Raw genomic sequence first — 144179 nt, 5'->3', positions numbered from 1 at the left:
AAACATAACATCCACTAATATAGAACACATCAACTTGTTACAGAAAAAGTATCTCCGAAACACATATAATGCTTCTTATGCTGCTTCCACCTCAACTTGCTTAACAACTCTGGTGTAATTCCAGCTCACAATCTCTGTAGATATCGCTTAAGCCATGTATATAAGCAAGAAATCCACAGGAATATCAAGAATATACGTAACCTATCCCATTTACAAGACAGAACTCCAAGTTACCTTACAAGACAATTCGAGGATTGGTCAGTACCAATGTCATGTTCAAGTTACGGGAAACAGTGCCTTAAGTACACAATACCAACGCTTTTGAAGTATCATAATTCTGTCCGTTTTGACCTCTTCACGGCAACCTACAAGGACCTCCGGCAGATGTTTTTCGTTTCGTTAACGAGTACTTAGTCTGTATCATATTAAATATATATCTATATGTTTGCATATCAAGAATATGTTACGTGATGCCGCCACTCTGCCAAAATAAGGGATTGTGGACCCGTCAAGCTGTCCAAAGACAGCTTTTTTTTCTACAATCCCCCATCTGTATTTGATGGCAAATAAAGATTTATTTCATTTCATTTCATAGATATATTTGGCCCGTGACAAGTCGCTTGCCGTCGGACCAGAGGCGGTGAGGCCCAAAGCAAAAGGAGCGCCGTGCTCTTCACTTGCATGAGTATCCACGCTGTTCACATCGAAGTGATCGAGAGCATAGCCACCTCAAGTTTTATTAATGCTCTCCGAAGATTCTTCGCCATAAGTGACCCCGGCAAAGCAACTGAGGTCCGATTGCGGGACGAATTTTGTTGGAGTGTGCTCACAACTAAAACTGGACACCAGTGGCCCAGACCATGAGAAGCTATGATCATTCCTGTCAGACCAAGGATGCACTTGGGTATTCAAACCCCCTCATGCTTCTCACATGGGATGAGTGTGGGAAAGAATGATAGGAGTCACGCGGCGAATTTTGGACTCCATGCTTCTTGAGAGTACCTCTCGTCGCCTTACTCATGAAGTCTTGGTAACCTTCTTGGCGGAAGTCTCGGGGATCATAAATTCCCGACCCCTCGTTCCTGTCTCAACGGACCTCGAGTGCCGGGAAGTGCTGACTCCTTCAACGCTCCTGACCCAGAAAGTCGGCGGCAACACAGTGCGACCAGCCTTCGGTGAAAAGAATATGTATCGGCGACAGTGGCGGCAGGTTCAGTGGCTGGCCGATGCCTTTTGGTGCCGTTGGCGACCCGAGTTCCTTACCACCCTGCAGAGCCATCGGAAGTGCAGAGGACAACTAGAAATCTCAAGGCAGGTGACCAGTGCTCCTGAGCGACAGCCAGGTTTATCGCAACGAGTGGCCTATGGGACTCATTGTGAACGCCATCGCAAGTGCGGACGGCAGGGTGCGAAAGGTCGAGATCAAGACGGCGACGCGGGGAGTGATAAAGACGGTTCTCCGTCTTGTGACTGAGACAGTCCTGCTTATTCCGTAAGGCAGTTCTGCTTATTCCCCGTCTGGTTATATGTATAACCAGACGGGGAGTGTGCTGTCCCGAGTCCAGTTTGAATATCCCGCCGGTGCCAGCTTCATCTGCGAACACTGGACTTCTCTTCTCCTCGCTCTTTCTCTTCCTTCCTCCCGTGCGCCTTCCCTCTCGCCCGCGCGCTTTCTCCCTCTTTACACCTCCCTCCGGGGTTTCATCTTACGTAACTCGTCTCTCTTTCGTTCCTTACCGCGCTGCACGACTGTAGCAGCACCGCGTTTTTACAGGTTGTAAATGCCTGGATAAATGTTGATTTTCCTTGTGTTTGCGACCTGTCATCTATCTGAGGAGTGGCCGCAGCCCCAACGCGTGCCACGGAATCAGAATAGTGGTGTATATTAAAAATTATGTTGTGAACGCTCCGTCTTCACTAGGGCGAACGCTCTGCCTTCACTAGGGCGAACGCTCTGCCTTCACTAGGGCGAACGCTCTGCCTTCACTAGGGCGAGGCCCTGTCTTCACTACGGCGAACGCCATGTATCCCGAACGTAAGCGCACGCTCCTCACGCTTTCTCTCGTCCCTTCCTCCTGTCCTTACCCTCACCAGGTCACCTATATAAGCTGGCTGACCGGGATGAATAAACGCGCTTTCTATCCCCAGCGTCCGTTTGTGTTCCATGGAAGCACGGCACGCGCAATGCGCGTACGAGCCTTGTAACAGTGGCGACGAGCGCAAAGCGAACCCACGACAAGTGCCAACCTGAAACGTCGGTAAAGGCTGAGTCACTGGACACAACCATCTCGGCCATGGCACATCACCAGCTTCCCAGAGTATGACGAACGCTGTGACAACTGGAGAGCCTATCTGACGAAAGTTGAAGCCTACTTCGAAGCAAATGGAATAGAAGATTCAATGAAGAAGAGGGCGTTGCTCATTTCTGCACTGAGCACAAGCACAGTACAAGTACTTTAAGGGACAGTTCCACCGAAGAAGCCTAATGCGCTGAAGTACGAAGAAGTAATTCAAGTCCTAAGTGCGTATTTTGACCCAAAACGCCACGAAGTAACGGAGCGCTCCCGCTTTTTCAACCGGCGTCAGCTGGAAGGTGAGTCTGCTCATACATTTATTGTTGAAGTTCGCCAAATAGGGGATGGCTGCCACTTCGGAAGCATGCTCGACAGAATGCTTCGCGACAATATAGTATGCGCCGTCAGGTCTAGTGTCTGCAAAAGCAGTTGCTGGCGAAAACAGACCTCCCCGTGAAGTAAGCCGAAGCGATAGCGCTTAGCTCCGAGGCAGCAGAAAAGGACACTAACGCGATTTCTTCAGGCTTGACGGCCGTAATGAAAACAAACGCGCGGAGACGGACCAGCGAGGAGCCGGTATTAGAGTGTGGACGGTGGGGAAGCACAAAACACAATGGAAAGGCGTGCAGCTGGATTAAAGCTCGATGCTGCCGCCGCGGCAGGTTCGGGCACCTTGCGAAAAAGTGCCTTACCGACGACAGCAAGGAACGCCAGAAAACCCTTTCTCAAGGCAGGTCAAGCCAAGCTTTAAATGTAACAGAGGAAGCATTGGATGACGCGGCCGACAGCATGCACATCTGGACTTTGGTTGCGTGTCGGAAGTCTCAGTTGGAACCTGCGATTCGCCGAACGTTCACGTGGTGTGACAGCAATATACCGATGATTGTCGATACTGGTTCAGCTGTGTGTGTTGTGCCTAGGCAACGTTTTGAGCAGCACAAGAAACAGTGGCCACCATTATCACTGTGCAACATAGAACTTGCCTCTTACCTAGCGACCTTGCCACTTCTGGGGCAGTTGGATATGCCTGTCTCGTATAACGGGACTGTCGTCGAGGGCTCATTAATTGTTATCGATTGCCCAGGAGAAAGCCTCTGCGGACGCGCCTTGATATCAAAACTCAGCAACGCAGGGTCCTCAGTCCTCAACATCTGGGCAAAGATGGGGGCGAAGCTCGGGGCGCCCCTCGGGAAGAACTGTGCATCAACTTTGGGCGTTGTGATCTCGGACTTCAAAGACGTCGTCAGCACAGAATTGGGCCTGATTGACGGACCACCAGTGCATCTTCAACCGAACGAAGGAGCCACACCAAAATTCTGTAAGGCCCGTTCTCTTCCATTTGCTGGGCCCGACAAGGTATCCAAAGAGATTGAAAGGCTGGTAACCATCGGAATGTTGTCCCCTGTAACAAACGCAGAGTGGGCTATAGCAGTTGTGCCAGTACTAAAAAAAGGATGGCACCGTTCGAATCGAATCTGCGCAGATTTTAAAGTAACCCTAAACCCTGCATGTGAGCTGGAGGAATGCCCGCTACCTGTCATTGATGACATGTTTGCGTCCTTGAATGGTGGCGAGCAATTCAGCACGCTCGACCTGCGTGACGCCTATAATCAGGTCCCTCTCGATGACCAGTCCGAGGAATTGTGCGTTATCAATACGCAGCGGGGGTTGTCCGGCTACAACCGCTTGCCTTTCGGTACAGCTTCCGCGCCTGCAACTTTTCAACGGAAAATCGACAATGTTTTGCAAGGCATATCAGGTGCCCAGGCTTACCTCGACGATATACTGATATCGGGAAAACACGGTGGCACCGACACATGAAGGCTGGCGCTCCGCATAGAAATTACAGAAGTCGCAGTTAAGTTACTAGCAAAGCACGTTCCCGCTGCTCTTCCTCTTCGCTTCGAGCGCACGTACGGCCATCAGGCGGTAGTTCAGGGGACACATTCGCTGTCTAAATTACTTAGAGGCGAAAGCGTTTTCCGTACCACTTTGACTGCCTCTGTGGCACTGGTGACCCACTGGATAACGTCACACAATTATTGACTCAGTACGAAGGAATAAAAATTACTAATTAATGCCTAATTAGGTCTACTTCATAATGACTAGATGCAAATTAGCCGCTAATTATTGCCACTTGAACTTCGCCTTTAGGAGTAGAACGCGACCGCGTGTTGCAGCGCTGCCAGGGAGTCCCCACCCGTTCTGTCCGATGCCTTGCCCTTTGAACGCACCTTTTTTGAGGAAAGGAAATGGCGCAGTACGTCTCTGTCACTTCAGCGGACACCTGCACCGCACCGTTCAGGAAGGGAGGAAGTGGGAGTGAAGAAAGAAAGAGAAAGAGGGGCCGTAATGAAGAAAATGAAAATAGCATTTGAGGAAAGGAAATTACGCAGTAACTGTCTCACAAATCTCGTTGGACACTCATCATTCGTTTGTATAGGAAGGAAGTGGTAGTTAAAGAACAAAGGGAAAGAGGGGGCAAAATAAAAACAATGAAAATTTTATTTGAGGAAAGGAAATTCCGCAGTAACTGTCTCACAAATCTCGTTGGACACCCATCATTCGTTTGTATAGGAAGGAAGTGGTAGTTAAAGAACAAAGGAAAAGAGGGGCAAAATCAAAACAATGAAAATTTTATTTGAGGAAAGGAAATTCCGCAGTAACTGTCTCACAAATCTCGTTGGACGCTCATCATTCGTTTGTATAGGAAGGAAGGAAGTGGTAGTTAAAGAACAAAGAGAAAGAGGGGGCAAAATAAAAACAATGAAAATTTTATTTGAGGAAAGGAAATTCCGCAGTAACTGTCTCATATAACTCGTTCAACACCGCTCCAAAAGCGTGATGCCTCTACTGACAAGCTTGTGCTGTCAGCCTTCTGTCGACAATGATGAGGCATTAACACGGCTTTCGCCTTGAAGCCGACCCCTCCTCTTCCTTCTCGTAATGTACGCCACTGCCCCAACAGATAGAGCTCGACGGCAGCGACTCCCAATGGTCTCGTTCTAGCGTAGTCAAGCCGTGCGGGGATGCAGGAATCACGCGGTGAGCGGCGAACAACGCAGCGCGCATCCAAGGCACGTTCAGCAAGAAGCTTGCGGCTTGCTGGCCGTTCGTTCGGCGCGGAAGCTACGCAAGCGTTCGGGGCATCGGGTTTGTCGAGGATGATGTTGCCTAGAACTACGAGTGCAACTTGAGAACGCGCGTTTCAGCAAGGCGCCTGGCAGCGCTTCTACCTGATTTGCAGCTCCGCGCCTATATTTCACTGCTACATAGGGTCAGCAGCATAAGGTTCAGAGAATGGCCAATTCGGAATATATGGGCATTAATAAAATAACGCTCTCGCGACCTGTACATATGTTAATATGTAAATAGACATATTACAGTGTACCTCTTCCCGTGTCCTTTCTACTATCCTTTCACTCCTTTCATTTCACTTCTACACTGCCTGCTATCCTTTTGTTCCGCTGCCGCAGCTCAGGTGCTTCCAGCAAAGATAGCAGATGCCGGGGAGAGCAAAAATCGTTTCCTTCCATTTATTATGTCACTAAAAGCCCTTACTACCACTTAAGTCTCTCCGCCGAATTTCAGGAGAAAGGAAATTGCGCAGTATATGTCTCATATACACCAGACACGCGCTGTAAGGGAATGGAGAAAGCTTGGAGCGAAAGAAGAAAGAGAAAAGGAGCTGCGGTAGTGAACGGATTGATGGACGGATGCAAAAATTTATTATGCAAGCGAGTTTGCACCTTGCAAGGGCAACCGCACAGCCCTCACATTACGCGCATGTGTTCAGGCCACGTAGGACCATGGCACTAGCAACCCGCTTCTCACAGCGAAGTTGCGTGCCCGGGTCCTGCCACGCAAGGAGGGTCTTGCATTCGTTTCATGTTCCTATGGCGGGTGGTGGTGGTGGCGAAAAATTTTAATACTCAAAGAGAGTTCGAGGGTCAAAAAACCCCGTGCATGGTCGGTATACTTAGTCCGGCACACCGCACGACGATATCCCGTCTCGCGACCGATTTACTAGAGCCCTTCGGGACTCCAGCGTGGAGCAGTTGAGGAGGGCAGTCTCCCATGCCTCTCGGGTTGGGGTGGGGGAAGGGACAAGGCGAGGATTCTTAGTAGATGCCCACACCATGTGAAACATATCGCACATCTCTCTACAGTGCGGGCAGCGCCCATCTGTGTTCGGATCAAAGTTTTTTGCTATGGCAGGACAGAGAAGAGTTCTTGTCTGCAGGCGCCCCAGAGTTCGCTCCTTCGGCTTACTCAGCCCCTTGGCAGGTGGCGGGTAGAGGCGGTGGCTCTCGCACTAATGAATTAGGATTTCGCGGAACCGAAGAAGCGGTTTATGAGCTTCTGTGCCAGGAGAGCTAGGGTGAGGAGCCCGGTGTGTGAGCACTCGGGCGGCCGCATCAGCGGACTCATCGCCTCGTAGACCCTGGTGACGCCCAGATGACGTTTGTGCGAGTTGGATCGGCGGGAGTGCGTCTTAGGATATGGGAGGCAAGAGGTGATATTTGCCGGCAATATAATGTTCACAGGCCCGGCGAGAGTGTGTGATAACCGTTCTCGATTTTGGATCGGCGGCAGCGAGAGCTATTGCAACACCCTCCGCTCGTGTTGAATTTGGGGCCAGAAAAGATAGCCCATCGACCTTCATTCTCCGGTGGACTACGGTGCCGTGTAGAATCCCGCGGGCGACGGCCCTGTGATGTCCACGTAGTAGACGCCCTATGTATATCCATATTGCCTCTCGAGCGTGCGAATCCACGCTTGTCGTCTACTTTCATGTGAAGCCATGTCCATGTTACGCGGGAGCGGAGCGACACGGAGCATGTGGCGCCTCAGCACTGGGATGTTCTCCGTCTTCGCTGGCATGCATGTGTGTTGGATGAGTAAGTGGTTTAGCAGGCGGCGCCCAGGAACCGACTACGATAGCCGCGTATATTTGTTCACGAGGTGGCCCTCCCGCAACTCCTGATAGGATTTTGCCACTCCCAACGCTTCAGTTTGGCGTTGGAGGTAGCAACAGGGAGGTGCAGTGCTCGCTTTGTTCTCTTCTTGATGATGGCGTCAATGCGCTCGTCTTGTTGTTTGGTGGTGTGTAGGTACGGCACGTCATAGGTGATCTGGCTGGTCACGAAGGCCTGAGTGAGCCGAAGCGCGTCCCTGCCCCGCAGACCATCCCGCTTGTGGGAAACGCGGTGTAGCATGCGCCGTACCTGTTCACCTATGCGCTTGAGTTTTTCAATTGTAGAGTCCGGCCTAAGATTGTTATTGATGAACAGACCCAGAATCCGGAGCTCTGCCACTTCTCTGATGGGACCGCCCGGCAAATATATATGAAGAGACTGTTGTGCTTGTGGTTTGTCCTGGCGTGTAGAAGCTCTGATTTGGCGGGAACACATTGGAGACCACAGTCAGCAGCATATGCATCGACTATGGAGGCGGCCTGCTGAAGGCTGTCCTCCATCTCCCCAAAGCACCCCTCGGTGGTCCAGATTGTAATATTGCCCCGAATGTTTGTAGCGTTTGTTTATTGTGTTTATTTGCTCATGTCAGGGTTGGCGCGCTTGAAAAGGCGTTTCATATCTTCCACATACGCAGTAACGGTCTCGTTTGGGTGTTGAAATCGCGACTGCAGCAGGATCTCCGCTCTTTCCTTGCGTACCACGCTAGTGAACGTAGCCAGTAGTTGCGTCTTGAAGGTCGCCCAGGTCGTGAGGGAAGATTCGTGGTTTTCAAACCACGTTCTGGTGGAGCCGTCCAATGCAAAATAAACGTTTCGAAGCTTAGCGCTGTCGTCCCAAGCGTTCAGCGCTGCTACATGATCGTACATGTCCGGTCAGTCTTCCCCATCTTCGTGTGGTTCTCCACGGAAAGTCGGTGGTTCACGAGGCTCGCCCACTTTCGACATACAACCAGCCCTGCCAAGGGCCAGACAAGACCAGATCCGCAATCTTCTTCGGAGCTACAGCCAGTGCTTCTCGTCGTCGCCAAAAGTCCGACAAACGCCAATTGCCAAACATCGCATTATAACCGACCAGCACGCCCGACCTCTCCGCCAGAGCCCCTACCGAGTGTCGCCGCGAGAACGACAAGCCATCCGGGACCAAGTGGAAGAAATGCTGTGCGACGGCGTTATCCAGCCTTCAAAGAGCCCCTGGGCGGCACTTGTTGTTCTAGTGCGAAAAAAAGACGGTGCACTTCGATTCTGCGTTGATTACTGTGATTGAACAACATCACAAAGAAGGACATCTACCCCCTTGCTCGCATCGACGACACACTGGACCGGCTCTGCAACGCCAGATATTTCTCATCGATGGACCTCAAGAGCGGCTACTGGCAAATTTAGGTCGATGAAAGAGATCGCGAGAAGACCGCATTCATCACTTCAGATGGCCTCTTCGAGTTCAAGGTGATGCCGTTTGGTCTCTGTTCCGCACCAGCGACCTCTCAACGAGTAATGGATACAGTGCTGGCAGGCCTGAAGTGGCAGATTTGTCTGGTATATTTAGATGACGTCGTTGTCTTCACCTCCAGCTTTGAGGAGCACCTGAAAAGGCTTCGAACAGTACTAGACGCAATCAAATCGTCCGGGCTAACCTGAAATGCAGAGAAGTGCCACTTTGCCTATGAAGAGCTGCTGTTTCTAGGCCACATTGTCAGCAAGGAGGCAGTACGGCCAGACCCGCAGAAAACAGCTGCTATCGCAATGTTTCCGCCACCGGCCGATAAGAAAGCTGTGCGCAGATTCCTCGGACTGTCCGCGTATTACCGACGTTTCGTAAAAACTTATCGCGCATCGCCGAGCCACTGACCCACCTGACAAAGGCAGATGTGCCATTTAAATGGGAAGCGCCGCAAATAGAAGCCTTCAAGGCACTTCAGCGCCGTTTACAGACCCCACCGATCCTTGCGCACTTTGATGAAAACGCCGAGACTGTAATTCATACCGGCGCAAGTAGTGTGGGCCTAGGTGCTATCCTCGTTCAGAAAATTGACGGAGTGAAGACGGTCATCGCGTACGCTAGCCGTTCCCTGTCCAAAGCCGAAGCAAATTCGACAACTGAGAAGGAGTGCCTTGCCATCATCTGGGCTACGTCGAAATTCCGCCCCTACCTGTACGGACGACCGTTCAAGGTGGTGAGCGATCACCACGGAGTGTGCTGGCTCGCCAGTTTGAAGGACCCCTCCGGCCGCCTCGCTCGATGGAGCCTACGGCTCCAGGAGTTTGATGTAACCGTCGTTTACAAGTCCGGAAGCAATCACCCTGACGCCGACTGCCTGTCACGAGCCCTTGTAGATGCACCGCCGCCGGACGACGATGAGGACGCCTTCCTGGGACCCATCAGCTCCAGCTCTTTTGTACAACAGCAACGCGCGGACCCCGACATAAAATGCCTCATCGAATACTTGGAAGGCAAGGTTTCTTCACCCCCCGCCTCGTTCAACCGAGGATTGTCTCCGTTCTGTTTACAGAACGATGTCCTCGTGAAGAACTTTGCAGCGAACAAGACAGTCTACCTCCTTGTTTTACCTGTAAGTCTGCGCGGAGAAGTTCTTCAGGCCTGACACGACGAGCCGACAGCTGGACATCTCGGGTTTTCTCGCACCCTCTGCCGCATTCAAGACAAGTATTACTGGCCCCGACTGACTGCCGATGTCGCACATTATGTGAAAACCTGCCGAGATTGTCAGCGACGAAAGACCCCCCCCCCCCAACCCGACCACCAGGAATTCTGAACCCCACTGAACTCACCTCAAGGCCCTTTCAGCAGATCGGCATGGACTTGGTTGGCCCGTTCCCGAAATCAACATCTGGAAATAAGTGGATCATTATAGCGACCGACTACCTCACCCGCTACGCCGAGGCGAAATCCCTACCGAGCGGAACATTCTTCTGCGACACGGCGCCCCTGATGTGCTCATCACTGACAGAGGAACAGCTTTCACAGCGGAACTGACGCAAGCCGTCCTCCATTACAGCCAAACCAGCCACCGGAGAACACCTGCATACCATCCGCAGACCAACGGACTGACCGAGCGCCTCAACAAAACCATCGCCGATATGCTCGCCATGTATGTCGATGCCGAACACAAGACCTGGGACGTCATCTTGCCTTAGGTAGTCTTCGCCTACAACACTGCAGTGCAGGAGACCACCCAGATGACGCCTTTTAGGCTCGTCCATGGCAAAGAGGCCACGACCATGCTGGACGCCATGCTACCGAACGTTAACGTGAAAGATAACGTCGCCGTCGTCGCCTACCTACAACGTGAAGAAGCCCGAAGACTTGCCGATTAAGGATCAAAGACCAGCAGCGGTGAATTGGGCAGCGAAGTCCTCCCTGACCAAATGACTGCATCCCAGCGACGCCGCGTGCGACCCGAAGTATTCCATGTTGTACGCCTAAAGCCCTATCATGCACGCTAAAGGACGCCTTGTTTCCACATTCGGTGCTTATTTTTGCACAATCCGTTTTTGATTGTTGAATGTTGATTATGTTCTAAAGCATCGAGTCGATGGTTCTTTGAGAGGGGAGTAATGCAGCGAATCTTTGTAGCGTTTGTTTGTTGTGTTTATTTGTTCATGCTTCATGGCTGCCGGCACGCCGCTTTATCACTTCGTTTGTGACGCAAGACGCGTCTAGAATTATCTCGATTGATCGCATCCAGGGGGACCCGATTCTACTTTGTGCCAGAAAGTTCTAGAACCTTCCACGCTTTATCTGGATGGTTCGCTATCAGCTTTAAAAATAGCACGGCCGACAGCGGCGGGTATTCTGTTCGACGACCGCCGAGCACGCTTGTTGCTACGCCGCGGCCGCGTGATTCAGTTCTTTGCGGGCGCAAGTCAGCCCGGATAAAGCGTTTCGTTTCGAAGACGTTCTCGCTGTTTTCCTGTTCGCCGTACTGCGGTCACCACTATGTGACAATATCGTCAGCGCAGAGTGCGTGTTTTAAGCCCTCCACCTGAGCCGCTCGGCCGGGCAGGTGAATCATGGCGATGTTGAAAAGGAACGGCGATAACACCGCCCCCTGTGGTGTACCTCTTGTACCCATAGAGTACGGGCCGCATTCCTAGTCCTCGATCCGGAGGAACAGCTGACGCGCAGAGAGGAAGTCGCTGACATAGGCGACGACCTTCGCCCCGCAGTTAGTGGTGTTCAAGTTAGTATGATGCCATGTTTAACAATGGCCGGCTGTCCTTGCGTGGGAGGATCGGCAGGGCAGCCTAGGAGGATGTGGTCCAGGTTGGCTTGCGATTCTCCGCAGAGAGCGCACTCTAGGGAAATAGGGTGGAAGTGGGATAGAAGCTGAGGGGTAGGAAGAGCTCGGGTGTGGTGTCTCCTCGTGAGCATTTGTTGGGAGTCGGATAGGCGGGTGTGGGGAGCGGGGTAGAGTCGACGGGTGAGGCGTGCTTATTGAGTCAGTTCTGAGAACGCGTGTGCCCGCTCCCTAAAGAAATCCCGGCTGGGGTTGCCATTCTCACGGTAAATAAGTCATCGCGCTATGTTATCGGCGGCCTCATTTCCGCGATTGCCAGAGTGAGCCGGCGCCCACACGAGCTCAATACGGCAATCGAAATTTAGTGTGCACATTCTCAATATCTGCCAGACCTCTCCAACCCTACGCGCTACCATCGTACCACGTGCTAACACAACCCCCCTCTTTTCCGCGGTCAAGCCAGACCTCGCCAACCCTGGGCGCTACCATCATCCAGTACCACGTGCTAAAACGACCCCCCTCTTTTCCGCGGTCAAGCCAGACCTCGCCAACCCTAGGCGCTACCATCACCCAGTACCACGTGCTAACCGACCCCCCTCTCTTCCGCGGGCACGCCGATGAAGACGTCGACGACTGGCTCTCCACGTTTGACCGCGTGAGCCGCCATAATAACTGGGACAGCACCACTAAACTGTTCATGGTCTTCTTCTACCAGTGGGGTGTAGCCCTTCAGTGGTGCAGGAACTGTGAAGCAATCCTTCCGACTTGGTCGCGATCGATAACTGCCTTTAGGGTGCATTCGCCCGGCCTGCCGTTCGATAGCTTTGCTCCGAAGAACGGCTCTGTGGTCTCGCCCAGCGGATCCTGACCGCGCGAAAACATCCTTTTTTCACCCCAGATGGCTTATGGAATTAATGTTAACAAGTGTAAATTTATGCGTGTGTCAAGAAATGCTAATGAACTTCCAGTGTATTCTCTTAATAACGCACATTTAGATCCGGTAACTACTTACAGTATCTTGGCCTTCACATCACCTCTGATCTAACATGTGCCGTTCACATCGCGCATATAATATCCAATGCTAATCGAATGCTTGGCTACTTACGACGCAATTTTTCTAAAGCACCATCCTCTTTAAAATTACTCCTTTACAAAACTCTAATACGGCCCAAACTCGAATACGCCGCGTCAATTTGGGATCCCGGCCTAACAAACCTAACACAAGCTTTGGAAATGGTTCAGAATAACTACTCGCTTCATTCTTTCTAACTATACCAGAACAGCAAGCATCAGTGCCATGAAATCTAGCCTAAACCTACCATCCTTATCATCACGTCGCAAAATTTTTTGCCTTTCCCTTTTTCACAAGTTATTCTATCACCCACAGTTTCATACCGAACTTATCTCACCCCCTCAGTACGTATCATCAAGACTAGATCACATTCATAAGGTTGGCATCTCTTTCTGCAGAACTAGAACTTTTTTTCAGTCATTCCTACCACGCACATTGAATGAGTGGAATCACCTTCCTTCTTCGACGGCCACCATCACCGATTATCGTTTATTCAAGAATGTCATAGCTAACATTGTTTAATTAGGATGTATTTTATCCTGTGTTATTGTATTTTTTCTTTCCCTGAACGCCTTAGCTAACAATGTATGTGTAGTAGTCATGTTTGTACTTTGCCTGTTTAATTAACTCCTGTTTGTTAAATTTCATTTTTTGTAACCACTCCCCTCTGTAATGTCGTAATGGCCCCGAGGGTATAATAAAAAATAAATAAATAAATAAATAAATAAATAAATAAATAACAATTTAACTTGATGTATTTTGGCTTAATAAACACACATTGACATTCGAGCGAATGATGGACACTGTCTTGAGCGGACTCAAGTGGCATTCCTACCTTTGTTTCTTTGATGATATTGTCTTGTTCTCTCCGGACTTTCCTACCCACCTCCGTCTATAGCACGTCCTTACTTGTCCGAGTGCTCCTGTCCTTCAAATAAATCTGCATAAGTGTTGCTTCGCCTCAAAGAACCTCTATTTTTTGGGCCATGTGGTCGCCAAGTCTGGCGTTCTTCTCGATTCCGCAAAACTTCGTACGGTCGCTGATTTTCCCAAGCCATCAAATCTTGAAGAACTGTGAAGGTTTATATGTTTATCTTCGTATTTTCAGCTCTTTATTTGAAAACTTTCTTCTATTCTCATCACGTTAACCCGCGTGCTCTCTTCCAGCGACAATCTGTCCACTTGGACACCAGCTTGCAATGACGCCTTTACCACCTTACGCCACTTTCTCGTGTCACCCTCGATTCTACGACATTTTCACCCCTCTGCACCGGCTAAAATCCACACTGACGCCAGTGGAGTGGGTCTTGGCGCAGCGATCGCGCAGCCGATGCCGGCTTCTGGTGAATGCGTGGTGGCTTACGCAAGTCGTACCTTAACAAAAGCTGAATCGGTGTATTTGATGACCGGAAAAGGATGCTTTGCCTTCTTCTGAGCGATTGGAAAATTCCGCCCTTACTTCTATATCCGTGCGTTTTGCTCCGTGACGGATAATCATGCCCTCTTTTAGCTCTCTTCTCTGAAGGATCCATCTGGCCTTCTCGCTAGTTAGGCCCTCCGCCTGCAGGAGTACGACATTCATGTCGCTTACCGCTCCGGCGGGAAACATTCTGATGCTGACGCCCTTTCCCATACACGTATTCCGAGTGACTCGTCTCCACCATTAACAATTTGTCGTCCCTTGAAATCTCAGACACGCCGTCTGAACAGAGCAAGAGACATTGGATTGCCGCCCTCATAACTCTGCTGTCTCCTTCCCGCCATTCTGCTTCTCCAGCTCTCCAACGCCAAGCTCGCCACTTCGCCGTTCGGAATTATTTGCTCTACCGCCGTACCTATCTCTCCAAGGGGCGCAAGTGGCTCCTGGTTATTCCCCGCCACCTGAGCTCTGACATTTGCGCAAGTTTCCACGATGAACTCGAGTGCGCTTATGCCGGAGTGTTTCAATCGTATGCACACTTGCCTCTGCTGTACTATTGGCGAAGCATGTACTGCTTTGTGCGGCAATATGTCCGCTTGTATATGTAATGCGAAGGCAATATGTAATGCGAAGGCAAGATAACCGCTGGTCCTTAATGGTAACGGAGTGGATTCCAAGGGAGCAAACGTAGCAGGGGACGGCAGAAAGTTAGGTGGGCGGATGAGATTAAGAAGTTTGCGGGGAGACAGCGGCGGCAACTGACAAAGGACAGGGTTAATTGGAGAGACATGGGAGAGGCCTTTGCCCTGCAGTGGGTGTAGTCAGGCTGATGATGATGATGTCCGCTTGCTCAGTTTGCCAATACCGAAAGCCACCGCCTCGCCTTCACACCTCACCCATGCTGCCACTCACCTGCACTGAAGACCCATTCGGCCGCGTTGGGATCGATCTTTGCGGTACCCTTCCACCGACTCCTGACGGCCATCGTAATGTCATCGTCGCCATCGAACCACTCACCCGTCACGGGGAAGCCGCGCAGTGTTTGTCCGCCTCCGCGATTGATGTTGCCCCTTTCATCTTTCATCGCCTCATCCTTCGACATGGCGCACTGTAAGAACTTAGTGACCGTGGCCGAGTATTTCTTTTGGAAGTCGTCGAGGCAGTAATGAAGGAATGTCAAATTATTCAGCGCACTACTCTGCTTACCATCCCCAAACCAACGGCTTAGTTGAGCGTTTCAATCGTACTCACAGAGACATGCTCGCTAAGTATGTGAACCGCTACCACTTTAATTTGGAGAAAATCCTTCCCTTCGAAATATACGCGTATAATACCGCGCTGCAAGCTACCACTGGGTTGTAGCCCTTTGCTTTCCCTACTGTCGGGAACCTATGTGCACAATTGACACCATATTCCTGTATCGCCCTGACGCTTCAGAGTAAATGCTGCTTTCCCAGGCTGCTCAGTACGCCGAAGAGTGCCGCTAGCTTTCCGGTGAATTCAAAGAGGAACACAGCAACGCCAGCAACTCAGCGCCCTCCTACCCTCCAGATTCACTCGTCTAGCTCTGGGTCCCTTTCCCCCTTCCCGTCCTCTGCATCAAACTTTTGTCTGGCTAAACAGTCCCTTCCACTTAATCGCACAAACTTCGCCGGTCGTTTACCGCGTCGAGCAGCTCGCCTGCTCATCGGATCGGCTTCGTCATGGGCGCGAAATTGTCCACGCCGAATGGATAAAGGAGGTAGCGAAAGGAAGGAAGAAAGTGGTGGCGCAATGGAGGTATCGATGAATGATTTCGGCCACCTGGGGATCACTAACGAGCACTGACATTCGCACACCACAGGGGCGCCTCTTGCGTGTCGCCTCCATCGAAACACTTCGGTCGCGATCGGATTCGCACACGGGTCCCGCTCAGTACACGAACGCCTTAAGCACTGAGCCACCACGGACCTGCATTTCCCGTTAATCGAAACACAGCCGCCTCGCCGAGATCTCGCGCTTTCTGCTGAACAGCCTAACGCCCTTAGCACTGCGTCACTGCTGCTGCTATTAACGTGGCGTTACTGCACCGTGGGCATTGAGGTAAAATTTTGGTTTTAGGGGGTTTAGCGTCCAACATCGACTCGGGCTCTGATATACCCCGAAGTGTTTGGCTGCGAATAATTTCGACAACCTGGGGTTCTATGCACAGATTTCACAATCTACACTGGCCTCTAGTATTTCTCCTCCATTGAAACGCGACCGCCGCGTGCCTGATCGCGCCCGCGTCTTTTGGGTCACCAGCCGCGCACCATAAGCACTGAGCCACCGTTCCGGCTAGAAGTGCAAGAGGTCAGAACAGGTTAGTTGGTGCAAGACTCGCTGCTCGCTGTTCCCAAATATGTACGGCTGAGCAAAAAACAATACCTGTCCAATCCGTGCTGCGGCTGATTGTTCCGCTGGAAGAATTCATGCCTGCTGACCCATGTTCTGTTGCCATACACAAGGTTCGGTCTATCAGGAAACATTTAATCCCGCCTGCCGTCTGTGCTGTCGCGCAGGACAGCGAGCACCGGCATGTTTTCAGAGGCATTATCAGGCCTATCATGTATTGCTGCTGCGCAAATGTCGCATTAATAAAGTTCATTATTATTATTATTAAGCAAAATAAATAGCTCTTGCTGGTTACATCGATTTGTCGTGCAAAGATGTAATCAATGCACATTGCAGCTCTGGTACTGGTTTGAAGTGGGTTGTTAGCAGTTGCTGCACCGAGTAGATCGCCAGTGAAAACGGAACCACTCTGATTTCTTAGCGTCGACGTTAAAGGTGGCACAGATTATGCGGGGAGCGTCCAGTGACTACGTAATGCGTTTTGTGATATTCACGTAGTTCGTAAAAGCTATGACTATGGAATTTTTATGGGTGTTTCGGCTGTGTTTGCCGAAATGTATATACGCGCTGTCACTTCGTCTCGCGCTCATTAGTCCCGAGATATCGGCTTTTCGGCCATCTCGCTAGGGTTACTGTATATGCTACTATATATGCTACCAAAGGTAGCAGAGTTGCGCATAGGTCCGCCATAATGCCTGTCAAGCAACCGAGTTCATGCGGCAAAGCCGCACTCGGTTTCTGCAGGCGACATGCCTAGCACATCACCGATCGACCGTGGGCGCTTTTCTGAGGAATGTAAAAACTTTTTCCCTTCACTGTAAAAAAAAATCGGAACAGCTGACTGCGTAACCCCGTCAAAAAATATAGTCGACAAAAAGCGCTGCTCTTTCTAGCGCGTTCCGTGAGCTGCGGCAGCAGCCAATTCCTACAGTCGCCTTTCCCGAACTGTTTACCTGACAACTTAAGGGCAGACTCAGTATTCTAAATACGCCGTACAAATGCAGCCTTGATTCATCTTCGCAGCGACATTTAATTGCCGCACCTGCGTTAAAAAACCTGTTCATAATTCCCGTTATTGATTCCGAAACTCCTGCAAAAAAGTTATTAGCCGGAACTAAAGAACAGTATAAAATCCAGAATGCAGTTTACTCATAAATGTTAGTTTACTCATTTTCAGTTTACTCAGAATGCAGTTTACTCATAGAAACTGCATAAATGTTAGTATCTGTAGTAAACAATCAGTTGCCTAAACATGTTTTCACTCGCATAAAAATATTTTGCTATTCACGTTTTATGCCAACAGGAATAAATGCAATACGCAGAGCCCTATTATAGCAGACACGTACAAGCGCAAAAAAAAAACGGACAGAGATGAGACTTGGACAACACGAACGATTTTAGCATTTAAGCAGCGTAACCAATAAAGAGCAGAGCCGCAAGTCCAGCCTCTTTTCGCTAAAGAAACCTGAATGCAACTTGTAGCAAAAAAAAAAACACAACGCGTGAGCTACGCGCATGAACAGTACCAGAAGTAAACAATAATTGGATGATGGATGCGCTTCGAAATTGGCCGGCTGTCAATGCAGTTCGCTGCCGCAGCGATGTCGGGTACTGCAAATTTGTCCCGAGCGTCGCTTTCTCCGCAGCACACGGTTGCTTGGACACCATGTCATGGCGTTCTGTCAATGGAGGCGCGAGCGGCGTTTTGAAAACAGACGCGCACCTCTCCTACCTTTGGTAGCATATACACTAACTGTACACATCGCAGACAAAGGGAGCAATCTTGCGCCATCAACGCGTCTCTTGCTTGAGGGCTGGGTACCGCGCGGCGGTGGCAATCCGCGCCGGGCGCACGCGCTACTCTCCCAAACTAATAACCTTGAGCCTTGTGTCATTATTAATGCGAAAGCATATCTTGGCTATGTCGCCGGGGTCGTGTCGCGAAAGCGCGGCACCAAAACGTGTCCGCAGTGATTGTGACGTTATTAGAAGCGGTAGCATGAAACGAACAGTTGTGATTGATAGAGGACGAAGCGAGTATGATAAGCAAAAAAATAATGGCAATTGGATGCATAAATATTTATACAAGCCAGTAATATAAAAAAATCTCGAAATAGCGCTGACAGCGATATAATGAGTGGAACGGAAAACATACGTGTACGGCAAAATAATGGAAGAATAGTCACTGAAAATAAAGATTGAAACGGATTGAAACGTGTCTGATGAGTGATAATTAACAAAACGAAGAGATTGGTTGATTAGATGAATTAGTTAATTAACTCATTACACGGTTGAATCGGCTAGACGGCTATATAAGTGGGTGGGAAAGCAACCGTGGCGGCAAATTTGAAAGCCGAGAAATGTTTGAGATGAAAAGACGGTATAATCAGAGTAAATGTGATTAATTAATGTAATAAAATTAGATGTTAGGAAAATAATGAATTAAAATCGAGCATTGTAAGTGATATACAACCAATAATTCGATAATTGATCGTTGAGTCGATCGATAATTAGTGATCAATAAATGAATATTTAATGATGAGTTTCATGTAACTACAGACTAAGGTAATTGTGGTGATTAATTCATTTGAGTAATGAAAAACAACTAAAACGATTGGATCTGGTTTAGCTCTGGTTAAACCTAGGCAGTAGCGATAGCATTCGTCACCAGACCTCGGCGCTGAGATTCGTCATTAGAGGCTAAGCGAGCCCGTCTAGCGGCATCGCTTTCACAGCGTTCGGCCAACCGTTCACAACGCTCCTCTTCTCTTCAGTCTCTTCAGCGTGCTGTCTCCTCTTCATTTCCAAGGCGATCCCTGGCCTCCTTCAGGCTGGCAGACTTCTCACCATCCATATTGGGGACTCAACGATGGCTGTGGTGAAGCGAGCTCTCCCCGTCTATATTCGCGGTTATCACAGCTGCGGAGCGCGGGATGTGACATCACGCAGAGGGCGCAGCGAGCGCCCAACGTCAGGAGCGGTGGCCGCGCGGCGACCGCGACGAGCCGGCTTCCCGGAGGATCATCACCATCATCAAAACTTCTATTTCCACCAAAATTAAACCCCTTTTTGGACCCCCCGGCACGCAGCCCTAAGGGAGCCCTACTTAGGAGACTCGGAAACCAAGGTCTGGTGAAGATGCATTGTGGTTTCACGGACTCAGCAGCCAGGCGGATATCTTGTTGCTGTTGAGCGGGCTCCTCGCTCCGCAGCAAGGTCTCCCAGGCTTCTATCTTCTGTTTTTTGTTCGGCGTCCGGGCTGCCAGCACACTCCCATATTACGTGGTGGAGAGTGCCCCTCTCTCCGCACGTTATGCAATATTGGTCTTTCTCCTCTTTCGACAGTATGTATACCTAGAAGAGGCTTAGATGTTTCCCCCCTTGTAATCTACCCCACACTATTGCGTCCTGGTTTCTGAAGGAACAGTCGGGCGGCGGATAGACCCTACTGCTCAGCATAAAATGTTCCGTGATCTCGTTGTATAAAATCCAGGGTTGCCAGATTGGGCTATTAATAGCCAAATTGGGCTACTTTTTGTCCGAGTTGGCGTCAGAAATTTCGTTTTGGCTATGTGGCTACTTTTGGGCTACATCTTTTTCACGCCTGAAAGAAAAAGTTAAAGTAGTTATAATGTGCTCTGTTACAATTATACAGTGACAGAAATAAAAGGCATGATAGAATCAAAATGCAGGCTATAGCCGGTTAAAGAAATTGAGCGTGTCTGCTACAAAATGACAATTTGAAAACGCTGTGTTCGAGAAAACTTGTGTGTCAGGCGGTCAAGGATCATGGCCTTCCGATTTCTTTTATAAAGAGCGGACACTACGTGAAAGTTGTCCCCAGGAAACACTTCACGGCCTCTAGATTCCACTTAATCCGCGAACCAACGCCAACCGCGCGCGCGCGCCACGGAACATAGTGTGTTGCTGTCTGCACATGTGAGCGTTCGCGGGTTACCTTGGCGCCAGAATAGACTGAAAACACTAAGGGAACTTAAGTCTCCTTACTTGGTGCGAATGCGTAAGCATTAAATGCTACTGTTTCGCTTCTGTTGCGTGGTTTCGTGATCCTCACATGTTAACCGTTAACCGTAGATATGGCCTAGTGGTTTGGGCGCCCGCTTCGGCTGCGGTAGGTGCCTGGTTGGAAACCCACCGCCAGGCATGTTCTTTTCTTGTGTTTTTTATTCTAGCTCTGCGGACACATTCTGCTCAAGATACACATGAGGCAAATAATTCTTACGCATTAATAAGGTATTTTTCTCTTTCTTCCTATTCCCGTGGTTGGACAGAGCAAGCGCGCCACTCGCAAGAACCTACACTGTTTTCTGCAGCCTTAAGCGGCACACGTGCAGCCCTAGAGATTCATTGCGAGCTACGCGAGAGCACCGTGTCAGTTGCGTAATCCGCGTGCACTCAGTCATGGCGCCATCCTTCGGCGCGGCGCGGAACCCACTGTAACTAATGAAGGCGGGGGAAGTTCGTGGCATGACATGGTATTAGATCCGTCGCTACGAGAACTTTCAGAACGGGCAAGTGGGCGAAGTACATCCGGAACTACGAGGAGGAATGGAAAAAAGAGTCGGTTTTCTCATTACTGCGAACGTACTGTTAGACTGAAGATAAAATCGACATAGATTATCATCTAATGGCATATATCCTTGATTTATTCTGAGCTCATGCATATCGTCGAATGTAGTTTCAAGAAGGCGCATGCTAGATGCTTTGAGGACGTGACGCTCTCAGTGAGAACCTTTCCCTTAATGCATAAAACTGAAATGTGAGGCTGCGTAAGTATACAGCAAGGTACTTTCACTGTCGATGTGCCTAACCTGCGCGCAAACATTTAAAAGGTGAAGTATTCCTAAACTTGAGCTGCGATTGCGTTATTTAGCACCGCCGTTCTTTTCCGCGTGATGACTGGCTGTCGTCATCCGCCTCAGGTGATATAGCCTACTGCCGCGCCTGCAGAGTCAAACTGCGGCCCATCTTCAGGACCTGGTTAGCGCACCTGGTTAGGCGCAGTGGTTAGCGCACATGACGGAGGCGAAACGTAACAACGGAAAGAACACGCCGTGCGCACCACCTCAGACAACATGTGCGTAAAAAAATCTAATATGTAAATATTCTTGCCGAAAATTAATTCAATATGCCTAAGAAATGTCGTCACAAAAACAAATATTTTTGGCTACTTTTGGGCTACGCAAAAATTTCGCTTTTGGCTACGTTTGGGCTACTACGGAGGCCAATTTGGCTATCTGAGGTCGGAGCGATCTGGCAACCCTGATAAAATCAAGCTATCTTTCATGTATATGCAAGAGGGCTGTTCTTGTTTAATAGCAAGTTTATTGTTTACTAGCCGGAGAATCGAGGCCCGTGGTGTGACGTCACACAGAGGGCGCGGCGAGTGCCCAACGGCAGAAGCGGTGACCGTGACGAACCGAGTTGCTGCAAAATCGACGGGCGTGGTGTGATGTCACTGTGCGGCCACGGCTTAAAGTGCGGCAGTGGCGAAGAGGCGAAAATCCGGCCTAGCGTAGCTCTCGCTACAAAAGAAATGAGAACGTTCGAACGAAATGTGAAAATAAGAGAGGCAACGCGAATCAACAAGAGGGAAGGAGAGGCAAAGAGAACCATTCGGGTAGTCGCATGTGGGTAGCCGCAGTGATTAACGTTTTTTTGTAGGTAGGAATCTTCGCATATAGTACTGCTTCGCATGACTATATATGAACCAATAATTACAAAAATACATGTTAATTTTTTAAATGTATCTCAGCCTCAGTAGGGCACCTAACAATGTCCTCTAGCCTTCGCGGCGGTTGAATTTCTTTGGAGGAGAAATTCGAGGCCCGTGTACTGTGCGATGTCAGTGCACGTTAAAGAACCCCAGGTGGTCGAAATTTCCGGAGCCCTCCACTACGGCGTCTCTCAGAGCCTCAGTCGCTTTGGGACGTTAAACCCCATAAACCAAACCAAAGCTTCGTCAGTTGGTAGACCTCTTCTAGTAAAATTGGCATTCATGGCCGAACCCTTGGCGGAAAATGGAAACTTAAAATGCAGTCGCTAAATGCACTCCCCCATAATACGAATATGTCCGATTTTCAAGCTACCCCGGCTTAGTGGAAAACGAAAGCTGATTGGCATTACTAGCCGAGAGGTCCGGTATGGTAGGGCCATTTTTACATTTCAGAACTGACTGCCGGTTCGGCGATCAGTAGGCTTGTTATGGCGTGTATGTGCTCATGCGCATACTCTGCCGCTTTCCGCCTGCGGTCTTCCGCTCGACCGCGTTCCCGGTACACTTCACAAGCTCCAAGGCCAGCTTACTCGGTGCGAATAGTCTTGTTCCCAATGTATGTTCTTATTCTGTCTAAACTCTTTCGAAGGAGCGAACTGTCTAACTGACCAAGTGGTCGAAATCGCTATGGGGGGTGGTGCCCTCATATAAATTAAGACACCTAAGTAGCCGCGATTAATCCAAGCCGCTGCTGCACCCGACAATGTCGTTTCTGTGTATGCAGAAGTTCCACGTCTGTTGTCGAGTTATTGTCCCTCTTGCACCGGCGGAAGATTACAGTCACTCCGAATAGGAGGCCCATAAATGGGACAGGGGATCACTGAAGGCATTTCTACGGTCGCTCCACAGCTCCGTCGTGTGCCGCCAGTCCTTACGCCTCCGTCAAGCGTCAGGTCACCCTCTTTTGCTGGCGGCGAGCGACAACGAAGCTATACGAGACGCGGACTCGACGCCGAAGAAACGGTGTCTTGTGTTTCGGCGTCCACGGCACTGTTTGAGTACCCACCAAAGTTTGAGTTACTAAGGCAGTTACATCCTCCATTGAAACGCGACCAGGATTTGATTCGTGTCGTCAGGTTTAGCAGGGAAATGCCCGTGGAAACCATAAACGATGGCGACGGTGGCTGAAGAATGCACCAGCGAGATGCTTGAGCAAATGAAAGGAATGGGTATCATGCGTATAATATCGTAAAAGGCACACGTGAGCTCAGTATTTGGCGAATGCGGATGAAGGAGCGCGCGATGAAGGGCACTGGCAGTTGTTTTGAAATTATCAGTTAGCAGTTGCCTAGACACTCGTTGCCCTAGACTGCGACAGCACAAGGAGCCCGCCGAGACATTTTCCGGTGCTTGCCATTTGCTGACGTCACTTTTGAATGGGGGCTTCCGGTTGCGTGACGCCACCTCCGAGTGGGAAAGCTGAACTTCATGGCGTGCTTGTCATGGCCACATATGACGTGGCATGTTCAGGGATCCATCACATCATCCTCACACACAACGTAGCCAGCTCGATGGCTCAGTGCTTATTTATAGTGCTCGACTGCTAACCCAAAAGACGGTGGCTTGATCCCTGCCGTGGCGGTCGCATCTTGATGGGGGTGATAATTTATTAATTAATTTATTTAAAACGCTGCCCACAACGGCATAAATGGCATTACAGGGGGGAGAGGGTAGTACAATGAAAGGGGAACAAAATTTAAAGATGAACCGTAATGAAAACCAAAAAAAATGCACAAGAATAAACTCTGCTACAAAGAACCATAAAAATAGGCTGGAAAAATTGCACCCAAAGCACGCGTAAGAGTGTCTGGCAATTACAGGAGAACAGACCATGAATGCGAAAAGTATCCATGTTTACAAAACTACATTGCACAAACAATACAGTGGCAGCGAAAAAAATGACGAAAACGCTGAGGCAGCGTATGAGTTTCGAACGTTAGCAATATCGACGAATATGGCGTTGACCCATCTCCGCTATATCCGGTACAAATTTTTCGCTGCATTCGGATATATTTTTAATGCCAACAAACAGAATGCAAGAAGAGATCGTTTGGCACCAATTCGGATTTCCTACGTCAAATAGCTTGACCCTAATGGATATTTCAAGATTTAAGAAGCCTGAGGAACCGAAGGACACCTATGCAAATCACTATATCACCTACGCTTTGATTTGATTAGTAATGTCGTGCTCCGTAACGCGGTGAATTTTTTCATAACCCTAAGAATTCCAAACATTCTACGCCAATTAGGTGGTTCATGATCTTGCAGCAGGGCTACCGCCCCCTAGTCCCCTTTTAATGATCTTATGCTTCACACTAACGCGACTTCGAGTAATGCAAGTATTAGAGCCAACGCTCCGAAAAGGAGTACTTTCCAGCGATGATGGCGACAGCTTTGGGGTAACTGGTTCCAATCCAAAACTGTCCGGGGAAAAATGCTATGTTAAGTCTTAGTCATACTTTATTTCTCTATTTTGGTTGACATGGTCTCGTCGTAAAGAAACAATCAGGAGCAAGAAAGTACAGGCCCGTGTGCTGTGCGATTCTCACGGCACATTAATGAAATCCAGGTGCTCTAAATTACCCGCCCTCTTCCACGTGACACCGGACGCCGCCAGACGCACCGACGGACGCTTACGCTTTACAAAATACACTTTTTTTTCGGAAGCTGAGGCCATTCTTACCAAATTCACGTTGAAGACAGGAACAACCTGGCTGGCTCACTTTTTAAAGCGGACACTGACATCTTTCTCAAAGCTATTTAGCTTAAGCTTGTAGTACCTCGGGCGCTCTCGGCGAATCTAAGTTCTAAGCTTCCGTGAAGCATAATGCGTCTGGTTTGCGCCTGTACTCGAAGATAATCTCTCGTGTCTGTACCTTGACCAAATGCTGTTCTCTGCAGGTGACAAGAAATTCCCTCTCATCCATAGGCTTATGCGTTGTTGATATCTCTCGGCTAGGAAGAAAACAAACTGTTTATAAACGCACCAAATACGCTTTCTTAAGAAAACATAACCAAACAATCTGCATTGATCTGAGCGTCGAGGGCGTGACACACGCGCTGCATGAGCGGCGGTGCGCGAGTTGCTGCGTGATCACTCCGGTCGCTCATTGTAGCTCACAGTCGATACGCACAGATGGAGGACGATGCCCGGAAAAAGGGAATAAAACGGCAAGGTCAGGAGCACATTTTCTCTCGCTATTACTTTGGTCCCATTGCTGTTCGCCGACAACCGTACTGTCATTTAAAAAGTTCGATCCGAACATTCACCTTGTACGATAGCGAAAATTTACATTTTCCAGTTCATCAGAAATGTAATTTTAAGATTTTGTCCATTTGCTGCGTTTATCATTATTGTCAGCATTCCAATAAGCTCATCAGTAAAAGTGCATCCTTAAAAATACTACCAGATTCTCTTCTACGAAAACAATCTATCTTCAGACAATGGCAAACGCTTGCATCCCGTGAGCCCTGCTGGTGTCAAAATCACACATGTCAAAAATGAGTTCAAGCGCAGCGCTTAAGCATTCGATAATATTTACGTGTGGACATGAGCTTGGATAGGCATTTCACAAAACATTTAAAATTTGAGCGCGAACTACCAATGGTTTAGTGAGATATAAGCCTACAAATTTTCTATACCTCGGCTTCTTCACCCCATGCCTGCCATGCAGCTGCTTCCTATTCCTTAGACCGCAGAAGTGAGTGGAAATGCGTAAACAGTGATGCCGATAGCAACAAAGATCCCGCAGGTGCTATTGTGTTAAAATTAATAGCATGTTCTTCTGTTACTGTGGCTCGAGTGGAATATTTGTGTTGTGGTGTCAATTGAAACCATAAGGGTTGAAACGACTAGGATGAGTTCTGTCGGATATGGACAGCTCCTTGCAAATGTTGAGAGCGGCAGGTGTGTGTGTGATATCTCGGTTTCCGGTCGACCTTAAAGCAACCCAAACTCGGGGAGGCAAGGTAATAATCGCTGTGCGTCTCCACTCTCCAGATATGCAGCGAGCATGTGCTTGATGTTGCGGCTCACGCTTTCCGTGGGATTGGCCTGGGCTCTGTATGTGGTTCTGAAACGCGTAAGCCAAGGCCACATAGGAGTCCACGAAGAGTACAGCAGTGACGCAGGATGCATTGTCAATTTACAATTGCCTGGGATAGCCGAATTCTCTCAACACCTCTACCAGATTCCCATGATTAGGCATGCAGTCAGCGCTCGTATAGGGAACAGTTCCTCCAATATACTGAAATGGACTAACAACAAGCAGAGATTGGTTTCCACTCGGGGTCCTAGGGTAAGATCCCATGACGTCGGAAGCCGCAATTGTCCAAGGAACCTTAGCATTTATCGGCTAGAAGAGCCCGGGAAGGGGTCCGCCACATGGCTTCTTGCTTTGGCAAAACCACGCACGAGCGGGCTTTGCGAATCGCATCCTGCTTCATGCCACGCCAGCTAGTGAGGCGGCACAAGTTAAGTTACTCTTAGGGCCACTAGCATCACAATGGCGGTCAGTGGGTTGTGCTGCGGCGTAACGACGACAACATAAAATAACTACAGTTCTTGCGCACACTACAATACCCTATCGTGTGTGCATGTTTTGTCCTTTTTTTGCGTTGTCATCGTTGCGCCGTAGTATATTCGGCAACTTGCACGCCCAGCAATGTACGCGTCATCAAATACGTCTAAAAGAAAGCCTGAGCTAGTAAGTATCGCTCGCAGCCGGGATTCGATACGGGAAACTGTGCTAATTATGTTAGCGCTCGATATTCGATCGCTGCCTCAGCGTCGGTCCATTATGGAAGTCTTTTGTAGAGAGCATCCAAAATAAAATGTTCCTGCAGGAAACATGCTGAAATGCCTGCCACTGATTTGTTCTGACATTGGGGAGTGCAAAGCGGCTAATATCAACCTTCCTGTCACAGAAGCTCAGTTACAGGGTTTTCAAGTCGCCGCTTCAGAAATGGGAAGGTAATACCCCTTTGTCTGGATGGACAGACAGAAAAACTTAATTTGTGGCGAGTTATAGAACCCGCTGGTTCCCTGGGCCACTGCGCAGTCCCGCAGAGCTGCAGATTGGTCATGTCAGGACAGGACGTAGGCATTCCTAGTCACTGCATCAAGCTGCGATGTCGGGTCTGCAGACGTGGGCAGTGCCTCCCAGTCTTCTCAGCTCGGTATTTTCATAAATATCACGTTACAAACGAGGGAAATCGCGTCCTTGGATATTTTCAACGAACCCTGCGACTAGTACCCCCATCACTGAAATCCCTAGCTTATTTAACACTTATTCGTCCCAAATTGGAACATGCAAGCGCGATCTGGGACCATCATCAAACTAACCTTTCCACTACTCTCGAATCTGTACAGAATCGCTCAGCTCGTTCCATTTTCTCAGCCTATTGTTATCTTGTATGTGTAACTGAACTAAAACGGAATGCTCAGCTCACCACCTTAGCGAACCGCTGGATAATTTCCAGAATGTGTTTGTTCCATAAGTTCTATTATCATTCATTTCTCAACTCTATTATCAGCCCCGCACATCGCATCTTCAGTCGTACAAACCATGGGTAGGCCGTCTATCCTCCCCCGCCCGCACTTCTGCGCTTCTGTCATCACTTTTCGTTCATACAGCACGGGACTGGAATGACCTGCCAAACGCCATCGTGGATCAGACGGACTCATCGTCATTCATATCGTCCATCGAAGAAATGGACTGCGGAGTATTTCACCCCCTCATGTGATACCCCCTCAATAGGGCCTTTGAGGTACAAACAAATAAAAAAAATTAGAAAAACAGATGCTAAGCACGGGATGTGGAGAGATTGCCACGGAGGCCGTCAGAAACCTGAGCCCAGTTACCTTTCCAAAGAGAGGCATTACCGCATCCTATTTGTGATTGAATCTGGACAAGTTTGAGCTTTATTTTGCTACTGTACTTTTGAGTGTTCATTTCTGCGTTATGTTATCTTGGAGCTGGGCGAGCTGACTATCAATAACGGAACTGTGTGGGGTAAAGTTTAGCGTTTCAGTATGCTGGCGAGTCTCTTTCTGGAACTGATTAATCGAAGTGTTTAGGTCTAAGGGTACCGATGTTGGCTGCGCTTGCCTAATTTTGCGGAGCTCGTACCAATTAGTGTGCTAAACGGTAAATTTGCGCTGAGGTGGGCGATTGTTTAGCGTTGTGCGAATTATATGGTGACCGCTGCCTAGTGTGGTGTTCTTTCCAACTGAAGGTGGGACAAGTTTCTACCAAGCGCGAGGTCTGGGCTAGTATCGGCAGTAACACTGTTACCAATCCGCGTAGGCAGGCGAAAATCAATAAAGATGGTGACGTGGAGCACCAGGGTTTCATTTTATAACACTATGCCTCTGTGGTTGCATGTTGTGCCGATAACTCCAGTCTACGTGAGATCCATTAAAATCGATCTAATGAGTAAGGCGTTCGATCCGGCAATTGCGTTGTGGAGTTGAGGAGTGGAGCGAGTGGGTTAATCCGCTGGCGTGGAAGACGATAGCAGTTAAGGAGCATGGGGGATTTTGCGGGGGTGGGCACTAAAATTTCAATAAATAAGGTTGTGAGCGATAGGGCAGCTAACTGCGTGCTGCACGCACTGCAAAGACATACACACGTATATGGCCACCCGAGGAACATCAATTGTCTGAAGGGATAAAAGCGCAACCTCTCAGTTGCCTGCAAACATTGGCAGCCTAAATAGCGTTGATGTCGGTGGGGATGATAATTGGTCACAATTCTCAGTAGAGGACAGCGCCTTCGCTGAGAAAGCCCCTGCAATTGCATTCAATACTGTGTAAAGATATATGGCCCGTCGGAGGAGCCATGTTGTTGGGTGGTGAGGGTAAGGAGCGGTGTGGAGTGGGACTGAGGGAGGAGAGGCTGGTAAGAGTAAAGGAATGATGTGAGCTAAACGCCCCTCTTACTTGGTCATGGTGCTTGGGATGACACTGTCCATTAGACTAGTAATGGTAGCTTCAATCATCTGGCAGTGTGCAGTGACCTGCGCTGTGAAGCGCTCTATGAGCCTGGCTTCCAAGTTTTCAGTGAACTCCTGAAGTTAGTGTTTAAGGTGGTCGAGCTGGACTGCGCTCTACTCAGGCCTCTGTATTTTTCGGGGGAGCTTCGGGGGTTGGGTAGGCTCAGTGGATCAGGTTGTGGATGAGGACATAGGGCAGAGATGGCAGTAGAAAGGGCTGTCCTGAGCTGCTTTACATGTTCCCGCAGAACTTCCTCGTTCGGGTCAAGGGAGGTCCTAGTGTTTCTCCGGAAGCCTTGGAGGGCACGTTGATCTGGACGGGAGGTTTGAGCGGAGCGAAGGAAAGTCCGTCTTATTGGGGAGCATTCTTTTCTGGGATGATGGGCTGCGTGGCTTGGCGGAGGGATTTCTTGCCTTGCACGAGCCAGTGCCCATGAGTGCCGGTCTCCACAAAGAATGCATGTCGGGATACAGGAGGGCACCTCTTGCAGTTCATGTTTGTCTACCGCGGAGAAAGACCAGTCTTGGGATGCGGGCACATGTGATACCTGTGGCCAGGCCGGCGGCATTTTTTGCACACGTCTGGACTTCCCTTCTACAGAGTGCACCTGTAAGCTACTCTTGTAGCCTTTGGTATGAGCACTGGTTCGTGCCTAAAATTATTAGAATCGCATGAGTCCTACGCATTCTTTCGGGCTGCGGTGATATAGCGTACGGGTTGCGAGTCTGGAGGTTCCATAGCATCTGCTCCGGTTTTTCATCCCAGCAGGTTTGCGAGATGACTCCGCGTAGCAGCCGACGGCTGTGCAATGTACGCTGCCACAGTGTCTCTTGGAGAACCACTTACTTTAAGCTGGACGAGGTGGAGGGCGATTGTCTCGTGCGGCGTAGCGACTGTTAAGGTGTTATTCACATGGGTGGATGCTGAGTTGAAAATCCCATAGGTCACGTCCAGCGGTGCTGGTTTGCATGGCTTGCGTGAGTGGCTGCCACTTGGTAGCTTGTATACCGAGGCCTCTTCTTGGTCGGAAAACGACCCATATAGCGCCGTGGGGGACTTACGCAATTTCTTTACTTCGCAGTCGAACTGCGTGCATCACGAGCAGCTGAATGAATTAATGAATAAAACTTTTATTAATCCACCGACAAGGAACTCCCAGATCCCATCCCGCAGACTCAGGACTAGTGAAGCTGCTTCACGGCTTCAGCCGCCAGACGGGTTACTTGCTGCTGGATGGCGCCGTCCTCGCACCGTAGCAAAACTTCCCAGGCTTCTGGACTGTTTGTTTATGCCGGCGCGCGGGGAATTGCCGCATTGCCATATGATGTTATCGAGGGTGCCCCTCTTTCCGCAGTTCTTACATTTTGCGTCGTTTGCATCCCCCGTCTGTGTCAAGCAGACCCATACAGGGCAGATGTTATTTACGGCTTGTATCCTCCTCCAGATACGCGCCTCATTGTTGGAGAGTCGCCGGACTCCAAGACATCGGAGTGGGCGAGAAAACGTACTACTATAGATGAAGTACTTCCTTCCAAACGGTCATGAAATTCAGAGATTTCGAATCCCCCAAGACAAAACTAGCGATCAAGGGCACCCCTCAGAGATCTTTCCTATCCTCGTTTCTATTTGATTCAGAATTGAGTGCACTCCCCATTTCTGCATTGAATTCAAGTCTTATTGTTCAGCAGGTACGCGGGCGATATAAACTTCTGGATAAACAAAGGTAGCGACGCGGAGATGGAACAAATGCTGCAAGCTGCCGCAGACACAGTAGCCAGGTACGCCGCAGGCATAGGTCTATCATTAACATACTCCCCGGAAAAATCGGAATTTTTTCGTCTATAGCCCCGGGAAAAAGACGTAAACGTAAAAATCGATGTAGAAAGCAAGGCCGTCCCGACAGTGGATGAATTTAGAATTAAGGAATGTTCATTCACGGAAATGGACCAAACGCAACTACACGGCGGAAGTAACGGGTAACAAGCGGGAAGCATAGAGCGGCAGTATCGGCAGTGGTAAATAGAGCCAATGGGTCAACGGCCTAAGTTCCAATGGCGCTCGCTCAGCGTCAGTACCCGACCGCATACAAATATTAGCGAGAGCTAAACAGCCGCATGAAACATCGAAAAATGTACAATTTCAGAGGAAGCCATGCGCATCTTTAAAATGAACCTAATTAATAGCGAAAAATCCGTAATGTGGACGACTGCGCAGGAAATTGTCCCCGGCAACGAGGCTGCGCACGGGCTCGCTCGGGATCTGTAGTGCCGAGGGGTAGTACAGCAACCCGAATAGAGAAGATTAAAAGATAGATAGTTACATGCAACGAATGTACCGAACACTATAAATCGCAGAGGACATTTCAACTCTCCGATTTTCCTCACGCGCAGCTGTTGTTGAGGCCTGTATGTCGACTTCAAATCGGAGGGGCAGCCGACGTGGTATTCTTAGCTGCAACAGACGCTGCTTGCGGGAATACGGCCGGTGTTTCCGCGTTTGACTCCACCCTCGTACGCACGGAGTATCATAGTCCACTCACTTCGTTCAAGGTCTTCGCCCCTGGGCTTGCATCTCCATGGCTGTTGGGGGTAGTTGTACTGACCTTCAGTAGATCAGCGTGGCGGTTAGGCTCGCCTTGTTGAGGCGAGGCTTAACTCAGCGGCGTGGCTGGCGGAGACGCTTCCACCGGAAGAGTTAACGTTGATCACCGCGCCCTGCTCCTCCAGTGGTAGATTAAAAAACGTTTAACCCAACTTCTGTGAAAGGAAGGACGGTGTAATACATTCGCCGAATTTCCTGCAACGAGCATACTTAAAATTTCTCTTCAATGATATGTATAACATACAGCAAAAGCGCACAATTTGTTTTACATGAAATTAAATTCCATGTTTGGAATCACCTTCCGAAGATACTTGTTGCCTGAAGATTTGTTCCCCTTAATTGACAAAAAAACATCTAGATCGAAAGCAGAACAGCGGCGCAGAAAGGAATAAAGGACGGAGTGAAAGAAGAAAGCATGAACGAGGTGCCGTTATTTTGTTGTTGTTAGCGGTTATTCATTAATAAAATTAAAAATGGAAGAAAGATTTTCCTAGCCGCAGCATCGTTCATCAAAACCTGAAGCACCTGGGCTGCGACTATTTATAGCGGGAATAAAAGAACAAGGAGAGGGAAAGAATGGGGAAGCGATAGTAAGAAATGAATGGGGTTGTGCAGCGATATACACTTTGTACAAATACAAGATAAGGGAATCCGCTGCGGAGCGATCCTGAATGCTGTCGACTAGCTAGGGATCTCTTCACATGCACAGACATCGCTTCACACACGGGAGCTTGAGGAAGAAAACTGATAGGGGTATCTGTCACAGCCGGTGTCGCCGCTTCTGCGAACGCGGTTGTTGCTACGCGCGCCTATTTTCTCTTTCCTCTCATATATTTAAACTCCGCTCTACCTGCATGTGGCAGCGGTTGTGGCTGAGCACGAGCCAGTGGGAAGTACCGTGCTATTTCCTCTTCCTCCTCCTTTCATTCGCAACAACAAAACATGGCTGCCTTATCGAAACGAGGCCAGCAGGGTACGAATAGCGGCAGCTGCAAAAATATCTGCCTACGAGATATGTTTCTTCTTTCACTCCCACCTTCTATCTCTTCCGTTAAGGCGCCGTTCGGGTGTCTAACGAGTTGTTTGAGAACTAGTGCGCCATTTCCCTTTCTTACATATTTCTCACTTTTGCACTTGTCGGTTACCCTGTGCGATATTAGGTAGGTACATGGGCGACACTTCTTCACGAAAACCAATACATTTTTCTTAAATTTATTCCAAAGCTAGCGCAAAGGTTCATCAAGTTCCATCACTGATAATGGGTAGGTCTTCGAAAAACTGCCAGCTTTTGTCATCTTAGGTGGTTTAAACGGGTTTGGAGATTTACATAGAGAAACGGGGTATTTTTAGCGAAAATTAGTTTGTTAGCTGAAATTTTCTTTGAGAGACACTGGCTGTTCAACCTGCCTGCACTGCCTCGCGTATTTTTCCGTATCTAGCTTCCCAGTGATGTTACTCCACGCGTATGGGGAATGTTTGTCGGATTATTCCTTAAATTACTTTTACTATTCTATTTACAGAACGGCCTGAAGTTTGAAAATGCTTGTTGCGCAGCTTTCACTGACGCATCATGGTTGGTATTCCGGCGGCTGCTAAAATCAATCTTCTATTAAATTATACTAATATGGCAACTGTTTAATCTTGTACTGTTAACATATTATTTTTTATTAAGCGAACAACATGCACCATTCACAATTCTCTGTATACTGTTAACGTGTTACACTTGGCTCAAGCATAGTCATCGTTCGCACAGCATGCACCATTTGCATATACTTGTATATGCCGCAGCACTGCCAAATCCAATCTGTTTATCGCTCGGTGCCTTTACAGAGCAGTTTTTGCGTAGCTTACCAATAACAAGGGTTAATGCATTGTAAGTATTTTTATTTTCGAGCACAAATCTGGCTTATCTTTCATAGTTTCACTGGCAGCATGCACCGTTGATGCTGACTGGTAACGCTTATATTTGCTGTCAACCTTATATATGCTATGCTATTTATGCATTTGGAGTGCGGTTTTCCAGGTGGTCGCAAATATTACGGTGTCATCCATTACGGTGTCTCTCATAGCCCTACGTCGATTTGGAACGCTCGAAGCCACCGTACCGTTATACACTGTACCGTTGCCATGCTAAGGCATTCCCAACACAACACCCTACAAATCGAATCGAATCCCTGCACCGGTAGGCGCATTTAGATGAGGCGAAATGCAAAAACATACCTGTGGTACGCGAGTCTGTGCATGTTCAGAATCAAACCGAAGCATTACGTCCCTCACACACATTTTCGCGCGGATTCTTCGGCAGCTTCCAAAGGCGTTATTTAGTTGAAATGCTAAATAGGTTGCACTGTTCTATTTTTATAGAACGGCCTCAAGTTTGAAAACCATACTGCAAGAAACCGGCACCTTTGACAGAGCTCCTGGTGGGTATTTTTCAGTGGCGGCGGTGCACTCATGTTCCGCACTACCGCATTGTGCGGGAAAGCAAAACTTCTATTGAGAGAAAAAAAATGCAATTTCAGAAAGATATAAGCCGTATATGTGTTGCTGAATTCTTTTTTTTTGTTTAGAATTGCTGCTATATAACTTAACACTAAACTGCGCTTACTGTAGTACATATATTGTACTTTTACAGCTATGGGGTCAGCTACTCGTCGCATCAGTCCACGGCCAGGATGAGCTGCAAGAATTACAGCATGCTCAAGTTACGTCATAATCTAATATCACCTCTATATGTCGCTAGTGATAATGCATGTGGAGGGTTCGACCTCCATCGCGACCATGTTAGTCCTTTTCTCGACAGGAAACGTAAGTAAACGCCCTGGACATGAAAAGCGCACTCTATGAAGCTTGCTGAATGTACTAACTCGTTTCTCTCCTGCGCGGGCGCTGCGCGGCTGCTGCATTGCACCCCCCCACCCTCTGGATTGGCAACCGACAATATATTAACTTCAGAGGGCGCTTCCTCTCAAGTTAACTGTTAAGGATTATTAACTCGCAAAAGCTGATTTCAAGTTAAACAGAAGCTCCGCATCTTGCTGTGGCTCGAAATCTGCTTCTACCGAGTTAAGTACCAAAGGCAGAACAGTTTTAGTTGTTAACTTGAAAGCGGGTCCCGCCGGCCCTCTTCAAGTTAAGAAAGACGACGGAGCGTAGACTATATATAGAATACCGGACGCAGCGTGTCGTACGTTTATGCTTTTGTTGGCGCAGTACTGTGTAGCCCAGGCGTGATAATCCATAGCACGCATGACAAAGCGGGTGCGTTATCTTCGCTTCTGGCGCAGAACAAGAAAAGCCAGAAGACAAAAATGGGACTGAAGAGCCGACCGTCGCGGCCACAATACCCACCAAGGCCCCCAGTCCAGGTACCTGCACACCTGAATGGGATTTCACAGGTAATATTGCAGGGTGGCTCATGTACAGAGTTGTCTTAAACGCCAAGCAATCAGGAGTACAGGAAATTTACAGAGTACCGAGGTTAGCCTCTCGATTCATATTTAATAAATATCGCCGAGTTCACTCCCCCTCAGAGCTGTGTCACATTGCAGACCTTCCCAAGTTAGAATTAAGGACGAAATTCGACAGGCTCAAGTTTATGTTCCTTATTATCAGTAACGCAATTAAAATCAATAGGACCGATTATTTCGACATTCGTTCTAATGAATCATCTAGACATCGCCATAGCATGTATATTCCGCCTCCAGTAACTCGTAACGATGCATTTAAATATACTTTTTTCCCCAGATCAATAAAAGAATGCAACATGCTTCCCGATTCCGTAGTTCAATCTTGTTCGCTCAGTGCATTTTTCGTTAATTTAGACTCTTTTATGTATTCCGGGAGCGCGCTGTGCTAACATGACTAGGTTAAGTCCGTGTATTGTGTTTCGTGTATTTATTGAGTGTTTTACTGTGTAGATGCTCTTGAGTGTGCGTGATTATGTTTTTTGTTGCTCTCTTCTACAATGTAATAGGGCACTGAGTAACCTTCTCTCGTCCTGTTTAATGATTTGTTACGTGTACAATGCGCTTGATGACAGATTTGTTGGTATTTTTGCTCTCTTTTTTTTCCTACCACTCCTGTAATCACCTTTCAATGGGGTTAACAGTATCAGTAAACAAACAAACAAATTCAGCTCCGGCGGGCCCTTATCACTGCGAACAACAGACAGGCGGACTAATAGACCAACCGACCATGCTAACAGCACCGCACGTAGATAGTAAAACAAAAAACCTGCAGGACGCTTAAGCTTGGCCTTTAGGAGTGAAACACGAAAGCGTGTTGCAGCGCTTCCAGGGCGGCCTCTGAACGCCAGCGCCTGTTCGGCGCGACGCTTTGCCTATTGGAAAAATCTAAAATTGCTTTTTTTAGGAAAGGAAATGATGCAGTAAGTCACTCATCTTAGTGGGCACCTGAACCGCGCATTATACAGTTCTTGTTCCGCAGCCCGGAATTATAGGTCACCGGTTCCCTCAAATATAGGTCGCCGGTTCGAATCCCTGTCAGGAGCTAGGCTCTAACTTGTACGTTTATGGGGCCCGCAACGCGGAATCGTATGACAATATCGTGAACATTCTGCGGCAATTTTTACGCAGCTCCCGATGATTTCCGAAGCGCGGTGCCGACTACTAATACAACGTCGACGGCTTTCGGCAGAACAAGCTCTATACTGTATCGCATAAAAATAAAACTAAAGGTTTAGCTCATTTAAACCTAGTTATACCAAACGAAAGCAGGTGATATGCGCGGGGTGTTCAGATGTCGTTTACTAACAACGTTGCAAAGTCTCCTGCGCAACGTTCCATGATAGCCCGGCTTCGCCCTGATGCCGCGAACTGCGTACGCGAGTGGTGGGCTCCTCTTGAAGTTGCGGACGAGCTCCCGACGAATCACGTGGTCTGACAGCGCGTGAGAGCATGCGCGGCGGCTCCAGCTTCGGCGACGGACAGAGCTCGCGTGGTGGTGGCGGAACCACTGCGGCCAATGACGTGGCTGGTCACATGGTCATGCCAGCGGACCTCCGGAGCGGTTGAAGGTCAAAGCGACGGAGTCGAATGCAGCAGGTCTCCTAGGATTAATGAAATCAAACTGCCCCTGGTAAACCTGACACTGCTGGGATGTAAATGGTGAAAACACCGTAACGCCTTTTTGAAAGTTGTCGCCTGAGGATCGCACATGCGCCCCTTACTCATGCCTTACACTCGTGAAATAAGCAGAGACTTTTTGTGACCTTTGTGTGGGCTTACAGTAAACACTTCTTTTCTTGCAGAAAGCTTGTAAAAATTACGAAAACAGCATCACACTATATTTTAAGAAAAGCTCTACTCCTTTACCGCACATTGAAAGGCTGCTTTGCTTTTATCAACCCTACCTTACACATGATGCCCTCAGCTGCATATGCGGCATAAAATGAAACACACATACGCACAGAAAAATACAGAAACGTGCTGTTCGAAACGGAAAAGGCAAAGAAGCTTATAGGAACATCAAAATTTGAACTGTCTGCGAATGCAATCACTCTCGCAGAACATTCAAAATCGTCGTCCATTTGTGCTGCATTGATGACAGTTTTCGCACAGCCGGGCAGCCGTGTACAAGATACGGACACGTGTTGCTGAGTAGAGCTACGGTACCAGGCTTACCTAGACATTTTTCCGTGGTTGCTGGCCGGGGCGTAGTCGCAGAGTGCCAAAAAAATTACCGACGATTACGTTACTTCCTAATGCGAAATTTGAGCGCAGCAAATAAGCTGTTTCACCTTTTCGATAGATTGAGGCAAAGAAATCGAGCAAGACATGTATGCGCTATCACAGATTTTTTTTTTATTTTTCACACGTATTCGCAATTTCGGCTCGGGCGGTGCACATATACAGATCCGCCGCCACCGATCTGGCTCTCTGATTGCCACCGCACAGGGGTTGCATTGGAGGAGGAGCGAAGAAAGGAACTAAGTTCGAGCCGGCGCTTTGACAACCGGAGACTCGCAGGAAGAGGGGGGAGGGGGGCGGCGTGTACACCCAGCGGGAAACGATGGGGTCAGAAGCGCGCGCACCAAGCGGACAACACGATAAAGCGAGGAGGGAAGAGATAGCAGCGACTGACTGATGCCGCTGACGCCGATAGCGCTGGGGGGATGAAAGGGGGGCGGAGCTGGTTACGAGGCCGACGACAACGCCGACGCCGACGACGACGCGAAACCCAGGAACGGACGCCAAAGAGCTGCGCTCTAAAAAAGCCACGAGGTTTGATACGACTGTACGACTAGTGACGAAGAATGTGGCCGGCTTCATTGCAGTAATAGCAGAGTAGGCGGTTCTCGGTGGGGAAGGGGGGGGGTCCTCCATACCTACAATTCGCTTGGCGGAGATTCACAAAGCATTGCAGGGCTGATGGGCGGCTGATGTCCTCCTAGTGGCACATAAGGCTCCTGGGGTTGGCTTACGGGACCCCTTTGGCACCGTAGGTCATGGGCTTGGTTTCTTGGGCAAGAGCCGTCATGCGTGAAGCCTGTCTGCTGTTATTGAGGGATAGCACCCTTCAGTGTTGGGACGTGAGGCACCGCTGCTGTCGGCAGCAAACAGCACAGTTATTAGTTGGAGTTACCAGCAGATGCTGGCGGGTGGAATGCGGCGTACAAAGTTTAAAGGTTTCATGGGCTTCTCTGAACATTCAGCGCCTTCTCTATAGTGTTTGCTTCCCGGAGATGTCCGACGGTCGTCGGGGGATCACGCTCGAGTCTGGCAGAAAGTTGCTCTTTGACACCCTGCATCAGGGCGTTTTGAAACACCCCATTCAGTGTAAAAACATGGCCCAAAATTTCGTGCGCGCTGCATACACCCCCCTCCCCGCTGACGATTTTATGGTCCCGGAGGTAAACGGACGACTTTCGATAATGTTCCGCTTTTATAAGAATTTACAGAAGTCTTATTGATTAATGTTCTGCTGTATCTGCGTTTTCTGCGAATTCTCGGAAGGCTGATGTACGTAGGGGGGAGGGGGGGGGGCTTTTTAATCGAAATCGCGTTAACAAGAAAAGTCACTCTATTTCGCTATTGCATGACATGTGGCACTATATTTAATTTTAATTCTCACGTCAGCTTACTTTTCCGTCTTTCGAGTTTTCTCAAATGATCAGGAACTGCATCGAAAATCAAAACTGCTTTTATTTTTTTAAGCAATTCTGAGGCCCCTTACTGACCATGTCTACCAACACCCTATCAACGGTCTTCCGACAATTGGCCATCGTTATTCAAAAGACTCAAGTACGAAGAAAGTATAATTCCTACATCAACGTTCGGAAAAGTGTGTCTTAACTACACAGTACAACACTTTTACCAACATAGTGTTATCACTTCAAAATCATTTTGTGAACACTGTATCCTGGACTGCTTAAAGAATAATAGAAGCCAAATGGAAATTATTACATTTATTGTGCACAAGTGTACATACGCGCTAGAAGATATGCATGATGCATCAAAATATTTTATGGAGAACAATAGAGGAACAGAATATTGCCTTCGGCACAGTTCCCCTGAGTTCCCTCTCAGTAACAATGACTGACAGAAAGAAATTGAAAAACATAACAGGTTTTAATTCACGATGTTTCGGCTAGAGGTCCAGCCTTTTTCTAGTATAGTAAAGCATTCAAAATAAAAGCTGTGTGCTTCAAATGCTGTAGTACGCTTGAAAACGGCTGGCCCTCCAACCAAAACGTCGCGAATTAAATACCGCTAGGTTTTTCTTACATATATACGAGGTGTTTCAGGGAAGACTAAGTAATTTTCAAAAAACAGGTATTTTGAGATGAATATATAGCTTTTTCAGCATAGTATTACCAGTGTTGGCAGGCACCAGAAAACTGGTGAATCGTCTTACCTTATAAGCTGGTTAACTAATTTTTATTAATGAACTTTTTAACTATCAGAGTTAGGCGTCTAGTTGCAATTAGATATTTGTAGCAGTTACATGAACTGGAGGGGTTGCTCCCCCTGTGTGCTTTCAAAAGCGCATGTATTTTCGCACGATGCAGCCAAATTTTGTCGAGCCACAGCGGCGAAAGTAATGTTTTGTACATTCTAAAAACTGATATGGCTACTACTCACGACAGGCTAAAAGTCTCTAACTGCAACCAGTTGCAAACCTGCGTTAGTTAAAAAGTTAATTATCAGAAATTAGTTAACCAGCTTACTAAATACACCTCACCAGCTTTCTGGTGTCTGCTAACACTGGTAATACTACGCAGCAAAAGCCATATTTTTGAAAACTATTTATGCTTCCCAGAAACGCCTGGTGCATATAAATACTGCTCACTTTCCTGTACAACACAGAAATGAAAAAAATTCTTCTGTAACATGAAGGTTCCATGAGCCACATAACAAACCCGTGGAAAAAAATGGTGCATGCATACACACACACCTCTCCAAAAGAGCTAAAAAATCCCACACAGTGAAACAATGCTTACGCTGTCTTCAGACCAACATTAAAGGCTGCAAACAATAGTCAATTAAAAGTCAAACAGGATGCCAAGCATATGCTAAATGTCCACATGGATGTAGATATCAAGCTATGAGCTGATTTTAATAAACATACAGCAGCACAGAAATTCTTAAGCAACTTTGTTGGTGCACTATCCTGACACTAGTCCTCAATATGAGGCAGCCTGCTTGTTCATCATCATCATCATCCCGACTACGCCCACTGCAGGGCAAAAGGCCTCTCTCATGTCTCTCCAATTAACCCTGTCGTTACTTGTCTGCATCACCAGCGGAAGACGTAGCGTCTTAGTGATGAGACGTGTGCACCAATTAACAGGTAGCCTCCTCCATGGCGGAATGCAGCAGCAAGAGAACTGCAAAAGAAAACATTCAACGCACACAGTTATAGTAACTTCTAATAGAATCAAACACAGAGATGCAATAATCAGTTAAATGTGTACTAAAATTCAGCACTCCGAGTGAGTTTGATAAGGCTGGTGAGTAATAGCATAAGCAGCAGTCACAAGACTAGAGCTAAATGCAATGCTTCCTTGAACAAGAAAAAGCTATAACATGCTGTAGTGTTCAATTCTGCCCCCCCCATTCAAAGACTGAATGATATTCACAGGAACTGACATTAACGTGTTACGCCTAATTAGGCTACCACAAAGATATTTAGCCATTCCAGTCATGTGAAGATAAGATGCAGGCCATCAAATATGAAAATTGTTTTGTGTTTCTGATTTGTCTGTACAAAAATTCAGGCAGCTTTTGTTTTCAAAAGTGATGGCACAAACACATTGCAATATAACGCATATGTTTCTTTCCCTTAGAGCGGCTAGGAGGGAGTAACTTAACTTTACTTGCTGTTCATTTTATTTACCAGCTTGTAGATAATGTAGCATCATTTGGAGCTATGCCAGGTGTGAGGGGAAAATGTGTGAACAAAGAGTACAGAGGTAAGCAAGTTCTCAGGGCAAGAGTGGCACACTCTAAAGCAAATGAATCAAAATATTAAGGCACACACTGCGTCAGATACAACACTTGTAAGTAAAGATGCATAGAACTACAAGCGATAAAAGCCTCAGCAACGTGCCCCTAAGGGAGCAGCTGGACTGGTAGTTTTTTATTTGTCCCACAGCACATCCCTCCAGTGCTGAGGCCTGCTCATATCTGTTTAAGGGGAAACAAGCAAACAAGTGTTCCAAAGGAGTACTTAGGTTGTTCTTTAGGAAATTACCTGTTACTAATTGCAGCAATAAATACCTTGAGAAAGTAAATTAAGTTGTTTACACAGCTTATTACAAACTTTGATGGCACGGGAGAGAGGCAACATCAAACGCATTGTTTCAAGTACAGCAAGGGGTCATGTTAAGGTCACAGCATTATTTGTTGACTTAAGCTCAGCTAGTTTAATGGAACCAGTAACTGAACTTCGGCATGAATAAAAATAACAATGCACCAATACTCAATTCCAAATGCATTTCAACTGTACAGTGCAGTCGGGTGTGACAAAAGGAGTGTGAAAGAAAACCTCAGCAATGCTCATGACATATCGAATAAGCACCTTTCTTCTGTACAGCTTCAATATAGGCTTTACAGGGTTTCATGTAATGCAAGGATAATCTGGTAAGTTATCAATTATTGATGCTAGCAACACTTATGTTCTAAAGCAGAATGCTCCACTTGAACGCTAATATTCAAATATGCAATTATGCCTGTTAGGCTATGCCTGGCATACAGTTACCACACCACTGGTTCACTTCAAACATGCCATACCTTGTAAGAGGTAGGTACTGCTGAAGTAAACCTATAAAATTTATTTGCTGTTTTTAGATTACTGTATAAAGGTCATGAAGCAGATAATTGTTTTAATTTGGTCTATATTATGATCAAGATTCCCAAGCACGAGAGGCATGAGGGAAAAACTATAAAACAGCATTTCACACTATAACACCATGCGCTTGACTGGGGGAGTGCTTTCATGACGCCCGCAATATCTTTTCCCTTTCTCTTGGTCCCCTTTTAAAAGATGAAAAAAAAATGAAAGAAAGGGGGAGCCTGGACCAGAAGACTCTTGACAGGGAAGGACACAAGGAAAAAATACCCACTCGTGTACCTATCCTTTTACAAGTGGCACATGCTTGATATCCAGTGCCAATGGCTGACAGGCTGCACCAGCAGGTCTTGATGTCATTTGCCTCCGGTTGAGGTAGCACTGGCTCGATGACAGATGAAAGCTGGTGCAAAAGTAGCGTGATGATACCGGTGGAGCAGCCGTACAGAGCTTGACTGCTGGCACATTTGAAGAAAGGCTGTATTAGAGCCATGCTTTCATAAACATCATCACAGAAGCCACATCCCATTGCAACCTCCAGCTGTTCAGTGCAATGTGTTCAGGAGTGGAGGCTAACGATTAATTTGCCTACGCCTCCTATAGTTTGCAGAAAAATGGTTTACAAAGCTAGTCATACTTTTCTTAGAGCTATTATTCGCGAATCACGTTATAATTTATCACTTCGGGCTGAAAATATGGGAATGACATGAATGTACTGAATGTAATTCAAATAAAATGACTACAAACTTTCCACTGTGCGATTACCTCAGCTGCACTGCAAAGGAATGGTTCTGCTATTTTTAATCGTCGTTACGTTGACCAGAGGTATTAAGAACTACAGCACTTGACGTGAATGAGATGTGGAACGGGCAATGCTCCATATCCAGTAAACACTCAGACAGCAGAATCAAAAGACGCACGCCGATACAAGCACTTTTCGTTCTTACGGTCTCCTTTTCACGCACTGCTCCTGTTCAGTCGGAATGACGAATCAAGCAGCACCCCATAGTTGTCAGCACGACCGATAAAGCCGGTCGTGGTTCTCAGAGTGCAACCAAATTCTATCACATAACTTCTCCGCCGAGTAGATGACGCAAAGAGCGCAAGGCGGCGGGTTAAAAGTTGCATAGTTGGCAAGCGAGCGTGTCAGAACACCTTCTCTCTACAAACGATCGCGTGGTGCTCGCATTTTGCATCTCACTGCGAACAACACGGGAAGACCAACCCAAATGCATTCGCAGCCCTCAAGCATCCCCCCGACACATCGCAGAAGTCACTTTCCAGTCCTGTACTTACATTCGTCAACGTTCGCGGCAAGCCGTTTCTATCGGGCATCGGGCATCGGGCGCCGGCCGCTCTCGGCGTGGTTGGGTGCAGTACGTCAGAGCAGTTTTTGAGCACTGCATGCGCGTATGAACGTCTTCCGCAGCACTGGAGCCAACTGTCACCTTCCGAGTTCAGTCACACTACCACAACACTAACGAGGCCGCACATTCAACACAAACAAACCGAAGAAAGGCACCCACAACTTCACAACCGTCGCACTCCGTCAACAAACACTCGTTTCAGCGTACTAAAAGAGGTAGTGTAGCGAGCGGCCAACATGGTACGTGCAATCCGCCGCCAGCGAACGGAAAGGGGGCGCTAAGTTCGCCTATTGTTACACACTTTAAAAAAAGCATTGAAGAAGCCCTTTTTGTCAAATAATTGTGCATTAAATGACAAAATATTTTGTTTCAATTACAAAGTCATTAAATTGATAATAATTCAGGCGAAAAAATGCAACTATTCACAACCATCTGCTTCTGGCGGCGCTGCGAACGAAAGCTTGCAGAGGCGGGCAGCTACAGGCGATGCAGCTGGGCTCATGCGGGAAGCCGGAGCCACTACATGGCAGCACTATATATTTAGTTCTAAGACTATAACCGAGCTCCCCGTAACTGCGTTGCAGAATCAGGAATGATGATGATATGGGCCAACGCTAATGGTTTCGGTGTACACGGCTTGGCTCATGCCATTTAGTGTAAGTACGTCTGTGTGCCTTGGGCACGCTAGCGTTCGCACGCCGCTCTAGCGTGACATGCGAAACTTTCAAGGCCGCGCTGCAGCATCGCCTCTGTTTTGTGTGTGTTTATATCACGCCACTGGACACCTTGCACTCTTAGCTCGAGCGAGCCGCGCCGACAGTCGCGCTACCGTAGTATTTTTGTGTGCTACCGTGATTGATTTTTGCCTCTGCCTTTCGCGGTCCTCTGTTCGGCCTCACGTCCGCTGATGCCAGTAAAAAAAGGCGAAGAATGAACACGTTTTCGCGCGTCTGCTCGCTATGAGTACGTTAAAACCCAACACTTTATTCCAGGGTTTCTTAGTCATTGCATTACGGGAAGATAGAAAATACAGATATCGCCACGTTTTCCCTAGCCACAGCTTCGTACCGTGTTTGCGTTGAAGGAGATGCAAGTGACGATACAGAAGAGGCACTTCGCAGGAGCTTTAGCGGTGCTCAAAGCGGGGGCTGCTCTCACCCTAGCTTTTTCCATACTGGAAGCTCCTCTGTGGCTCAGTACTAGTGAAAAATGTAACAAGTCAAGAATGAGGGCTTAAAGTGCTCCAATTGCCGTGCACCTTCCTCATGCAAAGCCCTTGTTACCGGAGTTGAGTACAGCGGGCCGCTGTTACCTGTTTTGTTTCTCTATACTTCTCTTTATAGTATCGGCCGCCGAACATGAATAAAAATTAATATTGCCTTGCGCGAAATTTCGCATGTAGAGTCGCTGAGGAACAAAGCAGCTTGAGTTCTCGAAGCTGTAAGCCTGCACACGTTACACAGAATTTACTCAGAGCGCGAAGCGGGACGGCCCTTTTCGCGCGGGGTTTTCAGTCCCGTGCGATCAGCCATTGCTGGTCGCTCGAGGAGGAGGGTAGTGAGAGGGTTTAAATTCGGCGCTCCCACGTGGAGTGGCATAAAGTGTACCGGGCAGTGTGCAGGTTATTGTGAGGGGAAGAAAGTGTGCTTGCGGTGGACGCTCAGGAAGGAGTTCTCCTGAAGCTGGCGATATAATTTGGGCGCCTTTTGAGCTAGCGAGAACGTGTCATTCGATGAGTGTGGAAACACATCGGTGCAATGCTAAACTTGAATTTTTTTCTAGCTCGCAACAATAATCCCTCTGGAACCTCAGAGCGAAACGCTCTTACCACTAGTGTGTTTTAGCACCGTCGTACGGTGCATTACTGTTCGACTGCACGTTAAAATATGACCTATCAAGAATTGCAACAATAGCAACACCATCGTGTTATCGAATTGGCAGAGTTGTTGTACAGCTCTGCTGAAACTCTTTGTTAGTTCTGAAATGTTAAATCTGATTAATGACTGCCTGTGTACAGAATTTAAGGCCGAATACGAAGCAGAAAGCATTGTTTTCGTGTGGAAGAAGCCATCACTGAAACTAATTCGCTGGAACGAAGTCATCATTGCGCTTATGTAACTCAATATGCCACTAACTCCTATTTTTGCTTCGAAAGTTTTTAACTTCCTTGAAGTGCGAGGCAATAATACTTGAGTATTCTATGAATTCATTCACTTTGTACCAAAATTATTTTGTTTGCTGGTAACTTTTTTCGTTCAATACTTCATACAATGAAAAAGTGTCACTAAATATCTTCGATTCAGGGCGCATTTCTGAATTTCGGGATGAATGTTCTGTTATGAACTTTGCCCTTTTTCCCGCACTCGAGAATGCGAAAGCAGTAACGCTAGTACTGAAAAAATTGGACTGAAATTTCTAAAAAACCACAGTGTGCTCGGCTATGAGAATGTGATTGCAAAGTTTTGTTTCGTCTTCAAGGTTAGTTTAGTTGCCGCTTTGAAGTTGTCGGCTACAGTACTTGATTACTTAAGGCTTTTATTCGCATCACCAAAATGCTTTCTCGGTTTGTAGCATATTTCTATTGACAGCATATAAGCAGTAATCAAATTGTATGAACTTTCTATCAAGAAATGTTGATAAAATATGCCCGGCTAAGAAAATGTGACTGCAAATGTTTGTTTCGTGTTCAAGGTTGCTTTAGTTGCTTTGACATGTTAGGCTAGAGTACTTAATTAATTTAGGCATTTATTCCCATGATAAAACGTTCTGTCGGTGTCTAGTATGTTTCTACTGACAGCAGTACATAGAAAGCAGTAAGGAAGTTGTATGAACTTCCTGTCAACGAATGTTAATAGAATATGCTCGGCTAAGAGAATGTGGCTGTAATGTTTGTTGCGTGTTCAAGGTTGTTTTAATAGATTTGAAGTGTTCGCCCACTGTACATGATTTGAGGCAACTATTCGCATGAGCAAAAATGTTTTGTCAGTTTCTAGAGTATTTCTGCTCACAGCAGTCCGTAAAGTACATGAAGTATTAAAATGGAATATATCTTCTGTATTAAAACGTTCTCCCATATCCTGATTTTATTCCAAACGCATTTCCTGCGAAAAATGTTGTTCGCTTTTCGTTATAGTGAAATTGTTGTCTAGCTGCAACAGATTCCACCATGCAATCAGGCAAGATGTCGTCACGATTATGCGAACTACATAGTGTTAATCACCTCGAACACAATGCAGTTTGTTCATTTATTTCTCTCGATGTGTCAAACTGTACCCAGATTTTCTAGTAACTTTCTATTGACAGGAGTAAATACAAAGAAGTAACAGTCTACCAACATTGTATTAACAAAGGTGCATAAAATGTAAAAATTATTTTCTAGTAACTTTCTATTGACAGGAGTACATACAAAGAAGTAACTTCTACCAACGTTGTATGAACAATTGTTGATAGAATGTAAAAGTTAATACAAGGTTACTAGAGTCAATAGAGTGTTAATACAAATTCTAAAGGTAGTTGATATCCATTTTTGTAAGGGTGCGCTCTGCCGAATGTCCTCACCAGGTACTGTTCTGCCAGCAATAGAACGTTCTACCGGCGTCCGTGACAATATAATGTGAAAAGTAGTGGAAATAGCCGAGATTTTTATACAATTGTTTTTCTCTGCCGCAATAAATGTCGTTTACGGATCAAGTCCTCAGAGTCCGGTATGGACTCGTATTTTCATGTAAATATTGCATTTATCCGAACAACTAGCCCTTCTGCTTTATTAAAGAAGAAGAATGACCAACATACTGTTTGCGCCGGCTCTTTCCTTTTCTAACCGCCGGCGTATACCCCCCAAGAAATATTTCTGGCTACGCAATTTCCCTGCTTCTTTCCCTATGTTATTTCGGGATTTGCCCGATGAAACGGACGCCCCATTTCTTCGACGTATGCCCCCACTCCTTCGTCCGGATCTTATTGTTACAGCTAGCGCTTTTCTTGAAGAACAGGCTCCCCAGCGCCAGTCCTCAGAATGCCCGAGTCTCATGCCTCAACCTGAGTCCTCGGCCTCAGATTGAGTCCTCAGGAGCTCATTCTTAAATGTGTCTCATCTCCTCAGGAAGATTTCGTGGCTCTCGTAGTACCTACGAGCAACCCCATCAAGTGCAAAGAAAAAGTTTTGAAGGTTCATAGCACCGTCCCAGTTGAATACGCAGACCTGCTACTCGCCCGTAGTGTTGCAACGAGCCATTAGCGTTCGGGGATGCTTGAGGATAAGCTGAGCTAACACCTTTAGCGGGGTCATCATCGAGTCGAGCCTTTTGTTCCGGGTTCGAGTAGGGTCCGGGAGAAGGCTGTGTTCAGGTTAAAGCTTTTGAAGGTGGCGGCTGCTTAGGAGGTCGTCGTCTGTCGGAGCGGCTTCGGTGGCCATCCCGGTGTTCGCTCCTTGAGGAATGCTTCGGCTGCTTCGGCGCCTCCTATCGGGCGTGAGTGACAAGCACATCTTTCGGAACTTCCACAAGATGTGACGTATTGGCGACGGCAGTCCAGCAGTGAAAAAAATAGCGAAAAAGGCATCCAAGAGAATGGTTCATTGGACGGAGCTGCGTCAGGAGATGACTGAATAACTCGGCTGCGGCTGTATCAAAAAATGTGCGCCGTGGTCACTGAACAGCGAGAAAACCGAGGAGCCGGTTATATAGGCCAATATTGAGAGGTATTGCAATAAATTTATGTAAATTAGCGAATTCGTTTGAGCGCAGGGTCCTGTGGTGCGCCGGAGGACCGGACGTAGAGACAAGGATTATTCGTTATAAAATAAAGTGTAAAAAAACTGTTGCCGGTTGCTATGGGATCTAACATTTAATAGTAGTCATTAGTGTGTAAGATTGTCGTGAGGTTTTCACGCTCACGCGATGACATTACGGTAAGTGCACGGGGTAGTAGGTCGGATTAAAGTGTAGACAATGTCATGTGTTCACGCAGATATATCAGCGTGGAAGGACCTAACTTGCTATCCAGAAAACAAGTGCGGAACGGGCACGTCACAGTCTCCCATCGATCTAAAAAGTTTGGTGCGGCTACCTTGGGTCTACAATATGACAGTGAAAGCCAACTATCAAGCGCTTTTGAAATTCAACGTGACATTCGACAAATTCCGTAAGTGCGCACTGGCAGTGTTTTTGTGCATTCCATATTAGAGTGCCTCCCTGGCAGTGAGCCTCTATTTTCTGCACTTATTGGTGGGGATAATTACGTTTTACGAGAAATTCGTCATTACCAGGAATTTGGGACTGCAGCAAGCCACTACTTGCGCATAGCGGCTAATAGCGCTGCAATGCCAGCCAAAAATGTCATTCTTAAGTCTGGTGCATTGGCGCACTATTTTTAAATGTTCAAAGCCATCCGCCACGTGGCTGTTGACCGCCAAAGAAACTAGAGGCTTTGTCCAGAATTCCTGGCAGTGAGACATCATTTATGGACACAACGCTTTTAAATTTCTGCTTTGATAAAATTTAGTCCGGTAGTAGTAGTGGACAGTGCCGTGGTGCACACAGCCGGAAATATGGTGTCTTTTGGCGCCAGCCTCTTTGGATGGAAGCGAATAAGTTGTAGCGGTACTAGAAGGGCTCTCAGATTAGCAAGCTGTGAGCAGGGCTTCTATTAAAGATTCGTTTCGCCGTTTCTTCGGCGGCATATTTCCAATGCTTCCGCATATCTTCTGCGGCCCCAAATCTCTATAATTGGAGGTAACACCAATTCGCTATTGGCGTTAGCAGCCACTTGTGTTGTTGCACTTGCACAGCTTTTGCGCTCAGTCGCTGCTGCATACGGCTGCTGAGACCGGACCAGGCGGGCTAATAGTGCAACCGCACGATCTAAGTTGACCTTCACATCCTTCATGCGTACCTGTCGACTTGAGCAGTTGGGATGCATTTTTTTTTTACCGGCCGTGCGAGGAGATTTTATTCCCCGCAAAAATTGTGCGCGAAAGTTTGCAGCTTTTTTCAGTAGCCTTATCCCGTCTTCTCTCGTCTCCCAATCGCAGTGCGAATGACTATTGAAGAACCCTCAAAGGCAACCATCACAATCAACACGATTGAGTTCTACGACCCAAAGAAGTACTTCTTGAAAGAAGTCCACTTCCGCTTTCGAGCCACGATCAAGGATGAAGACAGGAGCGAGGACATTGTATTTCCTGACCACACACTCAGGGGTCAACGTGCAGACTTGGAGGTGCGTTTGATTCGCAGGCTTATGCTGAGGAACGGCAAGTAATATCACGTGAAGCAGGAATCATTCCTTAAGCAGGAATTTTGGAAACCGCCCAGCCCAATGATAATAGAATTGAACCAGTTTGGCAGCTTCCCATACTGGTAATCCGCGGAAGGTGGTCCTTGTAAAGGTCACGAGGTTAGCACTGCAATAATCTTGCTTCCCGTTGAGTGCTGTCGTCTCCTGCTGGCCTAGGAAAACGCAGGAACAAGAGGCGAAGTAACAATGCTCGCGTGCGTTTTCTTTATAGTTTTTAGTTTTTATTTAGCTGACCTTTATTCGATACTGATGCTAAGTGTATTGGCTCTCAGCTCTGGCTGTAAACATAATGTCAGTTTCCATTGTTTATCATTCAGCGTCAAAACGTGTTGGCTGTATGAAACAGGTGCAGAAACAGTGGTCGTGCATCAGTGCTTAGACAAATTGTATTTCTAATTGCATGTATACCGTGAACATACTGAGATCAACTTTCAGACGAGCGTACAGAGGAGCTAATTGAGCTCTATATGGCGCTAAACGGTTTTTATGCGAAGCATACTAAAATAGCCCAACCCAGCTCCTCGAGCGCGGCGGTGTCGTTACCATTGACCTTTCGTGACCTCCATGTCATACCACGTGATGCGTGACGTCACAGCAGATGGAAAACAGGGGCCCAACTCGCGCCGTCGCGCGAGGCGTCGTGACCAAGGATGGCCACGTGGTGCGTGACGTCACAGCAGATGAGAAACGGGGGCCCAGCTCGCGCCGTCGCGCGAGACGTCGCGACCAAGGAGGACCACGTGATGCGTGACGTAACGACATAGGAGAAACGGGGCCCCAGCTAGCGCAGTCGCGCGAGGCGTCGCGACCAAGGAGGACGCCTCCTTGGTCGCTTCGCATGACTAGCTTCGCATCTGACTAGGCTTAACCTAAGCAAAACCTCAGCCATTTTTTCTATTTCGCCCGGTAATGCACGCTAAAAGATGCATAGAGCTGGAGTTCGCGTACGTGGACCGTCTGCATGAAACAAGTTCCGCAGTAGTGATTTTAAAACGTTTTAATGCGTTCAGTGCTTTGTGAAATTGTGACAAAACTGCACGGCTAAGCTTCTTAGTGGAACACGCACCGGATTAGCATTATGGAGAGAAAACCCTCAGTAGTCTTTTAAAAAAAAAGATTTTACGGAGCATTAATAATTTGGCTATGTTTCACTTAAGTAAACTTATCCTCAGAAATCTTAAGGTCATTACAATAACTAGAAGGTATCATTATCAACTGCTACGCGAATATAAACTCCGCGTCAAGGAAAATCAAAGGCTGTTTTTGGACATGTCGAACTTAGAATAAATAGGCAACGCGGCCTATAATACGAGGACAACAGACCGTTGAAAAGTGTTAAAATGCCGCACGAACTATGGGTTTCACAGTCTTAGGAGAAACATGCCTCGATTACTAAATAAACATATTAAAGCAGAAACAGATATTTTATAACTAAATTTCCGGAACCTGAAGGCGCTGTTTTATTAATTTGCATGTCCCTAATACACACCACGCATCACATAAACAAAACACCTTGTAGAGATATTTCTCCACTGTTTCATTACAACTGTCTTTATTCCCCGACCGTGACATGAGCTTGTCGCCGTACATTAATAAAAATGTCAAGTTATAATTCTGTTTGTTTCTGTATGTCTGTACCTTTGTTTCTGGACTGTGCTGCTTCGTTGCCGTCAATGCCAGGAGGACCAATAATTTTTTAAGCCGTAAAGGGACGGCTTTTTTACTTGGCCCTTTTCCCAATGTGTACGTCATGTTGTGAAGAACAAATAAAATGAATGAAATGAAATGAATGCCAAATTCCGTCATAAGCTCTCAGGGTAACGAGGAAATGGCAGGAGTCTATTAATGGTCATATGTTTCCGAGATAATATCGGTAATTAGTTTGAACTGTAGTGAAGCTGTGCCGAACCCGTAGACGTAAAAGAAAACGAGGAGTGTAGCCACCCGGCAGACTACGAGGCAACAACTACGAGTCTCGAAACCAGAACATCGATGCTGCGTTTCTGACGGATACCTGTGGCACGTGCTTTAAATCCTGCCGTACACTTAGGGAGGTCGCAGGTTTCGATGTTCACTGTCCACCCTGGCGCTCCGTAACCATCGGCTCCACACCTCGATGACTGCCACCGGCAGCACCAGCTCCGGCCCCGCTTCTCCCTCCCGACAACCTCGCCCCCCCCCCCCCCCCCCCGACAGCCTCAATTCCATCAGCCCGCCTCGTTGGTTGCCGCCTCATCACTACCGGCTGCCTTCACCGCCGCCGTTCACAACGGCCTCTTTCCTAATCAAAGCGCCCAGCTCCTCGACTTCCAGCATAGATTCTGCACTTATTTTGACGCCCAGCAACCATCGTTGGGTCGAACCTCAACAGTGGCTCATCGCATCTTCACTGATGAGCATGCGCTATTACACCAACATCCCTACCATGTATCCGTCTCAGAGCGCCGCATTATTGATTAGCGAGTCGATGACATGCTCCGAAGGGGCGTGATTCAACCTTCCAACAGCCCCTGGGCTTCGCCGGTCGTCTTACTTTAAAAAAAGACGCATCTTTTCGGTTCTGTGTCGATTAACAACGTTTGAATGCAATCACACGCAAGGACGTCTACCCCCTACCACGCATAGATGACGCGCTTGACTGTCTGCATGGCGCCGAATTTTTCTCCTCTCTCGATCTACAGTCTGGCTACTGGCAAGTCTCCATGGCGGTGTTTGATCGGGCCAGGACAGCTTACGTCACTCACTATGGGATCTACGAGTTCAACGTCATGCCGTTCGACCTATACAACGCTCCCGCCACCATTGAACGCATGATGGACACTACCGTTCGGGGTTTGAAGTGGCACACATGTCTTTGCTACTTGGAAGAGACTTGTGGTGTTTTCCTCCGACATCACTACCCACCTCACTCGCCTTGAGGCGGTCTTGAAGTGCCTCAACAAAACTTGGGTAGGGCCTAGTTGGTACATGATGTTGTGAAGGTAAAGGATGCGCAATCAAAGGACGAACCACGAAGAAAGACACAGGGACACACACAAGCGCACTAACAACTGTTTATTTCTTCCTTGAAACGCTTACTTATACACCTGGCTTATACACCTGGCCTGACTGACGCCGGTCTGCAGCTCAATCTGAAGAAGTGCCGTTTCGCCGCCCGCCAACTAACCATTTTAGGGCATTCCGTGTCAAAAGAAGGCATCCTTCCTATCCCAGCCAAACTCCGAGCTGTCGCTGCGCTCCCGAAACCGACTTCAATCAAGGAACTCGGAAGGTTTATTGGTTTGTGTGCTTACTTTCGGCGCTTCGTCCGAAACTTTGCGGCCATCATTGCCCCCTTGACGCAAATTCTTGGTGGCCACAGCGACCTTTATGCCTGGTCGCCCTCTTGCGATAGTGCGTTCATGAAACGGCGCACCATACTTACCTCGCCTCCCATTTTACGCCACTTTGACCCGGCTGCGCCTACCAAAGTTCACGCCGACGCCCGTCATGCCGGCCTCGGCGCTGTTCTGGCCCGACGCAAATCTGTCCATGAAGAATACGTCGTGGCGCACGCGAGTCGGACTCTAACCAAGGCCGAGATCAATTTTCCGTCACCGAAAAGGAATGTTTCGCCATCGTCTGGGCACTTCAGAAATCTCGGCCGTACTTGTACGGGCGCCCATTCGATGTTGTTACTGACCACCATCCTCTTTGCTGGTTATCTTCAATGAAAGACCCCACCGGTCGTCTCGCCCGCTGGTCGCTTCGACTGCAAGAATATGATATCCGCGTCGTCTACCAGACTGGGAGTAAGCACATTGATGCCGACGCTTTATCCCGCTCTCTTGTGCCCCCCGACGTCCGGTTGCCGTCTGCCTCCAGCTCCGTCTTGTCTTTCCTGTCCGTTGACGACATGCCTGCAGAACAACGCAAAAACCCCTGGCCGGCGTCACTCACCGCACTCCTCACCAACTCGTCGCCCTCGTCGGCCCCGCGTGCCCTTTGTCGTCAGGCGCAGCACTTCGCTTTTTGTGACGACCTCTACAAACGCAATTACATGCCAGACGGCAGTAGGTGGCTGCTTGTCGTACCTCGCCACCTCAGCAGTGCTGTCTGCACTTCTTACCACAACGACCTCCAGTGTGGCCATGCGGGTCTGTTGAAGACTTATGAACGGTTGCGACAGCGCTTCTACTGGCGCGGCATGTATACCTTCGTTGTTAGGTATGTGCGCTCGTGTACCGATTGCCAGCATCACAAGCCTCCTACCCCACATCCTCATGCTCCGCTCCAGTCTCTCCCTTGCCCAGACCGACCATTGGATCGTTTTGGCATCGATCTCTATGGGGTTCTGCCGCACACGCCAGCGGGAAATCGGTGGATAATTAATAGTGGCCGTCTATAACCTCACTCGATACGCGGAAACTGCAGAACTTCCGGCCGCCACCTCAACTGATGTCGCCTCCTTTCTTCTTCGCCACTTCATTTTGAGGCATGGCGCCCCTCGCGAACTTCTCAGCCATAGAGGCAAACCGTTCTTATCTGAAGTTGTTGCAGCGCTCTTCCATGAATGTCACACAGTTCACCAGACCACAAGCGCTTACCATCCTCAAACCAAAGGGCTCACGCAACGCTTCAATCGCACACTGAGCGATATGCTGTCCATGTACATCGCCTCCGATCACTCCATTTGGGACCGGATTCTGCCATTTGTTACCTATGCCTACAATGCCGCTGTACAAGCAACAAACAGATTCTCTCCATTCTTTCTCCTGTAGGTTCGCGAGCCTTCGCCTCCGCTAGACACCATTCTGCCCTACCGACCGCATATTTCGGAGTACACGTCGTTTTACGAAGCTGCCCGGCACGCTGAAGAGTGCCGCCAGCTGGCCCGTTCCCTGACACAGAAGATCAGTGCCACAACAAAGTCCGCGTCGACAATAGTCCCTCCGCCCTTCTTCCTGGTGATCGCGTCTGGCTGTGGGTCCCTTCGGCACCACTGGGCCTGCCCAGCAAGCTGGTTGCGAAATATCACAGAACCAACGTTTCATTCAACAGACTTCCCGTGCTAACTACCTCGTTGAACCTTTAGCTCACTCCAGCGACCTTCGCCGCCATGGCCGTGAGATCGTTCACGTCGAGCGCTTGAAGCCATACTATGATCCCGCCATCATTTCGTCGCCCTGAGTTGCCAGGATGGCTTCCCCTTTCCTGAATGGGAGGGGGGGAGGGGGTGGAGATTGTAGTAAAGAAGTTGGGCCCAACCCGTAGACGTAAAAGAAGACGAGGAGTGTAGCTGCCCGGCATACTACGAGGCAGCAACTACGAGCTTCGAAACCAGAACATCGGTGCTGCGTTTCTGACGGCTACCAGTGCTCTAAATCCCGCCGTAAAGAAAAAGCAAATGGGCAGTATTGGAATTTATCATCGACATTTCCATTCCCAAAATTAGCTGATGCCAGATATTGTATGTCTTGAAGGATGTGCGCGCCTTAGTGTAGCTTTACCTGCGTATCTAGGACCCTTCCCACCTTCTACTTTTCCACGCACATTTAGCAGCATTTTCGGCACAAGACAAAAGCTATTTTCATATCTTTCGTTCGCAAAAATGCATGAAATGAACAGTATTAGTTTTTATTAATTCCGCATGTAATACAATCCCAATATTGAACTAATTTGGCTCTTCTCTTCTTCAAAAGCTATTTAACTACATAATTTGTCTCTTCTCATCTTCAAAAGGTGGAAGAAAACTATTTTTTGAAGCTTAACCAGAAAAAAAATCGGAAGAAGAGGCCACCTTGACTAGCTCTCTGCTGTAGTATGTTCTCCACACTGCTCTTGCTGAAATAATTTAACCGGCGCGTTCCTTTGCTGAGCGTCCGTCCCGGAGTTAGTGATCTCACGAACTGAAAACTGCTTTGTCAACAATTATAAACACCCAGTTATGTCTTCTGTGCCGGGCCTCGGTAGTTTTTGCTTGAAAACGATAGGTGTTGGGCGCTAAGCACAGGACGAGTCATCAACGAAGGGAGGAGAAAAAAGAGAAGGGGAGTTGTGTGAGCTTATGGGCAGGGTCCTCATTCCAGAGCTCCACTGGCTTGAGCTGCCCTGCGGACCTGTTGTATTAGGGGGCCCTTTTGTACTCCAGACTACCGCTGATCAGCAGCGCCTCCAACCGCTCAAAAGACGTGTTCTCCGTCTATATGAGTGTTGGCTTGGCCTCGCATCACCACAAGTTGTGGAAGAATGTAGGACGAGCCTGGCACCAGGGACACGAGACGGAGTATAATGTTGGGTGCATAAGATGCACACAATGGATGCTTCGAAATGTGTTCATCAATATCTACTGCGAAGAGAGGGTATCTGGGTGTCTAATTTCCTGTCAGGTGGGAGGAAGTTTCTCCTTTGAAGAGGCTGAAACTCGAGGCGTCGTTCGTTGAACCTGGAAGGTAGATGAGTAAAAGCGACCACAGTGTGTGGCCCCGCTCTGTTGATGATGCCTTTGAGTTAGAGCATGTGCCCTCTCGTTTACCTCCAGTCCCTCATGCTCTGGGGATAATGTTATTAGGTGGTGCTTGGTGAGGGCTTTAGTGCCCATGAGGCGGCTGACGTGCTTGCAAACTCGGCCTCAAGAAGTTTCGACACGCATGTTATGTTTGTTATTACATGAGCGCTTTGGCTTTGGGACTCGTAATGCCTAATGGCGGTGTTCTTCGCGGCGGCTGGTGTTTCGGCCCTTACTGAAGCAGTGAACAGTGTACAGAAGTGGTGGTCCACTGCCGCCACTGCGTACTTGTCGCGGTGCAGGTATGCTGCCGCGTCCAAATATTCCACGTTCGGCGAATTGGCTTTGCGAAGCCGTAATGTAGGACACTGGCGCTCGTCGTGTGCCTGTGTGAACGTCTTTAAGCATGTTTAGATATCGGGGTAATAGCGATATATTTCCTGTGTTGTTTTACTGAGGTTTCAACATCCAGTGCACGAGTCAGTGCAACTGTGCCTGCTCGGAGTATGATAGTTCGCCTAGCTTCGGTCTAGCTTAGTATTTGAGATGCACGGAAGGCTTCTGTTCCGCAAAATCCCAGGGTGGTAGGACGCTCCGTCGAGGTGTTTTTTGGAAGGGTAAAAGCCGTATTGTATATCGCCCTTATGATGGAGTCAAGTTGCTCTTCCTGACCCTTTGGTAGCATGTGAAACTGGAGTCTGATGTGACTTGGCTGAGTACCAGTGCTTACACCAGCCCCCGGGCGTCTTCTCGCATTGTTTGGCGATATTTGGTATTGCGGCTGATCATGTGAGCTATTTGGCTTGATGCGGTTTTGCGAGTCTGGTGGTGTGGATGTCACGAAGGTTGTATCTAAATGACCAAGAATGCGGATTAGGTTAACTTCCCTGATGGCTTGACCCTCGATCGTGACGCTGATGGAACCTGGAGAGACGTATCTCGGGCCATGTACCCTTATGACCTCTGGTTTCTCCAGGGCGCGGAGTAGGCTTCTTTCAGAGGCGAATTCCTCGATGATCCAGGCTGCTGATTGTAAGATGGCTTCTTTTTAACCCAGGAGGCCTTTTTGGCCCATATAGTTATATCATTCGGGTACATGGTAAAGCCAACATTTGTAAGTGCTTGTAGTGCACGCGATAGCCTGAGGCGTTGCTTTGTGTGGCGTATCTTTGACATCGAAACGGGTTTGACCAATGCCCACTTTGGCCGTGCGACCCGTGAGGAACGCACGCATATAAATTAACTATTCGTCGCAGTTGAGGTCATTTATGGCTTGCAAGGGTCGCCTTGTGGGATGTATTGTCGAAGGCGCCCTTTAAGTATAAGGCCAACGCGAGATCTTCTTGACCTCTGGCGATGTTGGTAAGCATTTCGCGCAGGAGCTGGAAGGATTGTTGGGCCTACTGCCATGGCCTGAAGCCGACCATAGTAGGCGGAAAGAGATAATGTCCTGAATATAATTTTGGTTGGGGGTGTGAATGACCTGTTCATATGATGTTACGAGACACTGGCCCGAGGGAATCAAGAGACAGTCGCTTGCCGTGCTTGGCAATGGTGATAACTTCATGTGGTCACTTCCTTTTCCCAGAAGTCATCACTGAATAGTCAGTGATGGCTTTGGTATGCGGATGACTATGATTACGAATAATAGCGTTTGTGATTTTATGCGCTCCAGTAGCGGTGTTCGGCTGCGATGCTGTCTGCGGCATGCACCCCAGATGTTTTTATTGGGGCATCAAGGATAGGTGTTTGAGACCGTTCCCGGTGGTAGAAGAAGATGGTATTGGAGTGTCGCGAATATAACGCGCCTACAGGGCTTCCGTGAGCTCCTTGTCGGACCCATAGAATTGTTGAGCTATTGTTTATAGGGCACGATTAGTGGCCGATTTGGCTTTGTAGGGTTGAGTCTGCTGAGGATGGGCCAGATATGAGCAGTACTCAGGGCTCCTTAAAAGCGCCTTCCACTTCTTTTCCCTTCCTTTCACTGAACTGTACCCAATTCTGTTGGGCCAGTTGGCTGGAATAATGTTGTGCTTGCTCTCTGACCGAAGCCTATGCGCAGACACAGTTGGTTATTGAGTCTCTACTGTTTCCAACACCTAAAAAGATTTTCTTTTCCCACAACAGTAGAAGATGTAGATGGACTTCCGGAGTGGCGGCCGTGCGAAAGCATTATTATATCGTATGTTTTGTGTCCACTGTGCTATGTTCTTGTCCTTCTTTCGGGTGTGGGGGGGCGGGGGAGCATTTACGAAACGCTTCCCAATTAGTGATGTTCTTATCCCCCATGCTAAGTTTGAGCTTGCGAGAAGTCGTGATTGCTGCACTCAGGATGCAATGATCACTCCCTAGGGTCTCTCCGAGGTTGATCCATGTGGCTTTGGCAGCGTTCTTCGTAAAACATACATCAAGGGTGGTGTCTGTGCGTATGCTGCTGCCGATTCTGGTAGGTGTTGTGAAGTCCCTAGCTAGCCTGAAGCCATCCCTGTCCGATGGTTCCAGCAAGGAGGTGCCCTTTCTGGTGTCCTTTTTTTATATACCCTAAGGCCGTATGGAAGGCGTTCAGGTGGCCCAACACCAAAAGCTGGTTTTTGCCTGCTATTCGACCACATTCCTGGATAACGTTTCCGAACTGTTCCGCACGAAGTGGGCTATATAGGTTTAATAAAAAAGTGCTGCGTTTCCCTCGCTTTTGCGAAAGGACTTCCAGCAATATGTGGTTAATCACGCTAAGTTTGGTGGCGTGTGCCACTGAGGCTATAGATTTTGATACATACACAATGACGCGTGGGCAATCCGGATTAAAAGCCTGTAGTAGCCTCTTAGGCAGGCAGATTGCGATACTATTCCTTGAAGACTGATGATCGCGAGTGGAGTAGGGAAGGTCTGAATGGAGGATTGTAGCGAGATTTCTTATTTATGTAAGGAGCCATTTTCCACTGCCATATTTCCATTTTATTTGGGATGTCAGGAAAAGTATTAGTAGAGGCTGCCGTCGAGGCTCCATTCTGCATCACTGCCGTCACTTGTATATATGCGCCTGTATACCTTCGCTCTTGGGTTATAGCGTGGGCTGTGTACCAGGACACGAACGCTGCGTTGGAGCTCGGTTACGGTTTGCCCTAGCTCTGTACTGGTCTACGTCTTAGCTTGCATCTGGTTGGCAAACTACTGCTACTGGGTGATGAGAGTTTGAATTGCAGCTTGTAAGCTTAGGGAACTAGGGAGTTCTGCCGAGGATGCCATTACTTGCGCAGTGGGTCTTCTCTAGTTTCCGACTTTTTTTGACAGTTGTGCTGACTCTGTTACTTGTGCTTTTACGCGCTGTAGGCGCCAATTTAGCTCACTGACTTGTTCTCTAAAGTGTGTGTTGTCCGTGCGTTGTTGGGAACATTAGGAGCAGATGTTTGAAGGACGAGAGACGCTCAAAGCTCGCCACACCACCTGGTCATTGGTGTTGGGTGTTGTCATTTTCGTGGATATCTTGAGGTTCTTCCCAGTAGATGTTGACGGAATGTAGGATCGGTCTTCTGCATGGCGTAGGTCAACCTTGGATCTCGAGTGGGAACGTAATCTCGACCGCGAGAGCGATGAGGTTATTGATTAGAGCTGAGCAACCTGAACCTTAGGTTGGATGCACTGTCGGCTCTGCAAAGATGTTCTGGATTTGGCTCGTTTGCAAGTTGCACGTTTTATTGGGTAGGACAGGATGCTTTTAGCGGTGTCGTGTGTCTGGCTTAAGGCGTTTTTGGCAATCCCAGGACCCTGTGTTGCGGGCCTCTCCGCAGGCTGCGTAGCGTGAATATCATGTAAGGAGTTCAGCTGCATCCCTCGCACCACAGTTGCGGCAGATCTTTTTTATTTTATTTATTGATCTTTTATCTTTTATCTTGATGTCTTGTGTTCGGCACATATATGACCAGTGTCCGATGCTCTCTGGCATACCTGGAAGAATTGATGGGTAGGCTTATAGGGGCAGCATGCCATTCCTCCCGCGTAGTATTAGACCCAACGGGGAGGAGTCGGCGAGCTGTAAGTGATGACCGCTGTCGTCGATTTACCGAGCATGCGGGCTTGCAGGAATTCTAACTCCTTGGGTGCGAACTCTGAGGTGGGACATGAGCTCGTCCGCCGGTGTGTTGTGTCCCAGTACGGGTATGACTCCTCTCAATACTCTGTCTGGTGCAGCCACGTATGTGTTGCGGTATTTCATGCATTCGAGCGTGATCTGGGAGATTTTCTTTAGTAGTACGGCTACCTCCTGGTGAGGGGTGCTGATTCTAATGATGTTAAAGCCGGGCCGAAGTCGAAGCAGGAATTTAGAAACTTTTGTGCGCTTGTAGACGTTTAGCGTTGTTAAAGCTATGGTCTTCCGGCGGCATCCGCAGTGCTGGTCCCTCCTCCTTCGAGCGTTGCTCGTAAAACTCGGGTGCAATGTCCTCTACTTCCCATTCAATTGAGTCTTGACTTCTTCCGGCAGCAGTAGGCATTGCACAAAATGCTCTGGGGCCAGGCTAGCAAGCGGTGCAGTTTCTATATGGCACGCAGACGTGACGCGGGGCTTGACGTGCACCGACGGAGGGGCGTTTGACTTAGCGCATTAGTGTCGCCTCTGTCTTCGAAGGCAGCGTTCCAAAAATAGGGAGCACTCACGGCCAACGAAGTTCTCTCAGAGGTCCCGGCCTGCACTGAAGATTTCGGAACCGCATATGAGGCGATTCGGCAAAAGGGCAAAAGGTTGACGGAGCCCATACAGAGCGTGTCCTCTCCGCTAGGCTCCTCAGGGTTCATCCCCGAGTCATTAAGCACTAATATATTCTGATGCAAAATTAAAGTTTCCATACGAAGCTATATAAGCGGGCTTTCCCAGGGAACGTGTTTTGGGTAGCACTATCACAAAAACGCGGTAGTATTACAGCATCAGGAGGTGCGGACAAATGTAAGCAGAGCACGCCTTCGAACCCCTCTCGAAAGTTGCTAACTGCAATTGGCAGCTATGGCGTATGTATGGAGGTTTATATTTCTTTTATTTTCAATTGGAAAGGCATAGCTACACTACAAACGAAATAGCGTACTGCGTTTAATTATGTCCCCACCTCTTCAACTCGCAAGGCGAAAGATTTTTATATATTTTCACGCAGTAGTGGTTTCGAGAGCAACCTAACGACTTCCGGTAAGTCAGAAATGTCCCAATATCAAATGCTTTCTTACCAACAATCGATCTTTGCAACTCTTTTGTACTTGAGGGGCATAGCCGCGGGACTCAGCTGATCTCGAAAGCTTGGCTACAGCGCACTGTGCAGGCAAACAAAGCATGAGAGCCAGCACACCTTACAGCCGCCTCTGTGGCTGCACTACCTCCTGTTAAATGGCATTTACACACACCCCTACTGCAGTCAAAATATTAGCAACGAAGAAAATGTGTCATGCAAATGTTCGCAAGGACTGGAAAAAAAAATGTGCAAGAGAAATCAATGAAGGAAGTAAGTTTAATGTAAGCCTACTAGGGTAAATGACTCTGCGGCAATTTATATTTGCAAACATCCAAAACAAAGCACATGAGTATATCTCGCTCTTTTATCCTTCTACCCTTAAATTCTAGTTAAGGAGAAAGAGGAATTGTGTAACGAGAAAAAAAATTAATCTCTTGCTTCGGCCGTCAAGAAAGCGATCACCTTCAAGTGTTTCGCGAGACAATGCAGACATAAAAGAGGGCCCCACAGGACTTTCGCGCACTTGCATTGATCTCAGGGCATTGTTATCGTGTCCCGGAACGTGGCGAAGCGGATGTGACTTCCCTGCTTTGTTGAAAAGAACAGTTCATTCTAAAGATTGCACATAAAGCAAATATTCGTACAGCTTCACGTGCAGCAGACCACGCATTGGGCCGGAAAAAGACTCGACTGCAGCGCCGTTATTTGGCGTGGCCGCCAGTGGGGCCAGAGTTTTGGTGGAGCTGCGAAACTAGTTGCACTAACGATGGTCCAGCCAGTCTGTTAAGACTAGTGGCATGTAGCGCTTCCATGGCAGGCCCTTGCTAAATCGCTCGCTTTGTCAATGCGCCGTTTTTTATGTTAAGAGCCATGCACCACGTGGTTGCAGCCATGGAACTAGAAGCGCTTGTGCTCAGTTCATGCTAATGCTTAGGTCGACACGCTTTATGGCGGCTGGTCTTTGTGGCACTCTCTTGCCTTAGTGAAATCCACTGCACAACCATCATGGCCTACATTTCTCCGAGGGAAGGGGAAGGGAATCTCTTCGCAGTGAATCATAGCAGTTTTTGCGAGACTTTGTCACGCTATAAATCTATGTATACCGAGGGGCGTCTTCAGCCGGAGAGTGCATCTTGCAAACTTGTTTCTTTCTACACCCAGGTCCAATTCATCCACGTCAAAAACTACAAGTTGGACATTTTCAGAAACGCTGCACAAGGAGGAGTCTTGGCATATTCCGTCCCATGCCTTGCCCGACAGGGCAAACTGGTCAGTGGCATCAGCTGTCCTGGCGAGCGCGTTCTACATAGCGCCGCAAATGCGCTAAGCTCGAAGGAAGACCCTTACAGCTTATTTTCGCTTTTTCTAGAGCGAGTTCTAGAATTAAGACTTTATCGGTTAGGGGACAGGGAATATGCCTACTGGCACCCTGTTATTTCCTGTCCCGCTAACCGGTTGGGTCCCCCTATTCTAAAGCTCTTAAACATCTGATGGACTTTGGAGTAGGGCGAATGAGGCCTGCGGAGAGTGGGCAGTGCGACAGGCGGGACTGCAACAGGTAAACTGGTTGTTTGGGAAAGGAAATGGCGCAGTGTCTGTGTCACATATGTCGGTGGACACCTCAACCGCGCTGTAAAGAAGCCATAAAGCAGCGTGTGAGAGAAGGAAGGAAAGAGGTGCCGTTGTGGAGGGCTTTGCAGTAATTTAGACCTCCTGGGGATCTCTAACGTGCGCTGGCATCGCATAGCACACGGGCGCCTTTTGCGTTTCGTCTCGATCGAAAGGCTGCCTGCGGGGTCGAGTTCTTAGACTCGGTAGACGAGCGGCCTAACCACTGAGCCATCACAACGGGTCGGGACTGATCTGTTCCTGTGAAATTGGGTCTCGTGTCTTGTAACGCTGCCTTTGAAATCGCCAACCGGAACGGAACAGCTGAGGGATGCTTACGAGTGCTTTTCATACCTGCCTTTTGTTCATGCGTATTGTGTTCATCCGTACTGCGTTCATAGAGGTGGAGCAAAACCTGTGTTGAAAAGCGTTTTAAAATCAATCAGGACACACTTAAGCACTGTTGACATAAAACACGTTTGGAATAAGAGCACTCACTACTACTTCAGCCAGTGATTGATACTGAATTTCCTAACTGTTATCTGTGCCTCAGCTGGGTTGTTTTTAAAAGCAGTATTTAGTAGCAATGGATCACTGCCCGCGGTGTCTTGTAATGCTACACTGGGCAATTCGGGCAGTGAACAAAATTGGGTTTTTATTGCTTGAAAAGATCGATCACTGCAGAGATGCCAAAATTATAGCGCTTACAATTTCGTTCTATTATTGTTGTTTAGGTACTATCTAATAATCTGCTGACGAATCACAGCTGAGAGCGAAAGCAGGTTCTTAATGTGTGACTATACAAACAAGAGAGAGATAAGGAAATTCTTTCGCTTAAAGCATGCATTGTGCGGACCCGACCCATCCAGACAAAAGCATTTTTTTGCCGGAAACACTTTATGGACGCTCTTTTTTTACGTATATTGTAATATTATAGTATGACAGTTACTACATCCGCAGACCAGGACAATTTTCCAGTTTTTCTTGGTATTAAACTTGTTGCTGTTGTCAAAAGCGTTCCCCATTAGTTTAAATGAGAGTTTTAAGAGCTCGATGCGATAGATGGAGACAGGGAAAAGAAAGATTTCGGTACACAGCCCAAAAGACCATTACCTTCAAGATTTCCATACCAGTATTGTGCATTTACTCAATATTCACTATTTTTTTCAAGAATCTTAGACATGTGCATTCGTGCTTAAGCAGTAGCAACGCACTAATTATGTGGCCATATGTTCACGGCAGAATTACCTGTGTCCGACTATAACTTCTAATGAAATGAATATCGCAAATTCGGTACCTTCCACAGGATCATGACGCTGCAGGTCTCGAAAGTGTTCTTAAAGCCATCCTGGCAAGAAGAGGCCACGACGAACTGACCAAGGTAATGACAGCCGTTATTTCCACATGCGTGCAGTAGATATACCTTCAATGCCCACATCTGCTCACAGATGTACCGAGGCTGTTCTCTGCAGAGGGGCAAGCTCATAATCCTCCTCTAACTGCCACTGGTGGTCGATACACATGGGTGCTTGGTAAAACACCGAACACTCTTGACACAGGAAAGCTGTTCCTACTTCTCGCTTTTCACTTCCCCATGTCGCTTCCAATATTTGCTTCACGCCGTAACTACTGTGCCCTCTCCCTCCGCACAGCAGCTGCTGGGCTTCTTTTATGCAATAAGTGTCACCGTGCAAGTCACCCCTGCCACCGCAGTGTTGCCTTTTGCTGACGCCTGCGACAACGCTAGAGAATGGAGTATGAGTTTGACAACCCTCGCTGTGAAGTCTTATTTTGCTTGTTTGTGTACAAACCGCTTAACGAGAATTTTTAGCCTATGGGTTACATAAGCCTCTGTCCCGAATTTATGGCGTTTTCCCGCATGTGGCCTCTGCCCGTCCTCTAAATCTAATTGAAGCAGTAGAGCATAAGAAAAAAATCCAGAGGGGCCTTTTAATGTGATTATTGTAGAGCAGCCACTAGCCTCTTAAGGGGGGACACTGTGCCTAAAGTAATTTTCGATCCTTAAACACCGACAGCTCAATCCAGGCCGATCAATAATTTTTATGCAGTTTTCACAATATCGTATCATTTTAAGCTATCTGTTGAAATTGCTAACCAATTACAATTAACATCCTTGTAAAGTCATCCCGGTCACATTGAACAGTCAAAACAAACAAACTAGAGACCATAATTGTATTCCTCAGTGTCAATATTTATGCTTTCATTCTGAAATGCTGTAAGGACGAGTGGTCGCAGAAAATTTGAAAGCTGAGAAAATTAAACTTAATATATTTGCACACCACGTTTAACTCGACCAAAAGCAAGATCAAACCTGGCAGTAAACGATGCAAGCAAAGAGATGTCCTTTGTGTTTGCATCGTTTATCGCCATGTTTGATCTTCCTCTTGGTCAAACGAAGTTTGGCTGCTGACCAGGGGAAGATGGCGGAATGCCCCATTCGCAGGGGCCACCAGAAGCGAGATTCGCTCAATTGTCGACGCCCACACATTGATGAAGTGCATATTTAGTAGTATTTTGCTACGAGTCGGGTGAATACACGAGTATAGGAAAATTATTTTAAATATAGGACTACCACCGAGTAACTTATAATCACTGAGCCCCTTCTGATTTCCTACCGCGGGGAAAAAATATGACAGTATTTGAGGTTTTGCTTTTAGTCTCCGGCTAGAAAACCACCACATCAGGCCCTATTGCTGGGCACGCCATTGGTCCAGTAACTCAGGCGCCCTTCGCCGAGTAAGTAGGAGGTATCAAGCCTGTTAAAATGCGCGCACACTGCAAATGGGACATATAAGATCGCGATACAGCATGCCGTTGGGCTATTTGGTGCATCGTAAAATTGTAACACGATGGGAGTCAGCGCATGCAAAGACGCGTGGACGGGCGCTAGCCTTCAAACTGTGTTTTTTTGAAACCTACAGGGGCGGTGAAAAGAAATGGGAACACAGCAGCTTTTTAGCAACCAGCTTAAATCACGATAAAAAGAAATAAAAGCGTAGCGCGTAGGCACCGCGTTGTTTGCGTTTCTTTCCATCGCGATAGAGCAACTACCGCGCGTAATATCGGACGTAAATGTATCCTCGACTACTCACATGCCACGCGCATTGATGACACCTCTCATCATTATTACCTACCGTCCAGGTAAGCACGCTTCAAAGATTTCCTGCTTTTGAACAACTGCCCAGTTTGCCTTATTTGAAGCTCCTGCAATAGACGAATGTCCTCCTAAAAGTCTTTTCATCCTAGGGAGTTATCCTGCAAGCGTTTAACGCAACTGGTTTTCTGTCCTATATGCTTTCCCAAGTCAACGGACTGCGATAACTACACCAGCCTCGCACTCGAGGAAGGCTTTAACATATGTTTTATCTCACAGGCCCCTTTTTCATGAAAGTTTTTATAAAGTTAGACTTGTAATTCACAGTCGCTGTGTTTAAGAACAAGGAACGTGCATGCCTGGAGGGTACCTACTCCATAAAATGGGGCCTGGTCACGCCTAAAACACCGGAACAAGTCTCCATCGACGAAATGTCCACCGTGCTCTCGGGCCACTACACTGCGATGCCTTCCGGGGGGGGGGGGGGGGGGGGCTTGCCGCTTCAAATTCAATAGTCGCTCTCGCCACCCGGAAGAATATGTCAGCGACTAATTGCATCACTTAAAAAGCTTTCAGCAAACTGAGTAGGTAGAGCACCTTCCTTCCTGACGTGCTTAGGGACAGACTCCTCTGCGCCTGTAATAACGTGCCAATGCAGCGGCACCTGCCTGAAGAGTCAAACCTAACGTTCGAGTCAGAAGTCAAGCTCCTGTTTGAAATGAAGATGGCGAAAAAACTTTAGCATACTAATGCAAGCTCAGTGTATGGCCGAAGCGCACCCAGTTCACAGTGCCATGCCCAGCGCATATGAAACAGACGATAAATTGCTATCGCAGGGGATAGCTGCTCTATGCTGCTCAGGCAGGCCTCTTAGAATGAAGGTGGCCACTGGGGCCAGTGTCAGCGCAATTGGGGAGGCCGCATTCCAAAATCGGCTACCTGAACCGTCAGTAGACCCACGAGACATGATTCTGAAGAGTAATTGCGGAAGAATGACACCCGGTAGGGGAAAGGTAACCGTTCCGGTCCTGGTCGGACGAAGAGGGGCAATCCTGCCTTTATTTTTAGCTTCGGACCAGTCTCCAACCTTTCTCGGACGAAAGCGGATTAGTGCGCTGCAGCTCCATCTCAATGACGTCAGATACATTGAATCACGAGCGTTAAGGAGCTGCTGACGTGCTACAAAGAAGTATTTTCAGAGGCACTAGGAACATTCAAAGGTGTGAAAGCCAAAATTGTCGTCAAGGAAGATCCAGTTCCCAAATTCTTCAAACCACAAACAATTACTTTCGCAATGCAAGACAAGGTCGCAGAAAAGTTGCAAAGAATAGAACCAGAAGGGGTACTGACACCAGTAAGAACATCCGGCGGGGCAGCCGCAGTTGTTCCTGTGCTCAGTTAAGACGGCCGCGTGCGCATATGTGGCGACTTCAAGGTCACTAAGGTGACACAGTGCTCGAAAAATATCCCCTTGCTGCGATTCGTGAAAATCACCCAGGTGTGGAAAAAAAGAAAGCAATCGCGCGGAGCCAGATCCGGTGAGAAGGGGTCAACATCAACATTGCACCAAAAGTGCGATTTTTAAAAATCTTTCGACACCAGATGGCCTATCGGAGTAGCTTCAGCGCCAGCCATATTCAAGAGAGAACTAAAACATTTGCTACAGGACATGCGACACATCACCGTGTACTTTGATAACGACTTGGTAACGGGAATGGACTACGCAGAACACTTGAAGAACGTGGCCAGTGTGCCACACCGTCTACAGCAAGCAGGCGTCAGGCTCAATTTAGATTTATGTTCATTCTAGCAACTGTGGGCCATGTCATAAACGCAGATGTAGTGAGGCCAACACCAAGGAAGATAGAAGCTGTCCTGAATGCCACAAGTCCCAAAGACGCCAGGCATCTTCAATGCGTTTTCTACCTAAGATTTCGACAGTTGTCCGGCTCTTGAATCTGCTACTTACAAAAACTCTGTGGAAGTAGGTAAGTGTAGAGTATCGAGCTTTCAAAAAAAGTTAAGATGTACTGACTTCTGCGTCGGTACTACATCGTTTCGATTCGTCCAAGCAAATCTTTCTCAGCTGCAACACTTCATCATCAGGAATAGGAGCTACTCTCGAACACAGACAAAACACGGAAACATCCTATTGATTTCGCATCGAGGAGCCGAATTTGAGCAGAAAAAAATTAGTCAGCTATAAACAGAAGCCCTTGCCTCAATTTTCGGCGCCTCGAAGTTTCATCGGTATCCCTGGGGCCAACATTCTGATGTTGTAACTGGTCACAAAGCACTTCTGGGCCTTTTCGGCCAAGACAAGCCCATTCTCACCGAGTATGATAACTTGGTCAATTACCCTGTTAGCGTACAAATAAACGCCTGTGTACCACCCTGGCACCAGCATCAGCAATGCTGACGCACTGACGCGGCTACAGGCTCCTACAGAGCCCGGTACAGTACCCAAGCCTACTGGCATCTTCATGCTTGAATGCTCATATCTTTGACTTCGTCATCCGCCATCGCCAAAGCTACAAATCGTGCTTCCTACGCCGGGCGCTCCTTAGTGTAGATGAGCTGCCAAGAGGAGGTAATCGGACACAATTTCAGAAGAACCATACAGAGTTTACTGTTCAGGAGAACTGCGTCTGGCGAGGAGCATGAGTCTTTCCTGAAGAACTGCAAGCAAAAGTTCTTGAACTGATTCGTGAAAATCACCCAGGTGTGGAAAAAGACAGCAGTCGCGCGGAGCCAGATCCGGTGAGAAGGGGTCAACATCAACATTGCACACAAAGTGCGATTTTAAAAAATCTTTCGACACCAGAGAATGGGACGGAAAGCATGAATCCGTGGCTGTTTCCGAAGAAACCATGGTCTACACTGTTTGTCAAGTTTGGTGGTCCATTCCAAAGACAATACTTTTTCAGCCTAGCCAATGCCTACTCTAAATGGGTAGAGGTGCTTCCCTTTTATGCAACTTAAGCGGACGCCACGATTCGATGCCTCCGAAGCATATTTTGCGCGCATGGCATACCAGACATCATTGTCTCCGACAACGGCACCGCATTCAAGTAGACAATGAAGGCGGCGCCTGGGTATATCCAAACATCGAGCGGATCCTGCTTTCCTGCAGGACGACGCCACACGCGTTCTCTGGGTCCCCACCCGCTGAGATCCTCATGGACAGGCAGCTGCAAGCGCCCACTCAAGGAATGCACCTCGGCCTAAGAACGTATGTGGACTTCAAGCGATTGAAGCAAAAGATGCGCTGCGTTAGTAACGTACGCAAAAGCTCTTTGCTTTCGTCCGGCGAGCACTTCTTTGTTCAAAACATCCGTCCACGCCCAGCTTCGATTGCCGGAACGGTTCGCCATCCCACAACATCTTCGTCGCTTCAAATACGAGGAACGCTGTGGACCACGGACCACGTGCGGCCGCGAAATAGGCCCGCCGTTCTCTCAGACTTCTTCAGCAAAAACGGCATCAGGCGAAACCGGTTTCCGCCATTGCACCCAGCATCGAATGGAGCAGCGGAAAACGTCAAGTAGACAATGAAGGCGGCGCCTGGGTATATCCAAACATCGAGCGGATCCTGCTTTCCTGCAGGACGACGCCACACGCGTTCTCTGGGTCCCCACCCGCTGAGATCCTCATGGACAGGCAGCTGCAAGCGCCCACTCAAGGAATGCACCTCGGCCTAAGAACGTATGTGGACTTCAAGCGATTGAAGCAAAAGATGCGCTGCGTTAGTAACGTACGCAAAAGCTCTTTGCTTTCGTCCGGCGAGCACTTCTTTGTTCGAAACATCCGTCCACGCCTAGCTTCGATTGCCGGAACGGTTCGCCATCCCACAACATCTTCGTCGCTTCAAATACGAGGAACGCTGTGGACCACGGACCACGTGCGGCCGCGAAATAGGCCCGCCGTTCTCTCAGACGAGGAGGAGCCTCTTGCTGCACCTGGCGCGACAGCGGACAGAGCTGTCGTCCCCGCCTCAATGTGCGGGATCGCCCCCAGCTTCGCCGGTCTTCCCGGATCCGAATACTGTTAGCTACTATGGACTATAGAAGCGCAAACATGGCACCGTTTGTGCCCACGTGCCGTGCAGCAGGCTTCATAACAAAGGCAGGGATCTGACGATTCCCCAGAGCAGCGGGTGCCTTCTCAGCGGCACCCAGTTACAGGAGGAGAGAGAAACAATAATAAAATCTCTTCCTTTTACAGGAAGAGAAGAACTCCTCGGGGCACGTCGGTGACTCGTTTCATCGTTCGCTTTCAGGCTCGCCCACTTAAAATACAATAACAGCAGTCGTGCATGGAAATGCGTCATGGCGGTAAATTTTACCCTCAGTACAGTCGACGTTTAGTGGAAGTCTCAGCAAAATTAAGAGCTTCCAATTTCTCGGCTGCTATGTTACAAATCATGACCCTTTAGTAGCGCCAAATATGAAGCAGCATAAAGCCTGTTATTAGAGTTCCTTTGAAACACATGCGAGTACATGCTGGCTACACGTACTATCGCATCACCATATGAAAGAAAAATCGGCTCCTTGCCTAGTGGTTCTGAGGTAGCGTCTCTTTGCAAGTGTGGAATTCTTTTGCATAAGGCTTATTGCGTGCTTCTTTCCCAGGGCTTGTTTTTTAAAAACATTATGTGGAATCTGATCAGGTGAATTATTCCTTATATTTCAATCATAACTTAAGTGACAGTTTAGAGTTCAAGATCCTTAATGTTGAGATTTTTTTTAAAAACTGCATGCTTCTTTATTGTAATGAATCTCTATAGCAGCCTCAGCTGTTCTGTAGCCGCATTTCCTAGCATATGGAGGAGCTTCAACTATTTATTTTGCAGCAAGGAGCCTATTGTCATTTGCGTGAAATATATGGAGCACATTTTGAAATCTTTGGCTGGAAAATTATATTCTAGGTACAACTGCTTCGGGTGTCTGGGGTTGTACATTGTACCCAACAAAGGGCACGTCAAAAATCCTTCATGCATTTCATTCTTGACTAAATTGAGAAATTCGGACCTTTTTTTCTTCGTTGTGCATAAATATGCTCAAATACTAAAGTTCATATTTTTTTTTAATCAGCTTGGGTGCCTTGGTGTGGTGCAGGGCGTGTCTCTGGCCGGTTTTTTTCGGAACGAGACGAAAGTCCTCATGTACTCCTACAAGGGCTCTTTGACTTATCCACCGTGCAGCGAGGGTGTCACGTGGCTATACAATACAGAGCAAGTGGAATTTCAAGAAACTACCGTGAGTCGCTTGCATGTTATACCAATATGAACTTCCGCCGAGGCTATCTCTGGAAGGAACCACTTTTTTCCTCGGCCGGAAGCGCCGGCCAGGTGTCAAACGTAAACGCAGGTAGCGATGGAGCGTCGCAAAGATTCTCTCAAAACAGCGACATTGATTGCTCAAAAATAGCTTCCTTTCTTTCCAATAGATTTGCAATCGGGGCTAATCCATTTTTTAGGTTTAAGGTCATCATGGCAGTCAAAGTATGCTCACAAACTAAAAGTGAGCATCTCAGGACAAGTTCTCAGTGCCTAATCACTTAAATTCGAGATCTTTAAGCGTTTGTCGCAGTGTTCTACCACATATTTCATCGTTTCATGTGAGGTGAGCATCTGTGCCTTAAAACTGCAGACCCGAACGACGCAGGTTCGATCCCGGCCGCCGCGGACGAATTTCGATGGAGGCGAAACACTAGAGACCCGTGTAATGTGCGATGTCAGTGCAGGATGAAGAACCCCAGACAGTCGAAATTTCCGGAGCGATTCACCACGGCATCTCTCATGGCCTGAGTTGCTTTGTAACGTTGAACCTAATAAACCAAACCAAACAAAACGGGGCTTCTATGCAAACTACCAAATGTAGCAACATCAATTGAACCTTCCAGGTCAACTAAATCAGTGTCATGTGTGTGAAAAGCATAGAAACTCATTTGTGAGGAGTGCGGTGGGTTGCGGGTTGTGCGGTCGTTTGAAATGGTGTACATTGTTCAAATGTCTTGAGACGGCTGAAAGCATAAACTGTCACTGCAGAATAATACGTGCTCTCACTTACCCGAACACTGAGAGGAATATGGTAAAGAGAGATTCCTGAAATAGTGCACGGTGAAAGAGCTTGGAGAGCACGCAAACTGGTCGAGGCTTATAAAACGAAAATCCCTGGTAGATTAGCAGTGGTAACCTTGGAGGATTGTGTGAAACCAGGTTATTGGAGACGGACAGCAGTGCCAGGTGCCCCAAAGCGCGATTTCTTTCCTGTCATGACGCTCACAGAGGGAAGTCAAGGCGAAGATTTGCACTGCACATCACGAGTGTGATCGCCTGTTGCAATAGCTTAGTGCTCATGTGCAGTGGCCAGTGATGATTATCTGTTCGCCCTGCCTCATGTTTGAAGCAAAGTCACTGCAATAGTTATTCGATACCTCCACGTTGCCCAAGGTGAGCCTCATTCAAAGTTAGAAGGGTGATAGTTGCAGCTAGCAGGTCGTTCACATGAGGTTCCATGGCGCAAAATGACGGGACAAGGCAGGACACAAGCGCTAAACTTCAACTAAACGCTGAACTTCCACCACTAAACGCTTTATTGGCGCTTAGAGGGGTTTATAAAGGTTCAAAGCAAGGGCGTGAGGTGGGGGGGGGGAGAGGGGGGAGGAATCAGACATCTTGAAAAACACATTGGAACCGAAGGAAACATAAAAACTAGCTAGCACGTTTTACAAGTTGCACTGTGCACTGCATACAAAAAATAAATGTCTTTTATTGATAGCGCTTAACCGCTTACTGCACGATTCATTTATTTCTCGCTAAAAAAATTAGTGAGCTCCAGTAAAGCGAAGGAACCGATACGAACCTTGGTTCTAAGTAAAACTATCTGGTTGCTGCGTTTCAGCAAAATATTTACGCACATCATGTTGACACGCCTTGGAGACAGCGGGTCTTTTGTGACAATATAACCGCACCACACTAAATCACAGAAAGCTTATTCATTCAGAGAAAAGTATTTTTTTTAGATACCCAGCCAACCTAGCGACTAAAATGCATGTGTAACAGTAGTGGTGCGTCTTTTGTTGCAACCTTTAGAAGCAGAATAGCATTTCTCATCCAAGTCGAACCTAATCACGCGACTACTCAAGGGCGGCGTTCAGCGCGCCTAGTTCACTAGGCAAATGGCAGCTTTTCTTATCCCTAAACTGCCTTCGAAGCCCCAGTGACACCAACAGGGCCACATGGTTGGCTGCTTCGACAAACACTCTGATTTAGTTAAATAGCGCACCTCTCTAAGATTCCTATTCACCATTACATCTGAATAGGCTCGCGTATATGGTTTGCTTTGTTCGAACGCGGAAATTTTCCTCAGAAAATGTGTGCTGTCTAATCTTGTATCGGCTTTGTTGTTGCCGTGCAACAACTATGCCCGTTGCGTCACTGTGAAATCCAGTTTCTTTGGCATCCCTTCCAATGCTTCTCCGCAATTTATGGGCCGTATTCCTGCCTTTAATATAATGCACTTGCAGAAAACTACCACCATTATTCCTTGCTTTATGTCCGTAAAGACTATTTCCCTCTTCGTCTCTCTTGACTCCCGTGCTTTTGCTGCCTGTACTAGCTGTAGACAGTCCTCTTCCTCACACCAGCTGCCGGAAAGATATGGGAACTTTCCTTTCGGTATGGAATAGGCTAGTGTCCTGTAACCGCTTTCATCCTTTAATCAGGAGGAGTAATTAAGAAGGCCGCGTAATTTCGCCGAATACGAAAAAGCTTGTAACATCACTCGATTGTGGGCAATTTATTTTTAGAGCTTAATTCATGGAACACCACATAGGTACAATTATTCATAGCTGCATGCTGCATCAAATACAATACGGAAGTAAACACCTCTCTTGAGGGCAGTTTGACGGATTATCGTGACGACAAAGAGCTTATAAAATTCTGGGGGGTTTCTAGCGCAGTTTCGCATCTGCACTCAGGGCCAACGCCATTCCGCTAGCTCGACCACAGCTGCGGCCATGAAGAACCACACCACCGAGGAATAGCCCGCAGGCAAAACCATTTATTGGGATTTCCCAATTCTGACGGCCTTACTCGGTTAAGCACAAGCAGCAACGGTGGCCCGAGTAGGAAGGGTGTTTGAGTGCTGCCGGGCCCAGCAAAATACGAGTATGCAGGCGAATCAGAAGCCGCTTTTCTTCCTTTGAGAGACCTTCACAAGGGCGGGAATAACGGGCATGGCCATATTGATGAAGTAAATGTCTTTGAAGGAGTAAGCTGGTGTGAATTCGAGATCCTGAACGTCGGAATCAGAGGGGAATGTCCGGTTAGAAGGCGCGCCTCAAGGCCCATGCGAGGAGGACCCCAAACTATACGCCGGTGAGCGGGGTCCCCGGTCTAGAGGCTGTTTTGGAGGAGGTGGTAGGCTAGTTACGGTACCCAGCCCTGCTCGGCGTTGTGCCATGCAACAGCTTGCCCTAGAGGGTCTCACTTAATATGGCATGCGTGGTATGGTGATGCGGTTTTTTGTTGTCGACGTAAACAAGCCCAGGAAATCGCTCTTCTCTTTAGCTCAGCCGTCTCCACGTACCACGAGGCAGTGAACGTTATTCAAAGTAACCGCGCGAATTTCAGATTTTCACTACATCTGATCGATTTTGTTGTCCGTCTGAAATGGTTGGTGCGAGCGCAGGAAGCATTTTATAGGTAAGATTTTTCAACGAGGAGGAAGAGTCTTCAGTGATGAGTGTCTCGCTCTAGAGCTTGGGTTTCTCAGAGTAAAACATTCCTACTCACTTACGAGGTGTTCGCTACTGGTGACAAATAGATGATGTTACTTGATAAATGTCAAGGTGTTATATGACTTATTAACACATAATGATATTCTTGCACTGTGGTCACTACACAATGTAGAAATGATCAAGGGGCTTAGTGTCCCAAAGCGGCTCACGCTATGAGGGATCACGTAGTAGAGACCTCCAGAAAATTTCGACCGCAAGGGGTTGCGGTCTTGCACTGAGATCGCACAATGGGTCTCCAGCAGTGCGACCGCCATGGCAAACATTGAACACGCGTCATTTGGGAACGCAGCCGAGTGGCGTAACCACAGTCACCGCGGCGGCATATATAATTAGGGAGCTCCTCTGGAGCTATTTAGTGGTAATGCATGTGTGAAAACTGCTTTTAAACCAACCTCAATGAAAACATAATAATTAAGAGCTGCAATTTTTGTGTAAAATATACGGCAGCGGTTCAGTTAGTTTTAAAGCCGACTCTTCTATACAAATAAATGCTTTATATATTGACTGCAGTAGCATTGAACGTAATTCTCCCTAGAGGAAAACGATTATATAGGCACATGTGCATGAAGGTAAAGACGTAATTTTCGGAGGCAAAGGAGAAACCGAGCTTTAAGTTAAGCGCAAGAATTAAATCACGGTTGGTGGTATGAACCGATACCACTGATCAGGGGCTTGCCATAGCCCATATAAGGCCGTCTCGGCGTATTCTTAAACCCAGAAAAGGCTTCTAAGCTGAAAGGGTGGAGATCCCGTGATAATGAAGCACAGATCATAGGACTCCAAGAGTTCTGAACGCATGAGAATCATTTCTAATGGATTATCTGCAGAGCTTAATTTTGTGCCTTGAGGCAGATCTGTCGAGTGCAAACATAAGCCACTTCTGTTGGCCGAATATAATTAGGTGTTCACGGCGAAACCACATAGGTCGTATAGATGGGAATCATATGATGCGCTGGTAGGACACTCACTGTACAAGGGAGGGAATTGTCAATTTCATACGTTTTAAGCATTTTCCATAGCGCCCTACGAATGTCTACTTTACAGTTTTCAGGCAGGTCGTTTGCAAGTCTCATTTGCGCCTTAAGCAAAGGACGCGCACACTCCAGGTACCCACTATCGACGCACAAGCGGAAGTCTATTGCAAAAGTCTTACCTATTGTATCTTTGTAGTTGTGTGCCTTACTATAGTGTTTGCCTCATGTTCCATGCGGTTTTTGCTTTCAGCTTGATGACCTACTCACCACGGTACCCAACAGCGGCTCGCGGCCAAAGGTTGATGTATGGTCGGAACATAATCTCCGCATCTATTCGGTATACAAGTCTAAATCTGCGTAAGAATAAAACCTCACTGACCGCATGCCAGAGTATCGAGGACACTTGCTGCTCGCCCCGCGAATCATACTTCCGTTACGAAAATGCATGGTTGACTTTATGTTGAAACTACAGCAGCCCGCAACACACCCTGTTGAAAGAATGTTGAAAACGTGGAGAGTTTTTGGTGATGCAGTGTGTACAGCATGTGGAGCGCATGTTGATAACTGGCACATGAATTGCTCTTGAGTATGCGCTAAATTAACACAAAACAAAATAAAAAAATCCTATTAATACATTCGCATTGCGCCAGGTGGACTGACGACCGATGCAATTCCCGGCGGTATATTCACATTTTTGCTGCCATATCTCGTTAACGTGACGCTGACCTCCCCACTCGTGTAGTGCTCCAGATATACGCACAAACATACTTGTCCATACATATAAATACACATCCATGAGATAAACTGCATGGAACAGTATTTCACACTAGGCTATGGCATGAAATAAAAGTTCATAACTTTTCAATCATAAGCGCAATCTCGGTTCAACCCTTATATAGTCCTGCCCACCGGCGTCCGGATCTGCGCAGGTAGTGCCCTGCCGATCAGCAAAGTTATGTCAATTATTACTATTAATATTTCTTTTCATGTAGTAGAAGTAATCGAGTTCACATGCATTGATCTGTTAGTTGGAGGCCTTGATTCATGCATAAACAATAGAAATGAACCCCTAAAAAAGCTCGCCTTTTTTATGAGCGCACATACGAATCCTCCTATGTAGGTATGCCTGATAGAGCATATTGCACTACAAGCACTTTTTTCTATGCCAGAAAATGACTGAGCGGTTTACGAGAATTTTAACAGGTGCTGCATGCGTTCTTAATATGTAAAATGTTATACAGCAGCCGAAGAGTTGTACACAAATGCATACAGTAGCGAATGTAATCATCAAGCTACTGAGAGATGCAGTCGAGCACAGCAATGAGATATCCCAGCAGTAACGAAAGGGGAAGAAAAGGAAGCCTTAGGATCAATGCGAAGGGGGAAAGCAGCTGGTGAGGATCAGGTAACAGCAGATTTTTTGAAGTACGGAAGAGACATTATGTTAGAAAAACTTGCCAACTTGCATACGCAATCAATGCCTTGTACCAGAAGCTTGGAAGAACGCTAACATTATCTTAATTCATATTAAAGGAGAAGTCAAGAACTTGAAAAATTAGACCTATCAGCTTACTGTCCGTTGCCTACAAAGTGTTTACTAATGTAATCGCTAACAGAGTCAGGACAGCCTTTGACTTCAGTCAACCAAATAATCAGCAGGCTTTCGTAAAGGATACTTTACAGTAGACCACATTCATGCTATAAGTCACATGACAAAGAAATCCGCAGAATATAACAAATCCCTATATATAGCATTTATTGATTACGAGAAAGCATTTCACTCAGAGCAAACCTTAGCTTTCATGCAGGCATTGGGGAGTCATGGTGTGGCACAGTGTTATGCGAAAATATTGGAAAATATTTGTAACGATTGCACAGCTACTATAGTTCTCCATAAAATCAGCAGTAAAATTCCAATACAGAAAGGTGTCAGGCAGGGAGAAACAATCTCGGCAATGCTATTCACCGCTTGGTTACAGGAGCTATTCCGGGGTCTGAAATGGCAAGAGTTGGGGATAAGAGTCAATGTAGAATACCAGAGTAATTTGCGATTCGCCGATGACATTGCCTTGCTAAGCCACTCAGGACATGAACTGCAAAACATGATCGATGAGTTAGACAGGCAGAGCAGAACGGTCGGGCTTAGAATTAACATGCACAAAGCCAAAGTAACGTTCAGCAGCCTAGCAAGGGAACAGCAGTTCGCAGTTGGTAGCGAGCTGCTGGGAGTAGTAAGAGAATATGTCTACTTAGGGCTCATAGTGACCTCTGATCCGGATCATGAGAGCGAAATAGCTAGAAGAATAGGAATGGGGTGGAGCGCATATGGCAGGTGCTCTCAGATCATGAATGGTAGTTTACCAATATCCCTGGACAGAAAAGTATACAACAGCTGCATCTTACCGGTACTCACCTATGGTGCAGAAACGTGGAAGCTAACAAAGAGGGTTCAGCTTAAGTTAAGGACAACGGAGCGACCTATGGAAAGAAAAATTGGTAGGTGTAACGTTACGAGATTAGAAGAGGGCGGAGTGGGTCGGGGAACAAACGCGGGTTAATAACATCCGAGTTGAAATCAATAGGATGAAGTTGGCTTGGGCCGGGTATGTAATGCGAAAGCAAGATAACCGCTGGTCCTTAAGGGCAACGGAGTGGATTCCTTGAGAAGGCAAACGTAGCAGGGGACGGCAGAATGTTCGGTGCGTGGATGAGGTTAAGAAGTTTGCGGGGATACAGTGGCCGCAACTGGCAAAGGACAGGGTTAATTGGAGAGACATGGAAGACGACTTTGCCCTGTAGTGGGTGTAGTCAGGCTGATGATGTTGATGATGATGATCATACAGTACCGGCGCTACGCGTGGCGCTGGTACTGTCGTGTATGTTTCTGTCTTCTCCCCGTATTTCGCGCAGTTTTCTTTTTACATGATTCAAGAGTACCCTTAGCGAAAAAGATGATGTGCTTAAAATGCATTTCAAACATATTGTATTAATTTCATATCTATTTCGCATTTTTTTGTCCTTATGCTTAAACTAAATGCTTTCTAAGCATACTGCAAATAGTATTTTGAACTTTTTTTAATATACGTGAAAAGTTCATTCTTGCCCGCTTGGCATATTTATAATGCATTAAAAATATACTAAAAATATACAATAAATACATTAGATAACACTAGAAATACACTAAAAATATACATTTAATACATTAACCCTTTGAGGGTCGAATTATTTTGAAGAAAACTTTCCCAGGTGGTCAAATTACTTTATTGCGGATCTTGAATCTACAAAATGTATATAATCGAGAATAAGTAGTAAAAAAATTAGGAACAGTACTTTGGTGACAGCATCACTCACAACTGGAAAATGTTCAATAGAATAGAATAGCAACGGTGATAAACAAGCTAAGAGCAGCACCAATAAAGATAGAAATCAACTTTCGCCGCCTCTGCAAAACAGTGCCCACAAAGAGAAAACACGTTTCGTGCGACTCCGTTGCGATCCCGCAGCGGTATCGAAACCGCGTAGGCGCGTTGCCACACAGGGCGAAAATACCTCGCGAGCAACGGTGATAAGCAAGCTAAGAGCAGCGCCAATAAAGATAGAAATCAACTTCGGCAGCCCCTGCAAGATAGTGCTGACAAAAAGAAAACTCAAATTTCGCGCGACTCCGTTGCGATCACGCGGCGAACCCAAAACCTACAAAAGGGGTGTTGCCGCAGTCTGTGCCGCCGCGCTAAAGCTAGACATAAGTTCTGCTTATCTCCGTAAGAAGGCAGCACAAAATTCAAACACTTCTTGTAAGTCCTAAGAGGTGGAAGCACCCCCCAGTGAGCACGCATTGTTCTATTGGCGCAAAATTTCAAACAGAAAATCGAAACCGTACCCGTACGGCAAAGACCTTGCGGGACAGAAACCGCCGCCGTACATATACGGCAAAAACCTTCAAAGGGTTAAAAATATATTGCTAGAATTGCTAGTCGAAACTTGCGTCAGATATAGGTCGGGAGTCGAACTGTCAACCAATAGATACACGGGCGTCTAAGTGAGCCGGTCGGCCTTCTCAATTGTGGTCCTTTTCGCTGGCATATTCAGGCCCGGAAATTCCCAAGGCGTCTTTGTCGGTATCATGCTATCACGTTCTCCGCACGTAGTGTAAATAAGTGGTGATTACGATCCTGCTAGAAGTTACCATAAACTATTGGACTTAGAACAGAAAAGCCTTGAGCAGGTTGGTAATTCATCGCAACACTGTAATCATAGCGCGGGAACAACGCAGGCGTTCTCGTCACGTCTCGTCTTTGTCCTGCGATGTTCCCGCGCTATGATTACTGTATTGCAACGAAAGGACGACAGGAAAGGGGGAGTTTTCACTGTTTCCTAAAATGTCATTTCGAGCACTGGATTGTTCCATGGTAGCTTGAAGTGTAATGCAAATATTTTTACGCGGACTACCGATTTGTTAGAAATTAACTATACCTGGACGGATGAATTGCGTATTTACTTTAGAAACATTGCCAACATAAAAATGCAATTTCCCGAAACTCGGTTTCGAGCTTTCGGTTATTCAACGGCAGCTTGAAGTGTGCTGCAAATATGCTAAGGCGGACTGCCAATTTGCTAGAATTTAAGTATTGTTTGGACGAATTAGTTGCGTATTGACGGAAGTCCGCTTCAAATACGTTGACAACACGCAAATGCCATTTCCCGAAACGCGATTTCGAGCCACTCGACTGTTTAACAGCAGCTAGAGGTATGCTGCAAATACGTTTAGAAGGGCTGTCCGTTTGTTAGAATTCAAGTATACTACGGATGAATTAACTTCATATTTACGAAAGTAGACTTTTAATACATTGACAAGATGCTAAAACTGCATACATATACGCTTACAAGGACTGCCCGTTTTTTAGAATTGGAGTATACTTTGGATGAATTAATTTCATCTTTCTGAAATTACACTTTTAATACACTGACAAGATGCTAATGCTGAGTACACATTCTTTCACGTATTTGAAAAGTGCTAGAAGTATGCTTTAAGGGAGGTATATTTGGCATATTTTAAGAATATATATTTCGAATACCAAGCATGAAATTCCAGGAAAGTATTTCCTACATATTTTTAGTGCATTCATGAACACAAAATATGTCTAAAATGCAATCTAAATAGCCCGCCGTATATTTCAAACGTATTAGCTTTTGCTAAGGGTAGAAGAATATTTCTAACGTAGTATTACATTCTCCTGTCGAAACAGCTCATAGAGTCGCACACAGTGTCACGGATGGTTGCAAACCACGTATTGTCAAATATATTTCTCAAAGAAAAAACAGCAGTAATTCAATAGTAATTATGCACCATATTTGTTGAGTTTTGGAGCACAGACCATCTGTGGAGTGAGTGTTGTGTAAACATAACTAAAGTTAAATTTCAGTTAAATTTCTGTTGGCTGAACACATGCTCAGCATTGCGTGAACAGAAAAACAAAGCTCATTTTTATAACGGTTGCCGGCCATACACTGGAGTGACGCCAATTTGGTTCTATCGTATCTCTCGTGCCTTAGACACACTCTGTACAAGTCTGGAAATGATCCCTGTAGCCCATATGTTCGGAACGGCTAAACCCTGCTGCTAGCCGTGGCAGTGGTAGTAAGTGCTCACCCTATCTCCCACACTGTGCAAGTGCACCTAAAACTTGGGAGCAGACCCTGCCCCCCTCCATATATGAATCCATGAGAATAGCTGTTTGCTACGCCGTACTGGTGTACAAAAAATCTAAAAGATGTTGCCGGCAAATGCAATTGCCGGCAGTGCACCCGCCCGTGCATGCCCTTTGACCGTTACTGGCTGTCAGGCCCTCATCAGCTGGCTGTAAAACTCTCAATGCAATGTACTGGCTCCATCTGATGGCCCAAGAGGCAGGCTGCATACTTTTTCACAGGTTCATTGCGGTTCGCAGCGGCCGTACAGCCGGGCAAGCCGATCGGCGGATCGGCTGCTCGGCTTTGTGCAACTTAACCGTATGATTGCCCCTCGGTTGCGACGGCGAAGTGTGCAAGAAATAACACCTGAAAATAAGATCTGTTACTGTTTGGTCCTTAGACGAATATATAGAGTTTTTAGTAGCCAGTCACATGGGCAGGCCGAGAAAATCTCTTCATGCTGCCACGGGCCTTCAGCGTTCAAAGCTATGATTATCCCCAGATATAATCATTAGAGTTCGTTGAGAACCTGGTTAGCACAATGCTACACAAAAATCCAGTCAAACAGGTTAAGAGTCTTCCTTACAGTTATTTAATTAATTGATTTAAATATTTAGTGCAGTAGTAAGCTAGAACAGTTCTCCGGAGAAAAGTGGTTGGGAGAAAACCAAGCACATCGCAGGGTGTGTCATGTGAAAATGCAAATGTAGAAGATCGGTTTATACATCGGTCTTTCTCTAATCTGCAACCATAGTTGCCAGCCGTTCCCTTAATCTCATCAGTTCGGAGTGCCGGCTTGCCTAACCCAAACGTCTAGATATTTAGCCAATTTAACATGTTGCTGCGTACCTTCAAGGAACGCAGATTCCACGTTCCCCGGATTCAAGTGGCTAGGAGAAAATTTGCGTCAAAGAGTGTGTGCCACAGAAAAGTGTGCCTGCGAAGTTTTATGGTATGCATTCTGTGTGTGTGCAAGCATATAAACCAGAGAAAAGGCTTCGAAGGGGAAACTCAAGATGCCACACTTTATGCGTGCCTAAAGAACTAACAAAACAGCACACTACACGCACAAAGATAATACTGCAGACAACCAACGCAGTCCTACCACACTAAGGGTCCTGGCGAGTAGATCACAAGCGCACTCATACAGGCTTAATACCAAAAGCGGGTGGTCCGCACGCTATGTCGGACGCGGAGTACGGACAAAATCCCAGGTGGTACCTTGTTTCATGAGACGCCGCTTTTCTACGACAGGAATTTTGAGGATTAGGTGAAGCTGGATGCCGACGTAGGAGCGTCCTCACACCGGTGACGAGGTCTGGGAGGTAAAACCAGCGGCTGGCTGAGTCGGCGTTTTGGAGGGGTTAACACAACGCTCACCTTCCGTATACGCGGTCAGCGTCGTGATCCACGGGACCAGGGCATCAGCCTATGGAACCGCTTCGAATCAGTGGGCCTTACGATGAAACACCTCTGGCAGCAGCCGACGGCCGTGCGCCAGCGTCCTCCGCACCTGGAACGTTCCTCCTCCTGTTCACCTCGCAACTCCTCCTTTTATACCTCTTCATTTTCTTCTTCTTCCGCCTCGTTTTCGGATTCGTGGTCTTCTTCTCCATCTCCTTAAAAATACCACTGCACTCACCTTTCTTCGCCCTTCTATTTCTCTCAAGTGTCACGTTCCAATTAACATGCCCTTTCATAGGTCTATCGTTTTCTTTTTCTCTCGTGACAGTGTTTCACGCCAAAAAAATGTCAGTGGCTTAGATAACCTATGCCAGGATATACGTAGCGAAAGGTACAAATTTATCTTGGTTACACCTTTTCAGATAGCTTTGGTTTCTCCCCCAAGTTGCGTGATAAAATCACGTGATCGGATACACGGCGGGCCTTCACGTCGTCTTCCATCGCCGCATCGCCTTCCGGCTAGGCCAGGGCACGCCGCTCCGCGTCGCGATGTATCTCCAGGCCAGGCGCTCTCTTTCTGCTCCGGCATCTCAGCCTCTGGCTTGGCCGCGCGCGGTTCATTGTTCCTGTTCTCGGCAGCCAGCCGCCAGGCCGCAACCTAGGGAGTCGGAGAGTTGAGATTCTCCAGTCTCCAGCGCCGCTTGACAGCGCCAGACTCTCCTTATTCCATATGCAAATTGATATAAACCGCGGCGGTGTCACCCTGCATTTATACGGCGACGCAGCTTCCCTGCGCATGCGCAGTAGCGCGCGCCCTGCATGATCACATCTGGCTAGGGGCCGGCGCGCGTAATGACTTCACTCGACTCCTCGCGCATGCGCACAGCTGGCGAAACGATGCGATCGGAGCGGCGACGAGGCGGGAGGTGAGGCGCGCGCCGACTGCGCACTGTCACGTCACTCAGCTCCTCGCGCATGCGCAGAACTGCACCTGTTCGAGTTACGCGAAACGGGGAATCTGTGGACAATGTAGCTGCTACAAAAGCTACAGATACTTCTCCAACAGTTAACATACGTATACTCCTCCGTAGCCTCACTCTAATCTTTGTGCACTACTGGCAAGACGAACGCCACCCGGAAAGCGCCACCCCTCACAATCATTAGGTGCGCTGCTTGTTCTAGTAGCCCATTGGTCACCTCCGCGGATCGGGCTTGGCCGACCCAGGCCTTCTGGCTCACCAGGTCGGAGCAGCCGATGAAGGCTGCCTCGCAGTCCTCCTGGCTGGGCTTGTGTTTTGGGGCGAGGTTCGGGGTTGATTGACATGTACACATCATGTTTAAGGTGTCCGATGACCTCCACGCATAGTGCGGGCAATGTCCTGTACATGCAGTCTCCGAAGATTTTTCCCCTCAATGCAGGCAATGTCCTGTACATGCAGGATCAGTGTTATAAAATTTCCGTGCACAGCAGTGTTTATGTAAAGGCGGAGGAGAGTGCGTTCGTCTACCTTTGTAAGGCCCCTACAGTTATTAGAATAAATTTCCGGACCGAATTGTTATAACTGAATAATTTCTCAAAAATTGAGGCCATGAATGGGTTGGAGATCCGTTTCGGAAGGTTCTGCAGGTGTTTCCCGGAGAGTGAGAGCGTGGGTGATGGCGTCTACCGTTTCATTGCCTTCGAGGCCCACTTGAGCAGGAGCCCACACGATCGCTCGAGACGGGGAGGCTCCGAGGTAGTCGCTATATTAAAGGATGTGATAAGCAAAGTGAGCAATGTACCCCTATTGAATAGTTCTGCAGGCCCCTCTCGAGTCGGGGGTGATGACTGTATGGTCCAGGGACCGTATTACGGATCGCTCTTACTCCAAAACATTATCAAAAACGTTGTCACTGCACCGTTCTGGTCAGCCGTGACCGGCAGTCATATTGATTTTTTGCGTTACCGGCTGACGTCGTAAACGTGCCGGATGTTGCTTACCTAATTATGCGAGCTGATTAAGAATTTTTTTGACAGCGAAGAAAGTTGTGTGGATGTGTTTGAGACCGAGTATGGCGGCTGTTTACATCTCGGGCGTCCCCGCGAGCAACAGTGTAGGAGGGTGCATGAAGACTGTTTTGAAGCGCACACGAGTTTTTCAGTTGTTTCGAGGCTTCGACATAGGAAGGAGACTGCACAGTGTCTGTGCGACGTACTCGCCGATGAACTGGGAGGTGTGCTTGTCACAGCGTTCTCATTGGAGCTGCAAGTGCTGTGCGCGCTGCGCTTCTTCGCCACCAGTGTTCTAGGCACCGTAGAAAGTGAAGCACGCGTCGGCGTTGCCCAACCGACTTGTCAACGTTGGATGGCAGAAGTTGCGCGCCTTCCGGCGAGACTCTAAGACAAGACACCACATCGGGTGGCTCGATGGCATCCTCATCGCCAGCAAAACGCCCCGGGGCTCTCCTGCAGACATGCTGCAAAGGGTTCTACGCTGCGGGCATCATGATAGTGAGTAGACCTTAGCGTCGGTTTTTGATGACATGAATTCGGTTAAATCCTGACCATGGCAACAAACCTTCAGGGGTAGCTTTGTGCTGTGCACGTTTTCTTCTAACATCTGTGGCGCTACCATGCGCACTCTGGCCATGGGCCCGCGCTAACCCGTATCCTTCAAAGACGCGTTCGTCTCGCAGCATTCCACGATGGCGGAAGGCCAGCTACACGACGGAGATTTTTTCATTGTAAGCAGTAAAAAAGCCCTGTCAACCGTCGGGCCACCTAAATTGCAGATAGAGAGCTTCAGCACTATGGATTGGCCCGGATCTGCTTACAGCTACGTTACACCAAAGCAGACTGATTACAGTATGGTAGTGTATTGCCACCCTTTACATTATTTATAATTGTAGCAGAAGCACAGGAAGCATATAACATTGTTGAAATACATGGCATTTCCTGTCTAAGAAACCAACACAAAATGTACCTGACGGCACTTGTGTTGTATAGACAATCATAGCGCATCATTTTTCTCAGTATGATGGTAAAAGTTGTCCTTACAGCGTGCTCAGTCGTGCATCTCAATCATGCATTGTCTGGCAGTGGGCTACTTAGCACGAGTCGTCCATTTTATAGAAAAGCGTCCCGCAAGGCTTTTTAGATCACCGAGGAAGGGCATGCGCAACAGCGTAATTTTTTGTTATGCAGGAGACAATGTCTGCCCACTGGAGTCATGGCTGCTTGCGCCAGTGGCGTGGCACCACATACCCGACCCAGCAGATGGCCTGTACCACATTCCAAAAGCTTTCACGCAATTTGTCGTTGACGCTGCGTCGGTGCGCCGCGGAGCTGCTTCTGGTGCTTGCGAAGGTACTGGACACACCAGTGTCAGTGGGAGTGCGCAGTGTGCATAAACATCGCGCGTAACGCACTTCACAACCTCTGTTTGGATGCGCCCATGTTATCAGAGGGTGCAGGTGACCTGCCACTGACCAAAATTATGGGCCGCAACTAAATGCTGGCAGCCTAGTAGACTGCTTCCCTCCTGACCTACCTCCTTGGGAGAGCAATGTGCTACGGTATTCTCGGCCTCTTTAGAGCGACCCGGCTCCAGAGGCAGGCGTACCGAAAGATGGTGCAGCTGCAGTGATTGCCGCGTGTCGGCGCACAGCACGCATCTGCAAGAGTGAGAGCAACTGTATGATTTTGTGTCCTTGGCCAGTGTGTGTGTGGCGAGAAGCCTGCAGTGACAAAAGAAGTACCCCCACCAGTTGCCACTCCATTAACAGTGCGGTCGCCAGTATACCTCTGTAAGGAGCCAGCGCCTCACTGCAGCCAGAGAAGGCGACGAGGTGGCGGACGAAGAAAAAAGGCGGAAGTGGAACTTGGCGAAGAGAGCGTGCGAAGCAGAACAGGAAGAACGCGGTCGGCGACGGACGTGGACCATATCTGCTGGCTTCCCAATTTCGCCGGCTTTGGCCTCAGCCGCGGACGCCCCGGCTACCAGACCTGGACAGCCGTCATCAAGAGCCTGACCCACCAGACCCTGGCGCCGCTGTTCCCTTCCTGTCCGGCAGCCTCTGAACACCGTCACCCCCGCTGCTTACCCGGCTGCCGTACCTGGAGGCCATGCCCGTAACACACAGATGTGACGGCTTCCTGCGCCAGCGTTGAGACCCGCCGGGACATCGGCGTCAACCGTACGCCAACTCTGTGGCGCTGACGCTGCCCCCGGGGAGACTGCCGTCAGCACCACGTCTCCGTTAGGGCATAGACCTGAGCCTACTGACTGCGCCGACGCCCCGCCACACGTCCTCGCTCGACGCACCAACTACCCGCCACACTCATCACTCGGACACGAAAAACTTGATTGCAGCATTCCTTTTTTTCAGCTCTGCCTTTCACCTATCGAGAATGTTTTGTTTTTCCGTTCTCGTTTTTTGTTGTTTCCTTTCAACTCCTCCTTCCTTCCTCTACAGGCCCTCGTTGATTTCTTTTACTTTTTACGCGTGGTAAATTTATCCTGCAGTCTTTCCCCACAAAATCTGCCAGCCCGTCAGCACCGTGTTGCACGACCTCTTTCTCAGCACGGAATAGATCTTGATACAGCGCGCCAGATGTGTGAAAAGCATTATTGTGCACTCTCTTTTGCCAATGCTTACGTGAACCCACCTGCCCCTTTCCTGCTATTACTTTCCAGCTTGGTAGAGTGCCTGCGGTCATTATTCGTGTGATGAACATGCATAAGGCAAAAGTGTAGTGCTGGAATGAGGCACTAAACATTTGTGGCGCTTTTTTAAGTGCAGCATACACTGAGTAAGCCTGTTTATTTTTTTTAGGAAAAGCATTTCAAAAGTGCGCTTCTGTTGCAAAAAGGCAGTGTACATACAAGCACGCTTTAATTTTGACACACAATAACCGTATTGCATTTCGAAGTGCAGTTGAGAAAAAAGTTGAGTTCAAAATGCCTATTCGCTTTTATACAGAGACTGCCTGTGTACACTGTGCGAGAGTAATGCATGGCAGATTATAAGTAATGCATTTTCAGTATTAGGAAACGTTTTAGCACTTACAAAATGCGTAAATATCAGAGATAAACAATCAACCTGACATTATGTGACTAGGGGTTTCCCTGGGTGCTAAATAGCTATAAGTACAGCAAGGAGAACGCTGTAAACAAAAGCATAATAAATTTTGTAAGATGCAGTGGCCGCAGTGGCTGCTGAATGACTAAACAATCCTTACTGGTAGACAAGGATGTGTAAAAATCAGATACATCATTGAGGAGATGGTGCGCGAGTAGAAGTTATTTTAAAGTAACAAAATGTGCAACACCTTACTGGGAATCTTTAGCAGCTCAAAGCATATACAAGCAAATAAATTACGGGAATCTTGAGCACTCAGTGATTGCCCCATAACTGACACCTAGCTTGGTTTGTTATCGAACAAGGCTATGCAGTCTTGTGCATGATGACCCGAGATAGTCACATTGCCAAACGGCTCGAGAAGTTTTTTAAGCTACATAGTGTGTGAGAAGTGTAGTTGTTTTCAAGCCAATTTTCCTGTTTGAATTTGTTATCCCAACGTTTACAACTTTAGTCATTAGTATTTTGTACAAACTGAAGGCTACCTTTCCTTCTGGAATGGCCTATATACAGCGTGCCTGGGCTAAGATAGACCAAGATTTAAAGAAACAAAAAAAAATTACCGACGATTACGTTACTTCCTAATGCGAAATTTGAGAGCAGCAAATAAACTGTTTGACCTTTTCGATAGATTGAGGCAAAGAAATCGAGCAACACATGTATGCGCTATCACAGAGTTTTTTTTTTTTATTTTTCACACGTATTCCTTTAACAAAGAATCCACTAACAGTTCTTGACAGTCATGAAGGAAGCTTTGTGGTCGGAGAAATAGACTGATATATGTTCCACTTGGTACACCAATGCTTGATTCTCAAAGACTAGATCTATACAAGTGCCTCGCGAGGTTGTCACAGCCGTGGGACACGTTACGAGCGAGAGGAACGAGATGTTCTCCCGCATAAGTGTTAGGAAATTGCTGTTTGTCTTTATGTCAACATTAAAGTCCCCCACTACTAACATCGGTGTGGATCGATGGACGGTTAATGCGAGTTGCAGGAAGTGCACCACGTCTTTCGTGAGTGCGGTAGGGGCGAAGTAGGCAGCTACTACCAGCAAGCCGTTGGGCAACTTTGCGGCGCACAGTTCGCCAACTTCATGTGACGTGCCGAACATTTCGACTGGTATTGCAGAGAGACCTGTGCGCAAGTAGATAGCGACTCCCGCCGCTCTGTTGTGGTCTCTGCGAGCACCACAGCAGTATAGGAAATCTATGATTTCGAGAGGCTCTTCGGGATCCATCCAGGTTTCAGCAAAGCAAAGTACAGAGGAATGGCACAGAATGTGATCGTGGTGTACGTCCTTGGCATGTGCGGCAAGGGAGCGTACGTTAAGAATGTGGTTGTGAATGATGAATCAAGTGCTGCCAGCGAATGACGCGTCCATTGGCTGTCTGCGTGTGTTACTGATGCGTGGTTAACATGTTAAGCTTCGCCTGTAAGAGTGGAACGCGACAGCGTCTTGCAACGCTGCCAGGGAGTCCACAGAACGCCATCGCCAATTCGGCTGTACGCCTTCCTGGACGGTAAATTTATTTTTTGAGGAAAGGAAATGTATCTCTCTAGCATATCTGGGTGGACACCTGCACCTCGCCGTAAGGGAAAGGGGGAAGATGGGAGTGAAAGAAGACGCCGTATTATCTAGACGCGCCTTTGTTCATTCCAAACCATTCAGCTGGCATTACGGAGTGGCTAGCGTGCTCGTATCGCACTCCGGAGACCCTGGTTCGATTCCCCAACTCGACCAATTTCGTTCTCGGTTTTATTCATTGATGCGGTCTAACTAGAAAGGTTAATTAGGCTATTTCATATTTATATTATTGTATTTCTATCCATCGTGTTCTGTCATTAACCTGTCAATTGTTGGAACTGTCTAGGATGTTCGACACAACGTATATGAAACGAGCAACGTCTTACTGAGTGGGGAAGTGCGTGGTGGTGGAGGGAACGCGGCTTCGTACTTATCTGTTTTTTTTCAGCAGCGTCTCCTTCCGCGGACGCTGTTGTCGCTGCTGCGCGCGTCTTTCTTTTCTTTTCCTCTGACCTCTCCATTCTCCTCTATATTAATTAGGCTAATTGATTAATTAAGCAATTAACTAAACTCAGTCCAACTTAGTTGCAGCATCACTATACGATCCCTTTGATTGGTTGCATGGTTACTAGCCAAAGTACAATTGGCCCCATTTGAAATTCGCGCACTGTGACGTCACGAGCATTGCGACCAATTCAAAAGCGTGACATTGGTGGCGGAGCTGGTTACGAGGCCGACGACGACGCGAAACCCAGGAACGGACGCCAAAGAGCTGCGCTCTAAAACGTATTCTTCTGAGCTGAAATGAAGTGCATGTTAGCAGCTTTGAGAAGCATGTAAAATCCTTCAAACACTGCCCTCACCACAACCAGCGATTCCAAAACGATTGCTCCGTCTGACCTGCAAAATGCAACATATTGCACACCACTGCCACGTCCTACTTCAATTGCCTCTGTTTTACCTCGCGTCTTCCCTTGCCTGGTGCTCGGCTTATTTAGCACGATATGCTTGAGAAATGGGTCTTTCATCCTACCTTGAGCAAACAAAAAATACCCTCGTGCCATGGTGCTCCTTGGCGGCAGATGCCCTCGGGCCATAAAAATTCACTACCATCATGCTCTGCTTCATTTCCAAGGATCATACGCAAATGTAAACACTGCCTCTACACATTAACTGTACAAAATCAGGTGCTGCGTGCCAGCGAACGCACAACTTGCTCAGCTTGCTGTCCTGTTAGTCGTTACACAAGCCATACAAGCAACCCACTTCTTCCTTTGTTTAACCCCTGATGAGTGAGATCAGCAAATGACCTTGATGGAACAAGCTCTTTCCCTCCACGGTAACAATAGTAGAGTTCCCTAAGCAATTTTGCCTCTCTCTAAACAAAATAAATGTGGGGTAAACATCACAATTTCAGCATCTCGCAGAGGGACATTCGCCGAACGGGACAGCCACAACACCTACGGAATATCAAGTGGTTATACCCATGTGGGTGGTATCAGTTCGTTACGAGGAAGTGTGATTGTTTCCAGTGGCCGGGCTCTCAGTGCGGTGCTCCTAGCAGCTGCGCCTCTCTGCTTCCGTATGTCGGCAGCTGCTGCAGTCTGATTCATGGTCTTGTGGTATTTTTAAACAAAAATTAAAAAGTGCACGTTACCCTGAAAACACATTTGTCATCGAGAGTAGGCGCCGACCGAAGACATTGGCTAAATTTTTCTTCGTCGATTTCTGAGATGTCCTTGCAAGTTGATCTCTGCACATCCGTAGCAATCGCCACCTTCAAACAGAATTTTAAATCCGCAGGCGCGCTCTAGACGACGCGTAAAAAGCAGGAGTGCCATGGAATGAGCTTTTTTTTTCTTGCTGCCATGTTCCTGATGGATGGATCGATAAATGGGTGGATGGATATGGCTGAATCCTTTAAATCGGGCGGCAGCTTGCGCTACCTAGCCGACACTTCTTTACGGTTAGCGTACCCTCGCGGCAGCAAAAGTCACTGAAGAGCAAACTCAATTGCAAACCTGCCAAGGCTTCTTGTTTTGCCTGGAGTTCTTGACTTCGAAACAGAGTTTTTTAGCAAAATAACACCTTGTTCATTTTAAGCACCGCTTGTTTGGAGCAAAACGCTAGCCTCGCGACGTCATTTGAAGATCACGCTCTCAAAACAGAGCGACATTTCGGGTGGTTCGTAATTTGGCCCCTGGTCGGCGGCGGCTAGTGAAAGGCTCGTAGTATCGTAGTATATGTCGTAGTATCGAAGCCAGCCTGAAGTGATTCAACGTTGTTCCAAACTGTTGTGGTCATTTTGTACGCAAGTTTAGTTGAGCTTTAAACTGCGCATGGCTGAAAGTGGCAGGCATTCTTTCTGATGACCGCCGAGGACGCTTGCTGCGGCGGCGCCGCCCAGTCATTTAGTTCTTAAGGGCGCAAGTCAGCGAAATGGTGTTTCGCTTGGAAGCCACTGCCGCAGTCTTCCTGCACGCCGGACTGCAGTCAGCACTACGTGCCAATAGTCTCCTACCGTGCCGTAATGAGTATGCATTTCCGGCAGGACGAACTCCAGACATACATATCTATTTAGTCAGGCAAAATTCACCAGTGAATGGCAAATTTGCTAGGAAGTGCTATCGCATTTGCCTGATTACTCTTATTTTCCAAGTTAGTCGGAGTACCGTAGCTTGGAGAACAATAAGGGCATCAGAGATTGTGTCATGTAGAAAAATGGGCTGATGGTTTAGCATGGTTAAACATGGTAAAAAGGGATAACTTCATCTTCGATCTCTTCTGCACGCCGCCCCCGGAGGGCTTCATTCCAACAGCGGTCTCTGGCTTCCTCCAGCAGAACTGACTCGTCCATCTCTAGCCAGGGCTGGATCTCCAAACGCCTCCTGTATACAACCGCCTCGCCTCCTCTCCGCTCCACTGCGGAGCGACGGTTTCGACACGTCCGCCACAGCCATGCTAAAGGCCGATTCACACGACGGACCGTTCGCCCGCGGCCCGCGCACTACGTGTTCATGCGTCAGCACATTAAGAGGCGCGCTGCCGGCCGTGAGAGGCCGCGGCCGGCAGAGCGCCTCTAAATGTGATGACGCATGAACACGTAGTGCGCGGGCCGCGGGCGAACGGTCCGTCGTGTGAATCGGCCTTAACCGCCCGAAGCACTGGGCTTCTTCGATTAACAGCGCTCGGGCAGCCCGCTGGCGACCCGCAAGTTCGTCTCTGACAGGAAAACGCATCATGGTCACGTGGGCTGGCGGCCACCGGAACCAGCCGGTCGGCAATCACGGCGGCAAGCAAGTCGCGGATCACGGAGGGCAGATGCTCTCTCTAGCTTCGCGTTCTGCGTCTCATTGCTACGCACGCGTACGGTAGAAATAGGCTGCTTGGTATCGAAAACAACGACTTGCAGTTATTGAGGGCTGCGTGCCGCAGACTGCAGAACATGCAGCTGATCAAGCTCGCAAATCGGCAACGACAACGCGAGCGTGTGCCTTCGGTGCACTGTACGTGTAAGCTTCGAGAAATCCACAAAAGCATGCGATGAGCAATCGCAATGTAACGTGTTTCAGTCGTATCCACATAGGACGGAAAAACTGCCCGTGCGTTGTTTATAAAACGTACGACAAGCCGTACTCTCGGATTATTGCGTTTGCTTACTACGCAGTAAGTATATATGACTGGTATGACCGCCGACGATCGACCCTGGTGGACTCTGCTGTGGTCGTTGCGATTTCTACGCTCGTAACCTGCTTCCTGTAGCTGTAAGCAGAAAAGAATCGGGATACGTTCGTTCAACTGTAGTCTGTCGGCCGCCGGCTTTTGCTGCGGGCAAGGAACGCATAATCTCGGCAAAATTTGCGCATATCAGCTTGTTGAACGCCCATCTAGAACAAGCGGGTGCGCTGCATAAATTTAGCTGCGTATCGTTTCTGTAATAATACAGGTTTATAGCAGAGAACTGCCACTGAAATGAAAGGCGCTACAATAAAGCCCTGCGTGTCGGCGCCTCACGTTCCGCGTACGTGTGTTTGCATGACGATCAGCGCTAGAGCTCATTTTTATCTATTTTTTTAAAATGAGCCAAACGCGAGGAGGTGCATGCCTGCGGTACTTCTCAGATATTTTGAGCATATGTAGCAGAAGGCCCGACCATGAAGCTGTACAACACTTGGCCGTGACGACAGAATCAGCACTTGGTCGGCGCGACAGTTCTGTGTGGCCACATATATATGCCCGCAGAGATGTCTCGAGCAATGTGCTCGTGAGGGCTTTTAATAAAGGACATGTTTCAGTCAAGCGTTTTTCAAAGCATATCCACTTTTGCACTGCGCCAAACGCAATGAAGACCATATATACGTACCGCGCTCAACCAACACTTCGTAAGACACGGTCAGCACATGCATATATATATATGCGCGCGTCTGAACGCGTACTCGGAACTGGAATCCGGCTGCTCTCGTGAAAGGCCTCGAACACCATCGCAATATCCGCCGGGCGCACGAAATTAACAGCCGAAATATTTTGTGAATCAGAAGTATGCGATCGTAATATGAAGCGAGCAATTGTGCTTTCGAGGTGGTGAGACGATCGAAATGTGATCGCGCATACGCACGCAAAACGTATCAATAAACAGCGAGAACTACCGCAAAAGGTATCATTGCAGGCGACACAGTCGATATGCACCGTGGCCTAGTCGAAACAAGCGCCTGCATCGCGCAAAACATCGCATGAAGAACCGCGGTCCTTCTAGTCCTTATAAAAATGGCCGCGCGAGCTTCCCGCGACCATACACCTCTCTGTCGTCTGCTAGCTGCCCGAGAGCTGCCAGCACAAAATCGTCCTGGCGAGTCTGGCCGCCGGCTGGCAGCCCGAAACCGCCCAGCCAGAGAAAAACGAACGCGTTCCGGGCGGCCACCGGAAGTGGGCGGAGCAACCCGAGAAAATCGAACGCGCTCCGGCAGCCCGCAAGCAACCCGCGGGCTGCCAGAGGCGGATAATCGAAGAAGCCCACTGCGTGAGGCGAGCGGTGTGTCGTGTGACGTCACGCGCATGCTCAGTAGGCGGAACGCCGGCACAGACACGGCCACCGCAGCCACGCTAACACCACGAAGTGCCAGGCAAGGCGAGGCCCCATCCCAGCTGCAGTGGTTGCCATGACAACGGCTATGCTCTCTGGCACCGACACGGCTGAAGCGCAGCCACCTTGACGGTTTGAAACCTGGCGCGGTGTAGCGGTCGCTTCAAAACTGCTACTGTAGACTGTAGATGAATTAATACCTCGCACACGCGTGTTTCCGACAGCCGCTATCTTTGCGCAGTGTTAGCATGCTGAGTCTTTGCCTTCGCTCCTCTTGGCTGTCGATCGCAGCGCTGCCGCCGCGCTGCCTGTATTTACAGCAGTGATGATGATTAGCACATTTTAAATTTAAATAATATAATAATAACGGCCGACGTAGGGCACGTGTCCTTGAGGCGTCATCACAACCTGCGCACCTGATTGTGAACTGCGCTCCGCCTTAGTGGACTGTGGCCAACCTGGGTCTCACAACCCCCACCGGTGGCAGGACCAACCATCGCACTATAGTGGCACATCGCATAACCGCAGCAACACTGCGCCTGGAGTTTTGTAAATGCTCCCAGCCATCTCAGATCAGAGCGTGACCATTTCTGTATTTATGAGCTTTAATCCATTAACGTTCTGTTATATCTTTCAAGCGGAGATCAAGTGTCAACATACTTGGTTTATGAGTAAATGTTTTAACGGTGACAAAGCAGAACAACCTTGGTTGGCAGCTTCCTGCACTTCGTTTTGCAAACTAAAGGAGCTCTGAACTACCTTCGGAGGAGAGCACATAAACTCCCTCTATCACTACAATGTCTCGACTTCTAAGCCTGAGCCAGACAGTAAACTTCAAGAAGATGCAAAGAAGCGGCAATCGCGCCCGGAAGTTGGAGAATCCTTTCTGGCAACTGTTTCATGATTGCGCATGAAGCATGAAACAGATTCATGGGTTCATCTTGGGTTCATAAGGGTTTCTCCCTTTCGCTGTTTACGTACTATTTTAATCGAATGGCTGGCACTGCACTAAATTAAAAACCACCTAGAGAGAATAGCCTCCCTTTCTTTGTGTCACGTGCGATAAATAGAGCAGCCATTAAAGCCTCCCAGGACTCTATATTCCTGTCTGGTTTGTTCTGGCTAGGGCATGTGCACACCATGTGGAACATGGCTGCTATTTCATTACACTGTTTACACCTCGGGTCTTGGATCGCCGAATGCCATGTGCTAAGTGCGAGTGGGTTCGGAAAAACTCCCGCCTGCAACTTTCTCCATATGACCTCTTCCTTTTTGCTCAGGCCCTTGCATCCTCCAGGTAGTGTCTGTCTTCCTAATCTGTAATGGCTAAGAATATATTGGTACGTGTTCAGCAACTCGTCCCTCTGAAGGGGCTCTCTGCTCGACAAGACCGCATAGGGGTCCCGGTGTGTGAGTCTTCGGGCCAATGCGTGCGCTGTCTCGTTTCCCCGAAGGCCCTCGTGGGCCGGAGTCCAAACAAGGTTAATTAGCTCTGCCGGTGTCGGGCCGGCAGTAACAATTTTGACTGCTTCGACAGGTACTTTACCTTCGTTGTAGTTGCGGATAGCCGATTTAGATTCTGTTATAATCACCCTGACATTCCGTTGAGTTAGAGCCAGCGCAATGACTACCTCCTCAGCCGCTGTTGCCTCTCTCTGTCGGATGCTGCAGCACGAGACTCGGTCTCCGCCCTCCCTGGTCGCTAGGGCTACGAAACCCGTTCTGCCTCCATATTCCGCCGCGTCCGTGTAAACCACGTCCTGTCTGTTGGCTAATTTTTCTGTAGAGCTTTCGCTCTGTCCTTTTCGCCTACCCTCATGGTGTACCGGATGCATAATCCTTGGCAGTGGTAGGATTCTGATTTTGTTCCTTATGTCTTTTGGGATATCCTCCGTGTGTTTGAGCCGCGATCGAGGTGCGAAGCCTAGCTTTTCTAGTATTTTTAACCCTGAATGGCTGTGTAAGACTCGTAGTTGTTGCGCTACTCTGGTAGCCTCAATGAGCTCGTCTCGTCTAGTGTGTTTGAAATCCCCATGTTTCGAATTTTCTGGGTGATGTGTACGGGGTGAGGCCCAGAGCGGTTTTGACGCTTTCCTAATTAGGATTTCAATCTTGTTTTTTTTTCTGTTTTGGCTAGCCGTAGGTATGGTGCCACGTATGTGATTCTGCTGATTACGAATGATTGAACTAGTCTTAAGAGGTTCGTCTCCTACATTCCCGCGTGTTTATTTGCTATACTTTTGAGTAGCCTACACGTCTGGCCTACACTCGATTCGAGTTATTGTATCGTTTCTGTGTTCTTACCGTTTGTCTGTATCCTAAGACCCAGTACTCCAAACATCTCCACTGAGGGTATTTTGTCCCTGTTTACCGCTAGCGTTATTCCATGTTCATGGGGCTTTGTCTCTTTTGTAGGCCGAGGAAGAGCGCTTCCGAGTTCTCGGCAGAACATTTGAGTCCTTGTTTTAGGTACGACTCAATTTCCTCGATCGCTCTTTGGAGGGTACCTTCGATATGCGCGTCACTGCCTCTGGTAACCCAGAGGATGAGGTCGTCCACGTATATTATATGGTTGAGTCCTTCTATACCCGCCAATTTCTCTGGTAAGCCAGTCATTGCAATGTTGAAGTGTGTTGGTGATAGGACCGAGCATTGGGGAGTACCTTTGTTGCCCAGCCTTATGCCTTTCTCTTCCTTCCCTCCTAGGCTGATGGTAACTGTTCTGTTTTAAAGAAAGTCATTCACGTAGTTGTATACCTTTCCCCCTACATTTAGAGTTTCTAAGCGTTCTAGTATGGCTGCGTGGTCAACGTTGTCAAAAGCTTTGGCCACGTCTCGCCCGACTATTACTCTGGTATGAGCTGCTTCGTTGTCTAGCACTTGTTCTTTGAAGTATAACATCGTTGAAGCATAACATCGCACGCAGAAAGATGTGTCCTGAATCCGATCATCGTGTCGGGGTAAATTTTTTGTTCTTCTAGGAATCTGTTAGCCTCGTTTCAATAACGTGCTCCATTAGCTTACATACACATGAGGTAAGCGAAATGGGCCTCAAGTTTTCGAGGCTTAGCTGCTTACCTGGTTTCGGAATAAGGACTAGGTTGGGCTCTTTCCACGTAGGTGGGATTCGGCCCTTGTCCCAACATTCCTGCATGCACGCTGTTAGGTTTCTAATTGATGCATCATACAAATTTCTCAGCATGCGATTGCTGATTCTGTCTGGACCTGCCGCTGTTTTAGTTCTGTGTATGTTCAACTCCGCCCTAACCTAATCCAACTCCGCCCTAACTCCGCCCTAGATAATCCAGAAGAGGATTATCTGCGCCATTGTACTCGGACAGGGGTGTCGGTGATGTGCACCTCAAATACCTGTCCCTCACTTCAGAGATTAGTTGGTCGCTAGTGCCTTCGTATTTATATACGAGTTTCTGTAGTTGTTGTCGTGCCTCATACTTTGTCTTGTCCGGGTCTAAGAGATGTCTGAGCATTTTGCACGTGTTGGCTTTGCTGATTCTCCGGTCCATCTGATCGCAGATACTACCCCAGTTTTGTCTGCTTAAGTTCAGCACGGGGTCCTCTATATCTCTATTCTGTTTGGCTAGAAGCTTACGTATGTTTCTGTTCCCCTTGTTTTGAGCAAGTTTTGCTTCTAGCTCCCTTTTCTTGCGCCACAGGCCTATCATACGCCTGTCCACCTCTTCTTGCGTTTCGTCTGTTTCCACCTCTTCGGTGGCTTCTTTAACTGCCGCGAGAATGTCTGTGCCCTAAGATTCTATGTCTCTGATTGCGTCTCGGGTATGAAGAAGGTTCGCCCTGAATAGATGCCAATTTACCGCTGCGACCTTGTTGGGTTTCGGTGTGGGCTATCCGTCTTCTACCACGATCTCAATAATTTTGTGGTCGCTTTCAGTACCTCCCCCGTGTTACACCACCTTGCCGTGATTTGGCCTCCGGTGAGTGTTAAGCCAGGTGTAGTGTCCCTAATCACGCTATTGCCCTGTCTTGTTGGTTTGATGGGGTCAATGATTAAGATGAGCTCATTTTGGAGAATACTGTCCCAGAGTTCTCTGTCTTTGATTTGCGTAAATGTGTATCCCCATGCGGGGTAATGAGCGTTAAAGTACCCGACAATGACGATAGGGTTTTTGCCCGCTATCTGTTTCGTTTTTGCGAATAGCCTGTCAAAGCCACAATCTTCTCTCTGTTTCGGAGAGCTGTACACGTTTAAGATGAATAGGCTTTTCTCTCTTCGCTTACGCGGTATCTTTCGATTAGAGTGTGATCTAATTGGACGCGCCCTGTCTCGTGCCGCAGCGCGGTAACGTTGCGTTTGACAAGGGTGGCAACCTGCTTATTGTCCCCTCAGCACGGGTACGATTTGTAACCGGGCAGCTTCGCGTTTTTCCCGCACTGTTTTAAAGCTATAATATCGGGTTTGTCTCCCTTTGCAAGGAACGATTGTAAAACGGCCCGTTTGCGCAGAAAGCCCCTACAGTTCCACTGCCAGATAGTATTATTGTTTCTTGGCCAAGGCATTTTTGGTTGCTTGTAATTCCGCGTATATCCATTGGTCCCTGTTTTCAAATTCCGCCGTGAGAGCAGCGTCTCGCTTTGCAAATTCTACTCTGATCGTTTCTGTGACTTGTTTCATGAATTGCATTAGTGTTCCGTTCAGTAGTTTCATGTCCTGCTGTTGTTTCTCGTTTGGTTGTTCGAATTTGGTCTCAAGATCCGACTCTTCCGTACGTTTCTTTTTTAATCGGGCTTTTTCAACCTTCACTGTGTCTACCTCTTTATCCTGCTCCACCTGCATAGGCGCCATTGCCTTTTCCTGTTGCGGTTTGTTTTCTAGGGTTGTTTAGCTGTCGTTTCTCGCATTTTGATCCGCTCTTCTGGCTTCTTAATATAATCAGTTAGCCTTAATCTGATCTGCCTGCTGTTTAATGAGTTTTTTTTAATTATTTAACTGTCCCGGAGTCCTGAGAAACTTTAGCTGGCCAGCTCACCTTTGCTGCTTGCTCCTTGCGACGCTGTTGCTGTCCGGTTTGTAGCCGGGGGAAGGACTCTGACCGAACCTCGTTTTGCTGCCGGATCTATTACGGGAGCGGCTGTTCCTTCGGTCTTCTTTCTTCGCTTCTTCAGCCTCCTGTTTGGCTCCCCATTGGCGTTTCTTGACAATATAAGGGGTGCGAAAGAGATTTTTGCACCTCTTGTCCCCAGTGTAGTGTTCTTTGCCGCATAGATGGCACTGCGGTGTGCATTGGTGCCCCTCGGGGGGCGATGTCGTGCCACTGCCGCGGCACTTGGTCGCCTCACTGTCGCAGACGTCCGAGCGGTGGCCAAGTCCTCCGCACTTGTAGCAGACCTCATAGCGTTTCTTGTGAAGAAAACACTTGAAAATGATTGCGCTCAAGACTACTCTGCGTGGTACTTTCCCTTCATCGAAGGTGATTAGGAAATATTTGGTCTTGCCCATTCTTCGTGCGTCTATGACTAGAGGGTTGAATCCGTTAATGCTCAGTCCTTCTAGTACATACTTGTGTGTGTATTCCTCATCGATTCCATGGATGACTCCCCTGCCGCGACTCTCTGGTGCGTTCATGTAGGTGGTCACTCCGCGTTCCTTGTCTCCGATCTTGAGTTTCAATTTTCTCCACCTTCCTCGCGTTTTCGTAGCAAGGCGAGTGGTAGGTAATCGTTCCTTGCTTGGCGTTTATAGCTAGTCTGGCCTTCAGTGCCTCCTCGTTCTTGATTCCGGCTTTCTCCCTGATGGACGCCGCAATTCTCATCTCGGTGGTGCTCTTCAGCATTGTAAGTCCTTCTTTGGGCCGCAGAACTACTTTCCATCCGGTCGCTGGAAGTCTCAGGAGGCCTGAGGCTATTGAACGTTGAGCGAGTTTCCGTCCCGCCTCTCTCTAGGCTCTCGTGTCGCTGCCGTCGGTAGTCGCAACAGTGGCGGCATTCGCTGCCGCCGCGTCTCCGGCACCATGTTGGCGTCCTAGGTGGCGTTCTTCGTTCTCCATTCTTTCGGCTCGCTTCTTCAGCCTCATGATCTATTCCTCTTTTCCTTGTTCCTTGGGATCGATGTCGGTTCGCACCACCGTCACTTCCATCGTCATCGTGGAGCTGGCCATGGTCGGCGGTGGCGGGAGCTCGCCGGTCGCCGCCTCCCCGGTCGAAGTAAGCCTACCATGGCGTGTAACGCTGGCGAAATTGGAATGACGATACAGTCTTTAAAGATGCACTTGCCGGCACAAATGTGGTATCCTCGGGTTGCTTGTACCTTAGAAAACAGGTTTAAAACACATTTACGGTCAACGTAGGACAAAATCCGCCATTAAACCACTCAGTTCGCGGAGCCGACGTGTCCGCGTCCGTACTCCTCGACGCTCGCTGACCGGACCTGCTCTTCGGTAAATTGTTTCTTGAGGAAAGGAAATGTGTATGTCTCGCATATCTGGATGAACACCTGAACCTCTCCGTAACAGGAAGGGGAACGCCGCGTTTGAGCGCGGAGCGATCGGACGCATGGCGCATCGCTCCGTCAATTTTCGGCTGGAACCGTGGAAGTCTGATGTAACACCTATCAAACCTGTGCGACTTCATCCGTGAAGTCAGTAGGATCCTAGAGACCCCGATCTGACCAAGTTAGCCCAATTTCGGCCATTTCGAGCAACCCTCCGCATCACCACGTAGCGGTCGAGCTGAGCCTAACGACTCCGGCTCCCCCGCAAAGGGTTGCGGAGACGCCCACCGGTCAACCTCTCAACATGGCTCTGGCTGAGCAAAGCGGCTATGTCCCCACGACTTTGTCGTGGTCGTCTGTCAATGTAAGCCAGCGAGGGGACGGCCCATCCGCCATTTCGGCGCAGCAAGCTTTCGTTTTTCAAGTCGTTGAGAGCCGGCGCTGCCGCCGGCAGAACGCACGAGGAGCTGCAATGCCGAAGAGTCCTGTCGACAACTCAGCAACGGGAGACGCTCGCACTCCGTCTTGTAAATCTCCACTGAAGACTTTTTCACCACTCTCCAAGTGCAGGCCCAAGCCAACAGTCATGATGAACCCTGACGATTACTTGATCGTGCTGAGGCCACGCAGTATGGTCGCCCTCAAGACAGCCTTTCAGCAGTGAACTCGGCGTTGCCATATCGCAACTCATCGGTAGGCAGCACATGCACAACATTGCTATTTCTCCAAATTGAGAACAAAACATAATTGTCTGTGGCACGCAGAACCCGAAGTAGGTAAAAAGCTCCTCACGGACATTCAACTCCCCACGAGCAAAGGATCACTCACGCTTCACGGACACCTCACGTTCACCGGTGATGCGTGTTCCGGTGTGATTTCTGTTCACAACCTAGGAACAAGTGAGTCCCTGAAACATAATGTGCAGTGGCGCGGTGGTGAAGTAGTCTATGGGCGGAAGCTGGGACAATCGAACGTAGCTGTACTGACTTTCAAAGGACGCAACGTTTCGCGTTGCGTCCCTATAACGCCCAACTGACTCCCGCCAAGGAATACAAAAAAACAGTGACAGCGTGCTACCGTTGTGGCACACTGGGGCACTGGGTTGACAATTATCCCACCCCGGTCAAAGAAAGGTGCGGCCTTAGTGGCCAAAACGCGGGTGTTGGTACTGAGGGTATGGCCCCCCACGATTGCAATCCGATGTGCACAATCAGCGGGGGCCCGAACCTCGCTAGCTTTCCCGCGAAAGCACCAGCAAATTCATCCGGCTTCCGCAGCCAGGGCCCAGGACGCCAATCAAGCCACCCAAGGGAGCCAATTCTGGCCAGAAGACGCCACGCCATGGCGTGCCGCCTCCCCCTAGAAAGACAGCAGCAGTAACACCACCTCCTTGAGAAGCAATGTTCCCAGCTCTCAGCGCTTCATCTGGTGGCGCCACCTGCAACCAACCCAAGGTAGGCAGCTAGGCGAGGGTCGCCTCCTCTCCTTCCCGTCCTCCCTCCTCCCCCACCAGCACCACCCAGACATGGGAACTAAAGCGCGCGCTCGCCCTCTTGCGAGCTCAAAACGACAAACTAGTCATCGAGCTTTACTCGCTCTAAGCCCAATTACCTACTCCGCCCGCGTCGAGCGACGAGAAAGGGAGGTTCTTAATCCTGCGGAGAGTCGCGCCGCGGCCCTGGAGACTCGGGTGGCCGCGATCAAAACACAATTGGCTGACCTCCCCAAAATTATCCACGATACCATCGCGCGTCAGATGGAGAGTGTCATCACACAGGTGACACAAGTCATAACACACATTATCAAAAAATGGATAAAAGACAAACCGCGCGTCCTAACACGCATAGGGCCCATCAGGGACGCTAACCGCCCCTCAAAATTCAATACAGCGGTTCCCGATGAGCTTGATTCTTCGGAAGACTCCTGCACGTCAGCGCGCCCCACCCTCCGCCTCCGACCATTGCCTCCAACCCTATGTCGCGAGCAAGAACAACTCAGTCGCTTACACTAACGCCGTGGAACTGCCGAAGTCTCAAGAACCGCAAGAAGCGGGCTGATCTCCGCCTCTATCTTGAGACCCTTGAGTTCCTAGTCGCCGTGGTTGCCCTTCATGAACCCGGTGCCGGTGCCAAACTCACAAACTACACTACATTTCAACACAACCCGCAGACATGTACACCCTTTCACAAGCGATATACTACGCAGGAGGTCACACTTCCCACAACACCGCCTTTCCCATAGACGATGGTGTCAGTGCTGCTCCTAAAACGGTCTGACCCACCTATACACATTCTAAACATTTACTGCCCACCGAAACTCAAGAACGTCGCGTTCAATGAAATTTTCACCCAAGCAATGCAGGTGGCGGGAATGGCGGGAAGGGATCCCCTCCTGATCGTCGGCGTCTTCAACGCCCCGAGTAGGCTATTGGGGTACCCCCGAGAGGACAGGCGTGGGCGGAAGCATGCGGAACTTTTTTCCACACTTTAACTCACCCTACACACTGACCCCGCTAACCCAACACGTGTCGGCAATTCGATTCAACCAGATACTTGCCCGGACCTCACATTTACACGCAACATACGCCATGCCGACTGGCTGAATACAGAGGACATTCAGGGTAGTGATCACAGTATAATCAGCACAACCATTTACATGCGTCCCCTGAAACGCCCACTAGCACAAGCTCGTGTCCCGGACTGGACGGCTTTCCTCTCCTCTCTACCTATCGTAGACCCCTTCCAGTCGGGGTACGATGCCTGGTCCAAATCGCTCACGTCTCCACTAAGAGGACACGAAAAGCAGATACAGCTCACAGAAACACAAACGGACGTGGAAAACCACTTGCTCCACCTTTGGGAGACCCGCCGCAGCCTTACGAAACGGTGGAAGAAACATAAACATAACAGCGCCTAAGGAAACGCATCCTCGAACTTCCACAACAGGCAGCGGAATATGCTACTCAGCTAGCGGACACTAACTGGGTGGACCAGTGCAACGCGGCTGCGCGCCAGATGTCTGGCCGTAACACGTGGCGCCTGTTCCGCGCTCTCATCGATCCAATACAAACACGCACGGAAACCCAACGCCAGTTCCACAGGGTCTTGCCCAACTTTACAGGAACTACAACACAGCTAGCGCATACGCTCAGGTGTGGATACCTGTGCACCACTAAGCCCCCGGCCGGCGGAATACTCGTATGCAGGCGAAGATCACAGGGTGCTGGACATCCCGATCCATCTCCACTACCTGTGGGCTGCCTTAAGCATGATGAAGCGGGATACTGTACCTGGGCCGGACAAAGTTGCGGTCAAGCTCTTGGCCAACCGTCCCGACGCAGCCTACGCAGCGCTCCTCAAATACATCAATAGCATTTGGGACGGAGAAACTTCCCTCCCTCTTCATTGGAAATTGGCTCTCGTGACCTTCATGCCAAAGGCCGGCAAACCTATTGTTGTGGAGAACCTTCGCGCCATCTCCCTCACGTCTTGTGTCGGCAAGCTGATGGAGACGATGGCGCACGACAGACTCTCCGATTATCTCGAAACACAGCGCACTTTCGCGGACACCATACTCGGTTTTCGCCCTCACAAATCAGCAAAGGATATACTTCTCCAGCTCCACCACGACATCTTAGATCATGTCGAATGTCCCCCCACAAAGACAAGGTGGTCCTTCCCTTGGATCCTAAACGCGCATTCGACAACGTCCAACACGAAGTAATCCTGGACCCCCTCAATAACACCAATTGTGGCCACAAAACATTCCATTACATAAGACAATTTCTTACAGACCGTCAAGACTATATACGCGTACAAGATGCGGAACACGGGCCATACACCATCAGCTCGAGGGGAACACCTCAAGGCGCGGTCCTGTCTCCCCTGCTCTTCAATTCGGCAATGCTTCGTGTTCCCTACAACTTGTCCTCTTTGCGCGGGATACATCACGCTCTTTATGCGGATGACATTACAATCTGGGCCACGCAAGGTAACCTGGGCCACATGGAATCCTGCCTGCAAGCAGCGACTACCCTAGTCGACGACTACGCGGCCTACTGCGGACTCGAATGCGCCCCAGCTGAATCAGAATTTGTGCACTTACGTCCCTCCCCTCGAGACACAACTCCGCTTCGCATCAGTCTCCCCTCGGGACCGATCCGGGAGGCCAAGGAGATCCGTGTCCTCGGCCTCTTCATACACCACCACCGCAAGGTCGACACCACCCTAGCGAAACTTCGCACGGTGGGAGGCCCGGCAAGCCGCATGGTCCGCCGGGTCTCCAACAAGCGGGGTGGATTACGAAGCAAGGGTTTACTACGGCTTTCCCATGCTTTCGGAACGAGTATGATCCTCGCCTCAACCCCCTACTTGCACCTGCGCAAACACGATGATGACCAACTGGAGGTCATCCACAGGAAGGTCATCAAGCGGGCTCTGGATCTCCTGGTCGCTATATCCAACCAGAGACTACTGGCCTTGGGTGGGGTGAACACATTCCGGGCACATCGAGAAGCCCACTTAGTCAACTAATACACGCGTCTTGCACAGACCACGTCCGGTCACCGCGTCTTGGACCGACTACACATCAAAGACGACTACCACATTGAGGAAAGGAAGAGAGTGCCAGAACCCTGGAGACGCGCCCTCACGGTCTGACCCCTTCCCCGTAACATGTCCAGAGAAGGCCATTTCGTTCGTCACCAGGCGCGCGGGGAAGCGTTGGCTCGATACTATGGTAACACACAACACGTGTATTACGTCGACGTTGCCGGCCCACTCCACGGGGAGTGGTACAAGGCCGCAGTCGTGCACAACACAAACGCAGTCAACGAGCTCACTTTCAAAGCCTACAGCGCAACACACGCGGAGGAGATTGCCATTGCTCTGGCTCTCACTAATCCCAAGTCGAAACACGTCGTCACTAGGGGTGCGCGAATAGTGGTTTTTTGATTCGAAGCGAATTCGAAGCGAATAGCAATTTTCTTCGAATAATTTCGAAGCGAATACTTCGAATAGTACTTCTGGCACTAAAAAAAGGCTGAAAGACAGTAGGTCTTTCCAAAACCATTCATTTTCCTAACACACGAGGCCATTACAAACTGCACTGGGGCTTTATTTAAAACCATGCTTCAAAATTTTAAGAGAGCACCTAAAGTGAGTTAAGAATAATTTTTACCGGCTTTGTAATAAAAAGTTAAAACACATAAAAATACCACCTGCTTTCTAATCAGAAATTAGAGACAAAATACAAAAATAACAGTATAACAGAACGGTGCCAGTAGTACAACCAGTAACAGAAACCATAGGAGTAACTGCACTACACTGCAGCAAGAGCACTGAGAACAATAATAAAAAACAAGGATATTCTGCACTACCGGTGACCAGTGGTCGAACGGGTCGAATGTCTAACACTGAGCTAGGCAATCAAGTGCGGTGCACCGACTTGCCACTTGCGTTGCTTGCGTTTCTATAGTTTAGGATCCTCACTTCTTGGCTTGGATTGCGCCTTCTTTTCGGTTACGCTGATGGGACTGCTGCAGCCAAAGATGTTAAAATCGAACATAGGCTGAACGTACCTCCTAGCAGCACTGGCAGCATCGCACCATCGCGTATCCAAAGCTCCCACAACACCGATAGGTTGGCCGTACTATCGGGGACATAGCGTTCAGGACGCGCCGCGCTTGGCTCAAATGAATCGCCATCACCTTGCGGCCGGAGATTAGCGCGTCTATTTCGCTATCCGAGGGGTGCTCGTATGAAAACGTCGGCTCTGCTCTGTCTCTCTTTCGCTTAGGGCGGCAAACTGGCGCTCTTCCCGGCCTATGCCGTCACTCTGACAAGGCGTGTCGCACGATGCATTTTTTTTGCATTTCACTAGCAGCTCGTGGCTGATGTATGCCGGAGCGTTGCTTCGCTTATCAAGCTGAAGGATCTGAACATCGTTCCGGTTACATTCCCAGACTGGCAAGAATACAAGCGGCTGTACAAAACTCTAGCGCAGCAAGCGAAACGTAATTCGCACCGCTCGCGCCTCCTGGCAAAATTGTCCCCAGTAGAACCTCCGAGCAGCACTTAGCATCGCGCTTCCAAGAATGCTCTGAGCCTACAACGTACCGGAGTGCCCGAGTTGCGGCGACGGAGGGCGGCACACCATCCGAAGACGGCTCAATGCCCTGATTACGACGGCGCTCCGTTCCCACCAATCCGCAAGCAGTCAGAATAGCAAGAAAAGACGCCAGTCATAGATGGACGAGATCATTTCGATCTACTAAAGTTCGGCAGTCACGTATGCGTCCGCAACCTCCCCGATGCCGAGCGTTAACGGCAGTAATCCTCCACGGGTGCAAAAAAAGCTTGGCGTTATCACATGCTAAATACGCCCTTCCCATTGAAGTAAGTATACACTTCGGCGACATCGAGTCCCCGCGCTGCCGCTGTATTTTCCTCGCCTCCGCCGCTAATACGATGGCTTGCTTCAATGCTGCCGAGGGAACGGTCGCCCAAGTTCGGTACGCATGATTCGTCACCTGATAGGGTGAAGCGATAGCGCGGTAGGGCTGCGTGTTTATCGTCGCATCTGTCCTATCAGATAATCTCTTCCGCAGCTCTAGTGGAAAAAAAAGGGGCCGTGGGGTGGGGGTTAAAAGCAGTAAGGCGATGCCCTCGTTCGAATACTTATTGCACTATTCCTGTAATCCTGGAGCACCTCAGTAACACCAACTGTGGCCACAAAACATTCAACTACATAAAACAATTTTTTACAGACCGTCAAGCCTACATACGCATACAAGATGCGGAACACGGGCCATACACCATCGGCTCGAGGGGAACACCTCAAGGCGCGGTCCTGTCTTCCCTCCTCTTCAATTTGGCAATGCTTCATCTTCCCTCCAAATTGTCTTCTTTGCCCGGGATACATCACGCTCTTTATGCACATGACATTACAATCTGGGCCACGCAAGGTAACCTGGGCCACATGGAATCCTGCCTGCAAGCAGCGGCGACCCTAGTCGACGACTACGCGGCCTACTGCGGACTCCAGTGCGCCCCATCTAAATCAGAATTTGTGCACATACGTCCCTCCCCTCGGGACACAACTCCGCTTTGCATCAGTCTCCCCTCGGGACCGATCCGGGAGTCCAAGGAGATCCGTGTCCTTGGTCTCTTCATACACCATCAACGCAGGGTCGACACTACCCTAGCCAAACTTCGCACAGTGGAAGACCAGGTGGGCCGCATGGTCCGCCGGATCTCCAACAGGCGGGGCGGATTACGAAGCAAGGATGCACTGCGGCTTTCCCATGCTTTCGTGACGAGTAGGATCCTCTACTCAACCCCCTACTTGCACCTGCGCAAACATGATGATGACTAACTTGAGGTCATCCACCGGAAAGTCATCAAGCGGGCTCTCGACCTCCCGGTCACCACGTCCAACCAGCGACTTCTGGCCTTGGGCGTGGTAAACACATTCCGGGAGCTTCGAGAAGCCCACTTAGTCAACCAATACACGCGTCTTGCACAGACCACGTCCGGTGGCTGCCTCTTGGACCGGCTACACATCAAACATGACTACCATATTGAGAAAGGAAGAGAGGTCCAGAACCCTGGAGACGCGCCCTTCGGGTCCGACCCCTTCCCCGCAACATCTCTAGAGAAGACCATAGCGGTCGTCGCCAGGCGCGCGCGGAAGCGTTGGCGCGATACTATGGTAACCAACAACATGTGTATTACTTGGACGTTGCCGGCCCACACCACGGGGTGTGGTACACGGCCGCAGTCGTACACAACACAAACATAGTTAACGGGCTCACTTTCAAAGCCTACAGCGCAACACACGCGGAGGAGATTGCCATTGCTCTGGCTCTCACTACTCCCAAGTCGAAACACATCATCATTGACTCGCGAGGGGCCTGTCGGAACTATGAGTTGGGCTGGGCTCCCCCGCTTGCCTGGCGCATATTGGAATATAGCTGCCGATGCGAAGATCCAACTCCACGCAACCTGATTTGGGCCCCCGGTCACCAGGGCCTACAGGGAAACGAACAGGCCGATCAGGCCGCCCGCGCACTCTCTCCCCGGGCTTGTCTCCCTGTCCTTGGAAGCCTGCTCCCAATCAGACAATCTGGCCCTTACATTCAAACACATCACCGATTACTACAAGGAGGAGCACCGGTGCTACCCGACCCCTTGTAAGGGACTGGATCGTGGTGACGAGCGCCTCCTCATCAAAATTCTTACTAACACTGTACTGTGCCCGGCGGTACTTAAACATTTCAACGTATCCTTTGATGGCACGTGCCAGTTCTGTGGGGAGGTGGCTGACACCTTCCACATGGTTTGGGCGTGTCAATACAACCCATCTATCTCCCCCAACCCCAACCCCACCAGAGAGGACTGGGAGGCGGTCCTGCTCGGCTGTCAGGACCTAAAGACCCAAAAGGCCTTGGTTCACCGGACGCGGGCGACGTTGCTTGCCAATGGGGCCCCGGAATAGGGGCTCCACCTAGTATTGTTAGGGGAAAGGGCCAATAAGGCCTAACCCAATCACCTCTCTGTAAAAAAAGAATTTATTGCACAATAAATGTTTTTCACCACCACCACCTTAGAGGACTGCATAGCAAAGCGTTCACGCCATGGCAAGCGCGCATTTATGGACGCTTAACAGCGCGGGAGCATGGGTGCCGCCATATTTGGTCACGTGAGCATTCCGCCAAGCGGCCCCACAGAACGCCATCGCCCGTTGGGCTGTACGCCTTGCTCGTCGAGAAATTGTTTTTTTTTTTTTGGGGGGGGGGGGGAAGGAAATGTATCTCTCGCATATTTCGATGGACACCTGAATCTCTCCATAACGGGGGGTGGACACCCAACTGCGCGGGAACGCGGACGTGCTCTGCATGGGCTCCGTGAATCGTCAGTGTTTTTGACCGTAAAACCCCAGTTTAATGCAAAGTGTTTATTGGATGTGTTCCGTTAGGTTACGAGGACCATCTGGACACCAATTTTGTCTCTGTGAGTAGAATCTATTTCCACTTACGGGACATTGAAATCTTGAGGCGGCGAGAGTCACGCTAACCCTAACACCGACGTAGCGTCGGCCGTGGCCGAAGCAAGCGACGCATGGGCTTCACTGGCCCTACCGGGGCTGAGCAGCCTCGACGGCGGCATGGCGTCAGCTTCGACTGCGGCACACATTACGGCCCCGGTTATAAAAATAGCCCGGGTACGGACCAGCCCCAAGCCATGGAGCTTGCAAGCACCAACAACGCCGGAGGTACGAGGGGACCGCAAGAACAACCAAGAGTCTACCCAGTCAACGAGACCCCTTGGCGAGTGATGAAGGAATTAGTGGAGCGCAGAGCCCAGAAGGATAGGAAAGCTACCGGTCAAGCAAGTACACCTTCCGAGGCAAACAAGACACCAGTGAGCACGAGCGAGCCGCAGCAGGAGAAACCTGGGACGCCAGGACCGACCGCCATGGTCCCGAACGCGCCACCGGCGTCCGCTGTAAACAACCAACTAAAGAGACTCGCTGGTAACAGGCGAGATTTCGTATAGCTCCCGAAAGGAGGATACAAAATCGTATTCCGACCGAAGATCCACAACCTAAGAGTGGGAGATTTCAAGCCCAGCGATTACATACAAGCCGTGGTGAAGGAATGCAACCTGGTCTACATCGGCGACATGCTTGTCGCGGTGAAAGCCATCTCAAACATAATAATAGTCCGGACGCCAGAGGGTGCGAAAGCAGAAGCCCTGCAAAAGACGACGAAGTTGTGTCTCGGAGACAAACAATTCGAGTTCAATGCCTACTGCTCCACGGCGGAGGGAACTGTCCGGGGTGTGGTGCATGGAGTGATGGCCGGCACCACGCAAGAAATCCTAATGAATCACATCCAAGTAGCAACGCCGGGAATCCGTGCAGTCTACGCAAGAATGCTCTGGAAGTCAGAGTCAGCGCTCATCGCGTTCGACGGACCGAGGTTGCCCAAGACAGTCGCAGTGATGGGAGGACTGTGCAGAGTTTACCCTTACCAACCTACGAAGCAGGTGTGCTTCAGATGCCGCCTGCAGGGGCACCGATCAGACGTCTGCCCGGAACCACAACCCATTCCGCAGTGCCCTAGATGCAAACGTGCCAACGTCGACGGACACGAGTGTGGAGAGCCCAGGTGTGAGTGGTGCGGCGAAGCTCACGCCACGGGCGATATAGGATGCAAGAGACGTCTCAAGCAAAAAGGCCAGCAGAACCAGCAAGGCAAGAAAAAAGAAAGTAATTACCACGGTGGCCACAGGCCGCGGTGGGTCGACAGCGAGGAAGCCGAAACGAGAGGAAAGAACGGATCTTCGAGGTCTGCGTCTCGGAACAGGCGCGGCGGCAGCAGAAGCCGAACGCCGTTCTTCAAAGATGGAGACTTTCCGGGGCTAGCAGACGCGAGATCCACCGACCACGGTGGCGGCAACGCCTGGGTTCCTGAGAACGCCCATGACGCTTCCGCATCTAAACAGAAGACCAAGAAGTCCAAGAAGGTGAGTCAGTCTAGGAGCGAGTCTCCAGTCTATCCCACTGCTCTAGACTATTCGATGCAGGCTAGATTTGAAGCTCTAGAAAAAACAAACAGGGAACTTAGAGAGGAAAATGAACGACTAAAAAAGAGGCTTTCGTTTATAGAACAGCGACAACAAAGAGAAGAACATGATAAAACCGAGGAAAAGTACACGGAATACAATCGCCCACGACAACAACACGCACGCAGGGGCCTGCAGCCGTACAACCGCAAGTAAGGGAAGAAATAGATGCTACTACACCCCTACACCAAATACAGGAGCAACAGAAAACAGTCTTGACGACGCTGGAACAAATCATGACCAGACTGAACGCGACCGATCAGAGATTGGCAGAACTATTCAGGAGACAAAACAAGAGAGCACCGGAACAGGTCGACCTAAACGAAAGCGCGAAGATCTTCGCGGCGCAGCAGTAGTGTCACATCATGGCTAACGCAGAAGAAAAATTTACAATATGGCAATGGAACTGTAGAGGATTTAGAAAAAAAAACGATTTCAACATACATGTAATGCAGCATAAACACCCACCCACCCGCGCTCATACCCGACTCCTCAGTGCCGACGTGCCCTGTCAGAGGCACGGCCGAACATCTCCTGTGGAGCTGCCCTACCTTTGACGCAGTACGGGAAAGAGCACTCAAGTCCCTGGGCGGGCTTCGACCTGGAACCCTGCAGGAATGGGTCGATCCGCCATCGCACATCGGGCCATCAGACGCACTCCGGCTCTGGCGAACTTTTCTTTCCTACTTCAAGGAAGATGAAGGGCCAGGCCATCACTTCGCGGAGCCGACCTCGGGACACTACCTCGAGGAAGAAGCGGACACCGGGCCCCAACCCGCACTCCGACCTTCACCCCCACCCCCATCCTCACCCCCACCCTTAACCACTCCCCCACCCCAACCTCCATGAAGCACCTTAGTTCTGCCGCAAGGTATCGGCCTACTAAATGCAGAAATAAAGACGTTTAAAAAAAAAACACCCACCTACTGTAATAGCGCTGCAAGAAACTAACACTTCGCCGAAGATAGTCGGCTACGACACCATAGTAGATGAAAGATATAAAAAAAGTGTCCATTTTATGTCAGAAGGGGGTCACTACGCACAAGCACACGACACCAGAAGAAGATATAGAACACCTTTTAATAGAGGTAATACCTAAGAAGCGCGGGGAGAAGAGCCTATTCGTACTTAACATTTACTCACCACCGCGCAAGAAGAGACATGACTTCAGAGAAATCATTAGAGCGGTGATCGGCCTGGTAAAACAAAACCACCTTGTGATTGTAGGAGATTTCAATGCTCCGCACAAAGAGTGGGGCTACAACATGAATACAAAGAAAGGAAAAACCATCCTAGATGGAGTGGATACGGACGGGCTGGAAATCGTTACCGATATCAGATACCCTACTAGGGTCGGAAACAGCTTTTCAAGAGACACTAGCCCTGATTTGACCATCATAGGAAATATCCTAGACTACGAATGGTCTAACACCGGGGAGCAGTTCGGAAGTGACCACTACGTAATTCAAACGCAAATTAAACTTACAAGGTTCAGCACAATCCAGAGGAAGACAAAAATCACAGATTGGAAAACATTTCGGGAACAGTTGGAGAATGAAGGCGGATGAACTGCGATAACGGACATCGAAAAGTGGACCAAACGACTACGGGAGGTCCACAGAGACAATACTACGACGCTAGAGGTTACCGATGAATTTCCACGTGCGGATAAACGATTGCTACATCTTTGGGAGGCTCGTAGGGGGCTGACAAAAAGATGGAAGAAACAAAAACATAACAGAAAATTGAGACTCAGAATAGCTGAAATCAATAAGGAGATAGAAGACCACACCGCAAACTTACTTAGAGATAATTGGCACCAAATTTGCAATGAACTAAACGGCTACCTGTGTAGCGCTAAAACATGGGCGCTGCTCAGGCACCTCATAGACCCGACAAAATCGAAGAGAGAAAACTGCAAAACGATAGAACGTATCACGCACAATTTTCAGGGAACGGACGCCCAGATTACAGATTTTCTTTGGTCCAGGTACGTCGGAAGCACGCAGGTGCCACCGTCCACCATGGTGTATTCAGGGACAAGGAATTCGAAGCTGGATGAACCGATAAACGAATACGAGGTATACGTGACTGCCAGGTCATTCACGAGGAACACAACACCGGGAAAAGATCAAGTAACCAATGCAATGATCAGAAACCTCAGTGATGACCAAATCGAAAGCCAGACCGGACTAATCAACGAGCACTGGGAAAGGGGCACGGTCCCGGCGGAGTGGAAACACGCTGAGATTATCGTGATACCTAAACCAGGGAAAACACCCAGTTTAGAGAACCTTAGGCCAATATCACTAACTTCCTGCCTTGGTAAACTATACGAGGAAGTGGTCAAGACTAGACTGAAAACTACATGGAGGACAACGGTCTGTTTCCGGATACCATGTTCGGGTTCAGAACGGGCCTCTCCACGCAAGACGCGATGCTCCAGTTAAGAGACATGATACTAAAACAAATATCGGGAACTCGAGAAGGCGTAATTTTGGCTGTAGACCTCAAGGGGGCCTTCGACAACATCAGCCACAACGCCATTCTCGCAGAACTCTCGACAACAAACTGTGGGGAGAGGATCTTCGCATACGTAAAGCCATTCCTATCTAACAGAAAGCAACGATCGTCATCAACAACATTAGGTCAGAAAAGAATACGACGCCAAACTGAGGGACACCACAAGGATCCATCATCTCACCTTTGCTCTTCAACATAGCAATGATTGGATTAACTAGGAGACTGAAAAAGATCAAAGATGTAGAACATTCAATTTATGCGGACGACATAACAGTGTGGACGACAAAAGGATCGACAGGAAACAAGGAAGAAATACTGCAAAGAGCGGCGGATGAGATCGGTCAGTTTGCTTTATTTAGCGGGTTGCAGTGCTCTCCAGAAAAATCTGAATTTATTAGACTTCACAAAAACAAAGAGAACAGGGGAACGATAGAATTAGAGATAGATGGACAACCCGTAAGAACGACAAATAAGCTTCGCATCTTGGGAATGTGGCTGCAGGAGAAAGGCAAACGCGACCATACCATCCAGCTCTTGGAACACTCCACGAAACAGATATGCAGGGTGTTAAGCCGGATTACGAACAAGAGAAAAGGGGTGAAGGAGCGAGATGCTTTACGGATCACTTCTGCGCTCATCATACCGAGGATGACGCACGCGCTTCCGTACCTACAACCTAATAAAGGGGAAAAGAACAAAATGGAAACATGCATCAGAAATGCGTATAAGCAAGCCTAAGGCGTCATGACCTGCGCCTCGACAGAAAAGCTAATGAATTTGGGTGTGTACGGCACCTATGAGGAGCACAGCGAAACCATGCTCAGATTTCAACTCGAAAGATTTAAAAGAACAGCCGCTGGCCGCGCACTACTGCTAAAGCTAGGATACCCGGTAGAAGGCGAGGGCGAAGACAAGACAGACATTGACAGCCAAATTAAGAGCACTTTCTTGGTTAAACCAGTGCCCAGAAACATGGACCCGAAGAACCACGAAGGAAGACGGGCGGCGAGATCGTTGGAGTTGGACAGGTTCCTAAAGAAGAAACAGATGGTTCTGTATGTTGACGCGTCCAAGTACAGAACGAAGAAAAACGCTAGGGCGGTAGCAGTAGTGAACGCCAATGGGAAGATAATTACTGGTGCATCAGTGCGCACAAGGACAACACAAGCAGTGGAAGAGATCGCCATAGCTCTAGCCCTGACTGAAGCCCATCGGCAGGGACTGAGTTACTGGATAGCGCCGGATTCTCAGGCTGCAGCGGGCGCATACAGAGATGGAAGGATCGGCCAAAAAGCCGCGAGGATTCTCTTCGCACAAAACCAACAAAGACATGGATCAAACAACACACACATTCAACACACCATCATTTGGGTCCCTGACACTGGGGTTGAGGGAAATCTCATGGCAGACACCGTTGTTCGAGGATTCACGAACCGGAGGGCGGGTTTCCCGGTCGAACCCTTCAGCACGCCAGAATCTTACGGGGAGGCAATGAAGGCGTTGTTGGGAGCGCGCAAGAAGTACTCGGCTCCGGCGGATATCCTCAACAGAGAACAGGCCACTACGCTCAGACGACTACAAACAGACACCTACCCAAGCAGAGCCATGTATCATAAAATGTGGCCGAACAGATACGCGAAAGAGTGCATGTGGTGTGGGGGCTACGCCACAACGTACCACGCCACGTGGGGCTGTGAGAAAAGCCCTTTTCTACCAAAGGTAAATAGCCCTAGTCTAGAGCAGTGGGAGGCCCTACTGGCTGGCTCCGTCCCGAGCACACAGCTTATGCTGGTGACGAGGGCCAAGGCAGCGGCGGAGGCCAACGGGATCCTGGACTAGGGAAGACCGACCACTGAAGGTCCACATCTATCTATCCCCAACCCCCTACTCCCTTACTCTTCCTTTTGTGAAAATAAATGTTTTTACTACTACTACTACTACTCGCCATAACGGCAAGGGAGGAAGACGGGAGTGAACGAAGACACCGTATTCACTAGACGCGCCTTTGTTCATTACAAGCAATCGAGCTGGCATGGCGGAGTGGTTAGCGTGCTCGTCTCACTCCGGAGACCCTGGTTCGATTCCCCAACTCGACCAATTTCGTACTCGGTGTTGTTTATTATTGCGAAAGCAATACTACGCTAGGTTTTGAGCAGTCAGCCTGGTCCCGGCGGTAACCACGTTTGACCTTTAGGCGACCCCGTAGTGAAGTCAGACCGAGCGAAGGAAAAACTGGAGACCAGCTCGGCTCGTCGGAGCGGTCTCAGGGTAACCACGGCGCGCCGCGCACCTGCTGCGCGGCGCAGCCGCAAGGAGGCGCTGGCCGTGGTGACGTCACATAGAGCGGATAGAAAACTGGAGACCAGCTGGGCTCGTCGCCGCAGTCCCAAGGTAACCACGCCGCTGCTGCTCTTTCTCTCTATCCTTCCCTTCCTCTCTCTGAGAGAAGATTACGTGTGGGTGTGTATATATAAGGTGTTTCGAACAAGGCCTCGTTAGAAGTCATGTCGACCTACAAATATAAGAAGCTGAGATGATTTGATGATTTGCTATCACAACCTACCGGGCTTAACCAAACTAAGCCTCTGTCAATTTTTTATGTGGTCTGACTAGAAATTCGGCTAATTACAGCTGGGTTGTTTAAGAGTCACTTGACGTGCGTATAGAAGCTGCGCAGCAGCGTTTCGCACTGTGCGCCAATGCTTCTAACGCCCACTTCGAAGGCCAGAAGTGTCAGACCTCCTAGTGGCGCCATCTGTCCTAGACAGAGCAAACTGATTGCGCCGCCGGCGCTGCTACCTGGCGGAGCACGGCTGATGAAACAGCGCCCTACCTGCTCGGCGCAGTCGCTGTTCATGGTCATGGCCATGGTAATCCATCCCTACTGACCGGGGCTACGCGACCAGGCGAAGCCTACTGTATTATTGCTAACGCAACAAAAGTTGGCAGTGGCTGAGCTCTGCTATGCCAGGATATACGTAGCCTGAGCAGTGACGTCATGTGGCTCTGCGCCGGCAGCAGAAGTGGCAAGCGCGCGCGTTGAGGCGCGCCTGCTGTGCGCAGTCACGTTACTCACTCTTCGCGCATGCGCAGTATGGACGACGGAGGGAGCACGCGAAACGGCGAGACTGCGGCCAATGTAGCTGATGCTGCAAAATAAGTTGTCTGCAATTGTACATAAATATCTGGGTCGAATTCTTACCTCAATCTAGCGAAAAGCTGGAACAGCTGACGAGCTGCGTTCAAATTTCGCATTAGCAAGTAATGTAATGGTCGGCTGTTTTTTCCATCGTTCATCCTCTCCTGCCTGCACATGGCAGCGGTAGTGTGTCAGCTATGGTGTGACGTCGCTCTGAATTTTGTGTTGTGCTGTCACGTCACCTCGCACGCCGGCGGCCCGGGTTCGAGTCCAAACTAGACCTCCAATTGTTTATTTTTTATTCTAAAACCTCTTGAATTAGTTTCTCATGATGGCACATACCGAATCACTGGGGAAAAATTTCTGGCGTCAGAATTAGCGGACACTTCCGGCGTTAGCGTCGCCATTTAATTTCACATTTAATAACCAGTGTTATTAAATGTTATTAATAAGTGTTATTAATAACCATTTAATAACAAGAGGAAGCATACCTCTCCAGGCTGCCAGAATCGATGCCCTCGCTAAGCAAGTAAGCAAACAATTGAAGGGGGATGAGGGGCTCGTTACAAATATGAGAGAACCCAACAGCCGCAGAAACCAAGGGACAGAGGGGATTTTAATTAATTTATTTTGTGCAGTTGTTCGATTTAGAATATTACAGAATATGTTATCGCTTGAAGCTAATTGATTAGAAAAGCAGAAGAAAAAACAACCACATGCCGCCGGAGGGAACCGAACCCACGACCTCCGAATTACGCGTCCGGTGCTCTACCGCAGTGCTACGGCGACGGCTGTCAAACCTTCTCTTTTCGGGGGTATTTATGTTTAAAAATAACCTAACCTCTGGAGTGTTCACTAGCGCCACCCACGTTCTTAAGTGGCGGATGTAGCACGTCCTGAGTGACCGCTGATGTGACGTAGAACGTCATCGAACGGTGATGGTGGGAGCTGTGTGAGAACCCTCTTATGCTTCGTAAGGCATCAAGGCTGCCAGAACCGAGGCCCTCGGTAAGCAATTAAGCAGACAAGGAAAGGGGAATGAGTGGCTCGTTATAAATATTGGAGAAGCCAACAGCCACAGAAACCAAGGGGCACAGGGGATTTTTGATATTTATTTATTTATTTTGTATTGTTGATCAATTTATAATATTACTGGATATGATATCGCTTAAAGCTAATTGATTAGAAAAGCAGAAGAAAAAACAACCACATGCCGCCGGTGGGATCTGGCAGCCTTGATGCCTTAGGAAGCATAAGAGGGTTCTCACAGAGCTCCCACCCTCACCGTTCGATGACGTTCTACGTCACATCAGCGGTCACTCAGGACGTGCTACATCCGCCGCTTAAGAACGTGGGTGGCGCTGGTGAACACTCCCAAGGTTAGGTTATTTGTAAATATATATGCCCCTGGAAGCAGAAGGTTTGACTGCCGTCGCCGTAGCTCAGCGGTAGAGCACCAGACGCGTAAATCGGAGGTCGTGGGTTCGGATCCCAGTGGCGGCATGTGGTTGTTTTTTCTTCTGCTTTTCTAATCAATTAGCTTTAAGGGATAACAGATTCAGTAATGTTATAAATTGATCAACACCACAAAATATTTAAATAAAAACTAAAAATCCCCTATGCCCCTTGGTTTCTGTGGCTGTTGGCTTCTCTCATAACCTTGGGAGTGTTCATCAGCGATACCCACGTTTTTAAGCGGCGGACGTAGCCTGTCCTGAGCTAACGCTGATATGATGTAGAACGTCGTCGAACGGCGAGGGTGGAAGCTGTGTGACAACCCTCTTATGCTTCCGATGGCGTCAAGGCTGCCAGAACCGAGGCCCTCGCTAAGCAATTAAGCAAAGAAACGAAGGGGAATGAGGGGCTCGTCATAAATCGGTGGCTCGTTATAAGGGCGGTGTGCAATGGCACACCGCCAATGCAACGCAGTCTGGGAGTTTCTTGGAACCTGAAAAAGGATGGCTTCACATTTACGACTTCAATCCAAGAGATGCCATTCACTCGGCGCTGTGTCTTGTCAGTGGTGAATAGCCTGTACGACCCTCTTGGGTTTGTTGCTCCAGTCATCATTCAAGGGAAGTCCCTCCTCCGACAGCTAGTCGTTGGGACATGCGTCTGGGACTGTCCACTTCCTGAAGAATAGGGCCGCGTGGGAGACGTGGAAAGACTCCTTGCAAGTGCTCGAGCAGCTGGATATACCTCGCACCTATTCCCCTGCCTCACTCACTACTGCACAGCGCAAGGAATTGCACATATTCTCCGGCGCATCAACCAACGCTGTGGTTGCAGTGGCTTACCTCAGAGTGACATATCTAGATGGTGCGTGCCATGTCGAGTTCGTCATAGGAAAGGCTAAGCTAGCACCACAGCCGGAACACACCATCCCAAGGCTTGAACTGTGCGGCGCGGTGTTGGCAGTGGAGCTAGCAGAGCTCATCAGTCGTGAAATAGACATGGAACTTGATGCTGTAAGTTTCTACACTTACAGCAAGGTGGTCCTAGGTTACATACATAATCTGACTCGGAGGTTTTATGTGTATGTCAGTAACAGGGTCGAACGCATCAGGAGCTCTACACGGCCAGAGCAATGGCACTACGTACCTTCCGACATGAACCCTGCGGACCTCGGAACGAGGTCTGTGCCAGCAGCCCAAATGGCAGGATCGGTCTGGCTGACAGGCCCGGAGTTTTTCTATCATCAAGAACACTGCCCTCGGGTAACGAAGGACAAGTTTGACTTCGTCGATGCTGATTCTGACATGGAGGTGCGGCTCCAGGCAACTGTTCTCACAACCAGTGTAGACGTGCAAGAACTCGGCAGCAGGCGGTTCGAGCGCTTCTCGAGTTGGATTAAGCTAACTTGCGCAGTTGCAATGCTTGTGGGGCTGGTGAGCAAATTTCGGGGCACCTCTCGCAACGTGTCAGACTGCCCGCATAACAGCTCATCTCACCAATTAGGGCCTTCGACAGAACACATAGCCCGAGCAAAGGCAGTCATTACTCTGTCTGTCCAGAACGAAGCCTTTTCAGTAGAGTTGATAAGCTTGCAACAAGGAAAGAGACTCCTGAAGTCAAGCCCTCTGTGGTGGGTCGATTCCGACGGGCTTTTGAGGATTGGTGGCAGACTAGAGAGAGCCAACTTTTCGACCAGCAAGAGCGGAAGCCCATCATCTTGCCAGGACGACACCATGTCACCACCCTGATTCTGCGGCATTACCACGAACAGGTCAAACACCAAGGACGCCATTTTACTGAGGGAGCGGCCAAGGCAGCTGGGCTCTGGATCGTCGGAGCTAAGCGTAGCATCGCCTCATACATACACAGTTGTGTTACGTGTTGCAAGCTCAGAGGAAGGCAGCTGCAGCAGAAAATGGCAGACCTGCCTGCAGAAAGATTAAGCACCTAGCCACCTTTCACTTATGTCGGCAGGGAAGTATTTTAGGAACTTTACTTTATAATCTCTATCTGAATGATATCGTAGCTATTACCCGTAAAGCAAAATTTATTATCTATGGAGATGACACTACTATTTTTATTGCTTGCAATAATATTAATCTTCTTGTTGAACAATGTAACAGTGCAATGAAATCCTTAGAGGAATGGTCGAGAGTAAATGCAATGAAGGTAAATGAAAGCAAAACAAAAGCGATTATATTCAGGGCGAAAAACAAGCACATACCTCCGCATCAAGATATCATAATAAACTCACGATGCATCGCTTTATTCCAGAATTTTAAATGTCTGGGTGTCACCTTTTCCGCAAAGATGTCCTGTGATAATCACGTCAAGCATGTTCTAAGCAAAATAAGTCAAATAACTGCGGTAGTAGGTGGTTTAAGGTATATCCTTCCCACACGCATCAAACGTTTGCTTTATCATTCACTCTTTCAGTCACACTTGAACTATTGTCAACTAGTATGGGAAAACTTAACATCCACTAATATAGAGCACATCCACTTGTTACAGAAAAAGTATCTCCGACACACATATAATGCTTCTTATGCTGCTTCCACCTCAACTTGCTTTAGCAACTCTGGTGTAATTCCAGCTCACAATCTCTACAGATATCGCTTAAGCCATGTATATGAGCAAGAAATCCACAGGAATATCAAGAATATACGTAACCTATCCCAATTACAAGACAGAACTCGGAGTCACCTTACAAGACACTTCGAGGATTGGTCAGTACCAATGTCACGTTCAAGTTACGGGAAACAGTGCCTTAAGTACACAATACCAACGCTTTTGAAATATTATAATTCTGTCCGTTTTGACCTCTTCACGGCAACCTACAAGAACCTCCGCCAGATGTATTTGGTTTCGTTAACGAGTACTTAGTCTGTATCATATTAAATATATATGTATATGTTTGCATATCAAGAATATGTTACGTGATGCCGCCACTCTGCCAAAATAAGGGATTGTGGACCCGTCGAGCTGTCCAAAGACAGCTTTTTTTCTACAATCCCCCATCTGTATTTGATGGCAAATAAAGATTTTCATTTCATTTCATTTCATTTCATAGATATATTTGGCCCGTGGCAAGTCGCTTCCCGTCGGACCAGAGGCGGTGAGGCCCAAAGCAAAAGGTGCGCCGTGCTCTTCACTTGCATGAGTATCCACGCTGTTCACATCGAAGTGATCGAGAGCATAGCCACCTCAAGTTTTATTAATGCTCTCCGAAGATTCTTCGCCATAAGTGGCCGCGGCAAAGCAACTGAGGTCCGATTGCGGGACGAATTTTGTTGGAGTGTGCTCACAACTAAAACTGGACACCAGTGGCCCAGACCATGAGAAGCTAGGATCATTCCTGTCAGACCAAGGATGCACTTGGGTATTCAAACCCCCTCATGCTTCTCACATGGGATGAGTGTGGGAAAGAATGATAGGAGTCACACGGCGAATTTTGGACTCCATGCTTCTTGAGAGTACCTCTCGTCGCCTTACTCATGAAGTCTTGGTAACCTTCTTGGCGGAAGTCTCGGGGATCATAAATTCCCGACCCCTCGTTCCTGTCTCAACGGACCTCGAGTGCCGGGAAGTGCTGACTCCTTCAACGCTCCTGACCCAGAAAGTCGGCGGCAACACAGTGCGACCAGCCTTCGGTGAAAAGAATATGTATCGGCGACAGTGGCGGCAGGTTCAGTGGCTGGCCGATGCCTTTTGGTGCCGTTGGCGACCCGAGTTCCTTACCACCCTGCAGAGCCATCGGAAGTGCAGAGGACAACTAGAAATCTCAAGGCAGGTGACCAGTGCTCCTGAGCGACAGCCAGGTTTATCGCAACGAGTGGCCTATGGGACTCATTGTGAACGCCATCGCAAGTGCGGACGGCAGGGTGCGAAAGGTCGAGATCAAGACGGCGACACGGGGAGTGATAAAGACGGTTCTCCGTACTGTGACTGAGACAGTCCTGCTTATTCATGAGGCAGTTCTGCTTATTCCCCGTCTGGTTATATGTATAACCAGACGGGGATTGATTGTAAAACATTTTATTCGCCGGGAAGAGCTTGGCAAGAGGTCGCGTTAAGTGGTCGAGAGTACATAGCCCTCGACGACTTTGTCAGCCCACTCCACCGCCAAAACTTGCGTTATGGGGTCAGAGCTAGCCAGCACGGTCTCCCACCGCTCGAGATATGGAGCTGTAACTAGATCACCCGGAGGTGGCTCTATTTTGCAGTCCCACAGGATGTGATCGTAGGTAGCACGTTGGCCACAGTGTTTGCAGTTTGGGTTGTAAAGATCTGGATAAATGTGCGCGAGGAGTGATGGGGTGCGTATCGATCTCGTCTGTAGACGACGACACGTAACCTCTTGTTCTTTAGTAAGTCTTTTGTCTGGAGGGGGGAAAATTCTCCTCTCTAATTTAAAATGATTGGTGAGATCATGATATGTGATCATGGAGTCCTTCGTGAAATTCAGGGAGCCAGACTCATCCACTGCCCGGTCGACGAAACCTCGGACTTTATTGTGGGCTGCCTCGTTTCCCGGATTCCCCGAATGGGCTGGGACCCATATCAATTCGGAATAATTTGGTGAGAATTTGGTTGCGTTAAGGATTCTAATAAGGGAGTAATTACTCAATGGCATCCACCCGAGCGCAGCCATACGGCTACAAAGGAAAGCTATACAGCTTTCTCAGAAACTTCGTAGTTAAAGAAAAATTCGTCCTGGTCCGGGGTTCGAACCCAGGACCACCGCTACACCGGAGCAGTCGCTCTACCAATTGAGCTAACCAGGACGGCAAGCTTATGGTAGGGCGAGATCGAATTGATCAATAACTCGAAGTGGGAACAGTGTTGGTCAAATGTTTAGGGGAATCCCCCAAGGTGGAGTAGATTTGTAATAAGGGAGTAATTACTCAATGGCATCCACCCGAGCGCAGCCATACGGCTACAAAGGAAAGCTATACAGCTTTCTCAGAAACTTCGTAGTTAAAGAAAAATTCGTCCTGGTCCGGGGTTCGAACCCAGGTGTTTGTAATTCGCCCTTTAGCGAAATTATTGACACCCATTTTGGAATCGCTGAGGATGATGCTCCCTTGGGTATGTGCTAGGGCGAGGGCTATAGCCGCCTCTTCTGCCGTTTCAGAGGATTTCGTTTTGATTGTCGCCGAGACGATGTGGTCGCCATTCTCGTTCACAACCACAATTGCAAAGGCATTGGTATTTTTGTATTCTGCTGCATCTACATAAAGTGTTGCAGCGCACTGTCTGTATTTGTTATGTAAGGCTTTGGCTCGTGCTTGTCTTCTACCCTCATGGTGTAAGGGGTGCATGTTTTTGGGGAGTGGAGTGTGCTGTCCCGAGTCCAGTTTGAATATCCCGCCGGTGCCAGCTTCATCTGCGAACACTGGACTTCTCTTCTCCCCGCTCTTTCTCTTCCTTCCTCCCGTGCGCCTTCCCTCTCGCCCGCGTGCTTTCTCCCTCTTTACACCTCCCTCCGGGGTTTCATCCTACGTAACTCGTCTCTCTTTCGTTCCTTCTACCGCGCTGCACGACTGTAGCAGCACCGCGTTTTTACAGGTTGTAAATGCCTGGATAAATGTTGCTTTTCCTTGTGTTTGCGACCTGTCATCTATCTGAGGAGTGGCCGCAGCCCCAGCGCGTGCCACGGAATCAGAATAGTGGTGTATATCAAAAATTATGTTGTGAACGCTCTGTCTTCACTAGGGCGAACGCTCTGCCTTCACTAAGGCGAACGCTCTGCCTTCACTAGGGCGAGGCCATGTCTTCACTACGGCGAACGCCATGTCTCCCGAACGCTAAGCGCACGCTCCTCACGCTTTCTCTCGTCCCTTACTCCTGTCCTTACCCTCACCAGGTCACCTATATAAGCTGGCTGACCGGGATGAATAAACGCGCTTTCTATCCCCAGCGTCCGTTTGTGTTCCATCGAAGTACGGCACGCGCAATGCGCGTACGAGCCTTGTAACAGTGGCGACGAGCGCAAAGCGAACCCACGACAAGTGCCAACCTGAAACGTCGGTAAAGGCTGAGTCGCTGGACACAACCATCTCGGCCATGGCACATCACCAGCTTCCCCGAGTATGACGAACGCTGTGACAACTGGAGAGCCTATCTGACGAAAGTTGAAGCCTACTTCGAAGCAAATGGAATAGAAGATTCAATGAAGAAGAGGGCGTTGCTCATTTCTGCACTGAGCACAAGCACAGTACAAGTACTTTCAGGGACAGTTCCACCGAAGAAGCCTAATGCGCTGAAGTACGAAGAACTAATTCAAGTCCTAAGTGTGTATTTTCACCCAAAACGCCACGAAGTAACGGAGCGCTCCCGCTTTTTCAACCGGCGTCAGCTGGAAGGTGAGTCTGCTCATACGTTTATTGTTGAAGTTCACCAAATAGCGGATGGCTGCCACTTCGGAAGCATGCTCGACAGAATGCTTCACGACAATATAGTATGCGCCGTCAGGTCTAGTGTCTGCAAAAGCAGTTGCTGGCGAAAACAGACCTCACCGTGAAGGAAGCCGAAGCGATAGCGCTTAGCTCCGAGGCAGCAGAAAAGGACGCTAACGCGATTTCTTCAGGCTTGACGGCCGTAATGAAAATCAACGCGCGGAGACGGACCAGCGAGGAACCGGTATTAGAGTGTGGACGGTGGGGAAGCACAAAACACAATGGAAAGGCGTGCAGCTGGATTAAAGCTCGATGCTGCCGCCGCGGCAGGTTCGGGCACCTGGCGAAAAAGTGCCTTAGCGACGACAGCAAGGAACGCCAGAAAACCCATTCTCAAGGCAGGTCAAGCCAAGCTTTAAATGTAATCGAGGAAGCATTGGATGACGCGGCCGACAGCATGCACATCTGGACTTTGGTTGCGTGTCGGAAGTCTCAGTTGGAACCTTCGATTCGTCGAACGTTCACGTGGTGTGACAGCAATATACCGATTATTGTCGATACTGGTTCAGCTGTATGTGTTGTGCCTAGGCAACGTTTTGAGCAGCAGAAGAAACAGTGCCCACCATTACCACTGTGCAACATAGAACTTTCCTCTTACCTAGCGACCTTGCCACTTCTGGGGCAGTTGGATATGGCTGTCTCGTATAACGGGACTGTCGTCGAGGGCTCATTAATTATTATCGATTGCCCAGGAGAAAGCCTCTGCGGACGCGCCTTGATATCAAAACTCAGCAACGCAGGGTCCTCAGTCCTCAACATCGGGGCAAAGCTGGTGGCGAAGCTCGGGGCGCCCCTCGGAAAGAACTGTGCATCAACTTTGGGCGTGGTGATCTCGGACTTCCAAGACGTCGTCAGCACAGAATTGGGCCTGATTGACGGACCACCAGTGCATCTTCAACCGAAAGAAGGAGCCCCACCAAAATTCTGTAAAATTCTCTTCCATTTGTTGGGCGCAACAAGGTATCCAAAGAGATTGAAGGGCTGGTAACCATCGGAGTGTTGTCCCCTGTAACAAACGCAGAGTGGGCTATAGCAGTTGTGCCAGTACTAAAAAAAGGATGGCACCGTTCGAATCGAATCTGCGCAGATTTCAAAGTAACCCTAAACCCTGCATGTGAGCTGGAGGAATGCCCGCTACCTGTCATTGATGACATTTTTGCGTCCTTGAATGGTGGCGAGCAATTCAGCACGCTCGACCTGCGTGACGCCTATAATTAGGTCCCTCTCGATGACCAGTCCAAGGAATTGTGCGTTATCAATACGCAGCGGGGGTTGTCCTGCTACAACCGCTTGCCTTTCGGTACAGCTTCCGCGCCTGCAACTTTTCAACGGAAAATCGACAATGTTTTGCAAGGCATATCAGGTGCCCAGGCTTACCTCGACGATATACTGATATCGGGAAAAACACGGTGGCACCGACACATGAAGGCTGGCGCTCCGCATAGAAATTACAGAAGTCGCAGTTAAGTGACTAGCAAAGCACGTTCCCGCTGCTCTTCCTCTTCGCTTCGAGCGCACGTACGGCCATCAGGCGGTAGTTCAGGGGACACTTTCACTGTCTAAATTACTTAGACGCAAAAGCGTTTTCCGTACCACTTTGACTGCATCTGTGGCACTGGTGACGTCACCACTGGATAACGTCACACAATTATTGACTTAGTATGAAGGAATAAAAATTACTAATTAATGCCTAATTAGGCCTACTTCATAATGACTAGATGCAAATCAGCCGCTAATTATTGCCACTTGAACTTCGCCTTTAGGAGTAGAACGCGACCGCGTGTTGCAGCGCTGCCAGGGAGTCCCCACCCGTTCTGTCCGATGCCTTGCCCTTTGAACGCACCATTTTTGAGGAAAGGAAATGGCGCAGTACGTCTCTGTCACTTCAGCGGACACCTGCACCGCACCGTTCAGGAAGGGAGGAAGTGGGAGTGAAGAAAGAAAGAGAAAGAGGGGCCGTAATGAAGAAAATGAAAATAGCATTTGAGGAAAGGAAATTACGCAGTAACTGTCTCACAAATCTCGTTGGACACTCATCATTCGTTTGTATAGGAAGGAAGTGGTAGTTAAAGAACAAAGAGAAAGAGGGGGCATAATAAAAACAATGAAAATTTTATTTGCGGAAAGGAAATTCCGCAGTAACTGTCTCATGTAACTCGTTCGACACCGCTCCAAAAGCGTGATGCCTCTACTGACAAGCTTGTGCTGTCAGCCTTCTGTCGACAATGATGAGGCATTAACGGCTTTCGCCTTGAAGCCGACCCCTCCTCTTCCTTCTCGTAATGTACGCCACTGCCCCAACAGATAGAGCTCGACGGCAGCGACTCCCAATGGTCTCGTTCTAGCGTAGTCAAGCCGCGCGGGGATGCAGGAATCACGCGGTGAGCGGCGAACAACGCAGCGCGCATCCAAGGCGCGTTCACCAAGAAGCTTGCGGCTTGCTGGCCGTTCGTTCGGCGCGGCAGCTACGCAAGCGTTCGGGGCATAGGGTTTGTCGACGATGATGTTGCCTAGAACTACGAGTGCAACTTGAGAACGCGCGTTTCAGCAATGCGCCTGGCAGCACTTCTACCTGATTTTCAGCTCCGCGCCTATATTTCACTGCTACATAGGGTCAGCAGCATAAGGTTCAGAGAATGGCCAATTCGGAATATATGGGCATTAATAAAATAACGCTCTCGCGACCTGTATATATGTTAATATGTAAATAGACATATTACAGTGTACCTCTTCCCGTGTCCTTTCTACTATCCTTTCACTCCTTTCATTTCACTTCTACACTGCCTGCTATCCTTTTGTTCCGCTGCCGCAGCTCAGGTGCTTCCAGCAAAGATAGGAGATGCCGGGGAGAGGAAAAATATTTTCCTTCCATTTATTATGTCACTAAAAGCCCTTACTACCACTTAAATCTCTCCGCCGAATTTTAGGGGAAAGGAAAGTGCGCAGTATATGTCTCACATACAGCAGACACGCGCAGTAAGGGAATGGAGAAAGCTTGGAGCGAAAGAAGAAAGAGAAAAGGAGCTGCGGTAGTGAATGGATTGATGGACGGATGCAAAAATTTATTATGCAAGCGAGTTTGGACCTTGCAAGGTCTCAGGGCAACCGCACAGCCCTCACATTACGCGCATGTGTTCAGGCCACGTAGGACCATGGCACTAGCAACCCGCTTCACACAGCGAAGTTGCGTGCCCGGGTCCTGCAAAGCAAAGAGGGCCTTGCATTTGTTTCATGTTCCTATGGCGGGTGGTGGTGGTGGCGAAAAATTTTAATACTCAAAGAGAGTTCGACGGTCAAAAAACCCCGTGCATGGTCGGTATACTTAGTCCGGCACACCGCACGACGATATCCCGTCTCGCGCCCGATTTACTAGAGCCCTTCGGGACTCCAGCGTGGAGCAGTTGAGGAGGGCAGTCTCCCATGCCTCTCGGGTTGGGGTGGGGGAAGGGACAAGGCGATGATTCTTAGTAGATGCCCACACCATGTGAAAGATATCGCACATCTCTCCACAGTGCGGGCATCGCCCATCTGTGTTCGGATCAAAGTTTTTTGCTATGGCAGGACAGAGAAGACTTCTTGTCTCCAGGCGCCCCAGAGTTCGCTCCTTCAACTTACTCAGCCCCTTGGCAGGTGGCGGGTAGAGGCGGTGGCTCTCGCACTAATGAATTAGGATTTCACGGAACCGAAGAAGCGGTTTATGAGCTTCTGTGCCAGGAGAGCTAGGGTGAGGAGCCCGGTGTGTGAGCACTCGGGCGGCCGCATCAGCGGCCTCATCGCCTCGTAGACCATGGTGGCGCCCTGATCACGTTTGTGCGAGTTGGATCGGCGGGAGCGCGTCTTAGGATTTGGGAGGCAAGAGGTGATATTTGCCGGCAATATAATGTTCACAGGCCCGGCGAGAGTGTGTGAAAACCGTTCTCGATTTTGGATCGGCGGCAGCGAGAGCTATTGCAACTTCCTCCGCTCGTGTTGAATTTGGGGCCAGAAAAGAGAGCGCATCGACATTCATTCTCCGGTGGACTACGGCCGCCGTGTAGAATCCCGCGGGCGACGGCCCTGTAATGTCCACGTAGTAGACGCCCTATGTAGATCCATATTGCCTCTCGAGCGTGCGAATCGACGCTTGTCGTCTACCTTCATGTGAAGCCATGTCCATGTTACGCGGGAGCGGAGCGACACGGAGCATGTGGCGCCTCAGCACTGGGATGTTCTCCGTATTCGCTGGCATGCATGTGTGTTGGATGAGTAAGCGGTTTAGCAGGCGGCGCCCAGGAACCGACTACGATAGCCGCGTATATTTGTTCACGAGGTGGCCCTCCCGCAACTCCTGATAGGATTTTGCCACTCCCAACGCTTCAGTTTGGCGTTGGAGGTAGCAACCGGGAGGTGCAGTGCTCGCTTTGTTCTCTTCTTGATGATGGCGTCAATGCGCTCGTCTTGTTGTTTGGTGGTGTGTAGGTACGGCACGTCATAGGTGATCTGGCTGGTCACGAAGGCCTGAGTGAGCCGAAGCGCGTCCCTGCCCCGCAGACCATCCCGCTTGTGGGAAACGCGGTGTAGCATGCGCCGTACCTGTTCACCTATGCGCTTGAGTTTTTCAATTGTAGAGTCCGGCCTAAGATTGTTATTGATGAACAGACCCAGAATCCGGAGCTCTGCCACTTCTCTGATGGGACCGCCCGGCAAATATATATGAAGAGACTGTTGTGCTTGTGGTTTGTCCTGGCGTGTAGAAGCTCTGATTTGGCGGGAACACATTGGAGACCACAGTCAGCAGCATATGCATCGACTATGGAGGCGGCCTGCTGAAGGCTGTCCTCCATCTCCCCAAAGCACCCCTCGGTGGTCCAGATTGTAATATTGCCCCGAATGTTTGTAGCGTTTGTTTATTGTGTTATTTGCTCATGTCAGGGTTGGCGCGCTTGAAAAGGCGTTTCATATCTTCCACATACGCAGTAACGGTCTCGTTTGGGTGTTGAAATCGCGACTGCAGCAGGATCTCCGCTCTTTCCTTGCGTACCACGCTAGTGAACGTAGCCAGTAGTTGCTTCTTAAAGGTCGCCCAGGTCGTGAGGGATGATTCGCGGTTTTCAAACCATGTTCTGGCGGAGCAGTCCAATGCAAAATAAACGCTTCGAAACTTAGCGCTGTCGTCCCAGGCGTTCAGCGCTGCTACATGATCGTACATGTCCAGTCAGTCTTCCCCATCTTCGTGTGGTTCTCCACGAAAAGTCGGTGGCTCACGGGGCTCGCCCACTTTCGACATAAAACCAGCCCTGCCCCGGGCCAGAGAAGACCAGATCCGCAATCTTCTTGGGAACTACAGCCAGTGCTTCTCGTCGTCGCCAAAAGTCCGACAAACGCCAATTGCCAAACATCGCATTATAACCGACCAGCACGCCCGACCTCTCCGCCAGAGCCCCTACCGAGTGCCGCCGCGAGAACGACAAGCCATCCGGGACCAAGTTATCCAGCCTTAAAAGAGCCCCTGGGCGGCACCTGTTGTTCTAGTGAGAAAGAAAGACGGTGCACTTTGATTCTGCGTTGATTACCGTGCTTGAACAACATAACAAAGAAGGACATCTACCCCCTCGCTCGCATCGACGACACACTGGACCGGCTCTGCAACGCCAGATATTTCTCATCGATGGACCTCAAGAGCGGCGACTGGCAAATTGAGGTCCATGAAAGAGATCGCGAGAAGACCGCATTCCTCACTCCAGATGGCCTCTTCGAGTTCAAGCTGATGCCGTTTGGTCTCTGTTCCGCACCAGCGACATCTCAACGAGTAAAGGATACAGTGCTGGCAGGCCTGAAGTGGCAGATTTGTCTGGTATATTTAGATGAAGTCGTTGTCTTCGCCTCCAGCTTTGAGGAACACCTGAAAAGGCTTCGAACAGTACTAGACGCAAAAAACTCGTCCGGGCTAACCTTAAATGCAGAGAAGTGCCACTTTGCCTATGAAGAGCTGCTGTTTCTAGGCCACATTGTTAGCAAGAAGGGAGTACGGCCAGACCCGCAGAAAATAGCTGCTATCGCAATGTTTCCGCCACCGGCCGATAAGAAAGCTGTGCGCAGATTCCTCGGACTGTCCGCGTATTACCGACGTTTCGTAAAAACTTTTCGCGCATCGCCGAGCCACTGACCCACCTGACAAAGGCAGATGTGCCATTTAAATGGGAAGCGCCGCAAATAGAAGCCTTCAAGGAACTTCAGCGCCGTTTACAGACCCCACCGATCCTTGCGCACTTTGATGAAAACGCCGAGACTGAAATTCATACCGACGCAAGTAGTGTGGGCCTAGGTGCTATCCTCGTTCAGAAAATTGACGGAGTGAAGAAGGTCATCGCGTACGCTAGCCGTTCCCTGTCCAAATCCGAAGCAAATTATTCGACAACTGAGAAGGAGTGCCTTGTCATCATCTGGGCTACGTCGAAATTCCGCCCCTACCTGTACGGACGACCGTTGAAGGTGGTGAGCGATCACCACGGACTGTGCTGGCTCGCCAGTTTGAAGGACCCCTCTGGCCGCACCGCTCGATGGAGCCTACGGCTCCTTGAGTTTGATGTAACCGTCGTTTACAAGTCCGGACGCAAGCACTCTGACGCCGACTGACTGTCACGAGCCCCTGTAGATGCAGCGCCGCAGGACGACGATGAGGACGCCTTCCTGGGACCCATGAGCTGCAGCTCTTTTGTACAACAGCAACGCGCGGACCCCGACATAAAATGCCTCATCGAATACTTGGAAGGCAAGGTTTCTTCACCCCCCGCCTCGTTCAACCGAGGATTGTCTCCGTTCTGTTTACGGAATGATGTCCCCGTGAAGAACTTTGCAGCGAACAAGACAGCCTACCTCCTTGTACCTGTAAGTCTGCGCGGAGAAGTTCTTCAGGCCTGACACGACGAGCCGACAGCTGGACATCTCGGGTTTTCTCGCACCCTCCGCCGCATTCAAGACAAGTATTACTGGCCTCGACTGTCTGCCTATGTCGCACATCATGTGAAAACCTGCCGAGATTGTCAGCGACGAAAGACCCCTCTAACCAGACCACCAGGAATTCTGAACCCCATTGAACTCCCCTCAAGGCCCTTTCAGCAGATCGGCATGGACTTGCTTGGCCCATTCCCGAAATCAACATCTGGAAATATTTGGATCATTATAGCGACCGACTACCTCACCCGCTACGCCGAGGCAAAAACCCCACCGAGCGGAACATTCTTCTGCTACACGGCGCCCCTCATGTGCTCATCACTGACAGAGGAACAGCATTCACGGCGGAACTGACGCAAGCCATCCTCCATTACAGCCAAACCAGCCACCGAGAACAACTGCATACCACCCGCAGACCAACGGACTGACCGAGCGCCTCAACAAAACCATCGCCGATAAGCTCGCCATGTATGTCGATGCCGAACACAAGACTTGGGACGTCATCTTGCCTTAGGTAGTCTTCGCCTACAACACTGCAGTGCAGGAGACCACCCAGATGACGCCTTTTAGGCTCGTCCATGGCAGAGAGGCCACGACCATGCTGGACGCCATGCTACCGAACGTTAACGTGAAATATAACGTCGCCGTCGCCGCCTACCTACAACGCGCAGAAGCCCGAAGACTTGCCGATTAAGGATCAAAGACCAGCAGCGGACCGACGCCACACGCTACAACCTACGACGACACAACGCGGTATACAAGCCAGGAGGCCGAGTCTGGGTTTGGACGCCCATTCGCCGCCTAGGATTGATCGAAAAGCTTTTGCGACGCAATTTCGGCCCGTACAAGGTTCTTCGTTGGATTCGTGAATTGGACAGCGAAGTCGTCCCTGACCAAATGACTGCATCCAAGCGACGCCGCGTGCGACCCAAAGTAGTCCATGTTGTACGCCTAAAGCCCTATCATGCACGCTAAAGGACGCCTTGTTTCCACATTCGGTGCTTATATTTGCACAATCCGTTTTTGATTCTTGATAGCCGCATTCTGTTTAAAGCATCGAGTCGATGGTTCTTTGAGAGGGGAGTAATGCCGCGAATCTTTGTAGCGTTTGTTTGTTGTGTTTATTTGTTCATGCTTCATGGCTGCCGGCACGCCGCTTCATCGCTTCGTTTGTGACGCAAGACGCGCCTAGAATTATCTCGATTGATCGCATCGAGGCGGATCCGATTCTACTTTGTGCCAGAAAGTTCTAGAACCTTCCACGCTTTATCTGGATGGTTCGCTATCAGCTTTAAAAATAGCACGGCCGACAGCGGCGGGTATTCTGTACGACGACCGCCGAGCACGCTTGTTGTTACGCCGCCGCCGCCGAGTGATTCAGTTCTTTGCGGGCGCAAGTCAGCCCGAATAAAGCGTTTCGTTTCGAAGACGTTCTCGCTGTTTTCCTGTTCGCCGTACTGCAGTCACCACTACGTGACAATATCGTCAGCGCAGAGTGCGTGTTTTATGCCCTCCACCTGAACCGCTCGGCCGGGCAGGTGAATCATGGAGATGTTGAAAAAGAACGGCGATAACACCGCCCCCTGTGGTGTACCTCTTGTACCCATAGAGTACGGGCCGCATTCCTTGTCCTCGATCCGGAGGAACACCTGACGCGCAGAGAGGAAGTCGCTGACATAGGCGACGACCTTCACCCCGCAGTTAGTGGTGTTCAAGTTAGACAGTATGATACCATGTTTAACAATGGCGGGCTGTCCTTGCGTGGGAGGATCAGCAGGGAAGCCTAGGAGGATGTGGTCCAGGTTGGCTTGCGATTATCCGCAGAGAGCGCACTCTAGGGAAATAGGGTGGAAGTGGGATAGAAGCTGAGGCGTAGGAAGAGCTCGGGTGTGGTTTCTCCTCCTGAGCATTTGTTGGGAGTCGGATAGGCGGGGGTGAGGAGCGGGGTAGAGTCGACGGGTGAGGCGTGCTTATTGAGTCAGTTCTGAGAACGCGTGTGCCCGCTCCCTAGAGAAATCTCGGCTGGGGTTGCCATTCTCACGGTAAATAAGTCATCGCGCTATGTTATCGGCGGCCTCATTTCCGCGATTGCCAGAGTGAGCCGGCGCCCACACGAGCTCAATACACCAATCTAAATTTAGTGTGCACATTCTCAATATCTGCCAGACCTCTCCAACCCTACGCGCTACCATCGTACCACGTGCTAACACGACCCCCCTCTTTTCCGCGGTCAAGCCAGACCTCCCCAACCCTGGGCGCTACCATCATCCAGTACCACGTGCTAACACGACCCCCCTCTTTTCCGCGGTCAAGCCAGACCTCGCCAACCCTAGGCGCTACCATCACCGAGTACCACGTGCTAACACGACCCCCCTCTCTTCCGCGGCCACGCCGATGAAGACGTCGACGACTGGCTCTCCACGTTTGACCGCGTGAGCCGCCATAATAACTGGGACAGCACCACTAAACTGTCCATGGTCTTCTTCTACCAGTGGGCTGTTGCCCTTCAGTGGTGTAGGAGCTGTGAAGCGATCCTTCCGACTTGGTCGCGATTTACAACTGCCTTTAGGGTGCATTCGGCCTGCCTGCCGTTCGAGAGCTTTGCTCCGAAGAACGGCTCTGTGGTCTCGCCCAGCGGACCCTGTCCGCTCGAAAACGTCCTTTTTCACCCCAGATGGCTTATGGAATTAAATGTTAACAAGTGTAAATTTATGCGTGCGTCAAGAAATGGTAATGAACTTCCTGTGTATTCTCTTAAGAACGCACCTTTATATCCGGTAACTACTTACAGTATCTTGGCCTTCACATCACCTCTGATCTAACATGTGCCGTTCACATCGCGCATATAATATCCAATGCTAATCGAATGCTTGGCTACTTACGACGCAATTTTTCTAAAGGACCATCCTCTTTAAAATTACTCCTTTACAAAACTCTAATACGGCCCAAAATCGAATACGCCGCGTCAATTTGGGATCCCGGCCTAACAAACCTGACACAAGCTTGGGAATGGTTCAGAATAACTACTCGCTTCATTCTTTCTAACTATACCAGAGCAGCAGGCATCAGTGCCATGAAATCTAGCCTTAACCTACCATCCTTATCATCACGTCTCAAAATTTCTCGCCTTTCCCTTTTTCACAAGTTATTCTATCACCCGCAGTTTCATACCGAACTTATCTCACCCCCTCAGTACGCATCATAAAGACTAGATCACATTCATAAGGTTGGCATCCCTTTCTGCAGAACTAAAACTTTTTTTCAGTCATTCCTACCACGCACATCGAATGAGTGGAATCACCTTCCTTCTTCGACGGCCACCATCACCGATCATCGTTCATTCAAGAATGTCATAGCTAACATTGTTTAACTATGATGTATTTTATACTGTGTTATTGTTTTTTTTCTTTCCCTGAACGCCTTAGCTAACAATGTATGTATAGTAGTCATGTTTGTACTTTGCCTGTTTAATTAACTCCTGTTTGTTAAATTTCATTTTTTGTAACCACTCCCCTCTGTAATGCCGTAATGGCCCCGAGGGTATAATAAACAAACAAATAAATAAATAAATAAAGAAGAATTTAACTTGATCTCTTTTGGCTTAATAAACACACTTTGACATTCGAGCGAATGATGGACACTGTCTTGAGCGGACTCAAGTGGCATTCCTACCTTTGTTTCTTTGATGATATTGTCTTGTTCTCTCCGGACTTTCCTACCCACCTCCGTCTATAGCACGTCCTTACTTGTCCGAGTGCTCCTGTCCTTCAAATAAATCTGCATAAGTGTTGCTTCGCCACTAAGAACCTCTATATTTTGGGCCATGTGGTCTCCAAGGCTGGCGTTCTTCTCGATTCCGCAAAACTTCGTACGGTTGCTGATTTTCCCAATCCATCAAATCTTGAAGAAGTGTGAAGGTTTATATGTTTATGTTCGAGTTTTCAGTTCTTGATTTGAAAACTTTCTTCTATTCTCATCACGTGAACCCGCGTGCTCTCTTCCAGCGACAATCTGTCCACTTGGACACCAGCTTGCAATGACGCCTTTACCACCTTACGCCACTTTCTCGTGTCACCCTCGATTCTACGACATTTTCACCCCACTGCACCGGCTAAAATGCACACTGACGCCAGTAGAGTGGGTCTTGGCGCAGCGATCGCGCAGCCGATGCCGGCTTCTGGTGAATGCGTGGTGGCTTACGCAAGTCGTACCTTAACAAAAGCTGAATCGGTGTATTTGGTGACCGGAAAAGGATGCTTTGCCTTCATCTGAGCGATTGGAAAATTCCGGCCTTACTTGTATATCCGTGCGTTTTGCTCCGTGACGGATAATCATGCCCTCTTTTGGCTCTCTTCTCTGAAGGATCCATCTGACCTTCTTGCTAGTTAGGCCCTCCGCCTGCAGGAGTACGACATTCATGTCGCTTACCGCTCCGGCGGCAAACATTCTGATGCTGACGCCCTTTCCCATACACCTATTCCGAGTGACTCGTCTCCACCATTAACAATTTGTCGTCCCTTGAAATCTCAGACATGCCGTCTGAACAGAGAAAGAGACATTGGATTGCCGCCCTCAACACTCTGCTGTCTCCTTCCCGCCATTCCGCTTCTCCAGCTCTCGAACGCCAAGCTCGCCACTTCGCCGTTCGGCATTATTTGCTCTACCGCCGTACCTATCTCTCCAAGGGGCGCAAGTGGCTCCTGGTTATTCCCCGCCACCTGAGCTCTGACATCTGCGCAAGTTTCCACGTTGAACTCGAGTGCGCTTAAGCCGGAGTGTTTCAATCGTATGCACACTTGCCTCTGCTGTACTATTGACGAAGCATGTACTGATTTGTGCGGCAATATGTCCGCTTGTATATGTAATACGAAGGCAAGATAACCGCTGGTCCTTAATGGTAACGAAGTGGATTCCAAGGGAGCAAACGTAGCAGGGGACGGCAGAAAGTTAGGTGGGCGGATGAGATTAAGAAGTTTGCGGGGATACAGTGGCGGCAACTGACAAAGGACAGGGTTAATTGGAGAGACATGGGAGAGGTCTTTGCCCTGCAGTGGGTGTAGTCAGGCTGATGATGATGATGTCCGCTTGTGCAGTTTGCCAATACCGAAAGCCACCGCCTCGCCTTCACACCTCACCCATGCTGCCACTCACCTGCACTGAAGACCCATTCGGCCGCGTTGGGATCGATCTTTGCGGTACCCTTCCACCGACTCCTGACGGCCATCGTAATGTCATCGTCGCCATCGAACCACTCACCCGTCACGGGGAAGCCGCGCAGTTGTTGTCCGCCTCCGCGATTGATGTTGCCCCTTTCATCTTTCATCGCCTCATCCTTCGACATGGCGCACTGTAAGAACTTAGTGACCGTGGCCGAGTATTTCTTTTGGAAGTCGCCGAGGCAGTAATGAAGGAATGTCAAATTATTCAGCGCACTACTCTGCTTACCATCCCCAAACCAACGGCTTAGTTGAGGGTTTCAATCGTACTCACAGAGACATGCTCGCTAAGTATGTGAACCGCTACCACTTTAATTCGGAGAAAATCCTTCCCTTCGAAATATACGCGTATAATACTGCGCTGCAAGCTACCACTGGGTTGTAGCCCTTTTGCCTTCCCTACTGTCGGGAACCTATGTGCACAATTGACACTATCTTCCTGTATCGCCCTGACGCTTCAGAGTAAACGCTGCTTTCCCAGGCTGCTCAGTACGCCGAAGAGTGCCGCTAGCTTTCCGGTGAATTCACAACAGGAACACAGCAACGCCAGCAACTCAGCGCCCTCCTACCCTGCAGATTCACTCGTCTAGCTCTGGTCCCTTTCCCCCTTCCCGTCCTCTGCATCAAACTTTTGTCTGGCTAAACAGTCCCTTCCACTTAATCGCACAAACTTCGCCGGTCATTTACCGCGTCGAGCAGCTCGCCTGCTCATCGGATCGGCGTCGTCATGGGCGCGAAATTGTCCACGCCGAATGGATAAAGGAGGTAGCGAAAGGAAGGAAGAAAGTGGTGGCGCATTGGAGGTATCGATGAATGATTTCGGCCACCTGGGGATCACTAACGAGCACTTACATTCGCACAGCACAGGGGCGCCTCTTGCGTGTCGCCTCCATCGAAACACTTCGGAGGCGATCGGATTCGCACACGGCTCCCGCTCAGTACACGAACGCCTTAAGCACTGAGCCACCACGGACCTGCATTTCCCGTTAATCGAAACACAGCCGCCTCGCCGAGATCTCGCTCTTTCTGCTGAACAGCCTAACGCCCTTAGCACTGCGTCACTGCTGCTGCTATTAACGTGGCGTTACTGCACCGTGGGCATTGAGGTAAAATTTTGGTTTTAGGGGGTTTAGCGTCCAACATCGACTCGGGCTCTGATGTACCCCGAAGTGGATGGCTGCGAATAATTTCGACAACCTGGGGTTCTATGCACAGATTTCGCTATCTACACTGGCCTCTAGTATTTCTGCTCCATTGAAACGCGACCGCTGCGTGCCTGATCGCGCCCGCGTGTTTTGGGTCACCAGCCGCGCACCATAAGCACTGAGTCACCGTTCCGGCTCGAAGTGCAAGAGGTCAGAACAGGTTAGTTGGTGCAAGACTCGCTGCTCGCTGTTCCCAAATATGTACGGCTGAGCAAAAAAAAAAAATACCTGTCCAATCCGTGCTGCGGCTGACTGTTCCGCTGGAAGAATTCATGCGGGCTGACCCATGTTCTGTTGCCATACACAAAGTTCGGTCTATCAGGAAACATTTAATCACGCCTGCCGTCTGTGCTGTCGCGCAGGACAGCGAGCAACGGCATGTTTTCAGAGGCATTATCAGGCCTATCATGTATTGCTGCTGCGCAAATGTCGCTTTAATAAAGTTCATTATTATTATTATTAAGCAAAATAAATAGCTCTTGGTGGTTACATCCATTTGTCGTCAAAAATACGTCGCCGATTTCTGGCCATAAAGACGACGCTGCCTTTCAACGTACCGTCACCTGCATCGACAGTGCTGCCGCCTGATTCCAGAGACGACAAACTTGTAACTGCCGTGGCGCTTCGAACCAGTGGGCGGTGTTTTTCGGCAAAGCTCATCACTTCGGCAGTGGCAGCAATGGACTAAGGACGCTCAGTAACCGCGAACGTCTGTTTTTGCAGGTTGGTGTTCTTTTTCCGTTGCGTTACCTTCGTAAACTGTATTGTGACCTCGCCCTCGCTGCTACTGCCAAGTGTGTGTTGTGAAACTTTTGCCGTTTCTGGGATTGAGTTGTAAAGTGTTTGTATGTCTGTAGATTGTGAATTATGGGAGCGAAGGCTGAAATTGAGAAGTTGCTAGCAGACTTTCGCAGAGAGATGCGTGCAGACATCAGGGAGCTAAAAGACAGCATTCGCTTCTGTAGCGACACTTGTGATGAGGTCAAGGAAATAGGGAGTGATGTCAAGGCCCTCAGAAAAGAAATACAAGCACTCACGGATCAAAATCAACAGCTAAAGATCGAAAACCAAAGGCTTGAAAAACGCCTTAATGAGCTCGAGCAGTACAATCGGGGCAATAACTTGGAGATTAAGAGTGTTCCAGAAGAGCATGACTCGGCTACTGTTGTAAAAAAAATTCGTGAAGTGGTTGGCGAAGCCATTCATGACGCAGATATCGATATCTGCCACAGAGTCCCGACCATGAAAGAAAGTGGTAAGAATATTGTTGTCCGGTTTGTAAGTCGCGCAAAGAGGAATGCACTGCTTGCCAAGACCAAGAAAAAGAAAATTTCTACAGTTGACCTCGGTATCAGCGATCCAAGTGATCCAAGTGATCCAAGTGTCCCTGCTTACATAAACGAACATTTGACGAGGCTGAACAAAAAAATTCTTGGCGCTACGGTTGCAAACACAAAACAAGCTAAATGGAAGTTTCTCTGGACAAGCGGGGGCAAAATCTTTGCGCGAAAGGATGAATCATCCGATGTCATCCACGTTGCTACAGAAGATGACATTGCTCTTATTCAGTGATTGTACCCCAGTTCTCGCTTTGTCAACACAAATTGTTTAGCACATACATCGCATCTAAATGGGTAAATGTACTGAAAGTTCCGCACTCAGTGAAAAGCTCAGCATTTTTCAACCATCCTTCTCTCTTTTTTACATGAATTGACGAAGCATTCGCAACAAACAAGATGACTTAGTTAGCTACCTTGATGAACTACGAGTGAATTTTGATGCGCTGATGTTTTGTGAGACATGGTTATGTAAAACAGATACCTCGCCTCAAGTTCAAAATTATTCATGCATAAGGTTGGACAGAGGCGGTAAAGGGGGTGGCGTTGCCATTTACCTGAGGCGACAGTTTGCAAGTGAAGTAATTGAACACATAACTACTTCAGATGGTGATCTTGAATGCTTGGGGCTTGATGCACAGAACTTCATACTTGTGGTTGTGTACAGACCACCAACTGGCTACAAGCGACCTTTCTTGGCAAAGCTGGAGGGGGTCCTTGAATCCTGTAAATCTTATCAAAAACCATTCTTTATCATGGGTGATATTAACATTAATACAATTTCTGATGAAATCCATTCGCCTGATTTTAACAATCTTGTTGCATCGTATGGATGCGTGGACAGTATACGGGTACCAACTCGAATCACACCCAGTTGTTCTACATCCATTGGTGTGTGTGTCACTGACAGTAACGCATCGGATTTCATTTCCGGCATGCTTGCATGTGACATCACTGACCATCTACCTCTTTTTTTCGCCACACATTGCTTATCCTATAAGGTATACAATGACGACCATTTTCAGTATAGAAATATGAATGAGGTATCACTAAATAATTTTAAAGCTTTAATTCAACAAGTGGATTGGTCACCCGTGTGCCAAGAGCATGAAGCAAACATTGCGTATGAAACATTCTTACACATATTCAAAAAATGCTATGATTCTGCATTTCCCCTTCAGAAATCAAAGAAACGTAGCAGGAAAATAAGGAAACCGTGGATTGATAATGCACTATACAAAAGAATAATAACTAAATACAAAATGTTTTACAAATTTCTTGCCAGTAAAGACAGAAACCTTTTTGCTCAACTCAAAAAATTTCGAAACCAATTACATGCTGATATAAAGAAGTCCAAGTTACAGTATTATGAAACCATGTTTTCAAAAACAAGAAGCAATCCTGCGAAAATATGGAAACAAGTCAACACCCTAACGGGAAAAAGCCTAAAATCCACTTCAGTAGAACAGATAACAGTAAACGACCATATTCTCAGTGGAAGAGAGTTAGCTGATGAAATCAACAAGTATTTTATTAATACACTGTAAAAAATTTCACACCTTTAAAGGGAACATACTGACTAACACACCCTCGCACCCGACAAAATAGGAGTTTCTGTTACTCGTGCACCCGTCCTGCACCCGTCTGCAACCTAGAATTTTAGGGGCGGGTGCATATGGTCAAAATACCCGCCAGTGCCGGCAAGGGTGTTCCTTTAAAAAATGTAAAGCTGGCTTCACCTCAGTTATGCATGCCGGACTAATTGGGGAAGGGAACTGTAAAAAACATAAAATATAGCTGTAGCTCGTGCGTTTTATGGGACAAAATGTGTTGGCGTGGTTACTGTGACAACAACACGTGCACGTGTGAAGCAGTAACATGCGTTTTCGGCATTTTATCCACGTTTCACTGATGCATCGACGCGATTGTTAAGGCAACATTCCACATGGCGATCCCAACTTAACTAATTATGAAGGCAGCACAAACGCTCTGACGGGGGCGATAGTATGCGCTTTTGAGGATTGCACTTTGAGGCATGGTTTACATCTTTCGCACCCGAGAACATACATGCAGCGGCGAGAAAAATATTGGTTCACTCGCAGCTGAAAAAAAAAAGAGTTATTGATTTTATTACGGCCGCCGCGCCGCTGCGGAAAGTGCTGACGCACTGTCAAGCCGCTGCTAAGAGCGGCGGCCGTTCACTTCGCCACGGTCAGCGGGCACACTCAGTTTCCATGCTCAGTTTGCTCGAAAACGCCGTTGAGAGCGTTGCAATTTGGTAGCACACGAGCGTAGTCACGTGGTATCTTTTCATATTTCGCGGGCTTTCTTTAGATGCCGGAAAAAAGGACCCCGTAGGAGATACGATGCTACAATAAACTGTATTCGTTGTTTATAAACCTGCTCTACAACCTAACGTAATGGTCTTGGCACTAAAGTGAATATATGAAAAATTGCATAATTCATCTTAGTTAATTAATTAAGTGCAATACAAAATATTCTGAGGAGCGCCACATGATGGCGAACAATGCATCGTTGGTTTCAGCTGGCTGCGGTGTACCGCTTTTTTTAAATCCTTGGTTCAAGTTACGTGAAACACCCTGCATATTTTTCAAACGGAGTACTGTCAGCGCGAAATCATTCTACTTTACGCACGAAACTACGCGCAAAAAACAAGACCAAAATTAGCAATTTCTTGAAGTAACCTCTGTGTCAACTGGAAGAACGGTAATGATGGAGACCTGAAGTTAATTAGGGTCCCAGAAGAGCTTGAGAAGCTCAAAGAGCAAAGGGAAGAAAACAAAAATTTTATTTTGCCCCGACGTACGTAGCTCTCCAAAACTGAGCGAGTAGCAGAAGGTACCTGTGCAAACCCATTACAAAAAAGTTAAATGCTGCGGTATACAGCGTTTAATGTCTGAAAGCTAAACCTGAGCTATCGGAGACACCGTAGTGGAGGACTCCATACCATTTTCGGCAATCGTGGGTCCTTTAACGTGCACTGACATTCGCACAACACACGGACAATTTAGGCATTTAGTGCTTCCAGTTTCCGTTCTGGACAAACTAGCGAACATCGTCTACGCACAGCAGCGCACAGGACAGAGAACATGAGCTAGAACTTTTAGAACCTTAAGCGAACATTTCGATCCTCCCGCTGATCTCGTAACAGGCGCGCCGCGAGTGGAAGCACGCTGTGCGGGCCCATGAGAGCGCCAAGGCAGCTGAAGGTCTACTGGACCGCAGAAAAATCTGTCGCGATCAGACCTTGCAGTCGGCATTCGGCCTTATGTGTTGCTCTCAATCACCGCTGCGTTTTGTTGATTAATTTAAGTTTATGAAGAGCAATGCCACAGGCCTTGGAGCATTATGCCTATCCATCATAACATAGCGCCCTCCCGCTCATCTTATACCTCTCTGAGCCTCCTCACCACGAATGCCCTGGCACCGTCCCTGTGCGGCCCTTCGAAGGTGTCGCTTGACGGTGGGGGTGCCGTCCCAAAATATGCTACGCCGTGACTGCCATACATTTCATGCTCCCTCCACTTTCGACGACGATATAGGCTACACTTTTTTATATATATTTCGCCACCATCGAAATGCAGCCGCTGGAGTGAACGTAAAAAGAAAGAAACGGCAAGGGGGCCAATTCATGGTAACTTTTGAATACGAAGAAATATATCTAATTTAATCACTTCGCATTTTCCGTAACTGGTAACGGTTGGCAATCGTTGCGTATGCTGTTCCGATGCTGCAAATACATTCTAGCTTCCGTACGCACTGTAAAAAACCCAATAAACTGAATTCAAAACTGAAAGTAAAACTGAAAGTGAAACTACATTTCCGCCGCTAGGCGGCCATCGGTACCGTCAGGCCTTTGTTGATTTTTTCCTGCCTGTTGTGTACGGTGTGGCGTCGGTCGTGGTGTGCGGATTTCAGCAGTTGACGTGAACTGTGTTTTCGACCGCGTTTTTCGAGGTACCGCGTTGAACTGAAGTGTTTTTTGTGCATATATAACTGGAGTA

At 48.7% G+C, this 144179-nt stretch overlaps 1 protein-coding gene across 1 annotated transcript; it reads left to right on the top strand.

The window, feature by feature from the left end:
• Positions 1–34516: 34516 nt before the first annotated feature.
• LOC149361391 (carbonic anhydrase 6-like) lies at positions 34517–100670 on the top strand. The gene is made up of 8 exons (XM_089568063.1): positions 34517–35189; positions 48441–48614; positions 49504–49691; positions 62631–62738; positions 64384–64458; positions 71310–71450; positions 76222–76275; positions 100629–100670. Exons 2-8 carry the CDS (start codon positions 48554–48556, stop codon positions 100668–100670), a joined length of 669 nt encoding a protein of 222 aa, XP_089424189.1. The 5' UTR covers positions 34517–35189; positions 48441–48553.
• The last annotated feature ends 43509 nt before the right edge of the window (positions 100671–144179 follow it).

Source organism: Amblyomma mixtum, chromosome 2 (assembly GCF_055824585.1).
Source record: "Amblyomma mixtum isolate Tamu chromosome 2, ASM5582458v1, whole genome shotgun sequence".
Lineage (NCBI taxonomy): Eukaryota > Metazoa > Arthropoda > Arachnida > Ixodida > Ixodidae > Amblyomma > Amblyomma mixtum.
The sequence above is the reverse complement of the archived record's forward strand: the minus strand, read 5'-3'. Positions and strand labels throughout refer to the sequence as shown.

What these genes read in the sequence shown, in the direction of transcription:
- LOC149361391 (XM_089568063.1), top strand. Translation starts at nt 48,554, where the DNA reads ATGACAGTGAAAGCCAACTATCAAGCGCTTTTGAAATTCAACGTGACA. An exon ending in TTGCCCGACAGGGCAAACTG is followed by an intron (nt 62,739 to 64,383) that starts GTCAGTGGCATC and finishes TACCTTCCACAG; the next exon opens with GATCATGACGCTGCAGGTCT. An exon ending in GCTCGCGGCCAAAGGTTGAT is followed by an intron (nt 76,276 to 100,628) that starts GTATGGTCGGAA and finishes TTTGGGCCGCAG; the next exon opens with AACTACTTTCCATCCGGTCG.